Raw genomic sequence first — 144,179 nt, 5'->3', positions numbered from 1 at the left:
CCAGTGAATAAAAAAGAATTCAATGTTTTCTCATTTGGCTTCTTTAGCTGGTATCTTTACATCATCTTTTTTTACCCTTTTACAAGTGGAAACAGTATTTAGCTGTCAAAACCCTTCCTAATTTTCAATACCTTTACCAAAGTTCCTTTCTTTTCCCAAGGAAAATTGTCCCAACTTAGAGTCACACAGCTCGGATGAGGCCCTTCAGCCCATCAAGAGTGTGCTGACCTATTGATGTACATCCCACTTTCCAAAAGTTAGCCCACAACCTGGGAATATTAAGACATTACAAATGCACATCTGTGTAATTTTTAAGGGTTGTGAGGTTCCCCGTTAATCTGTTTTCTCCTGTCTGTCCTCTCAATTGACGTCCCTCACTCCTGTGACCATTCTCATGAATCCTTTCTGCAATCTCTCTCTTGTTTTCACATCCTTCCCAAAGTCTGGTGCCCAGAACTGAACATCATTCTCCAGCTGGGAATGAGGTAATGTTTTATGCAAAGTAAGCATGACCTAGAGACATTGAGTCACTGAGTTATAGAGTCATGCAACACAGAAACAGACCCTTCGGTCCAACTCATCCATGCCGACCATGTTTCCCAAACTAAACTAGTCCCACTTGACTTCATTGGGCCCACATCCCTCCAAACCTTTCCTATTCATGTATCTGCCCAATGGCTTTTCAATGTTGGAACTGTACCTACTTCCATCACTTCCTCTGGCAACTCATTCCACGTACGAACCACTCTATGAAAATGTTGTCCTTCAGGTTCCTTGTAAATCTTTCTCCTCTCGTCTTAAAATATACTCTCAAGGTTTGCACTCCCCCAACCTTGGAGAAAGATCTTTGCTATTTACCTAATCTGGAGAAAGAAAATTATGATTTTCCAAACCTCTATAAGGTCACCACTGCTTGTTTCTTGTACCCTATGCTCCTATTAATACAGTTCAACCTGCTGTATGTTTTATGGCTACTTTCTCAACCTCTCCTGCCACTTTCAACAACTCATGCACATGTACACCCAGGTGCCTCTGTTCCTACACCCCCTTTTAAAGTTGCACTCTTTTATTGGCTATCACATTCTTTTTTAGCAAAAATGAATCACCACGCATATCTCACATTAAACCTCATCTGCCACATTTCTGCCCATTGGTCAAGCTGAGCTCAGCTGGGATTGGGAGCTTGATGGGGCAGTGGCACAGATGTCAACAAAGGGATAACCAGCCGAGGTGCTCCCTCCTCAATGAACTCTACTGAAAACTGGGTGCTGGGAGGGAGGGCCGCACCAGTCTCCGATGTAATGACTGCCACAGTCGATGAGCCCTGCTATTGGCAGACCATAGAAATAATAGAAAGGAGTGCAGAAATGGGGTTGAGGAATGAAAGCCCCTGCAAGTCCAAAATAACCATGTAATGTCATTGAGTCATTGAAATGGAAACAGACCATCCAGTCCAACCCGTCCATGCCGACTAGATATCCCAACCCAATCTAGTCCCACCTGCCAGCACTCGGCCCATATCGCTCTAAACTCTTCTTATTCATATACCCATCCAAATGCCTTTTAATTGGTGCAATCGTACTAGCCTCCACCACTTCCTCTGGCAACTCATTCCACACTGTAGTAGAGAATTTCACAGGTTCTGAGTAAAGAAATTTCTCCTCATCTCAGTCTAAAATCGCTAACCCACTCCCCCCATCCTGAGACAAGGAACCCTTTGTTCTGGACAGTCCAGCCAAGGGAAACATCAACTCTGCATGAACCTGCTCAGCCCTTTCAGTATTTTACATATGTTTGAATGAGACCCACCCATATTCTAAGCTCCAGTGATTACAGGTCCAATCCAATCTTGTCACAGAAGGAGCATGCCAACGCAAGAATTGGTCTGGTGAACCTTTGTTGCCCTCCCTGTGTGACAAGTATGTCTTTTCTTCAGTAAGGTGACCAAACTGCACACAATATTCTAACTGAGGTCTCACCAGGATAGTGTGCAGCTGTAGCAAAGGCCTGTTTACTTCTGTGTATAAACATCCTTGCAATGAAAGCCAACAAATCATTTTTGCCTTCCTAACTGCTTGCCACATCTGCCTGCTTGTTTTCATGACAGCAATCAGCCGTCGTCCCAAAACTACATGTAGGATACAATTTGAAAAAAAAACAATTGCCCAATATCCCAAACACCACAACTGAAAGATCCAGACCATAATTGAATCCAAACAATAGGCTAGGAGAAAGAACAGATATAGATAAGTTATTCTTTTGCACTTGTCCTGCAATTCAGTGAGATTATGGCTGATCCATGACTAGCTCCCTTGAGGGAAGGGAACCTGCCATCATTATCACATCTGGATTACACGTGACTCCAGGCCCATAGCAATGAGGTTGACCCTCTGGGCAATTAGTGATGGGTAATAAACGCAGGCGCAGCCTGTAGCATCTAAAAATCTGTGAACCAATAGAAACGTTTTTAAAAATAAAGTCAGACGTGGGGAGGGGATGATGGGAAGGAGTTTAACCGAAGTAACAGATGGTGAAATGTCAATGAAAATCTTCGGCTAGGATATGTTAAGTATGGATCCAATGTCAGCTGAGGCTTACAATCCAAAATACTCTATCAATAGACTGCAAAACACTAAAGCTTGTCGTGCTGAGTGCCTGCTGTAGAGATGCTGTCTGGTGTGACTGTACATTTTAAAGGCTAATTTAGCAATTTAATGGTTTCACAGCTTGGCTCCCTCTCTGCGCGGCCAGTGACGTAGTCATTGTACAAATTGTCCTGCTCCAGGGAGAGGAGGTGTGGTTTACCACACGGATGAGTTACTGCTACTCCCAGTCGGGCAGCTGGAGCCAACACTCCCAGATCTCCGTGCTGATCTGCCCAGGAGGAGACGAGAGCAGGACTCCCCTCCCCTCCCCTCCCCCCGCCAGCATCCCTGCAAGACTCCGTCAAAGCTGAGGCGTGGAGCAGAGAGCTGTGAGGAAGTGAGGGCAGAGACGAGACGCACCCCACCCTGCCACCTTTCTGTCTTATCTTTCCAAACAAAAACGAGAAATTCTTTATTCTTTCGTGGGGAGGGCTGGCCAGGCTGGAATTCCTTCATGGAATGGAATGGCTCACTTGGTCATTTCAGCTGACAGCTGAGAGCTGACCACATTATTGCTGCTGTGTTCTTCCAAAGACTCCAGACAATCACAGGAACACACCCTTCATCCAACCCGCCCATGCTGAACATAATCCCAAACTAAACGAGTCCCACCTGCCTGCCCTTGGCCCATATCCCTCCAAATATTTCTTATTCTGTCCTTATTCCAAATGTCTTTCAAAGGTTATAATTGTACCCACATGCACCACTTCCTCTGGAAGTTCATTCCACACAGTAACCGCTCTCACAAAGGGTGGTACGTGTATGGAATGGGCTGCCAGAGGAAGTGGTGGAGGCTGGTACAATTACAACATTTAAGAGGCATTTGGATGGGTATATGAATTGGATGGGTTTGGAGGGATATTGGCCAGGTGCTGGCAGGTGGGACTAGATTGGGTTGGGATATCTGGTCGGCATGAACGAGTTGGACCATCTCGATGCTGTACATCTCTGTGAGTCTATAATTCTATGTCTTTTTAAAATCTTTCTCCTCTCACCTTAGGTGGGACTAGTTTAAGAGAGGTGTTTGGTTGGCATGGGCTAGTTGGACCAAAGGGTCTGCTTCTGAGTTGTTTGCTCTGTAACCCTACTGGAGTCAGTGTAGTGCCTAGTTCAGTCTGTCTGTTATGTGTATGTAATTTATAGGGACATCAAGAAGCATCAAATATTGACAATGTATAAATCTGAGATATCACAACATTGGGAAACAGTTAATGTTGTGAAATTGTTTAACTTATTTACTGTTGTTGTTGTTGTTGTTGTGGTGTGGGCAGTGGGAGAGGCTCCCTCCCAGAGAGTGGGCAGAGGAGAGGGTTCCCACCCCGGAGTGTGGGCAATGGGAGGGGCTCTCTCCCCGGAGTGTGGGCAGTGGGAGGGGTTCCCTCCCGGACAGTGGGCAGTGGGAGGGGTTCCCTCCCTGGAGTGTGGGCAGTGGGAGGGGTTCCCTTCCAGAGTGTGGGTAGTGGGAGGGGTTCCCTCCCAGAGTGTGGGCAGTGGGAGGGGTTCCCTTCCAGAGTGTGGGTAGTGGGAGGGGTTCCCTCCCAGAGTGTGGGCAGTGGGAGGGGTTCCTTCCAGGAGAGTGGGCAGTGGGAGGGCTTCCTTGCCGGAGAGTGGGCAATGGGAGGGGTTCCCTCCCCGGAGTGTGGGCAGTGGGAGGGGTTCCCTCCCCGGAGTGTGGGCAGTGGGAGGGGTTCCCTCCCAGAGTGTGGGTAGTGGGAGGGGTTCCCTCCCAGAGTGTGGGCAGTGGGAGGGGTTCCTTCCAGGAGAGTGGGCAGTGGGAGGGGTTCCTTGCCAGAGAGTGGGCAATGGGAGGGGTTCCCTCCCGCAGTTGGGCAGTGGGAGGGTTCCCTCCCCGGAGTGTGGGCAGTGGGAGGGGTTCCCTCCCCAGAATGTGGGCAGTGGGAGGGATTCCGTCCCGGAGAGTGGGCAGTGGGAGGGTTCCCTCCTCGGAGTGTGGGCACCGACGGTTTCCTTTAGTGAAAGGGTACTCCCAGGTGGTGGCATCGGCAGCAACATAATTCCGAACGAGCTGGCATTGTCTTGGCGTGGTTGGGACCCGGCAGCTTCAGTGTAGTCCTGTCGGTGATGGCATCGGCGAAAGCACTATGGTGCCCTAGATTGGCAATACGGTGAGCTAACGTGTGGGCAAGCACTCAGACCGTTTTGTATGCCAGGCGTGTTTGCTCCCAGAAACCACATCACCTGTGGGTTTGGAGTTACGTGGAGGCCTGACCAGGAAAAGGTTTCCTTCCCTGAAACAGATGGATTTTTACGACAGCTGAGGCCAGTTGTGGTCATTACGATTCGCTATATATTCCAGATTCATCAATTTAATTTAAATTCTTCTAGTTGGTGGTCTTGCATTTATATGTAGCCTTCCACAGCCTCAGCTCATGTAGCAGCTGTTGCAATTAATGCTCAGGAAGATCCCATGGGTCAGCAATGAGATAAGCAATCAGGTGATCTATTTTTGGGATGTCGGTTGAAAGGTTAATATCTTCTTCAGGTTCCTTTATTTTTACAGAGAGGACTGTCAGAACTTTAACCAGCGAGTGATAATGTCAACTGTCCACAGGTTTAAGGCTAATGCTCTAAGGACACAGGTTCAAATCCCACCACGGCACCTAGTTATTGAATGTGGAATGTAAAGTTAGTCTCACTGATGGTGACAATGAAACGACCGACGATTTTAGTAAATACCAGACTAGCTCACAAACATTAATATTTAGTGTCTGTCTTTACCAAAGAGGGAGATGCCATCCAGGGGAGCCAACCCTGTGACAGGAAAGTTCAAAATGGATAAGGAAGGAGTATTGGGTAGACTTTCAGTGCTTATGTTTGATAAGGCACTGGGGCTGGATAGGACACATGCAGGAATACTGAAGGACATGAGAGTGGAAATTGCAAAGGCACTGAACATAATCTCTCAGCTTTCTCTTGACTGGAGAGGGCTAGAGACTTGTAAACATTGTGGCATTACTCAAGAAAGGTTGGAAGGATAAGCCCGGTCTTGACAGACCCTTCAGCAGCAGGGAAGGTGCGAGGAATAATTGCTTGGTATAGAATTAACAGCCTTATGGAAATTGGGTGGGTCAGTTAGGAAAACTCAGCGAAGATTGTTTTGAAGGGAACCATTGTGTTTGACTCAGTTGCTGAGTTTTTTGAGGAGGTAACAGCAAAGTTCAATGAGGGCGATGCTGCCAATGTAGTGAACGTGAACATCCAGAAGGTGTTTGATCCAGTGACAAGCAACAGACTTGTGAGGGACATGATAGGCCACGGAACTAAAGGGCTTTAGCAGCAGGGATATTGAACCGGCTAAATCATAGAATCATAGAGTCCCTATAGTGTGGAAACAGGCCATTCAGCCCAACAAGTCCACTCCGACCTTCCGAAGAGTAACCCACCCAGACCTATTCCCTTTCCCTATTACTCTACATTTACCCCTGACAAATGCACCTAACCTACACACCCCAAACACTGTGGGCAACTTAACTTGGCCAGTTCACCCTAACCTGCACATCTTTGGACTGTGGGAGGAAACCGGAGCACTTGGAGGAAACCCATGGCAGACACGGGGAGAATGTGCAAACTCCACACAGACAGTTGCCTGAGGCTGGAATTGAACTCAGGTCCCTGGTGCTGTGAGGCAGCAGTGAATGACAGGAAACAGAGAGGAAGAGTCGAGGGATATTGTTAAGTCTAGGGGGGAGATTTGTATACAGCTCTAGGCATCACATTATAGGGAGATGGGAATGCATTCGAGGAGCGTGACTGGGGGGAAGGGGGTGGTAGAGGGCATTTGCCCCAGACTTGCCAAATATTTGGAAGTTGGCCCTGCATTGCAAATAGGGATTTGAAGATTCTGGTGGATGGGGTGGTACACAGGAGGGACCTCCTTACCCCATAGGCCTGACGGCGAAGACCATGACACCACACTCTGCCTGCTCTGGCATTACCAGCTCAGTGTGGTCTCTGCCATCTAGAGTGGAGAAAGGAGGTCACTGACCCTCATCGCTCTGCCAGGGTAAGAGGCACCAATTTCTGTCCGTTGTCTCACGCTCACTCTATCCCTGCCACTGCATCCACCTCCCATCCAAGGCTCATGTTCTCCTACTCCCACTATCTCCTGCGATACCTCCCCTCACTTGCTGTCACCCATCTCAACCCTCCAGCCGACAGACCCTGCAATCCCTCTGCCCTGCCTACAACTCACTCACTCACACAAAACCTACACTTATAGGAGGCAAATATCAGGAACAGTGCAGGGTAGCTCTAGCTGACAGTGATTATAGAGTCACAGAGTCAGAGAGATGTACAGCATGGAAACAGGCCCTTCAGTCCAACTTGTTCATGCCGACCCGATATCCTAAATTAATGTAGTTCCATTTGCCAGCATTTGGCCCATATCCCTCCAAACCCTTCCTATTCATATACCCATCCAGGTGCATCTTAAATGTTGTAATTGTACCAGTCTCCACCACTTCCTCTGGCAGCTCATTCCATACATGCTCCACCCTCTGTGTGAAAAGGTTTTCCCTTTTATATCTTCCCCCTCTCACCCTAAACCTAAGCCTTTTAGTTCTGGACTCCCCGACCCCAGGGAAAAGACTTTGCCTATTTACCCTATCCATGCCCCTCATGATTTTATAAACCTCTATCAGGTCAGCTCTCAGTCTCTGATGCTCCAGGGAAAACAGCCCCAGCCTGTTCAGCCTCTCCCTATAGCTCAAGTCCTACAACCCTGGCAACCACCTGATGAAGGAGTGGTGCTCCGAAGACTAGTGCTTCTGATTAAACCTGGTGGATTATAACCTGATGTTGTGTGATTTGTAACTTTGTACACCCCAGTCCAACGCCAGCATCTCCTCATCATGACTACTATCAACATCCTTGTAAATCTTTTCTGAACCTGTTCAAAATGATCCTTTAAAGAAGGCATTGGTGCCAGGGATAGCAGTCGAGAGAGTGGCGCTGGAAAAGCACAGCAGGCCAGGCACTATCTGAGGAGCAGGAAAGTCGATGTTTCGGGACGGAGCCCTTCATCAGGAATCCTTTTCCTGTTCCGCTGATGCTGCCTGACCTGCTGTGTTTTTCCAACACCGCACTCTCAACTCTGATCTCCAGCGTCTGCAGACCTCGCTGTTTGCCAGGGATAACTGTCCATTCCAGGATATTCTGGCAGTGGTAAGTTTGGTGAGATGGAGTGAGAAAGCTCCCTGGACCTACCAGAGAGAGATCCTCCATGAAACTCAGTGAAATTACTGAAAAAGGTCATAAGGTTCAGCCTCATATATTTGCTCAGTGACAGAGTGATGTTTTTGACTGTTCACCTGCAAATGCTTTGTTACATTAAAGGCACTATACAAATTTAAGTGACAGAGACCAAAATTGCTGGAGAAACTCAGCAGGTCTGGCAGCATCTGTGGAGAGAAAGCAGCGTTAACATATAGGGTCCAGTGACCCTTCTTCAGAAGAAGTTATTGTTTTTGAACATGTTAATGCAAGGAGCTGTAAAAAGGCATTCACTCAAAGCGTCCTGTCCATATTTTTAAACACTTCCTATGTGTGTTTTTATCACTTTCTGGCAATTTACAGTCTGTAACATCATCCATTACGTTTGTGTTATAACATATATTTAAGATTATTACAAGCATAAACACAATTAATTGCATTCAAGTTACAGTAGACTTCATTAATTAAATCTTAATTCAATTACAGTCTCTTGCATTTTATATCTCACCAAGGACTGATGATCCAATTTGTCGTTTAACTTCCCATCCAAAATTCCATTGATGCAGCTGCCCTCGAGATTTTCCTTGATTTCCCTCGGATCAAACCAACTGGATTTGAAGGCTGTTCAGAAGAGATTACTTCCTGTGATCCCAGGAATGAGGACTTCAGTTATGTAGAGAGACCAGAGAAATTGCAGGGTGGACCCCTTCCAGCAGAGAAGGACATCTGATAGATAATTTTTCAAACAGTAAAGGAACTAAGGGTTATGGTGAGAGTGTGGGTGGATTAGATTACTTACAGTGTGGAAACAGGCCCTTCGGCCCAACAAGTCCACACCGACCCGCAACCCACCCATACCCCTATATTTACCCCTTACCTAACACGACAGGCAATTTAGCATGGCCAATTCACCTTCGGACTGTGGGAGGAAACCGGAGCACCTGGAGGAAACCCACACAGACACAGGGAGAACATGCAAATGCCAGACAGTCAGTCGCCTGAGGCGGGAATTGAACCCGGGTCTCTGGCGCTGTGAGGCAGCAGTGCTAACCACTGTGCCACCGTGCCGCCCAGGGTAGGTGGAGCTAGGGCCACAAAAAGATCAGCCAGGATCTTTCTGAATGGTGGAGCGGGCTCAAAGGCTGAGTGGCCTACTCCTGTTCCTCGTTCTTATAGATAGAGGTATTCAAAACTATGAGCGTAACTAAGGACACTAGCAGGGCAAAACTCATCTTAGTCCCAGAGGTCCATAGAGCCACTCTATCATTAGAGAGAGAGAGAGAGAGAGAGAGAGAGAAAGAGAGAGCGTATGAGTGTGTGTGAGAGAGAGAGAGAGTATGTGAGAGAGAGAGAGAGAAAGAGAGAGAGGGTGTGTTTGTGAGAGAGCGAGAGCGCGAGAGAGAGAGAGATAGAGAAAGAGAAAGAGAGAGATGACTAGTGGTGGTTTAATATGAGCGTCACCACTCCTCAGGTTGAGGGGCTGAGGTTGAGAAGTAGGGGTTTCAGTTAGTTCAGGTGGATGGACAGCTGATTTGTGATGCAGAGAGACGCCAACAGGATGAGCTCACTTCCTACATCAGCTGAGGTTACCAGAAAGTCCTGTAACTATGAAGACAGAAAGCAGGAGGACACAGATTGTAGATAAAAGAAGCCTGGGGTGAGGAGAATTTATTTTGCAGTGTGCATTTTTACAATCTGGATGGCACCTGCTGAAAGAGCGGTCAAAATGCTTCAAGTGGCTCACGTTCACTTAATAGAGGCTTCATTTATTCCGACAGAGGGACCTGTCCTCTGCAGTCAATAGGTATATCTCCAGGCATTACCTGAAATGAATCACTGTTATCCCTGATGTATTTTCCAATGTAGCATCTTTACCAATCAGAGTCAATTTGCTGACCAATCAGCACCTTTTTCTTATACAGTATAAATTGTTATTCCCTCTGAAATTTGGCATTCTTGCATCTGTCCTGATGAATGCAGGAGATAAAGCATCAAAAACATATCTCTTTTTTAGTGATAAACATTTCCAAAGGAGTTGGATAGATTCTTGAAAAAGTTGGAACAATTGGAAGGTTCTGGAAAAAGCTTCAAAGGGAGCCATGATAATTGGATAAATCTACCAAAAAACGCAAGAATAATGCATTTTGGTAAGGCAAACCAGGGCAGGACTTATACAGTAAATGGTAGGGTCCTGGAGGAATGCTGCTAAACAAAGAGATCTAGGGGTGCAGGTACACAATTCCTGGAAAGCTGCATCACAGGTAGACAGGGTGGTGAAGAAGGTGTTTGGCATGCTTGCCTTCATTGGTCATAACATTGGGTATAGGAGTTCAGACACCATGCTGCGGCTGCACAGGACAATGGTGAGATCACTTTTGGAAGATTACATACAATTCTGCTTGCCCTTCGATCAAAAGAATGAGAATGATTTACAAGGATGTTGCCAGGACTCCAGGGTCTGAGCTATAGGGAGAGGCTGAATAGGCTGGTGCTGTCTTCCCTGGAGTGTCAGAGGCTGAGGGGTGACCTAATAAAGGTTTATAAAATCATGAGGGGCATGGTTGGGTAAATAGACAAGGTCTTTTTCCTCAGGTCAGGGAGTCCAAACCTAGAGGGGATATTTTTAGGTGAGAGGAGCAAGATTTAAAAAGGACCTGAGGGGTAACTTTTTCTACAGAGGGTGTACGGAATGAGCTGCCAGAGGAAGTGGTAGAGGGTGGGACAATTACAGCATTTAAAAGGCATCTGGATGGGTATGTGAATAGGGAGGGTTTGGAGGGATATTAGCCAAATGTTGGCAAATGGGACTAGGTCAGATTGGGTTGTCTGACTGGCGTGGATGAGTTGGACCGAAGGATCTGTTTCTGTGCTAGATGACCTCCTTTGGAGCTGCTACATTCTTGGTTTTGATGCTATGATTTTTTATCTACACTCTAATGCAATCAATACTGAACATTACCGACAAAATCGTTCCATCTCAGGCTGCAAATTGAGACATTTTGACCAACTATTCTTGCTACGTGCTGCTCATAACGCCTTGTCTGCTGAAAGTTGCTGGTTTGGTGATGTCAGTGCATCCAGTGGTGTATATTGAGAATTCGGAGTTACACTGTCAGTAATGAAATGCATTCCCCCCCCAATCATAAAAAAATGAACTGCAGGCTACTTTGTGAAACAAAGTTGGTTTCGAGCACTCTGCTTAAATTTTAAATCCTGTGTCTGGGATTAATCTTCGCAGCAATTTGAATGAGCTGGTGTTCCTATAAGGAGTGGTGTGCACTCAATGCAATAATGATAATTGCTGTTGTGAATGGGGAGAACATGAGATGGGGCTGGAGATCATGCAAATCCTTTTATGATTGGGGTATTTCCTCCTGGTTACAGAGGAGAGGCAATAAGGATTCCGAGACTTTGGACTGTGGCATAAAAGCAAGGTTAAGTCCCACGTGGCATCTTTGCATGAAACCCCTGTACCACAATAATGGCACAGACCTTAGCTGAAATAGGGCATTTGGCAGCTTGCCCACAAGTTAGATGTTTTGGCCTTCACCCTTCTTATCAAAATGTGTGTGTGTGGAACAAACTGGAACCAAGAGTAGAGAATTCAGCTCCTAGGCAAAAGTGAGGACTGCAGATGCTGGAAACCAGAGTTTAGATCAGAGTGATGCTGGAAAAGCACAGCAGGTCAGGGAGCGTCTGAGGAGCAGGGAAATCGACTTTTCGGGCACAAGCCTTTCATCTCAGATGCTGCCTGACCTGCTGTGCTTTTCCAGCACCACTCTGATCTAAATTCAGCTCCTAGGGTTCTGTTCTGTTGTTCAATAAGATCATTTTGTGAGTCATTCTCCATCACTGGCTGATGTTTTAAAATTCATTCACAGGATGTTGGTGGCATTTGGGCTAGGTCAGCATTTATTGCCTATCCCTGTAGCTCCTTGAAAATATGGTGCTGAGCCGCCATCCTGAACCGCTGCAGTCCATTTAATATAGTTAGGCCCACAATGCTGTTGGGGAGGGAGTTCCAGAATTTTGACCCCTCAACATCGAAGGAACAGCGATATATTTCCACGTCAGGATGGTGAGTAGCCTGGAGGGGAGCTTGCAGGCAATGGTTTTCCCCTATAGCTGCTGCCCTTGTCCTTCTCGATAGAAGTGGTCATGGGTTTGGAAGGTGCTGTCGGAGGATCTTTGGTGAATTTCTGCAGTGCAACTTGTAGATGGTACACACTGCTGCTGCTGACCGTTGGTGGTGGACGGAGTGGATGCTTGTGGATGTGGTGCCAATCAAATGGGCTGCTTTCTTCTGGATAGTGTCAAGCTTCTTGAATGTTGGGGCTGCACTCAACCAGGCAAGTGGGGAGTATTCCATCACACTCCTGACTTGCGCCTTGTAGATGGTGGACAGCTGTTAGGGGATTCAGGAAGGTGAGTTACTCGCTGCAGGATTCCTAGCATCTGACCTGAACGTATAGCTGCTGTATTTATATGATAATGTACAATGATGAGTATTAACAGCATGAATCTCAGTTATTTTGCCTGGTTCAGCAGTCTCAGCTCCAGAATAATAAGATACCGCAGTCATTCCACCAGCGTTTTGATGCTTGTTTTCAGGACAATCCAAGCTAGTGCCAAGCAGATCATTTGTACGAGAATTCACCAGTTGAGAGGATCGATGATTGACTTGACTGTTCTGTTCCATTCTTGCTCAAACAGTTTTGAAAGTGACTGATGATGAATGAGGGGGACTGCTAGGACAAGTACTCTTTCTGACAGCATGTGGGAGGTGAGTTACACACAGTTACAGTGCAAACTGCCAGATTTTTATGCTCAAATTGAAGGATGTCAGTTCTGGGAGACCAGGCACATGTACAGCTTCTAACCTCTGTTGTCAACAGCAGTCAGGGGTGGAGTGAAGCAGACCCTATTGGACACTAGAGCTATGGTGTGTTAGAAATGCTATGGGAAGCCATTCAGCCCATTGAGTTCATTCCAACTCCCCAGACAGCAAATGGTCCCATTTCTCCTCTTTATTTCCCAAAAGTGCCCATCAAATTTATTTAAATATTATTTTTGTCTCCACTTCCTTCAGAAACAGCAAGTTCCAGGTTCCAATCACTCAATGCAGAAACAAACTCACATGTTCACACCCCCTCCTACTCCTACTCCGCAGTCTCTTATGTGAATTGTTAGATCTGTGTGCCTTATCCCCACACATTCAGACAACCAAGCTTCTCCTGGTCTACTTTCTCAAAACACCTTTAACATATGAACATACAAATAAGGAAAAAGAGTAGGCCACTCTGCTCTTCCAACCTGCTGCCCCATTCAATTGGATTGTAGCTGATCTGGTACACTCCTGCCTATCCCTCAAATATCTTTCACCCCTTTGGTCATCACGAAGCTATCTACCTCTAGATTGAAATATTTAAGTATTCTGCATCCACTGCTTTTGGAGGAAGGGATTCCAAAGAATCACAATGCTCTAAGAGAAAGAAATTTTTACGCATCTCCGTTCTAAACAGGTGTCTTGTTTTAACCTTCAGAAGAGTGTTCAGACAAACAGTCACCTTCTGATAGCTGATCCCAAGTGAATGTTCGTCCTGAGTACATCCAGTGAGTGTGAGCAGGATATTCATCCATGGAAGTCATCATAGCTTAGTCCAATCATGTCCCCACTGGATGTTCATCCATGTGTATTTCCCAAGAGCACATCTGGGACAGTGATGAGGAATTGTTTCATGTTTCCCACCCAGCACCCAGGAAAAATGGGCCACGGACAGCATTTCCCATTGGAAAAGAAGGTTCAATTTAGCACAGACTAGGGATGGAAGTATGAGAGATGCGCATGAGAATTCCTAGAAGCATGGCATTCCAAGCGGAACTCTATCAACAAACACATTGACTTGGACCTCATTTACTACCCTCTGAGAAAAGGAACAGGAAGTGACATCACCACATGAAATGACATCACCACATGAAATCACATCACCAACCCCAAGGAAGCCTAAACACATAATTAGAAAGTGGGCCACTAATACCAGTGCTTCACTGGAGGTTCACTGATGATGTTACCTAGTTTGTTGACGAAATGTCTGAAAATGAACTTTCCAGCTCAGCGAGCAAAAATACATCCAGAACCTCAACCTGAGCTACAAATTTTCTCAAAATTCACAGACTAGGGACTTAGGCTGGGAATCTTCCCACTGCCCGTGGCTTGGTAGTACACTTGGGCCACACATTCCTTCGTATGATCAATACTTGCAGAACCTTTGTGACCATCATGTTTAGGAAGTTTCTGAGAATAGGGGTTGGGATGTCATATTGAGATTGTGCAGGATGTTGGTGAGGCATCTTCTGGAGTACTGTGTGTAGTTCTGATCTCCCTGTTATAGGAAAGATATTATGAAACTGGAGAGGCTTCAGAAAGGATTTATCAGGATATTACAGGGAGTGGAGTGGAGTGGAATTATAAGGAGAGGCTGGATAGGCTGGGACATTTTTCACTGGAGTGTAGGAGGTTGAGAGGCGACCTTAGAGAGGTTTATAAAATCATGAGGGACACAGATAAGGTGAATGACAAGGGTCTTTTCCCTTGGGTGGGGAGTTCAAAACTGGGGAGCATATTTTTAAGATGAGAGGAGAAAGATTTAAAAAGAGCATGGGGGCAACCTTTTTACAAAAAGAGAGTGGTTTGTGTGTAGAATGAACTGCCAGAGAAAGTGAGGGATGCAGGTACAGTTACAACATTTATAAAAACATTTGGATAAGTTCCTGAATAAGAAAAATTTGGAGGCAGATAGGCCAAGAGCAGGCTGGTGGAAGTAGTTTAGTTTGGGATTATGGTCAGCATGGATGAGTTGGACCGAAGGGTCTGTTTCCATGCTGTTGACTCTATGTTCCCCTTTGACCTGGAATTTTTGAACTTTTGACATTGTCCCATGGAAAGAGAGCAAGGCCAGTGTTTGTTGCCCATCTTTAAGTGTCCTTGAGCTAGGTGGCTTGCTTGGCCACTTCAGAAGGCAGTTAAGAGTCGCCCAAATTGCTGCGGATCTAGATTTACAGGCAGGTCAGCTAAGAATGGCAACATCTCCTTCCTAAAGCACATTTGTGAGCCAGCAGAACCAATATGGAGAACGCTGGAGAAACTCAGCAGGTCTGGCAGCACCTGTGCAGAGAGAAACAGACTCAACATTTTGAGTTACTAAAACGTCGGATATAGGAGCAGGGTTAGGCCATTTGCAGTTCAATGTTGCACCGCCATTCAGTATGATCATCATGGCTGATCATCCCATTCAGTCTTTGATCCTTTTAGCCCTAAGAACGATGTGATGGTTAGGGATGGCTCAGTGGTTAACATTGCTGCCTCACAGTAACAGGGGCCTGGGCTCGATTCCAGCCTCAGGCAACTGTCTGTGTGGTCCTTGCATGTTCTCCCCTGTGTCTGCGTGGGTTTCTTCCCACAGTCCAAAGATGTGTAGGTTAGATGGGCTTGGCCATGGGAAATGCAGGATTATAGGGAGAGGTTGCTCTTTGAAGGGACAGGATGCCTGCTTCCACACTGTAGGGATTCTATGATGACTGTGGCTGGATTTACATTCCAGGTTAGTTCATCAAATTTAAAAATCCTACCAAATGCCTCAGAGGGATTTGAACCTGTGTCCAAAGAGCATTTGCCTAGGCATCTAGATTACAAGTTTAATGATGGCATAGAATCCCTACAGTGCAGTGAGAAGCCATTGAGGACCCTACAAAGGACATCCCACCCAGATCCTGCTCCCCACCTCATACCCATCACCCTGTATTTCCCTTAGCCAATCCACCCAATCTGCAAAGATTTGGACTCGGGGAGAATATGCAAACTCCACACAGACAGTCAGCCAAAGCTGGGATTGAACCCAGAGCTCTAGTGCTACGATCAACAGTGCTAACTGCTGAGCCCCCTGCATGTCCCCGCCCCTCAGCATAGCCAATATATCCCCAAAGATTTACCTTCAGCTAATTGGATACAAAATAGACTTGACAGGAGGAGACAGAGGGTTGTTGTTCAGACTGGAGGCCTGTGACCAGTGGTGTGCCGCAAGGATTGATGCTGTGTGGATTGTGTTTGTCATTTATATCAATAATTTGGGTGTGAACGCAGGAGGTATGGTTAATATGTTTGTGGATGACATCAAAACTGGTGGTGAGGTGGATAGTGAAGGTTATCAAAGAGTACAACGGAATCTTGATCGACTGGGCCAATGGGCTGAGGAGTGGCAGATGGAGCTTAATTTAGATAAATGTGAGGTGTTGCATTTTGGTAAGATAAACAAGGACAGGACTTACATAGGCATTGGTAGGACGCTGGGGAGTGTGGCCAAATAAAGAAACCTGTAGCTGCAGGTACATTGTTCCTTGAAAATGGTGTGACACGTAGACAGGGTTGGAGGATTTGAGCTATAGGCAGAGGTTGAACAGGCTGGGGTTGTTTTCCCTGGAGTGTCGGAGGCTGAGGGGTGACCTTATAGAGTTTTATAAAATCATGAGGTGCATGGATAGGATGAATCATCAAGGGTTTTTTGTTCATGGGGTAGGGGAGTCCAAAATTAGAGGGCGTAGGTTTAGGGTGAGAGGGGAAAAATTTAAAAGGGACCTAAGGGGCAATATTTTCACACAAAGGGTATTGCATGCATAGAATGAGCTGCTAGAGGAAGTGGTGGAGGCTGGTATTATAAGAACATTTAAAAAGGCATCTGGATGGGTAGATGAATAGGAAGGATTGAGAGGGGTATGGGCCAAGTGCTGACAAATGAGACTGGATTAATTTCGGATATCTGGTCGACATGGACGTGTTGGACTGAAGGGTCTGTTTCCGTGCTGTACATCTCTATGACTCTGTAGCAGGGTCAGAGTTTCACATGGATTATAATTAACCCGAAATACAAACAGACATACAATAAATCCTGCGTTTGAAGCAAAAGGCTATCAGCTTATTAGCTTGGAGGTTTGCCTGGCAATTTTAAACTAAACATCTCAGCATATTGTGCAAGGGATTCCTTTTCTTTCTGCAAGGTGTCAACTCCTTCTGCAGTTCCCATTAGCCTCCTCGACCCTTTGCTGTGATAAAGCCTCATAACTCTTTAAGCATCAAACGGGTGCTGCTGCCAAAAGGCACAAAGTTTCTCATAAAACAGATGCGAAGGACAGGCCAAAGTCAACAGCAATGACTCATTGCCGTCCGAACATCGTTTTCCCTCCTGATTGGTAATTATTGCTGCAGCAAAAGCTTCGCTTCTAAGTAGGTAATGTCGCAGCAGCTCCCTGGAGGATTACACTTGGCTCAGTTCCACCATCTGTCCAAAACTCAAACCAGAAGCCAGCTGCTCTCTAACAGCCTTGTTTATCCTGACACCCATCCCTTTTAGCTGATCGCCAAAGCTCTCTGATCCCTGCACAAGTTAATTACTGACTCAGGAGGCCATTCGGTCCATCTTAATCAATCCACCCAGAGGTGTTCTAGATTCCAGCTGCCTCTCAGCCCTTTTGTAGCATCCAGTTGCTTGGTAAATGGTTCCATTTTTCTTGCTGCTGATATGAGATCCAAACATCTGATCAGTGCATCTTCATCACACCCCCAGCACCAGAGTTAACAGAGTAGTTGTCAATGAGTATTGATCTATTGACGGTGCCACTTATTATAGAAGAGCAAAGGAGTTGAGCAATGGATGTCATGGTATCTCAGTGGTTAACACTGCTGCCTCACACGCCAGGGACCTGAGTCCGATTCCAGTCTCAGGCAACTGTCTGTGTGGAGTTTGCACATTCTCCCCCTGTCTGTATGGGTTTCCTCCGGGCACTCCGGTTTCCTCCCACGATCCAAAGACGTGCAGGTTAGGGTGGATTGACCATGCTAAATTTTCGATAGTGTCCAGGGATTTGTTGGTTAGCCGTGGGGTTGTGGGATGGGTCTGCATGGGATGCTTCTCAGAGGGTTAGTGCAGACTCAATGGGTTGAATGGCCTCCTCTTGCACTGTAGGAATTCTATGATTCCAAACCAGGCAAGTTGATTGTGGGAGCATGCTGTGCACAATTGGCTGCTACATCCCAACAGTGGCCTTGATTACAAGACATTTCAGGATATTTTCAGGCGATGAAGGATATTGCAGAAATGTCCCCTTGATCTATCACTGCCCCCTCCTCCAGTACCATTCAATTTAAAGTTATATTCATGTGTTCCTCTCTCCAAACATTAAACTGACATATATTGCTCTGAACACACCTCGAATGCACCTCCTTCTCAGGTTAAAGAGGTCAGTTTGCTCTAGGGTTTGCCCTGAACTGAGATCTTTTCCAATAGTAATCAGGTCCGGGTCCACCACTACACCAAACGCTGGTGTTTTGGACACCCCCCCCCGTGACCAGATGCTCCACAAGGTAATTGAGATGTGCTTGATGTAAGAACGTAAGAAATAGGAATGGAAATAGACCATTCAGCCTTTCAGGTCTGACCTAGCACTCAACACATGCACGGCTGACCTTTTCCCTCAACTGTACATTCTCAATCTGTCTCTGCATTCCTTGAATCCTTGAGCGATCAGATCTCTGCCTGTGCCAACCTTAAATCTATTCAATAGCACCCATAATCCCCTAAATTTCAAAAATTAGCCCTTTGAGTGAAGAAATGTGTCCTCAACTCAGTCCAAAATAACTGCCTCCTTATCCCGAGATTGTGCCCCTGTGTTCAACATACCCTAGCTTAGCGAAACAAACTCTCAATATCGATCCTGTCAAGTGCCTTCAGAATATTCCCTTGTGGGCGGCACGGTGGCACAGTGGTTAGCACTGCTGCCTCACAGCACCAGAGACCCGGGTTCAATTCCCGTCTCAGGCGACTGACTGTGTGGAGATTGCACATTCTCCCAGTGTCTGCGTGGGTTTCCTCCGGGTGCTCCGGTTTCCTCCCACAGTCCAAAGATGTGCAGGTCAGGTGAATTGGCCATGGGAAATTGCCCACACTGTTAGGTGAAAGGGGTAAATGTAGGGGAATGGGTGGGTTACGCTTTGGCGGGTCGGTGTGGACTTGTTGGGCCGAAGGGCCTGTTTCCACACTGTAAGTAATCTAATCTAATATGAATGAGGAGTTGAAATAGGCTATTTGGCCCTTCAAATCTGTTGTGCCATTCAATCAGATCATGTTTGTGTTCTGAAATCCACATTCCTGTCTGTCTCATTGTATGTGCCAGTGAGGTCACCTCTCATTCTTATAAACCTCAGAGACTATTGACCAATTTACTCAGCCTGTCAACACAGGACAATCCTTCCATCCCAGGAACCAGGCTTGTGGACCTTCTCTCTGCCACATCCAGCACAATCATGCCCTTCTTTAAATACCAAGATCAAACCTGGACACAATACTCCAAGTATCAAAAGGCTGATATAATTGCAGCAAAGCTGCCTTCTTTTTCAATTCCAGGTCCTTTGCAATAAAGGCAAGAAATTCCGTTTGCTTTCCTAACTGATTACTGTCCCTTTGTGTTTGTTCTTTGTGTTCCTTATTTGGGTACATTCAAGTCTTTCTGAGTATTCACATTAAGAAGTTTCATGTCTTTTTAAAAAAATGTTCTGCATTGCTATTCTTGTTGCCAAAGTTAACAACTCATGCCTTCACAAATCATATTCCACTGGTTTTGTATTTAACCCTCCATTGATCACTCCTCTGGTTTTGTTGGCTGTTCTTAACTTTGCTCCTATCAAGACACCGAAGTCTTTTCCATTCTGTCCTTACTTTCTTTCATGGAGAATGTGTCACATATTTTGCCTTCCCCCTTCATCCCCAAACTTTTCATTTCCCTTTTGCTTTTTTGTCTTTTAATTGTCATAGAATCATGGAGATGTACAGCACGGAAACAGACTCTTTGGTCCAATTAGACCATGCCGATCAGATGTGTTAATCTAACCTAGTCCCATTTGCCCATATTCCTCTAAACCCTTCCTATTCATATACCCATCAAGATGCCTTTTAGATGTTGTAATTGTACCAGCCTTCACCACTTCCTCTGGCAGCTCATTCCATACATGCACCACCCTCTGAGTGAAAATGTTGCCACTTAGGTCCCTTTTATATCTTTCCCCTCTCACCCTAAACCTATTCCCTCTAGTTTTGGACCACCCTACCCCATGGACAAAAAACCTTGGATATTCACCATATCCATGCCCCATAACTTTGCAAACCTCTATAAGGTCACCCCACAGCCTCCGATGCTCCAGGCGAAACAGCCCCAGCTTATTCAGTTTCTCCCTATAGCTCAAACTCTCCAACCCTAGCAACATCCTTGCAAATCTTTTCCGAACCCTTTCAAGTTTCACAACATCCTTCCTGAAGCAGGGAGACAGAACTGAACACAATATCCCAAAAGTGGCCTAACAAATGGCCGTTACAACATGATCCCCCAATATCTATACTCAATGCACTGACCAATAAAGGCAAGCACCTTCTTCACAACCCTGTCTACCTGTGACTGCACTTTCGAGGAACTATGAACCTGTGACTGCACTTTCGAGGAACTATGAACCTGCACCCTAAGGTCTGTTTGTTCAGCAACACTCCCCAAGACTTTACCAGGACCTTTGTTCAGTGTCTCTTGAATTGGTAACTCCATTGAGGCCACATCTCTGGAGTTTCATGACAAAGTATTCAAGGATCCACCCCCATCCTTGGCCATTGGTCACCTGGCATGTCTATCTTTGTGATGTACCAGTGGGAAGTGAGTAGGAACATTACCTGATTCGATGATTCTTGACTGATTATTAAGCAGCAGTTTATTCCCCCTCTTGAAAGTCATTCCAGGTAAAATCAAAAATGTTCAATAAACATAAAGCAAATGGATTTTGAACATTGCTGAAAAAAACCGCATAAAGTCAAATCCTTTCAGCTTGTACTCATCAGGACACCTAAAAGAATGTCAAAATTTCAAAAAGGAGCAACAATTTAAACTGAATGCGAAAAGGTTACTGGTTGGTTGGCAAGTCAAATCAGATTGATTGAAATGTCACCATGGTGAATACTATTGTCTCCCAATTAATTGTTTAATTTAAGAAATAATGCGTATTGCCTGGACAAGTTCCTTTTGTCTGCGGAGTACAGGTCCCCGTGTATGCACTTACTGAGCCTAAAGATTTTCTTTAATTATCCCAAGACTTTTCTCATTAATATTTAATGTGGGATTCTCAGACATTCCTGGAGGGTTTGGCAACCTAATAGTTCTTCCTGTTGCTAGGAGACGCATTCTCACAAGCCGCCATGGTAACACGGTCCATAAGCAACAACCTGGAAAAGAAGTGGCTGATGAGTCAGAGCTTCACAATGGTCAAAAGCACTCACAATGCCAACTCCCTCCCTCGCTGAAAAAAGCTGACAGTTCAGTTTGGGGTGGCATGGTGGCTCAGTGGTTAGCACTGCTGCCTCACAGCACCAGGGTCCCAGGTTCGATTCCAGCCTCGGGTGACTGTATGTGTGGAGTTTGCACATTCTCCCTGTGTCTGCGTGGCTTTCCTCCGGGAGCTCTGGTTTCCTCCCACAGTCGAAAGATGTGCAAGTCAGGTGAATTGGCCGTGCTAAATTGCCCATTGTGTTAGGTGCATTAGTCAGAGGGACATGGGTCTGGGTCGGTTACTCTTCAGAGGGTTGGTGTGGACTTGTTGGGCTGAAGGGCCTGTTTCCAAGCTGTAAGGAATCTAATCTAATCTAAGAAACTAGCTTTAAAGTCAAGTGAAAAGGAAGATTGGACTCTAAAGTGCAATGGGACATGAGACAGTCTTAACATGAAATGAATAAATGTCCAAGATTTCATTCTATGTGACACCTAAAAGGCTAGAAAGTATGTTTTGCAGCAAGGTTCCTGTCTAGGGGCTTTTGACATCTTCCTTTCTGGATCTAATTAGGGCGCCATTCTTAGAAACCCAGAATCTCAAGGATTTCCTTCATTGCCGGTGAGGATGGACGATTTTTGTTTAAGGGTGAAAAGGAGTGCAATGGTGCGAAGTCAAAGAGAATCCCACAGGGTCCATTTCTTTATCATTGGAACAGGTCAATATTTTTCTGAATGAACCTATGTAGAGAAATTATGACACACACTTCTGGAGCAAGTGGGACTTGTACCCAGGACTCCTGGCCCAGAGGGGGGATCACTATTGCTGCGTTTACGAGTGCCCTATCTATAGGGAGATGTAACATCCACTGTTTCATGCTCTTTAGTGAATTAAAATCTTCAAAGGCATGTCTGTCCTGTAATCCTCACTGGGAATGCATTCTCCCTGGCAGGATTAAACTCGTTCATGAGCCTAACTGTACCTAGTACCCTGTTTCAGTTGCCCTGAAGTGGGTGGAGGATTAACTGCATTAAGGCGATGGTGATTGAACAATTTTAACTAAACAAATGTTATTTTCTGGAGCTTTAGTAGGGATCACACTGAGTCAATACCACAGAATGCTAAACTTTGTGCTTGCGTACTTAAGAAAAGTCTGCTTCTTCCCCTACTTTCAGTGCTCACTGAATCTGGCTGTGTAATATTTTCAAACGCTTTCTGCTCCGATCAGGCTAAACATCCCTTTCTTAGATACTTTCCAAACTGAGCTGTTCAGAGATACTCTTGCATCTGCAGCAGATCCTGGCTCAGAGGAGAGACGCTACCACTGCACCACTTCAGACCCAAACGGCCCCTTCCCCTGCTTTCAATAAGTGACAAATGCAACGTGTTTGCTCAATACTTCAGTCACTGGCTCAGGATGAGTCTCAAATCCCCACACCTCTCAATCTACTCAATGATCTTAATAAAAACCGAAAGAACCATTGATGTTGTAAATCAGAAACAGGAACAGAAACTGCTGGCAAAGCTCAGCAGGTCTGGCATCATCTGTGGAGAGAAATCAAAGTTAATGTCTTGGGTGGAATGACCCTTCCTCAGAACGGTTCTGGGGGAGCGTCACTTGATCTGAAATATTATCGTTCGTTTCTATCCACAGATCTGCCAGCTTTTCCAGCAATTTCTATCGCAGGATCTCTGTCCCCCTACATAGGCACATCTCAGCTGACTCAGTGCAGAAATAGCTTCACAAAAACCACTCCATCTCTCCTCCTTAAACTCAATTCTGTAAATGATTTGGATGTGAACATAGGAGGCTTTGGTTAGTACGTTTGCAGATGACACCAAAATTGGGGGTGTAGTGGCCAGCGAAGAAGGTTACCTCAGAGTACAATGGGACTTTGATCCGATGGGCCAATGGGCCAAGGAATGGCAGATGGAATTTAATTTGGATAAATGGAAAGGCAATTCAGGACAGGGCTTATACATTTAACAGTAAGGTCACGGGGAGAGTTGCTGAACAAAAAGACGTTGGAGTACAGGTTCATAGTTCCTTGAAAGTAGACTAACAGGTAGGCAGGATAGTGAAGAAGGCATTTGATATGCTTTCCTTTATTGGTCAATGCATTAAGTAAAGGAGCTGGGAGGTCATGTTGTGGTTGTACAGGACATTGATTAGGCCACTTTTGGAATATTGCATTCAGTTCTGGTCTCCCTGCTGTAGCAAGGATGTTGTGAAACTTGAAAGGATTCAGAACAGATTTACAAGGATGTTGCCAACGTTGGGAGGGTTTGAGCTATAGAGAGAGGTTGAATAGTCTGGGGCTATTTTCTCTGGAGCATTGGAGGCTGAGGGTGACTTTATGGAGCTTTATAAAATCATTAGGGGCGCAGATAGGGTAAATCATCAAGATTGTTTGTCCCTGGGGCAGGGGAGTCCAGAACTAAAGGGCATAGGTTTAAGGTGAGAGGGAGAAAGATTTAAAAGGGACCTGAGGGGAAACGTTTTCACGCAGAGGGTGGTGCCAGAGGAAGTGGTGGAGGCTGGTACAATTACAACGTTTAAGAGGCACCTGGATGAGTATATGCAGAGGAAACATTTGGAGGGATATTGGCCAAATGCTGGCAAATGGGACTAGCTTTATTTAGGATATCTGGATGAGTTGGACTGAAGGGTCTGTTTCTGTGCTGTACAGCTCTGTGACTCTATGTCTCTGTAACCATTGTGACTGAGTTCCCGATCACCTGTTGAAAAATGTGTTGCTGGAAAAGTGCAGCAAGTCAGGCTCATGCCCGAAACGTCGATTCTCCTGCTCCTTGGATGCTGCCTGACCTGCTGTGCTTTTCCAGCAACATATTTTTCAGCTCTGATCTCCAGCGTCTGCAGTCCTCACTTTCTCCTTCCTGATCACCTGTACCAATGTCTCCTTCTATGCTTTAATGTCAAGAGCTGTCTCACCCCACTTTTGCCTTGTAGATGTCGTAGTGCATTACAGCTGCTACATTAATTCAAGTTGTTGCTGCTTCTTGTCAGAAATAGCAGCTGTAACTAACCTTGGGAGAAAGTGAGCCAGATAATCCCTTGATGATTGTTTTGAGACAAAGAGAATAAATGCTAGGATCTAGCAGCCATTTGATATAAAACGCCTTTGGGAACAAACACTGAACAGACGAAAAATGGGAACTCTCAAAACCTGTCTGCTGATTAAAAACATTGTTGTTGCACTCCAGTGCTCCCATTGTAAGAGAAACAGTTCCAACTCATAACAACAGCCTTGAATCCATTTGTTCTACTAATTTGTTCAGACTATCAAACTTGATTCTTGCCCCAATGTCTCTGATTGTATTCTACTCTAAGACCTTATTAATGCATGGGGTTAGATACAACATAAAGCTCCCTCTACACTGTCCCCAAATCAAACACTCTCAGAATAGGCACAGCATAGGTTTAGATACAGAGTAAAGCTCCCTCTACACCATACCCATCAAACATTTCCAGGATAGGGGTTAGATACAATGTAAAGTTTTCTCTACTCTTTTAAACTGAAAGTTCCCTCAACTTTTCTAAATTGGAAGTTTAAATCTCTCAACTCTGTCCCCATCAAACACTCCCAGGACAGGTACAACACGAGATTAGATGCAGAATAAAACTTTCTCTATTCTTTTAAAATGAGAGTAATTCCCTCTATTCTTTTAAAAAGAAAATTAAGTTCCTTTGGAACTGTCCACATCAAACACTCCCAGGACAGGCTCACTCCAAGAGGAGAGACAACACAAGGTTAGATACAGAATAAAGCTCCCTCCACACTGTCCCCATCACACCTGTATCTGTAACTCCTGTATCTACAACTCTCCAAGAAGAGAGACAGCACAAGGTTAGATACGGAATAAGCTAACGTGTTTTGAGAAGATTTGTAGCTCAGGTTGAGGTTCTGGATGTAGGTTTGCTCCCTGAGCTGGAAGGTTCATTTTCAGATGTTTCGTCACCCTACTAGGTAACATCATCAGTGAGTCTCTGGACAAAGCACTGCTGGCATGGCCCACTTTCTATTTATGTGTTTTGGTTTCCTAGTGTTGGTAATGTCATTTCCTATGGTGATGTCACTTTCCATGGCGATGTCATTTTCTGTTCTTTAACTCAGGGGATGGTAAATGGTAAAAAGAATAAAGCTCCCTCCACATTGTCCCGATCAAACACTTCAAGAGGAAGGACAACACAATTTTAGATACTGAATAAAGCACCCTCTACACTGTCTCCAACAAAAACTCCATGGGAAGATACAGCACAGGGTAAGATACAGAGTAAAGCTCCCTCCACACTGTCCCCATCAAACACTCCTGGGGCAGGGACAACATGGGGTTCGAGTGTTCAGTAATGATCCCTGTTATTCTGCTCCATTTCAGGGGAATTGTTGAAGTGAACACCTACTCTAATGGATGAGAGTTTAGCACTCACTAAACCTTTTTCAACATTTGACAATATTGACAGCATCTGAGCTGAGTTAGAGAAACTACTGCAAATAATGGCCTGATGCAAATGAAAAAGTTGTTTAAGAAGTCCATCATATTGCTGCTTCCCAAGTGTGCATTCAGAATGAGCTATGCAGGGAAAGTACGAGTGCAAGGCCGGAATATCTGGCAATTCACTTAAACATGACAGCATGCTCGCTGGAAAGCACAATGCTCCTGTATCTCTTTATGTGTGGGAGGACAGAGGGTGATGGGGAAACATTGGCTGGAGTGCACAACACATAGTCCAATCATTTAATGTGTCTCAGCATCACCACAGGAACGTTATTAGAGTCATAGAGTCATAGAGATGCACAGCATGGATACAGACCCTTCGGTCCAACCCATCCATGCCAACCAGATATCCCAACCCAATTTAGTCCCACCTGCCCGTACCCAGCCCATATCCCTCCAAACCCTTCCTATTCATATACCCATCCAAATGCCTCTTAAATGTTGCAAATGTACCAGCCTCCACCACTTCCTCTGGCAGCTCATTCCATACCACCCTCTGTGTGAAAAAGTTGCTCCTTAGGTCTCTTTTATATCTTTCCCCTCTCACCCTAAACCTATGCTCTCTAGTTCTGGACTCCCTGACCCCAGGGAAAAGACTTTGTCTATTTACCCTATCCATGCCCCTCATAATTTTGTAAACCTCTATAAGGTCACTCCTCAGGCCTGTTCAGCCTCTCCTTATAGCTCAAATCCTCCAACCCTGGCAACATCCTTGTAAGTCTTTTCTGAACCCTTTCAAGTTTCACAACACCTTTCTGATAGGAAGGAGACCAGAATTGCACGCAATATTCCAACAGTGGCCTAACCAATGTCCTGTACAGTCACAACATGACCTCCCAACTCTTGTACTCAATACTCTGACCAATAAAGGAAAGCATACCAAATGCCTTCTTCACTATCCTATTTACTTGCGACTCCATTTTCAAGGAGATATGAATCTGCACTCCAAGGTCTCTTTGTTCAGCACCACTCCCTAGGACCTTACCATTAAGTGTATAAGTCCTGCTAAGATTTGCTTTACTGAACCAGAGGAGGAGAAAGTGAAGACTGCAGGTGCAAGAGATCGGAGTCAAAAAGTGTGGTGCTGGAAAACCACAGTTGTTCAGGCAGCATCCGAAGAGCAGGAGAGTCGACGTTTCGAGCATAAGCCCTTCATCAGGAATGTGACATTCCTGATGAAGAGCCAATGCTAGAAACGTCGACTCCCCTGCTCCTCGGATGCTGCCTGACTGGCTGTGCTTTTCCAGCACCACACTTTTTGACTCTGAGCCAGAGAAACAGAGATTTGACTGAATGAGCAAAGAGGCATGGGCTACAGAAGCAAGCAAAAGCAGAAATCGCCAGAGTAACTCAGCAGGTCTGGAGAGAAAGCAGAGCTAACATTTTGGGATCGAGTGATGCTTCATCAGAACGAGTGGCTAGGAAAAGGTGGCACAGTGATTAGCACTGCTGCCTCACAGCACCAGGGTCCCAGGTTCAATTCCAGCCCCAGGCGACTGTCTGTGTGCAGGTTGCACATTCTCCCCGTGTCTGTGTGGGTTTCCTCCAGGTGCTCCGGTTTCCTCCCACACCTCAAAGATGTGCAGGTTAGGAGGGATTGGCCTTCCTAAATTGTCGTATAGTGTCTTGGGATGTGCAAGCGAGGTAGAGTAGTGATGGGAAATGCAAGTTTACAGTGATAGGGTGGGTCTGGGAGGGGCGATGTGGACTTGATGAGCTGAATGACCTGCTTCCACACTGTAGGGATTCTATGATTAAGTGCTGAAGATGGGTTTGGGAGTAGGTAGGGTATGAGTAAGACAGACCCCAGAGAGAAACGCAGGCAAAGGGATGGATAATGGTAAGCCAAGGGAGATGGAAAAGCTGATAATGAGGACCATGAGTGGGTGGGAATGGGTTAGCTGTGACTGGAAGCAGCCCATGTCATGACAGGGCCTTGGGGACTGGGGATGGGGCTGAAGGAGGTGTTCAGGCTCTCAAATTACTGAGCTCATTGTTGGGTCCTGAAGGCTGCAGGGTCCCGAACTGGAAAATGAGAAACTGTTCCTCCAGCTTTGCAGTAGCAAGCCCAAGACAAAAGACACATTCTCCCATGTCCTTTACCAACTCACACTGCGGCCTTAGTTCAGTTGGATGGACAGCCAGTGAGTGGGGCCACAGTCTGGTACTGATCCACACACCAGCTGAGGACACCATGAAGGACTCTCATTCTCAACCTCTCCCCTTGCCTGAGGCATGTTACCCCCAGGTCAGACCACCACCGGTTGTTCCCTTCTCTGATGAGAGCACGAGGGTCTAGCGAGAGTCTTGAGTTGAAAAGTGTGTTGCTGGAAAAGCACCGCAGGTCAGGCAGCATTCGAGGAGCAGGAGATACTAGGGGAAAGTGAGGACTGCAGATGACGGAGATCAGAGTCGAAAGCGTGGTGCTGGAAAAGCACAGCAGGTCAGGCAGCATCCGAGGAGCAGGAAAGTCATTGTTTCGGGAATAATGACATCTCTTTATCATTAATGCGTGTGACTTTGCCTTTCACACCAACCCTCTCTCCCCATTTCTCAACAAGCTTCGCGATGAGCAAATCCTCTCCAGATGGTAAGGAGTTAAATACACATGGTAGTGACTGATGCTGCAGGCTTACGGGAATCCTGAAGGACTTGTTTTCTCTCATTAATATTCAGGAGAAAGGTTTAAGAGTCGATAGCACAAACCAAGGCTCCAGATGGACTGCATTAAGTTCAGCAAGATTTGAAATTCAAATGAGTCACTCGATACTGCTTTGCTGGATGTAGGGACTGAGCTCTTACTCTGACCAAGCTGTCTCAGCGCTGCTCACACATCAGTGTGCCAGCCACAATGGGAGAGGGAGCAATTTTGAAACCTTTGATTTAACTCTGAGGGGTCAGGTCTCGCCTCTGAAAGCAACAGGGCCACTGGAACCAGCTTCCATTCACAACGCTGAAATGAGAACCATGATTTTGTTCAGAGGGCTGTGAGACTCAATGACCAAAGAAGGAATTTGGGTTGATATAGCGCCACTCTCGTTATCTCAGAGAGAGAGAGAGTTTCGGCTGGCCAGGTGCTGCTGTTGTTGTAAATGCTAGCCTCGATGTGGAGGAGCCAGTGTTGGACTGGGGTGAACAAAGTTAAAAAAAAATCACACAGCACCAGGTTATAGTCCAACAGGTTTATTTGAAAATAGAAGCTTGCGGAGCAGTGCTCCTTCATCAGGCAGCTACCTAACTTGTACTTTCAAATCAACCTGCTGAGATGGAACCTGGCATTTTTAGAATCCCTGTAGTGTGGAAACAGGCCATTCGGCACAACAAGTCTACCCCCTGAAGAGCATCCCACCCAGAGCCATTCCCCTACCCTGTTACTCTACATTTCCCCTAAACAACACACCTATCCTGCACATCCCTGGACACAAGGGGGTAATTTACTTGCAGGAGCAGGAAAAATTGACATTTTGGGCAAAAGTTTTCTGCTCCTCTTCCAGCACCACACTCTCATCGCCAGTCCTCACTTTTGACTAGGTAATTTAGCTACGGCCAACACATCTAACAGCCACCTCTTTGGACTGTGGGATGAAACCCAAACAGACACAGGTAGAATCTACAAACTCCACACAGTCAGTCATCTGAGGCTGGAATTGAACCTGGGACCCTGGTGCTGTGAGGCAGCAGTGCTAACCACCATGCCACCCCAGAGTTGGGTGAGTTACAGCATTTTTGTAAATGTAGCAAGGAGAAAGTGAGGACTGCAGATGCTGAGAGTCAGAGTCGAAAAACACAGCAGGTCAGGCAGCATCAGAGATGCAGGAGAGTCGACGTTTCGGGCAAAAACCCTTCATCATGAATGTGGGAGGGTGCAGCAATCTTTGGAAAAAGAGGAGTGGGGGAGAGGTCCATCCTTGTGTTTACCCCCCCTCCCAACAAACACCCCTAAATATTAAAAACAGAAAATGCTGGAGAAACTCAGCAGGTCTGGCAGCATCTGTGGAGAGAGAAACAGCCTAACATTGAGGAGTCTGAACAACATTCTGAAGAAGAGTCACTCTGGACTCAAAATGCTCACTCTGTTTCTCTGTCTCACTCCACAGACTAGATTAGAGTCCCTACAGTGTGGAAAAAGGCCCTTCGGCCCAACAAGCCCACACTGACCCTCCAAAGAGCAACCCACCCAGACCCATTCCTCTACATCTAACACTATGGACAATTTAGTATGGCCAATTCACCTGACCTGCGCATCTTTGGACTGTGGGAGGAAACCCACACAGACACGGGGAGAATGTGCAAACTCCACACAGACAGTTGCCCGAGGCTGGAATTGAACTTGGGTCCCTGGCGCTGCGAGGCAGCAGTGCTAACCTCTGAGAAATCATGCTACTGAGTTCCTCCAGCATTCTCTGCGTTTTGTTGCAGATTTCCAGCACCTGTGGTAATTTGCTTTTATTTGAGTTTCCTGCTTCGCCCATTATTCCAGTCCATGTTTCAGAACACTCATTGGCTGTAAAACACTCTGAGACTTCTCAAAGCTGGGTTGCTATATAAATGCAGGTCGATTTTCTTCTGTCTGCATCTTAGCTTCCTCCTTTTGAGACTGACACCTCTCTCAGCTGTGATAACTAACGCCTGTAGTCCTCAGCCTGTTCACAATGAAATAACCGCAGAGTGGCTGATCTCCCATCACCAAGGAGAATTCCTGATGAAGGGCTCTGGCCCGAAACATTGATTCTCCTGCTCTATGGATGCTGCCTGACCTGCTGTGCTTTCCCAGCAACACACTCTACAATCCCATCACCAAATCACTCCGTACTTACTCATGACCAGCCAGTCCCTCAACTGAGGGCATTCTACATTTCCTGGTTATATATTTTTTCTCTCCCCTAGTGTGTGTGTGTGTGTGTGTGTGTGTGTGTGAGTGACACAGTGAAGAAACGAGGGCAGAAATCTTTATTCAATTCCCACCAGCAGGAAACACCCGAGTGGCCAGAGACAAGCAGTGCCCTTCACATCAAAGGGCAGTGCTGCATGATCAAAAAAATGAAGGTTAAGGGCAGAGATTAAATCAAAATAGAGTTGGAGGGGGAAATAATACACCCCACTCCCTGCGGCGCCCACCTCTCCCTGAACAGCTTGAGGGTGTTGGTGGACACCGTGTCCTGCTTCTCCAGGGACATCCACAAAATATTTTGTTTTGTTTTTTTAAGCAAAGCCCCCCCCCCCCCAGAACGAGCAATGCTGACGTGAGAAAAGTGAAGGGCAGGGTAGGGCCTAAAATAAAATAGAATTGGAGGGGGAAATAAAACATCTCACACCCTGAGGTGCCCACCTCTCCCTGTAAACCTCGAGGGTGTTTGTAGACACTGCATGCTCCTACTCCAAGGACATCCAGGCCCAGACATAACCACGGAAGAGAGACAGGGTGTCGTCCGTAATGAATCTCCTGTTTATATTTTTATTTCTTGTGCACAGTACACTGACTGAGATCAGCGAGCTCAGAATCAGACCTCTGAACTGTGGAGAATTCTCATCTTCTGGGTGTATATTTTTTTATTAACCATGGTGTGTGTGTGCGGGTGTGAGACACAGTGAAAGACACAAGGTGCACGAATCTTGATTCAGTTCCCACCACCAGGAAGAAAGGAAACACCAGAGTGGCCAGTGACAAGCAGTGCCCTTCTCAGAGGGCATTGCTGTGTGGTCAGACAGTGACGGGGAGGGCAGGGATTAAATTAAAATAGAGTTGGAGGGGGAAATAATGCACTCCACTCCCTGCGGCACCCACCTCTCCTTGTAAATCTTGAGGGTGTCGGTAGATACCATGTGCTGCTTCTCCAGGGCCGCCTGTGTCTCCTGGTTACATTGGTTAGCCAAGGTTTTCCTGATTGACCCAGGCTAACAACTTCAATCAGCGACCTTGTGGCCAATGAGATCCTGGTTCCAATCACTACATCAACAAAGCAGCCATCATTATGAGCTGCAGAAAGCTTAAATTCCCAAACTTACTTCCTGATCCCAACAACCAGATGACATCCAAGTGTAATAAAGCCATAAGACCATAAGACCATAAGACATAGGAGTGGAAGTAAGGCCATTTGGCCCATCGAGTCCACTCCGCCATTCAATCATGGCTGATGGGCATTTCAACTCCACTTACCAGCGTTCTCCCTGTAGCCCTTAATTCCTTGAGACAACAAGAATCTATCAAAGCCATTAGATGTTGGAGCAGAAGTAGGCCATTCAGCCCCTTGCGCCTGCTCCCTACCATTTAATCAGGTCATGACTGATCTGATATTCCCCAACTCCATTTTGGCTGCCCAATGTCTACAAAAGATGAATTACAGTCAGGAGCTGAATGTGGCGCAGAAACAGGATGAAGCTTAAGCTGACTGTGTGGTAAATACAGGCCGAGCAGAGCCTGCAGGTGAAAACTGAGAGAAGTTTCCAGGAATGTGGTGGGGGGAGAGGGAGGGTCATGTTATCCCATGTGGTCAATACAGGCCACATGGAGCCTGAGGCCTAGGCTAGGGAGAGACTGCCATGAGCTGAATATGGTGGGAAAAGAGAGGCAAGTGTAACTGTATAAGGTAAATGCAGGCTGTGTGGAGCCTGAGGCCTAGGTTTGAGAGTGTTTTCCAGAAGCTGAATGTAGTGTGGAAAGAGAAGAGGTAACGTTACCCATGTGGTCAATTTATGCCACATGGAGCCCGAGGCCTACATTTGAGAGATTTCAAGGTGATGAAGGTGGTGGGGAGAGAGGGCGTACTGTTACCCCATGTGGTAAATACAGGGACATATGAAGCCTGAGACCTAGGCGTGGGAAAGATTTCCAGGAGTTGAAAGTGTTGGGGACAGAGGGTAATGTGTTAAATACCTGTGGGGAGAGAGAGGATAATGTCACCCATGTGTTAAATACAGGCCGCATGAAGCCTGAGGCCTAGCCTAAGGGGAGATTTCCAGGAGCTGAAGGTGTTGAGGAGAGAAGATAATGTGGTAAATACCTGTTGGGAGAGAGAGGGTAATGTTACCCATGTGTTAAATACAGGCCGCATGATGCCTAAGGCCTAGGCTAGGGAGAGATTTCCAGGAGCCGGCTCTTGGATATCTTTTGTCTGACGGTGTGGATCAAGACTGCGGGCTTTCTGTCACGTTCCACTGCGCTGTAAAAGCAAGGGTGGTCCTGGCTGACAGATAAAGATCATTGCATGCTGCATTATCCCTGAGTAATTTATCGGAGAATTGATCAGAATGGAAGCAGTTTCCAGGGGCAACCGTCGCCATGGAAACCACGGTTTCAAAGCAATTTGAAGCAGCTCCAGTTTGAACGTGGTCAAGGCGTCCCATCGCAGGAGGTGCAGAAATTAACTCTTCGAGAGCGGCTTGGCAACTCCTCCAGGCTGGGGGTGGGGGGGGGTGGGGCAGGGTTTGGGATGGGGTTGTGGGGAGTATAAACTGGGTCAAAATGCATCCATCAGTTTGAGGTTTTAAAAATCAGAAGACGACCTTGTTCTGCATTCTGAGGTGAACAGTTGCTCAGTAACCGGGAATACTGAGAGTCTGTGAAAGGGGTGAGGGTCTTCGAAGCTTCATTGTCGTCATTTGCCACCCCATTCCATTCACTGGAGCTCCCCGAGGGAGAGAAATCTGCCGTCCTTACCTGGTCTGGGCCTCTGTGTGACTCCAGAACCATGGCAAGATGGCCGACTCTTAACTGTCCCTCTGCAATGGCCCCGTAGCAGTCAACCAGCTCAAGGGCAATTAGGGGCAGGCAGCAATTGCCAGCGATGCCCACTTGCCACGGAAGATAGAAAGGCAGTGGCTTCGAGGCCTGCTCTGTCAGATCGACTGATAATCTGTCTTCACTCTCCCAGAGCAAAAGCAAGGCCTTACAGAACCCTGAGATACAGCAGCTGTGGTTGCTGCTTGTGGGATCTTGCTGTGCAGATACAGTGTCTGTCTGTGGGATCTTGCTGTGCAGGCACAGTTGCTGTCTGTGGGATCTTGCTGTGCAGGTACAGTGTCTGTCTGTGGGATCTTGCTGTGCCGGTACGGTTGCTGTCTGTGGGATCTTGCTGTGCCGGTACGGTTGCTGTCTGTGGGATCTTGCTGTGCAAGTACAGTGTCTGTCTGTGGGATCTTGCTGTGCAGGTACAGTGATTGTGGGATCTTGCTGTGCAGATACAGTGTCTGTCTGTGGGATCTTGCTGTGCAGGTACAGTGATTGTGGGATCTTGCTGTTTGGGTACAGTGTCTGTCTGTGGGATCTTGCTGTGCAGATACAGTGTCTGCCTGTGGGATCTTGCTGTGCCGGTACGGTTGTGGTCTGTGGGATCTTGCTGTGCAAGTACAGTGTCTGCCTGTGGGATCTTGCTGTGCGGGTACAGTGTCTGCCTGTGGGATCTTGCTGCGCCGGTATGCCTGCTGCTAGTGAGATCTTGCTGTGCAAATGTCAGCTGCTGCATTTTGTCCTTTGAAACTTTGTAAAGTCCCAAAGGAACTTGAGTTCCCTGAGGTCTTGACAGGTGCTACGTAAATGAAGCTGATTGTTTTTCGCCTGCTTCAGGAGAGGACACAATTGGCTGAGCCCCGTCATTGCTGTGAAGGCTGGTTCTCGTCCTGTGCTTGGATGGAATCTTAAACTGGTGCCCTGGCCAACATTCCAACACCAACCAATCCCACCAAGTCATTCATCTCAATTCCTGTTTCTGGGATCCTGCTGTGTACAAAGTGGTGTTCGCCTGTCTCCCCTTGAAAACCTGTTCAGGTTGTTTGGAATGTGGTGCCCTGAGCTCTTTCCCTAACCCATTTAAGGCTCCAGCTGCCTTTGTATCCATGTAATTCCCAGCCACCCAACCTTCCTGAAGAACATATGGACATCCCATTCTGCCCCTTGTGGTCTGTCCTGGAAGGAATGGAAAAGGATGATCTACAAATTATCTAAGGATACAACAGGATCTTGATCGGGTGGGTCAATGGGCTGAGGAGTGGCAGATGGAGGGTAATTTGGATAAACGCGAGGTGTTGCATTTTGGTAAGACAAGCCAGGGCAGGAGTTTGGAGTTTGCAGTTTGCACGTTCTCCCCGTGTCTGCGTGGGTTTCCTCCGGGTGCTCTGGTTTCCTCCCACAGTCCAAAGATGTGCGGGTCAGGTGAATTGGCCAGGATAAATTGCCCGTAGTGATAGGTAAAAGGGGGTAAATGTAGGGGTATGGGTGGGTTGCGCTTCGGCGGGTCGGTGTGGACTTGTTGGGCCGAAGGGCCTGTTTCCACACTGTAAGTAATCTAATCAAAAAAAAAAGGACTTCCACAGTTAATGGCAGGGCCCTGGGTAGTGCTGTGGAACAGCGAGACCTAGGGTTTCAGGAGCACACTCCCTTGAAAGTGGAGTTGTAGGTAGACAGGGTGTGAGAGAAGGTAATTCGCAAGCATTCTTTCATTGCTCGGACCATTGATTATAGGAGTTGGGGCATCGCGTTGCAGTTGTACGGGATGTTGGTGAGCCACCTTGGAATACTGTGTCCACCTCTGGCCACCCTGCTATAGGAAGGATATTATTAAATTGGAGAGGGTTCAGAGAACATTTCCCAGGATGTTACCAGGAGTGGAGGGTTTGAATATTTACGGTAGACTGGGACCTTTTTCACTGGAATTGGAGGCTGAGTGGTGACTCGACAGAGGTTTACAAAATCATAAGGGACATAAATAAGATGAATAGCGTGGGTCTTTTTCCGAAAATAGGGAAGTTCAGAACTAGAGGGCATAAATTTGTAATGATCGGAGAAAGATTTAAAAGGGATCTGAGGGACAGCTTTTTCACACAATATGTGGACTGAACTGCCAGAGGAAGGTACATAACTGGGCCAAATGAAGGTGAATGGGGAGGATTAGTTTGGGAAATCTGGTTGATTAGATTATGTTAGGGCGGCACGGTGGCACAGTGGTTAGCACTGCTGCCTCACAGCGCCAGGGACCTGGGTTCAATTCCCGCCTCAGGTGACTGACTGTGTGGAGTTTGCACGTTCTCCCCGTGTCTGCGTGGGTTTCCTCCGGGTGCTCCGGTTTCCTCCCACAGTCACAAAGATGTGCGGGTCAGGTGAATTGGCCATGCTAAATTGCCCGTAGTGTTAGGTAAGGGGTATATGTAGGGGTATGGGTGGGTTGCGGGTCGGTGTGGACTTGTTGGGCCGAAGGGCCTGTTTCCACACTGTAAGTAATCTAATCAAAAATGTTAGATTCCCTACAGTATGGAAACAGGCCCTTTGTCCCAACAAGTCCATACTGACCCTCTGAAGAGTAACCCACCCATTCCCCATATTCACCCCTGACTATGGGCAACTTGTTGGTATGAACGAGTTGGAGCAAGGAGTCTGTTTCCGCGCTGTATGACTCTGTGGCTCAATGTTTAATCTGCTTTACATAAACATAACTAACCAGGAGGTGGTGTGTACCTGGAATCCACTGGCTAACAGGATGATAGTGGGAAGAACCGTCAAGACATTTAACAAGTTTAGGTTTAGGGTGAGAGGGAAAGGACATCGAAGGGACCTGAGGGGCAACGTTTTCACGCAGAAGGTGGTACGTGTGTGGAATGAGCTGCCAGAGGAAGGGGTGGAGGCTGGTACAATTACAACATTTTAAAAGGCGTCTGGATGGGTATATGAATAGGAAGGGTTCAGAGGGATATGGGCCAAGTGCTGGCAAATGGGACTGGATTAAGTTAGGATATCTCGTCAGCATGTCCGAGTTGGAACGAGGAGTCTGGTTCCGTGCTGTACATCTCTATGACTCTCAGTATTGAGATGAGCACCTCAACAGGCAATAGCTCACAAAGCTATGGACAAATGCTGGTAAATTGGATTGCCACAGATGGGCGCTTGCTAACTAACATGGACAATGATAGACCTAAGGGCCCTTTTCCATATTGTTAAAAACTCTTCAATATTCTATGGTAGGAAATGATGGGGGAAAGACAGTAATGGCCAGCTCCCAGGCACATGCTGGTTACAAAACAGAAATGGACCATGTGGGTTTCCTCTCAGCTCTCTGTCAATACAGCCATCGATATCTTCCTTCAGACTGTTTATCAAGCTTCTCCTTAAAGATATCGATGACACTTGTATCAATCACTCCCTATAAATTCCAGATTCTACCACTCTCTGCATAAGGTTCATTTTCATTCATTCATGGGATGTGGGCATCGTTGATTGGGCCATCATTTATTATCCATGCCCGGTTGCCCTCGAAGGTGGTGATGGGCTGTCTGCTTCAATCAGTGTTGCCCACACAATCCCAGTCTGGATGGGAAGGGAATTCCAGGATTTGACCCAGTTAGTGTTGGAGCTGTGATAGATTGGGTTGGGATATCTGGTCGGCGCGAACAGGTTGGACCGAAGGGTCTGTTTCCATGCTGTACATTTCTATGACTCTATATATTTCAAAGTCAGGGTTGTGTTTGCTCTGGATGGGGAACCTGTAGGTGATAGTGTCCCCACGTACCTGCTGCCCTTGACCTTTCCACAACGAAGACAGACATGGGACACGACAGGTAGAGTACACTTCATCGTCCGGTATTTATCCCAGAGTGGAGAAATTATGCCATGTCCTTCACAGCCGTCATTGCTGAAGACAAACTTCTCACCAGGACCTCCACCATTCACTTTTAAGCAGCTGCCTCACCTCAAACAGACTGTCGTTTGTAACAAACTACCCAGCCTTCAGGAAAACAGTGAGCACAGCACCACAAAACCCTGTCATGGCAATTTCTGCAAGACGTGGATTGGGTGCAAACAAGTTATGCAAAGATGTTACCGGGACTGGAGGGTTTGAGTTATAAGGAGAGGCTGCATAAGCTGGGATGTTTTTCCCTGGAGTGTAGGAGTCTGAGAAGTGACCTTATAAAGGTTTATTACCTGATGAAGGGCTTTTGTCTGAAACGTTAATTTTCCTGCTCCTCGGATGCTGCCTGATCTGCTGTGCTTTTCCAGCACCACTCTGATCTAAACTCTGGTTTCCAGCATCTGCAGTCCTCACTTTTGCCAAGGCTTATTAGGTCATGAGGAGCATGGATAAGGTGAATAGCCAAGGTCTTTTTCCCAAGGTAGGGGTGTCCAGAACTAGAGGGTGTAGCTTTAAGGTGACAGGGGAAAGATTTAAAAGGGACCTAAGGGGCAGCGTTTTCACACAGAGGGTGGTGTGTGTATGGAATGAACTGCCAGAGGAAGTGGTGGGGGCTGGTACAATTACAACATTTAAAAGGCATCTGGTTGAGCATATGGATCGGAAGGGTTTGGAGGGATATGGGCCAATTACTGGCATATGGGACTAGATTAATTTAGGGAATCTGGTTGATTGGGACAAGTTGGGGCGAAGGGTCTGTTTCTGTGCTGTGTGACTCAATGATTCTATGTCAGATCATCGACATGGATACTGCCCATCATACGTAGGAACACCACCCACTAGGTACCTGGTGCATACTCATGTGACTCAGTCAATGTTGTCTCCTTGACATGTTACAGGCAAGGATGCCCCGGGGCATAGGATATTGCCATGACCATGCAGAAACTATCCCTTTCCTGATGAAGGTCTTTTGCCAGAAACTCATTCCTGATGAAGGGCTCTGGCCCTAAACGTCGAATTTCCTGTTCCTCGGATGCTGCCTGACCTGCTGGGCTTTTCCATCACCACACTCTTGACTCCAACTTGCAGCATCTGCAGTCCTCACTTTCACCATGCAGACACTATGGCAACGGATGAATGGACATTCAGCCTCCGATCTTCGGGTGACCGTCCTCTAGGGTGGCCTTTGAGATACACAGCAATGCAAGAATCGCTGAGCAGAAACTGATAGCCAAGTTCTGTAGCCATGAAGATGGCCTCAACTGTGATCTTGGGTTCGTGTCATGCAACATGTAACCCCACCACACTGTTCTATATCTGTAAAATCTTCCTTACTGTTCTGTTTTGACACCATCACCCTGACAAGTTGTGATTATCTCACTACCTTAATTAATTTGTGCAGTTTTGGATGACTTCTTACTTTGGTTAGACCTCATCATACAACTCTGATACTTATCATGTTATTCCTGTCATTTGGTTTGTCTCAAGCACCACCTTATTTTTGATTATTTGCAATGATCTCTCTGCCTTAATTAATCAGTTAATGGTCAATCCTTCACTTGTTATTCAGCAGTTGACAACTTACTCACACCTTCTGACCCTCTCGATCACCTGCAAAGACTTGTGTTATTTAGCTTGTCGACACTCCACTCACACCATCTGTTGATACTATTAATTCCCTGGAATTATCTTGTAATGGTCTCTCTGCCAATAAGATCTGTGTGCATGTATCTCTCTTTACTTCATCTGATGAAGGATCAGTGCTCCAAAAGGTTGTGATTTTAAATACACCTGTTGGACTATGACCTGACTTTATCCACTCCAGTCCAACACCGCCACCTTCACATCTTGTCCTTCGAGATGGAGGTAGTTGTGTGGTTGGAAGATGCTCTAGTGAATTTCTGCAGTGCAACTTGTAGGTAGTACACACTGCTGCTACTGAGCATCGGGAGTGGATGCTTGTGGATGTGATGCTAATCAAATGGGCTGCTTTGTCCCGGATGGTGTCAATCTTCTTGAGTGTTGTTGGAGTTGCACTCATCCAGGCAAGTGAGTAATATTACCTCACAGTCCTGACTTGTGTATGGCAGAATATAGATTGGAGAGTTGGACAGAGAAATGGCAGATGGAGTTCAATCTGGACAAATTGAAGTGATGCATTTTGGAAGATGTGATTCCAGAACGACCTATATAGTAAATGGAAAAGTCCTGGAAAAAATTGATGTACAGAGAGATCTGGGTGTTCAGGTTCATTGTTCCCAGAAGGTGGCAACGCAGGTCAACAGAGTGGTCAAGAAAGCATACGGCATGCTTTCCTTCAACTGGCGAGGTATTGAGTACAAGAGTTGGCAGGTCATGTTACTGTTGTATAAAACGTTGGCCAGCCACATTTGGAATACTGCGTACAGTTCTGGTCTGCACATTAACAAAAAGATGTGGATGATTTGGAGAGGTGCAGAAAAAGGTTCACCAGGATATTGTCTGGTATGGAGGGTGCTAGCTATGAGGAGAGGTTGAGTAGATAAAGATTATTTTCATTGGAAAGAAGACGGTGGAGTGGGGGATCTGATTGAGGTCTACAAAATCATGAGAGGTGTAGACAGGAAAAAGAAACTTTTTCCCAGACTGGAGGATCAATTACTAGAGGTCACAAGTTCAAAATGAGAGGGGAAAAGTTTCAGGGAGATATCTGTGGAAAGTTCTTTACGCAGAGGGTGGTGGGTGCCTGGAACGTGTTGCAGGCAGAGGTGGTAAGGGTGGGAACGATAGCATCATTGAAGATGTATCTCGACAGATACATGAATGGGCAGGGAGCACAGAGGTACAGGTCCATAGAAAATAGGCGGCAGGTTTACATAGAGGATCTGGATCAATGCAGGCTTGGAGGGCCGAAGGGCCAGTTCTTTGTTCTTTGTGGTGTGTGGACAGGTTTTGGGAAGTCAAGGGGTGAATGACTTGATACAGTATTCCCAGACTGATCTGCTTTTGTAACCATAGTTTTTATATATGGCTAGTCCAGTCAGGTTTCTGGTCAAAGGTAATCCCCAGGACTTTGATGGCGGGACATTCAAATTTCTCCTGGAATTATTCTGGTGAATGTCTTATATTCATGGACCTTAATCAGTTTTAATTAACAACTTAAAATTCCTGTCTAATTAGTCATACATTCATTGAGATGTACAGCACGGAAACAGATCCTTCGGTCCATCTCATTCATACCGACCAGACATCCTAAATTAATTAGTCCCATTTGCTAGCACTTGGTCCAAATCACTCTGAAACCTTCCAATTCATGGATCCATTCAGATGCCTTTTAAGTGCTGAAATTGTACCAGCCTCCACCACTTCCTCTGGCAGCTCTTCTCATAAACCCACTACCCTTTGTTTGAAAATGTTGCCCCTTAGGCCCCTTTAAAATCTTTCCCCTCCCACCCTAAACCTATGCCCGCTAGATCTGGACACTCCCACCCCAGGGAAAAGACCTTGTCTACTTACCCTATCCATGCCCCTCACGATATTATAAACCACTATTATGTCATCTCTCAGCCTCTGATGCTCCAGGGAAAACAGCCCTAGCCTGTTCAGCCTCTCTCTATAGCTCAAACTCTCCAACCCTGGCAACATCCTTGTAAATCTTTTCTGAACCCTTTCCAGTTTCACAACATCTTTCTGATAGGAGGGAGACCAGAATTGCACACAATATTCCAAAAGTGGCCTCAACAATGTCCTGTACAGTCACAACATGACCTCTGAACTCCTAAACTCAGTACTCTGAGCAATAAGGGAAACCTTCTTCACTATCCTATCTAGCTGAGACCCCATTTCCATGGAATTCTTTCAATTCTGTGTATATCTATGCTGGTGGGGAGATGTGGGGCGGGGCCATGGCATTTGGGAAGAAAGAGCAAAACTAAAGGTGAAGTGGGTCAATGGAATCCCATTCTATGCAATACAGAGTCACACACGCCCAGATGTGACTGTACATGTACAACAGCCTCTGCTTTACTAAGACTGACCCAGAATACCTGAGTAATAGAGCAGCAAGTAACATGTGTGTCATTGAAGTGTTTTTCAAACTTGAGAGATTAATATTGACCAAGACACTGGGGAGAGGTCTCCCACTCTCCACTGAATAGTGGCCTATGAACATTGGAAAGATGGGGGTGGCTTCAGATTAATAGCTCATCTGATTGACAGCACCTCTGGCAGTGCAACACTCCCCCAGTACTGCACTGGGAGTTTAACATCTGACAGCAAGGAGAATGGTTGGTCCTTAGGCAACCAATGGGAAGGAGGTGAACAATGGACTGGCATCAATTATTTGCTCATGCTTGGTCAACAACTAACAGGGTGGAGCTTGCACACTCTCCCCATGTCTGCGTGGGTTTCCTCCGGTGCTCTGGTTTCCTCCCACAGTCCAACGATGTACAGGTTAGGTGAATTGACCATGCTAAATTGCCCGTAGTGTTAGGTACCTTAGTCAGGGTAAATATAGGGGAATGGGTCTGGATGGGTTACTCTTTGGAAGGTCAGTATGGACTTGTTGGGCCGAAGGGGATTGTTTCCATTCTGTAGGGGAATCTAATCTAAACTAACAGCAGACTTCACTGCTCTTGCAACTGGGGGATGGAGCTACAGGTATTCCTGAGCAGGCTGGGGAGAATATGAAGAGCGATGATGGCGATTTTATTTACTCAGGAGCAGTGCAGTTACCAACCAATTGAGGATGTTTCAAACCAGTAGACATTTGGATATGGCAAGGACAGGTTGGAAAGTGGAGTAGAGAAGATCAGCTATAGTTTTATTGCATAGCATAGCACAGCAGGCTCAAAGGACCATTTGTACTGATTCTTTCAAAGGAGCAATTAATAAAGTGTGCCTGTGTGAGATCAATTTGTGCCTGGGACTTCTAAACTGAAAAACAGTCAGTTCCTGGCACACTCTCACTCTTTAAGAGCCTTCTCAAAATCTATTCTTCTGGCAGACCCTCCAACAGTGACTCTCTCTCCATCTCTCACAAACCTATGACTTTATATTTATGAGGGTTGCTGAGGTTTTAGCATTAAACAATGCAGGTCCTTATCAGATGGGTGTGCGCAAGTAGATTGTTAAGGGGAGCATCCATTTTCCTCTGTGAGAGGGGGCAGTGGGTGGGAGGGATCCCTGCAGATGGAAACAGATGTGAGTGCTGGCACGGTGGCTCAGTGGTCAGCACTGCTGCCTCACAATGCCAGGGACAGGTTCAATTCTAGCCTTGAGCGACTGTCTGTGTGGAGTTTGCACGCTCTCCCTGTGTCTGCGTGGGTTTCCCCCCACAGTCCAAAGATGTGCAGGCTAGGTGAATTGGCCGTGCTAAATTGCCCGTACACAACAATTAATTGTCACTAATTTTTGTGAAATCTATCCAGTTCTTTAGGGATTCTTACTTGGCCTGATGTTGAGGTGCAGGTGTCGGACTGTGCTGGACAAAATCAGAACTTACATGACACCAGGTTACAGTCCAACAGGTTCATTCAAAATCACAAGCTTTCGGAACACCTCCCTGACTTCAACCGATGAGGGAGCAGGGCTCCGAAAGCTTTGTGATTTCAAATAAACCTGTTGGACTATAAACTGGCGGCGTGTGAGCTCTGACTCCTTACCTGGTCTGACCTAATGTGACTCCAGACTCAACACATTGTGGTTAACTTGATAACTGTCGCCCTCTGAAAATGACCCCAACACACCAACCAATGCGAGAACAATTAGGGATGGTCATCAACAGGAAGGAATCAATTGAAAAAGAATCCACACCTTCAAAGTTTTCAGCATCAGGGAGAAAGGGAATGTATTTGATTTTTTTTCTGCTACTTGCCTTTTTTTCTGCTTCAGCCTGTAGTTTGTTTGTATTTCTCTTCCTGTGTGTATCTCTCTCTCTCCACTGCAGTGTGTGCCTCTCTTTTCAGTCTTGTGTACCTCTCTCCTTCCTGATTGTGACAGCCTCCCCTCCCTCTCTCTGTGGTTTTGATTCTGTGTCCAGTGTTTGTTGCTGAGTTCTGCCTCGGTTTTCCTCTTCGGCCAGTGAGGCAGTACATCTTCAGCTGTCTCTCCTGTTACAAGCCCTGAGAACTGGGACAATCAAATTGACGTCAATCACAGCTGTAACATAATTTGTCACACACACTCCATTGATCCCTAGCCAGTGGATACTGATTAAATCCAATATGCCTCCAATGGAATTCACAAAGAGACAGACTGCAATTTCTGGGGCTCATTCAACCTGTTCCATTTCATATTTTATTGGGAGCAACACACAGTGAATTTTAAACAAAGCAGCAGACTTCAGTTAAAGGCATGTGGGGGCCGAGAGGGAGAGGAGGAATTCATCTTCTTGAATGTTTAACACGGTAAACTTGTTCTGAAGGTTCTTTGTGATCCAAGTTTGCACAAAAAGAATTAAACTCTACTAAAACACCTTTTCCACTAGTCTGGCCCAAACCATCTGTCTCTAACCAATTGTCTATTTGATCAAGAGGAACTGTTAAGGGAATGTCTCGAAATCACATTCTCAAACCGTTGTGAATACACATTTGTTTCTCATCTTATGTTCCTGCCTTGAGGAAGATGTGTCGGAAGGGTTAACAATCTCATCACTTGATGAACTGAGTCATGGATATCCCCTCCACGGCCAACTACCCACGGAGTGGGACTTAAACACATGGGCCAGAGGCTGGGACACTACCCATCGCTCCACAAGACCCTCAAATACAGATGCTGACCAAGTTACCTGGTATCAGCTATTGCAAAGCTGAGTTAGGATGTCAAACATGGTGCAAGGAGGTAGGTAGTGTTGGTGTTAATCTAAAGGTATTTAGGATTTTAAAAGCAAATTTCTTCCCAATTAGAGATCCTGCACTTAGATTCTCTGCGAAACTGCACACTGCTCTGGAAGAGACTGCACATATTTCCTGAAGGAATGAGTCTTTGCGAAGGAAGTCCAGAAGAAGGCCAGACTGGTTTGTGGTGAGGTTTGTCCTGAGCAGCTCCGTAATGTGCTCTACAGTCTCTTTCCCGGGACGCACAGCGAGACAAACATCGACTGCACCTGGAGGACCATGAACTCCAGGAAAGATGCTCTTCAGTCTGCCTGAAACGTTTTAGCTTTTCCAGAGCAAGGACTTGACTTCGACCGAGTGTTCATCAACTGGGGGAAAGTGAGGGCTGCAGAGGCTGGAAATCAGAGTTCAAAGAGTGTGGTGCTGGAAAAGCACAGCAGGTCAGGCGGCATCCGAGGAGCAGGAGAATCGACATTTCGGGCAAAAGCCTTTCATCGGGAAGACTGAGTGTTGCAGACTGTTGCATTCCAAGGTCCAGGATTACATGCTGATGGGGAACCCTTAAACTTGGCGCTATTGGGAAAGACCACCAACTGCGGTCTTTTGTCCAAAGTCAGACCGGGGTCTGTTCAGATCCAAGACCCCTTCATTTGCCTTAAAGGAATGTAAGAAGTTTCCTTGCATAATTAGAAAATGCTGTTTTTGTAACTGGACTGAAGCAGTAACAAGGAATGCTAAAATTCCACTCTATTTTCTGCGAAGGCTGTAAGGGCCTGTGGTGTACTTGTTTGTTACTTATTGGGTAATTTATGAATAAAGCATATTTTAAAATAAAGGAAAATTAAGCAAAATACTTGCATTTGCATTGTGCCTTTCAGGACATTCCTAATCACTGTGGTTGTACTGTACTTGTGGGAATTATGTCAGTTAATTTAAACACAGCAAGCCCCCATAAGCAGTATTGTGGTAATGTCCAAATTGTCTGGGGCACTGACATGGATTGAAGGACAGACATGGCTGACACACCAAATGGATCTCCCCCTGTAATAGCAGCACACGATCAATTGACTGAAAATGAAATATTTAGCAGGAAAAGAGATCGAGAAGGGTAGAGATTATAAAACTAAGAATCAAAGTCTGCGAATTCAGATCTGACCGTTTAGGAGAGATTTTCAGAAACATTTCTATACACAAAGATGTTAAGGGGCTGGAGGATTAGGGCTACAGGGAGAGGCTGAATAGGCTGGGGCTTTTTTTCCCCAGAGCGTCGGAAGCTGTGGGGTGACCTTATAGAGGTTTATTAAATCATGAGGGGAATGGATAGGATAAATAGTCAAGATCTTTTCCCCCAGGGTAGGGGTTTCCAAATCCAGAGGGCATAGGTTTGAGGTGAGAGGGAAAAGATTTAAAAGGGACCTAAGGGGCAACTCTTTTCACATGGAGCGTGTAGGTAATGAGCTGTCAGAGGAAGCAAAAGTTGCAGTTATAGTTCCAATGTTTTAACAATATTTGTACTGGTACATGAACAGCAAAGGTTTAGAGGGTCAAACACAGGGAAGTGGGACTAGTTTAGTTTGGGAAACCAGGTCGGTATGGGCTGGTTCGATGGAAGGGTCTGTTTCTGGGCTGTGTGACTCTATGACAAAGAGTGGTCGAGTTTTGGATCTCTCTTCCACAAATGGCAGTGGTGGCTAAATCGGTTGTTACTTTTAAAACTGAGATAGATCATTTTTTTGGTTCAGAAATCGGGGTCAAAGTTGGATCACAGTCCTGAAATGATCTCATTGAATGGCAGAACAGGCTTGGGGGGGCTGAATGGCCTCCTGGTGTTACTATATTCCAATGCTGGAGGGGAGTCAAAGACTGTAGTTGCACATTGTATCTGAGAAGATACTGACAATGCAGCAATCCTGAAAGACTTCACACAACTATCAGCATTGTTTGTATACCCAAGTTTGTACAAACAACCTCACCGTCCTGTGACTGCTAAAACATCTCTGGGACACACGCACCAATCAACCAAACCATCCTCTGGCCAAAAAACTTCCAAATACAACACATCATCCTCTGCCATTTCTGCCACTCGCAAACAGACCCCACCACCAGGGATATATTTCCCTCCCTACCCCTAGCTACGTTCCAGAAAGGTCATTCCCTCCGCATCTCCATGACTCCCACCAACCCTGCTTCCCCTCCCAGCACCTTCCCCTTTTCATCGCAAAAAATGCAAAACCTGTGCCCACACCTCCCCCCTTCACCTCCATCCAAGGCACCAAAGGATCCTCCCACATCCGACAGAGATTCACCTGCACCTCCACACACCTCATCTACTGTGTCCATTGCTCTCGATGTAGTCTCCTCTACATTGGGGAGGTAGGACACCAACTTGTGGAATGTTTCAGAGAACATCTCTGGGACACAGGCACCAAACAATCCCACCACCCCATGGTGAGCACTTCAACTTCCTCTCCCAGTTCACCAAGGACATGCGATTTCTTGGCCTCCTCCATCGCCAAACCCTAACCACCCAACGCCTGGAGGAAGAATGCCTCATCATCCTCCGACCACACGGGATCTATGTGGATTTCACCAGTTTCCTCATCTCCCCTCTCCCCACCTTATCCCAGATTCAACCCTCTAACTCAGCACCGCCCTCTTGAACTGTCCAACCTGTCCATCTCCTTTCCCACTTATCAGCTTCCCTCCGACCTATCACCATTACCCCCCACCTTCACCGACTTATCGCATTCCCAGCTACCTTATGCTCAAAACGCCAACTCTCCTGCTCCTCGGATGCTGCCTGACCGGCTGTGCTTTTCCAGCATCACACTTTTCGACTCTGATTTCCAGCATCTGCAGTCCTCACTTTCTCCCACTCAAGTTTCTAGGCCGGGACTTGAACTCCTAACCTTCTGAGGCAGAGACTACCCATAGGAACATAAGTTTGCGAGATGCTTTGTTAAAATGGTTGCAGCATCTGTCCCTGAGCCCCTCCTGTACCCCTTTAATTTCCCATCTCCTTGCTTACATGCATCTGAGCCAACATCAGAAATGCAAGTGCTCTCCTGAATGAAACACACTGACTGCGCCAGGGCGATTAATTAAACGTGGCTCCACTGTTTGACAGGCAGCTCTGGGCACAGATAGCGACATCCACATGCAGGGTGACAGCCAGAAAGACCCTGAGCGACGGACAATGATTAAAGGTGCTCGAGCCATGTAATTGGACAGTCGATTTCAATAACGTCTTATAATGAGACGCTGATAGATTGACACAACTGTGTGGCTGCGCTTTTGCAATTGTCGCACATGACACTGAGGCTTCTCTGCACCCTTCACCTGTCAAGTACAGCATTGCATTTGGTGCAAAATTGCCTCAGCCTATTCTTATTTAAAATAGAGCCCATGGAATTGGTGGCAGGCTGTGAGATATACAGAATGACAGCAGAGATAAAGACTATTTGTTGCAGATTTTATATGTTTCATCTGCCTCAGAGCGGTGGAGAAAACGCTCTGTGTGGGCAATACATTCATTTTTTAAATTCTTTCATGGAATGTGGCCATCATTGGCGAGGAGTGCATTTTGCGTTCTTCCCTAATTGCCCATGAGCTGTGAAAATAGCTAGGGGCATTTCAGAGGGCAGTTAAGAGTCAATCACATTGCTGTGGGTCAGGATTCCTATGTGGTCCAGACCAGGTAAGGATGGCAGATTCCTTCCATGAAGGAGATTAGTGAACCAGATGGAATTTTACAACAACTGATGGTAGTTTCATGGTCATCATTACTGAGACTAACTTTATAGTCCAGACTTCTGCACATCAGAGACAGTGGGAACACTGTCTATTAGAGACAGTGAGAGCTCTGTGTATCAGAGACAATGAGTGCTCTGTGTATTAGAGACAGTGGGAGATCTGTGTATCAGAGACAGTGAGAGCGCTGTGTATCAGAGACAGTGAGAGCTCTGTGTATCAGAGACAGTGAGTGCTCTGTGTGTCTGTGACAGTGAGGGCTCTGTGTATCAGAGACAGTGAGTGCTCTGTGTTTCAGAGACAGTGAGAGCTCTGTGTATCAGAGACAGTGAGAGATCTGTGTATCAGAGACACTAAGAGCTCTGCGTATCAGAGACAGTGAGAGCTCTGTGTATCAGAGACAGTGAGATCTCTGTGTATCAGAGACAGTGAGTGCTCTGTGTATTAGAGACAGTGGGAGATCTGTGTATCAGAGACAGTGAGAGATCTGTGTATCAGAGACAGTGAGTGCTCTGTGTATCAGAGACAGTGAGATCTCTGTGTATCAGAGACAGTGAGATCTCTGTGTATCAGAGACAGTGAGAGCTCTGTGTATCAGAGACAGTGAGAGCACTGTGTATCACAGACAGTGAGAGATCTGTGTATCAGGGACAGTGAGAGATCTGTGTATCAGAGACAGTGAGAGCGCTGTGTATTAGAGACAGTGGGAGATCTGTGTATCAGAGACAGTGAGAGCGCTGTGTATTAGAGACAGTGGGAGATCTGTGTATCAGAGACAGTGAGAGCTCTGTGTATCAGAGACAGTGAGAGCGCTGTGTATTAGAGACAGTGGGAGATCTGTGTATCAGAGACAGTGAGAGCGCTGTGTATCAGAGACAGTGAGAGCTCTGTGTATCAGAGACAGTGAGATCTCTGTGTATCAGAGACAGTGAGTGCTCTGTGTATCAGGGACAGCGAGAGCTCTGTGTATCAGGGACAGTGAGAGATCTGTGTATCAGAGACAGTGAGAGCTCTGTGTGTCTGTGACGGTGAGGGCTCTGTGTATCAGAGACAGTGAGAGCTCTGTGTATCAGAGACACTGAGAGCTCTGTGCATCAGAGACAGTGAGAGCTCTGTGTATAAGGGACAGTGAGTGCTCTGTGTATCAGGGACAGTGAGAGATCTGTGTATCAGAGACAGTGAGAGCTCTGTGTATCAGAGACACTAAGAGCTCTGTGTATCAGAGACGGTGAGTGCTCTGTGTATTAGAGACAGTGAGAGATCTGTGTATCAGAGACAGTGAGAGATCTGTGTATCAGAGACAGTGAGAGCTCTGTGTATCAGGGACAGTGAGAGCTCTGTGTATCAGGGACAGTGAGATCTCTGTGTATCAGAGACAGTGAGATCTCTGTGTATCAGAGACAGTGAGAGATCTGTGTATCAGAGACACTAAGAGCTCTGCGTATCAGAGACAGTGAGAGCTCTGTGTATCAGAGACAGTGAGATCTCTGTGTATCAGAGACAGTGAGTGCTCTGTGTATTAGAGACAGTGGGAGATCTGTGTATCAGAGACAGTGAGAGATCTGTGTATCAGAGACAGTGAGTGCTCTGTGTATCAGAGACAGTGAGATCTCTGTGTATCAGAGACAGTGAGATCTCTGTGTATCAGAGACAGTGAGAGCTCTGTGTATCAGAGACAGTGAGAGCACTGTGTATCACAGACAGTGAGAGATCTGTGTATCAGGGACAGTGAGAGATCTGTGTATCAGAGACAGTGAGAGATCTGTGTATCAGAGACAGTGAGTGCTCTGTGTATCAGAGACAGTGAGATCTCTGTGTATCAGAGACAGTGAGATCTCTGTGTATCAGAGACAGTGAGAGCTCTGTGTATCAGAGACAGTGAGAGCACTGTGTATCACAGACAGTGAGAGATCTGTGTATCAGGGACAGTGAGAGATCTGTGTATCAGAGACAGTGAGAGCGCTGTGTATTAGAGACAGTGGGAGATCTGTGTATCAGAGACAGTGAGAGCTCTGTGTATCAGAGACAGTGAGAGCGCTGTGTATTAGAGACAGTGGGAGATCTGTGTATCAGAGACAGTGAGAGCGCTGTGTATCAGAGACAGTGAGAGCTCTGTGTATCAGAGACAGTGAGAGCGCTGTGTATTAGAGACAGTGGGAGATCTGTGTATCAGAGACAGTGAGAGCGCTGTGTATCAGAGACAGTGAGAGCTCTGTGTATCAGAGACAGTGAGATCTCTGTGTATCAGAGACAGTGAGTGCTCTGTGTATCAGGGACAGCGAGAGCTCTGTGTATCAGGGACAGTGAGAGATCTGTGTATCAGAGACAGTGAGAGCTCAGTGTGTCTGTGACGGTGAGGGCTCTGTGTATCAGAGACAGTGAGAGCTCTGTGTATCAGAGACAGTGAGAGCTCTGTGCATCAGAGACAGTGAGAGCTCTGTGTATAAGGGACAGTGAGTGCTCTGTGTATCATGGACAGTGAGAGATCTGTGTATCAGAGACAGTGAGAGCTCTGTGTATCAGAGACACTAAGAGCTCTGTGTATCAGAGACGGTGAGTGCTCTGTGTATTAGAGACAGTGAGAGATCTGTGTATCAGAGACAGTGAGAGATCTGTGTATCAGAGACAGTGAGAGCTCTGTGTATCAGGGACAGTGAGAGCTCTGTGTTTCAGGGACAGTGAGAGCTCTGTGTATCAGAGACAGTGAGTGTTCTGTATATCAGAGACAGTGAGTGCTCTGTGTATCAGAGACAGTGAGATCTCTGTGTATTAGAGACAGTGAGAGATCTGTGTATCAGAGACAGTGAGTGCTCTGTGTATCAGAGACAGTGAGATCTCTGTGTATCAGAGACAGTGAGATCTCTGTGTATCAGAGACAGTGAGAGATCTGTGTATCAGAGACAGTGAGAGCTCTGTGTATCAGAGACACTGAGAGCTCTGTGCATCAGAGACAGTGAGAGCTCTGTGTATAAGGGACAGTGAGTGCTCTGTGTATCAGGGACAGTGAGAGATCTGTGTATCAGAGACAGTGAGAGCTCTGTGTATCAGAGACACTAAGAGCTCTGTGTATCAGAGACGGTGAGTGCTCTGTGTATTAGAGACAGTGAGAGATCTGTGTATCAGAGACAGTGAGTGCTCTGTGTATCAGAGACAGTGAGATCTCTGTGTATCAGAGACAGTGAGATCTCTGTGTATCAGAGACAGTGAGAGATCTGTGTATCAGAGACAGTGAGAGCTCTGTGTATCAGAGACACTGAGAGCTCTGTGCATCAGAGACAGTGAGAGCTCTGTGTATAAGGGACAGTGAGAGATCTGTGTATCAGAGACAGTGAGAGCTCTGTGCATCAGAGACAGTGAGAGCTCTGTGTATAAGGGACAGTGAGTGCTCTGTGTATCAGAGACAGTGAGTGCTCTGTGTATCAGAGACAGTGAGAGATCTGTGTATCAGAGACAGTGAGATCCCTGTGTATCAGAGACAGTGAGATCTCTGTGTATCAGAGACAGTGAGAGCTCTGTGTTTCAGAGACAGTGAGAGCGTTGTGTATCAGAGACAGTGAGAGCTCTGTGTTTCAGGGACAGTGAGAGCTCTGTGTATAAGGGACAGTGAGAGCTCTGTGTATCAGAGACAGTGAGTGCTCTGTATATCAGAGTCAGTGAGTGCTCTGTGTATCAGAGACAGTGAGTGCTCTGTGTATCAGAGACAGTGAGTGCTCTGTGTATCAGAGACAGTGAGTGCTCTGTATATCAGACACAGTGAGAGTTCTGTGTATCAGAGACAGTGAGAGCTCTGTATATCAGACACAGTGAGATCTCTGTGTATCAGAGACAGTGAGTGCTCTGTGTGTCCCTGACAGTGGGAGATCTGTGTAACAGAGACAGTGAGAGCTCTGTGTATCAGGGACAGTGAGAGCTCTGTATATCAGAGACAGTGAGTGATCTGTGTATCAGAGACAGTGAGATCTCTGTGTATCAGAGACAGTGAGAGCTCTGTGTATCAGGGACAGTGAGAGCTCTGTATATCAGAGACAGTGAGTGATCTGTGTATCAGAGACAGTGAGATCTCTGTGTATCAGAGACAGTGAGAGCTCTGTGTGTCTGTGACGGTGAGAGCTCTGTATATCAGAGACAGTGAGAGCTCTGTGTATCAGAGACAGTGAGTGCTCTGTGTGTCTGAGACTGTGAGTGCTCTGTGTGTCTGAGACTGTGAGAGCTCTTTGTCCCTTCTCCTCACCTGGGCCAAATCCATCTGCAGCTTTCTTGCCTCCTCAACACTAGCTGTCCCTTCACCTTTCTTTGCAAACCTGGCAACAAGTCCCACCGTTGCTTTGTCCTGATTGTTACTGTATAATGTGAAGAGCTGTGACCCCAACACTGATCCCTGTGGAACTCCACTAGTCATCAGCTACATCCAGAAAAAGACCCCTTTATCCCACTCTCTGTCTTCTGCCAGTCATCCACTGCTCTATCCATGCTAGTACCTTGCCCCTAACACTGTGAGTTTCGATGATATTTAGCATCCTCCTGTGTGGCACTTTATCACAGGCCTTCCAGTATCGATACTCCCCAGAAGCAAAAGAAGGTTAGAGAACTAAATAAAGAACAGATCAGGGTCATTCCTAGCTAATTAAACTTGAAGCAGATACGTCACAATGATGAAAACACACTGAGTATACGACCAGCCAGCACCAGCCATTGCTCCCAGACACAGAACTAATAGAGAGCATCGAATGTTGAATTAAAACAGCAAAGCATCATAAATATTCAAAGATCGCAATAACTAATATGGCAACCTCAAGGTTGTAGTCTAATCTTAGAGCTCATTTGGCAACTATAAAGCATTCAAAAGCTGATCTTTATGACATCATTCCAAACCCCTTTGTTAAATTAGTCTCCACTTTATTCCCACACAGCCTTCTGTAATATCTGAGCCACTCAGTTCAATTCCAGCCTGTACCTTACTCCCTGGGATCCATTCCATCCCAACACCTTGTTGCGAGTTGAACACCTGAAACCCTGACTTTGCTATGTCAAGCAAATTTACTTTTTATGCATTTCACGGGCGGTGTGGTGAGGGTCCCCCCAGGCAGCACCAAGATGCCAATCGATTGGGGTTAATGCTTTTTGAATGCCATAACTTTCTCATTAATATTCCAAAAGGCATTTTACAAAATTTACCAAACGAGCGCAACGCAAGGAAAATTCGACAAGGAAACCAGTCAAATGCAGCTCACCACTTACTTGGACTGTCCTCAGTGCTGGACACTGGGCAATATCATCTCAGGACACAATCCACAATCACCAGTCACAGACATACTCAACATTTAAGGGTATTCATGCCAGAGTATCAGAGACAGTGATATCTCTGAATGTTAGAGACAGTGAGATTTCTGTATATCAGAGAGAGATAGAGATCTGTGTATTAGAGACAGTGAGAATTCAGTGTATCAGAGATAGTGGGAGCTCTGATTACTAGAGAGAGTGAGAGCTCTGCATGTCAGAGAGAGAGCTCTAGATAGCAGAGACATTGAGAGGTCTGTATATTGGAAACAGTGAGAACTCTGTCTATTAGACACAGTGAGAGCTCTGTGTATTAGAAATGGTGAGAACTCTGTGTATGAGAGACAGTGAGAATTCTGGATATCAGAGACAGTGGGAGTTCGGTATACTGAAGAGAGCGAGAACGCTGTGTATTAGAGATAGTGAGAACTCTGCATACTAGAGACAGTGACAACTCTATATATCAGAGACATTGAGATCTCTACGCATTAGAGACAGTGAGATTGCTGTGTATTACCGACAGTGTGGGACCTCTGCATATTAGTGACAGTGAGAATATTCCAATATACAGAGCTCTCACTGTCTCTGATATACAGAGTTCTCACTATCTCTGATATACAGTCCTCTCACCTTCTCTGACACAGAGATCTCCCACTGACTCAGATTCACAGAGCTCTCACTGTCTCTGATACACAGAGCACTCACTGTCTCTAATAAACAGAGCACTCACTGTCCCTGATATACAGAGTTCTCACTGTCTCTAATAAACAGTGTTCTCGCCGTCTCCAATATACAGAGCACCCACTGTCTCTCATGAACAGAACCCTCATTGTCTCTGATACACAGAGCTACTACTGTCTCTCACAAACAGAGGTCTCACTGTCTCTAATACCCAGAGGTCTTATTGTCTCTGAAGCAGAGATCTCTCATTGTCTCTGATACACAGAGCTCTCATTGTCTCTGATATACAGAGCTCTCATTGTCTCTGATACACAGATCCACCACTGTCACGGACAAACTGAACTCTCACTGTCTCTGATACACAGAGCACTCACTGTCTTTAAAAACAGTGATCTCAATGTCTGTATTACAGAGAGATCTCACTGTCTCTGATACATGAGCTCTCATTGTCTCTGATATACAGAGCACTCACTGTCATCGATATACAGAGCATCCACTGTCTCTCACGAACAGAACCCTCACGGTCTCTGATACACAGAGCTCTCATCGTCTCTGATACACAGAGCTCTCACTGTCTCTCATACACAGAGGTCTCATTGTCTCTAATACATAGAATACTCACTGTTTCTGTAATAGAGAGCTCCCATTGTCTCTCAAAAAGAGAAGTCTCACTGTCTCCGACACACAGAGCGATTGCTGTCTCTGATACACAGAACTCTCACTCTCTCTAATGCATAGAGCTCTCACTGTGTCTGATATACAGAGCTCTCACTGTCTCTGATACACAGAGCTCTCACTGTCTCTGATATACAGAGCTCTCACTGTCTCAGATACACAGAGCTCTCACTGTCTCTGATACACAGAGGACTCACTGTCTCTGATACACAGAGCTCTCACTGTCTCTGACAGTGAGAGTTCTGTATATCAGGGACAGTGTGAGATCGGTATATCAGAGACAATGAGAGCTCTGTGTATCGGAGACAGTGAGAGATCTGTGTATCAGGGAAAGTGAGAGCTCTGTGTATCAGAGACAGTGAGAGCTCTGTGTATCAGAGACAGTGAGAGCTCTGTGTATCAGAGACAGTGAGTGCTCTGTGTATCAGGGACAGATAGAGTTCTGCATATCAGAGACAGTGAGAGCTCTGTATATAAGAGACAGTGAGTCCTCTGTATATCAGGGACAGTAAGAGCTCTGTATATCAGAGACAGTGAGATCTCTGTGTACCAGAGACAGTGAGAGCTCTGTGTATCAGGGAAAGTGAGAGCTCTGTGTATCAGAGACAGTGAGAGCTCTGTGTATCAGAGACAGTGAGAGCTCTGTGTATCAGAGACAGTGAGTGCTCTGTGTATCAGGGACAGATAGAGTTCTGCATATCAGAGACAGTGAGAGCTCTGTATATAAGAGACAGTGAGTCCTCTGTATATCAGGGACAGTAAGAGCTCTGTATATCAGAGACAGTGAGATCTCTGTGTATCAGAGACAGTGAGAGCTCTGTGTATCAGAGACAGTGAGAGCTCTGTGTATCAGGGAAAGTGAGAGCTCTGTGTATCAGAGACAGTGAGAGTTCTGTGTATCAGAGACAGTGAGATCTCTGTGTATCAGGGACAGTGAGAGCTCTGTGTATCAGAGACAGTGAGATCTCTGTGTATCGGAGACAGTGAGTGGTCTGTATATAAGAGACAGTGAGTGGTCTGTATATAAGAGACAGTGAGAGCTCTGTGTATCAGAGACAGTGAGATCTCTGCGTATCAGAGACAGTGAGTGGTCTGTATATAAGAGACAGTGAGAGCTCCCTGTATCAGAGACAGTGAGTGCTCTGTGTATCAGAGACAGTGAGGTCTCTGTATATCAGACACAGTGAGAGCTCTGTATATCAGAGACAGTGACATCTCTGTGTATCAGAGACAGTGAGTGCTCTGTGTATCAGAGACAGTGAGTGCTCTGTATATCAGACACAGTGAGAGCTCTGTGTATCAGAGACAGTGAGTGCTCTGAGTGTCTGTGACAGTGGGAGATCTGTTTATCAGAGACAGTGGGAGATCTGTGGAACAGAGTCAGTGAGACTCTGTGTATCAGAGACAGTGAGAGCTCTGTGTATCAGAGACAGTGAGAGCTCTGTATATCCGAGACAGTGAGAGGTCTGTGTATCGGAGACAGTGAGTGCTCTGTTTATCAGACACAGTGAGTGCTCTGTGTATCAGAGACAGTGAGAGGTCTGTGTATCAGAGATAGTGAATCCTCTGTTTATCAGCGACAGTGAGAGCTCTGTTTATCAGCGTAAATGAGAGCTCTGTATATCAGACAAAGTGTGTGCTCTGTGTATCAGAGACAGTGAGTGCTCTGTATATCAGACACAGTGAGAGCTCTGTATATCAGAGACAGTGACATCTCTGTGTATCAGAGACAGTGAGTGCTCTGTGTATCAGAGACAGTGAGTGCTCTGTGTATCAGAGACAGTGAGTGCTCTGTATATCAGAGACAGTGAGTGCTCTGTATATCAGACAAAGTGAGAGCTCTGTATATCAGAGACAGTGACATCTCTGTGTATCAGAGACAGTGAGAGCTCTGTGTATCAGAGACAGTGAGTGCTCTGTATATCAGACAAAGTGAGTGCTCTGTGTATCAGAGACAGTGAGTGCTCTGTATATCAGACACAGTGAGAGCTCTGTATATCAGAGACAGTGACATCTCTGTGTATCAGAGACAGTGAGTGCTCTGTGTATCAGAGACAGTGAGTGCTCTGTGTATCAGAGACAGTGAGTGCTCTGTATATCAGACACAGTGAGAGCTCTGTGTATCAGAGACAGTGAGTGCCTTGTGTGTCTGTGACAGTGGGAGATCTGTTTATCAGAGACAGTGGGAGATCTGTGTAACAGAGTCAGTGAGAGCTCTGTGTATCAGAGACAGTGAGAGCTCTGTGTATCAGAGACAGTGAGAGCTCTGTGTATCAGAGACAGTGAGAGATCTGTGTATCAGAGACAGTGAGTGCTCTGTATATCAGAGACAGTGAGAGCTCTGTATATCCGAGACAGTGAGAGGTCTGTGTATCGGAGACAGTGAGTGCTCTGTTTATCAGAGACAGTGAGAGCTCTGTGTATCAGAGACAGTGAGAGCTCTGTATATCAGAGACAGTGAGAGGTGTGTGTATCAGAGATAGTGAGTCCTCTGTTTATTAGCGACAGTGAGAGCTCTGTTTATCAGCGACAGTGAGAGCTCTGTGTATCAGGGACACTGAGAGCTCTGTAATCAGAGACAGTGAGATCTCTGTTTATCAGAGACAGTGAGAGCTCTGTGTATCAGGGACAGTGAGTGCTCTGTGTATCAGAGACAGTGAGAGCTCTGTGTATCAGAGACAGTGAGATCTCTGTGTATCAGGGACAGTGAGTGCTCTGTTTATCAGAGACAGTGAGAGCTCTGTGTATCAGGGACAGCGAGAGCTCTGTATATCAGAGACAGCGAGAGCTCTGTGTATCAGAGACAGTGAGATCTCTGTGTATCAGGGACAGTGAGTGCTCTGTGTATCAGAGACAGTGAGTGCTCTGTGTATCAGAGACAGTGAGAGCTCTGTATATCAGAGACAGCGAGAGCTCTGTGTATCAGGGACAGTGAGTGCTCTGTGTATCAGAGACAGTGAGTGCTTTGTGTATCAGAGACAGTGAGAGCTCTGTATATCAGAGACAGTGAGAGTTCTGTGTATCAGAGACAGTGAGAGCTCTGTACAGAGGAACCTCGATTATCCGAATACAAATTATCCAAAAATTAGATTATCCGAAGGAGATCTCGTGGTTGCGATGGAAACATTACATCAAAGACCTCTTTCCAACACTGTTCGCGTCTTTTGCTTACTGTGATTAAACAGGCACAGTCTCCAAATGACTGATCTCCCGTGCTCTCTCTGTCTCTCTCTCTCTCTGCACACTTTCCCTGGTGTTGTATACAGGAGTGTACCCAAAACTCACAACCCCCCTCCCGCCACTTCCCCAGATAACGTCTCCAACTTTGTCCTGTACAGCGCAAAGGTGGAACCTGTGAAATAGTTGCAGTAAAAAGTTGTGTGTGTGTGTGTGTGTCTGTGTGTGTGTGTGTCTGTGTGTGTGTGTGTCTGTGTGTGTGTGTGTGTGTGTGTGTGAGTGTATGTGCTATTTGGAGACTTTCCCCACAATGGCAGCAGCACCAGTCTTGTTGTTGGTGTACCGTCCGGGTTGGATGGGGTGGGGAGAGCACAGAGGGGGAGGCGGGCAATGTTGGGTGGGTGCGGGAGGTGGCTGTGGGGCTTGGTGTTGGCCGGCGGCGGAGAGACAGGTGTGGGGTTGGTGTTGGCCGGGGGCAGGGGTTCAGGTGGGGGGTTGGTGTTGGCTGGGGGCTGGGGGGACAGGTGGGGGGTGGTGTTGACGGGGGGTGGGGGACAGGTGAGGGGTTAGTGTTGGCCAGGGGCGGGGGGACAGGTGGGTGGATTGGTGTTGGCGGGGGGCGGGGGGACAGGTGGGTGGATTGGTGTTGGCCGGGGGCAGGGTAGAGGTGGGGGTGTTGGTGTTGGCCGGGGGCAGGGTAGAGGTGGGGGGGTTGGTTTTGGCCGGGAGCGGGTGGACAAGTGGGGGTGTTGGTGTTGGCCGGGGGTGCATCGGAGAGAGTGAGACCTCTATGTAGTCGATAAATTGAGAGGTGGGGGCTCATAGACAGTGAGAGCTCTGAGTAGCAGAGACAGTGAAAGCTCTGTGTGTCAGAGACTGTGAGAGTTCTGTGTATTAGAGACAGTGAGAGCTCTGTGAACCTAAGGCAGTCAGATCTATATATGGAAGATACTGAGATCTCTGAATGTTGCAGGCAGTGAGAACTCTGTACGTTGGAGACAGTGAGCACTCTGTATTAGAGACAATGGGAGCACTGTATATCAGAGAGAGAGAGAGAGAGAGAGAGAGAGAGAGAGAGAGATTTTGGCCACAGAGAATCCTGCCTTTACTTGTCAGATCCTCAGCGTATCTGAGATGACCCTATGGCCCTGTACCCACAAGTAGCCACAGGGTGGTTGGTTGGATGGCTGGCTTGTGATACAGAGTGACACCAACAATGCAGATTCAGTTCTTGTATGGTTTAAGGTCACCATGAAAGTCTTGCCATCTCAAACTCATCCCTTGCCTGTGGCATGGTGACCCTCAGGTTAATCAGATGTGATCACCAACCGTCTCTCTTGCTAACAAGACAGTGGGACTATGGTGACTTTATCTTACACAAAAATAACTTGCTAGGGAGAATGAGATATCACCAGAAGTCATTAACGTTTTATTCAACAGTTCAGCCACAGTGTGAGTGGAGTTAACACAACCAATTCAGAGAAAAGAGAAAATAATCACATTTATTTTTCTGCGTTCATGGCTTTGAGTGTTTTTTTTGACAAACACGTTTGACACACGCTGGAAAACATCCTACAAACATTCACAATGGATGGATTTGATTTGGAAAGTTGGCTTCGACATGTTTTATTCCCCTGCTTGCATTTTCTTTAAAAGGAACAAACTATTCTTTGCCTCTGCATGCCACTTGACAAGACACTACATGCAAAAGATGGAAGAAAACAGACATAGTTTCTGACCCTCATCACATCTCACTGGTAACATCGGGCGAATTTTACAAAGACAGAGTTTCACAGAAAAAGAAAATAGATGTATCATTCCAAATTCTATTGCTTGGGATAGGTGTTTACAATCTCAGACAGATCAAAGTGTTCCTCCAAATGTCTAATGAGGAGTTAACTCCTAGAGAAGAGATGCAAGATGTAGCTTTGTCTTGCAGTCTCCATTCTCCCCCCTAGCCATTGTCTTTCCCCATTTTACTGCTTCTACAAGTTCCTTCATAAACGGAAGTAGCCGTTCTATATATGTCCTCCTTTCCACTTCCTCTCTGCATTGAAAATAAGATGGTTCCCTGATCGTCCTCAGGACTGCAATGTTGCATCTCTCCTGATCTCCACTAGTCACCTTCTCTATTCCATTTTACAAACCTCAAAACGGTGCCATCTTGTCACCACCTTGCCTATTTATCTCCCGCACTCTTTCCAACTTGATGATGTCCTTTGGCTTCATAATTAAAAACAATACTAAAGACATCTAATGCCAGAAAGTTGTTATTGCAGCAAGATTATTGTTTTGAATCAGTCTGCCCTGTCTGGGGCACCTTACTAGGTTCCTGGGGAACATACAAATATAAGAAATAGGAGCAGTATAGCATGTATGTCACGTAATGGATAGAGCCAGAGACTTGGAGGGGAATGTATTATAAAGGATTGTGGTGTGATATGCAAATAAAATGCAGGACATGTCAATCCAACTTTGTGGCATGTCATTGTCCCCCTTAAGTATTGTTACTGTTAGCTACGTCTATCAATAAACGCTTTCATTTTTAACCCTATTTCAGCAAACACTGTAGACATGCTGTGGTAACACAAGACCAAGGACAATCTAAGGCTGTAACTAGAATCAGAAGTTGGCTATTTGGCCTTTCAAACCAGTACAATCATTCAGCAAGATGGTGGAGGAGCTGATCAAGTCTCAGCTGCACTTTCCTGCCTGAACTCCAAAGACACTTTCTTCCAAGAACAGTCACTGTCATTGCAAACTTGTCCTTCCCAGTACAATGTTTTTCGACATCCTGATATAGAAATGGGAAGAAGCCTCAAACCTATTGTGTCATATGGTTAGGTCATATCTAGGCTGTACAGCAACATTAGTTTCTGGTGATGACTCAATGAACTTTAATGTCCCTGCTGGAGAAAATCTGCAGTTTGAGATGTTCAGTTGACTCCTTCTGCACGCTCAACAACCTCTTGTCTTTGCTGCTACTCCTCACAATGTTGTAGCCTTTTTCCTGGATCCATCAGCAGCCAAAGGGCCACTCTCTCATGGGAAGGGAGGGCGGGTGTGACTGGTGGTGAGGGGTAGGTAGCTGAGGGATGATGTCATAAGGGAAGGCCCCTCATGGTTTGTAGTGATTGTAATGAGGTCAGCCAGGTGGACCTTTTTGAAAATGAGTTCCCTGATTAAGCTGGTCCAATCAGGGAGCCCTGGCTGACAGATACAAATAGGGGGGGTTCACACATCATTGTCTTTTGTAAAGGGCACTGCTTGTCACTGGCCACTCGATTATTTTCCTATCTTCCTGGTGGTGGAAATTAAATAAAGATTCATGCACTTTGTGTCTCTCACTGGGTCTCACACCTGCACACGCACACCATGGGTGCTGGGGAAAAATAAGCACTACCGCAGTTAGGTGGTAGTGTGGGGGTTAAAAAAAATAAATAAACAGGAGTGTCACAGGAACAAAAAAAGGGGGGGTTCACACAGCATTGTCCTTTGTGAGGGGCACTGCTTGTCACTGGCCATTCGGGTGTTTCCTATCTTCCTGGTGGTGGAAATTGAATAAAGATTCATGCACCTTGTGTTCTCACTGTGTCTCACACCTGCACACACACACCATGGGTGCTGGGGAACAATAAGCACTACCGCAGTTAGGTGGTAGTGTGTGGGTTAATATAAAAAAAGGACGGTCAGAGGTTCTGAAAAAAACCCAGAAGATTCACACAGCATTACCCTTTGATGTGAAGGGCACTGCTTGTCACTGGCCACTTGGGTGTTTCCTTTCTTCCTGAGAAAAAATGAAAAAAAAACAGGGGGGTGAAAGCTGGCTCTAGGGGAGCTGAAACAGTGTCAAGGCCTCTCCTCGTGTAAATAAAGGGTGACTTGGTGATGGGGTAGTAGCCTCTGTAGAATTATTTCAGTGGCAATGAAATTGGGCTAAATGCTGTAACCATGCAAAAGCACCTTGGAGCTGAAGTCCAACTGGATTTCTAACAGGCATTACAACCGGCTTTATCATTGGAAAATGCAGCAAGTGGAGCATATGAGTTGCCGGGTTTTCCAATTGAAGTGGACACCCTTGCCAATCTGACTAAGATTGGGGAACACCACTTGAGTGAAGGCAATTGCACAGCCTCACTCAGGACATACCCTGAACAGAGGGAGTTGAAGATGTGTTGCTGGTTAAAGCACAGCAGGTCAGGCAGCATCCAAGGAATAGGAAATTCGACGTTTCGGGCATAAGCCCTTCATCAGGAACGACGAATTTCCTATTCCTTGGATGCTGCCTGACCTGCTGTGCTTTAACCAGCAACACATTTTCAACTGTGATCTCCAGCATCTGCAGACCTCATTTTTTACCTGAACAGAGGGACTCCAGGTTAGCCCACAGCAAAACCCCAAACCAACACCAACCCTTGACCAAATGGTTAAAATTTTCTACAGGATCTGGACCAGCAAGCCATTGTAGTTGGGGACAGTACGCATTCCTGAGGCAGCCAAAGAGTCCCATGAGACCTTAATTGAGTAAGAGAACTCACAGGCCGGTATCCATGAGAATGCACACCCTGGAAAGCCCACCTACATCTGGCTTGGAGCAGCTAAACTGCTGAGCAACATCCAAGTCAGATGCAATCAAAATAAACATCTGGTTAAATGGTTACCTGGTTCTAATGGAGATTGATACCGCCATGGCGGTTTCAATAATTGCAGAACCAGTCTTTAACAAAATTTGCTCTAGACTCCAGCCTCAAAGTTAGTGGAAGATTATGGCTAGACTGACAGCCTATACTGGGGAACCTTTACAGATTAAGGGTACAGCTTCAGTTCTAGTCTCTTATGAGAAGCAGCTAGTTTAATTAGCACTGATTGTAGTAGAAGGCTCAGGCCCAAGCTTGATGGGGCGAAATTAGTTGAAAAAGAATCACCCAGATCGTCTCAATGCTTTTCAATTAGAAAATGGCTGCCTGAGTGAAGTCCTAATTAAATACCAAAAAGTTTTTCAGGAAGGTCTAGGGACTATCAAAGGAGCCAAGGCCACCTTGCCTGTTGACAAGCAAGCGATTCCATGATTCTGCAAGATCCACTCAATGCCATTTGCCTTATGGGCAAAAGTAATGGAAAGTGAAGGAATCATTAAACCCAGCCCAGTTTGTGGAATAGGTAGCATGGGTCATACCATCATCAAGCCTGACGGGTCGGTTTACCTTTGTGGAGATTTTAAACAAATGGTAAATCACTTTTTGCACTGTCTAAATACCCAATCCCTCACATAGAGGATATATACACAAAGCTGACAGAGGGGCTGTCCTTCACAAAGCTGGACATTAGATTACTTACAGAGTGGAATCAGGCCCCTTGGCTCAACAACCCAGCCAGACCATTCCCCTTACCTAACACTATGGGCAATTTAGCATGGCCAATTCACCTAACCTGCACATTTTTGGACTGTGGGAGGAAACTGGAGCACCCGGAGGAAACCCACACAGACACGGGGAGAATGTGCAAACTCCCCGCAGACAGTTGCCTGAGGCGGGAATTGAATCCGGGTCTCTGGCGCGGTGAGGCAGCAGTGCTAACCACTGTGCCACCATGCTGCCCATGAGCCATGTATACTTGCAATTGCGGCTAAATGAGGATTCCCAGACTATGCTACAATTAATACCAATAAGGCTTGTACCAACACACGAGACTGCCATTTGGGGTATTGTCAGCCTGTGCAGTTTGTCAGCAGACGATGAAGAACATTTTACAAGGTCTACCCCAGGTAGCCATTTATTTAGATGATGTGCTAATAACAGAGAAGACCATTAAGGATAATTTAGAGAACCTGGACATAGTTCTTCGACATTCCCCCAGGCGTACATGCCTTAGAAGGGAAAAGTGTGTGTTCCAGGCACCCCAAATGATCTGTAGAGTCAACAAGACGGAGTTACAACTATTGGAAGATAAAGTGAAGGCCATCAAAGGTGCCCTGGTTCCCACATCCATACTGGAGTTTAAGTCTTTCCTTTGGCTGGTGAACTATTATGGTCAGGTCATACATAATTCAGTCTACATCCTGGCACCTTTGCTTCAACTCTTAATGAAGGAAATGGTCACATAGCCAAGCCATTGCTTTCAGGAAAGTGAAGAAACAGCTATCATGTGGCTGTGATTCTCAACCGGCTTTTGGCCATGCCCCCACCCGCCCCCCCAACACACATAGGAGTTCTTCTCAGGTTCCAGGGCCCCCCTATCAAAGAGGGATACAACACAAACAGACAGACAGAAAATCATTTCGCAGTTTTCAGTCTCTGACCCCCTTCAGATGTGCCAGGGCCCCTAAGGGTACCATATGGCCCCCGTTAAGAATGACTGCTCTAAAGTGTTGGCACACTGTGATCTCATGCGAGATCTGTGATCCAAAGGTGCCAGGATGGAGACTGAATTATGTATGACCTGACCATAATAGTTCACCAGCCAAAGGAAAGACTTAAACTCCAGTATGGATGTGGGAACCAGGGCACCTTTGATGGCCTTCACTTTATCTTCCAATAGTTGTAACTCCGTCTTGTTGACTCTACAGATCATTTGGGGTGCCTGGAACACACACTTTTCCCTTCTAAGGCATGTACGCCTGGGGGAATGTCGAAGAACTATGTCCAGGTTCTCTAAATTATCCGTACTGGTCTTCTCAGTTATTAGCACATCATCTAAATAAATGGCTACCTGGGGTAGACCTTGTGAAATGTTCTTCATCATCTGCTGAAAAACTGCACAGGCTGACAATCCCTCCCTGTATGGTATCGAGGTAGCATTAGCTCACAGATGGATCAACGGAGAGGAATGCCTAATACAGTATGCATTCGAAACTTTGGCTATTGCAGAGCTTAAATATGCTCAGATAGAGAAGGAAAGTTTGGCAGTATAATATTAGGAGTCAGGAAATTCCACGAATACTTCTAAGGAAATAAATTTATAATAATAATGAACCACAAAATGCTCGGTCTACTGAGAGGGGAGGAGGCAGTGCCCATAGTTTCACGCTGAATTCAGTAGTGGGCTCTAATTCGAAGCGAATATAATTACAAGTTGGATCATTGCCCAGGAGACCAAATAGCAAATGTAGATGAACTGAGCTGCCTCCCATTGACAGATATGCCACCGGTGGTACCACCACTAGAAGAGTCTGCAATGGTTTTAAATTTTCTGGACACCCTTCCAGTCACGGCTGACAATATCAGGGTTTGGCTGCAGGAAGATCCAGTCCTGGCAAAACTGCAACAGCTGGTGGTGATGAGGAAAACCAGGGGGCTGTCACAACCAGAACGGAAACCTTTTTGACCTGGAGAGACCGGATCACATTAGAGGACGCTATGCTTGTATGGGGAGCAAGAGTGATTGTCCAGAGCAAATGATGCTGGAGCAAAACATGCCCGGTTCTTCAATAGTCTTTCCAACTGTTCCAGAACCTGTGGGTTCTCCCGCTCCATCAACTGCTGAAGACACCTCAAAGTCTGAGATGGGCATGCTGGATGTCACCACCTTGACTCTTTTGCCACCTGAAGAAGAGGGTGAGTTTCTTCCGAGACATGCGGGGCACAAGAAGTGAGCTACCGTGTGTTACACATCACCTGTAGTCAGAGTTGGAGAAACCTGATCCGATGTCAAAATGCTCTGGGGGAGCTACAAGTATCTTAGGACGCAGATGAGGTGGAACTTAGTGATTGTAATGTGTTCACCCAGGTGCACCTCATAGAATATGAGTTCCCTGATTGGGGCTATCAACCTGGGCAAAAGCAATGACTGCAGATGCTGGAAACCAGATTCTGGATGAGAGTGGTGCTGGAAAAGCACAGCAGCTCAGGCAGCATCCGACGTTTCGGGCAAAAGCCCTTCATCTGGAGTAGAGGTCTGGTTAGTAGAGGCTATTAAACTGGCTCAATCAGGGAGCCCTGGCTGATTGATATAGACAGTAGTGTCAGAGGTCCTGCTCACTCCAAGGGAGCTGGATCAGTGTGAAGGACACTCTGTAATAAAGGCTGATTTGGCGATGGGATACCAGTCTCTGTGGAGCTATTTCACTGGTGACCTCAGCCAGTGCAGGAACTGCACCCACACTGTTACCATCACGCTGCATCACAGATCAGCTGTCCAGCTAACCAGGTCTCCTTTACCCTGGTGTAATTCTGGTGGATCTCAATGCAGCCCCTCCACAACTAATAGATCCTTGCTGTGATGAGATGCTTGGAACTAAGCCAGTATTCCAATGGGCCCAGCAGTGTTCACTCCAATCTATCTCCCATCACCTCTTTGTTATTCAGTCCCCATGATGTAAAGGCCAACATTCCATTAGCTATTTTAGTCATTTTTCTACCTGAACACCAGCTGATATTGAGTTCTCTACAAGGACCTCCTCTTGTTGTCACCTCCTCCACAATTCTTAGTCTCTCGCTATTTCTAATATCCCTCTGATCTTGCTTTCTTTTGTGTGAATTGGATGCTCCCGCCCTGCCTCACATTAAAATCTGTTTGTCACTGTTTTTCCTCCACTCACCTAATCGGTCAATGTCCCTGTGCAGCATTCTGCTTCCCCACATACTTTATGTGCTCTGCCACCTCACTGGTTGTAGTCAGCAAATTTGGATATACGGCTTTCTCTTCCTTTATCAATGTCTGTTGAAAATAAAATGAAACGCTGAGGTCCCAGGGCAAATTACTCTGGTGTTCTACCAGCAAAGGGCTGCCCTCCATTTTAAAGCCAGAACGACCACTCCTGCCCTCTCCTTCCGACCTCTGAACCATTTCTCTGCCCATGCAATCTTGAAGTTATACATTCTCATGGGATTAGATCTAACTGTGAGGTTCGCTGCAGGTATTCCTACCTTTCTGAATCATTTGTCACTCTGTACGTTTATGCAGTGAGTGATCCTTGCCCTGCTGAACGCGTAAAAGGTGAAGTTGCTGTAGTCCCACTCTCCCATCACAGAATGATGGGAGTTTAAGCTGAGAGTCAGCATGCCTCAGGGCAGGGGTGAGACTGAGAAGGCAGGATCTTCATGGTGATCTCAACTAGTACAGGAACTAAACCCACACCACAGCTGGCACTATGCGTTGCAAACCAATCATCTGGCTAACTGAGCTAACCGACCCCCACTAAATCAATCGTAACTTTCTACAATTACACAGTAAGTTACAAAACGGGGGGCTACAGGGAGGGAGAATGTAAAAGTTACATGATCTCTGGTAGGGGGCGAGACCTCTTTCCATGACCTCCACTCATTTTCCAATAAAGAAACTTATCAAAGTTCTAAATATGGGACAGAATTGAATCCAGCCCTAATTCTGCCCATCTGATGCCTCTTTCTCAAGCTGCCTTCTGTTATTACCAAATCCTTCCTGATCCATGGACTTCAGAGTCATTATGTTTATCAGTAGGGTAAGAATTACCCACTATGTAATTGTACAGAGGAGTAGGGAATTCAGCAGGCTAACACTCACTGACTGTGTAACTGTATAGAAATGCTGAGAATATAGATTATTCACTGTGCAATCGCACACAGCTACTATTCATTCAATAGGCTAAGTAGTAATCAATATGCAACTGCATAGAGTTATTACTAATTCAGCTAGGTAAGGGTCACTCACTGTGTGACTATCTGGAGATTTGGAGAATTCAGCAGGGTAACGGTCACTCACTGTGTGACTATCTGGAGGTGTGCAGAATTCAGCAGGGAAAGGGTCACTCATTGTGTGACTATCTGGAGGTGCACAGAATTCAGCAGGGAAAGGGTCACTCACTGTGTGACTATCTGGAGATTTGGAGAATTCAGCAGGGTAGCGGCTGCTGCAACGTTTAATTCTTGCAGATATGTGAAAACAGAAGACATTTTCTGAATCAGGCCAGCTGTGGGTGAAGGGTAAAGGATGGGAAGGGGGTGGTGTATTAGTTCAGGAACATATTGGAAGAGTGGTAATCAGATTGGTTCCTTCATGTAGAGTGAGGACCACAAGAAGATTAGTGAACAACTGTAGTATGAGCTTGGAGATAGAAAATGTTCGCCATTCTCTGACCAAAGACATTAGATTACTTACAGTGTGGAAACAGGCCCTTCGGCCCAACAAGTCCACACCAACCCGCCGAAGCGCAAACCACCCATACTCCTACATTTACCCCTTACCTAACACTACGGGCAATTTAGCATGGCCAATTCACCTGACCCACATATCTTTGGACTGTGGGAGGAAACCGGAGCACATTTTGGCTGAATTCACCGATTAGTGACTATCATTTATTTACAGCCCTTCATTTCAGTCTCCCTTACCTTCACAATCACCTGATCAAACTGTCATCAGTTTGGAGACCGCTGTCTAGGCAGCTCTCAGCTCTATCTTTTCTGAAGAAACAGATCCCTGGAATTGTTTTAGTTATTTCCATTGCTGAAATGGTCAGGTTGCTGGGTCCCCAACACTTCCAATCAGCCATTCATTCTCCCCCTCCTGAAGCTGCTGAAGTGCAGTTCTCACAGACATCCCCCTCCCCCTGGTACTGCTCCCCAAATGGTCACCCTCAACCCGAACATGTTGCTGGATGATTGAGACCCAGGGGTAATTAGGGATGGGCCCAGCCAGAGACATTCACATCCCATGAATGAAATACAAAAAAGAGGGAAGGGAAGGCATTTCAACTGAGTCTAATCCGACTGTCACCCCAACTTCCACGTACATGTCTCTGTCTTTAAGGAAGGTGGAGAATGTTTCTAGGGATGGGGAACTTCTGTGGTGAAGATGGATTGGAGAAGTTGGGCCTGTTGTCCCTGGAGAAGAGAACATTGAGCAGAGTTCTGTTGGAGGTCCTTAAAATCAGGAAGGGCTTGGACAGAGTAAATAGGGTGAAATTATTCACACTCATGAAATGATCAAGAATGAGAGAACACGATGCAAAGTAATTAGTTAAAGAAGAACAGCGGCCCGAGGGAAAATGCTTTCAGACACTGAGTGCTGAAGGTCTGGAACGCACTGCCTGAGAGTGTGATGAAGGCAGGATCAACTGGAACATTTAAAAGGGAGTTCGGCTTATCTGAAAATTAAAAATGTGCAAGGTTGTGGGGAGAAGAGAGGAAAATGATACTGAGTGGGTGGCTCAGTTGGATGCTGATAATGGATTGCTTGAGATATCAGGGAGACCTTCGGATTTTCTTCAGCAGCAGTTTTGTACGTTTCACAGAGAGGACAGTTGAGCCTCAACTCAATGTCTCCTCCAAAACACAGAATCTCTGACAGTGTGGCATTCTCTCAGCATCGACACTGGGAGAATCAGCCTAGAATATGTGCTTGAGTGTCTAGAGTGGGACTTGAACTCACAGCCTTCTGACACAGAGGAGGCATGAGAGGCACTGAGAGACAGTTGATGCATGGCTTTGCAGAGTGTTGGGTGGGGCTCTGACGATCTTGCAGGACAATAGTTGAGTGATTGGGAGAAATCCTGAAGGAATTTATCTCTGCCTTTTTTTGGGGGATTCTTAAAGAGGAGTGTCCATTATTAAATTTGGAAACCAGTTAAAAGAGAGGCATGCTGCTGAAGCAATTTATATGTAGAACAAAAGGATGCTATTTAGTTGACAATTGGCTGACACATTGCCATGAAGTAAGCAATGGGAAACTATTAGTTCTGAAAATTCCCAGATAATTCAAAAGAAGGGCAAGTCTGGAACATATTCATTTTGTTTGCAGAAGAGGGATCTCTGTATATTGCATATTGCTTCTAGTGAGCATTATTGAACTACATTACGAGCTCAACAAATTATCTTAAATTTGTTATTCGTGCAGCAGTTAGCACATTCTGGATTGTGCAGCAAGTCCTACCCAATCTCAAATCATATCTATTCTCCTAAATAATGTAAGACTAATCATAGAGTCATAGAGACGTACAGCATGGAAACAGACCCCTCGGTCCAACTTGTCCATGCTGACCAGATATCCCAACCCAATCTAGTCCCACCTGCCAGCACCTGGCCCATATCCCTCCAAACCCTTCCTATTCATAAAAGCATCCAATTGACAACTTTAACAATTTCTTTGTTCATTTACAGGATGTGGGCATCACTGGCTGGGTCAGCATTTATTATCTGTACGTACTAGTTAAGAGTTAACTACATTGCTGTGCGTCTGGAATCACATGGAGACCAGATCAGGTAAAGGATGGCAGATTCCATCCCTGAAGGACACGAGTGAACCAGGTAGGACCTCCCCCAGCAATAGGCAATGGTTTCATGGTCACCATTGGACTCTTAATTCTTGATTTTTAGTCTAAGGGGTTTGAATTCCATTATCTGCCATGGGAGGAGTTGAACCCAGGTCCCCAGAACATTACTTGGGTCGCTCGATTAATCACCTAGCGACAATACCACTAGTCTGTTCCATTCCCATTCTGCTCCTATTCCAATAGTCGGAGCTTGAAATATTTGGTTCCTGCTAGCCTTAGATTAGACATTCTTGAGGATCAGCCATAATCTCATTGAATGTCAAACAGGATTGAGAATAATCTCCTCCTGCATCCATTTTCTAGCCAACCTGTTGAGAGATGTTATTATACACTGGGGCAGGTGGGATTGAACATGTGTTCCCTGGCCCAGAGGTAGCAACACTGCCACTGCTCCACAGGAACCATATCTAAACATTCTTAATAAGCAGGTTGGAATGGTGGCATGGGTGATCCTGGGGTAGGGGTTGGGGGTTAGTGATCTGCCTGATCGAATGCAAGCAGCAAAGAACAAGGGGGGTCTCACGCCCCACTTGCATCATTAAGCTGATGTTCTTTTGTGACCTTTTACATTTCAAGAAATTAAGTTGGCCTTTGGCAAGAAATTAAATTGGAGCAATAAGGGAAGGGGTGGATATTTGCTCCATGACTGGAGAAAGTCCATTCAAAAGCTCAATGAAACCTTTCGGAATCTTGTTTACACATGCTTTCAGTCAACGGGGCTTGAATATCAGGATCAAAACTGCTAACTCTCACAAACTGCATATGTTGAAGAGATAAGAGACACTGTGAGGGAGTCTATAGGGTGGGGAATGGTAGGAAATGTGGAGAAGATTGGAAATCCACTGATTACCAACAATCTTAACTGGCCTTGAGAGATTGAGGAGTCAAGAAAATGGGTAGTAGAAAGTCATATTAGATTGACCCTACGCCGCATCACTTTCCACCGACAAAGGGAGACTGAAATTGGTCGCCAGTACAACATTACAGTCTTATCCAATCAGTTCAGCTCCCTGATGATCAAGTTTGAATATAAATGAGCCCCAATGTCACAAACCCCCAGCTCCCCCATCACTACCCTGAGACCTGACTCTAGGTGGGATCTCACTTAACAAGGTTGCCACCAAAGGATTGAGGGTTCTCACCACCTCCTGGCTTCCAAATGCTTTCAAAAACACATGACTGGCTGGGAAAAAAATATTCTCCTGGAATTCGTGCATTGAAATCACTTGTCCAGCAGCATAGTTATCCGTCCATCCGATTGGCAGGAATGTACAGAGAATGGATAATATTTTGACTTTGTGAAGTAGCCCCAAGTTGGGGTGGGGATTGGTGGAGGGATTTGAGTTGAGGGATGGATACAGTGGGGAGGGGCAGTGATTTCCTGCTCACACATGTCATACCCAAGCCACAAACATCCATGGTGAAACATGCATTCGAAACAGGGTTATTTTTTGCCCTGAAAATTGAATTTTGCGGTTGCATCGTTTTCGAGCGTTCACCTCGGTTTCGGAATGGGTTCTGAGTCGAGCTCCCAGACACCTTCATCCCAAATACACAGACACACGTGGCAACTGAATGTGGTTGTTAAATGATCCATGGGTTAATCGATGAGTCTGCCCATTTATTGCCCAATTTTCTCTTGCTTGCTGTCCTCAGACCGGGACGCAGACATTGCAGGGTTTGATCCCCCACCTTACTTTCTCTCTTTCCCGATGAAGAAAGGATTTCATAAATCGAAGAAAAGTTGAAAAAAAAATGCACTGCTGGCTTCTTGTGTTCCCTGCAGAAGATGAAAAAAAACAGAGGGGATGAAATTGAAGGTAAATAGGTTAGCGCTGCCTCTATTTATCACAAAACCCTATTGCTGCCTGCTTTGATCACAGGGACACAGCTATTGCTATGTGCCACTTCCTCTTGCTTGACTGTCATGTTTGCCTCACTCCCTCTAATCTTACCTTTTTTGTCACTTTGCTTCAGACTGTCAGTCATTGCGTCAAACACTCTTTTCATTCCTCTCTCCTAATCTCTCTCATACTATCAGTGATCGAAACACAGGCTTCAAAGAAGGCTATTCAGCCCATCGCACCCATGTTGGCTGAAGCATTGTCACGCAAACTGATCCCACTTTCTATAGTCCTCTAAGTTACGACAGAGCCAATACGATGATAGGTTTTGTCTCTACCAAGCGAGTTTCAGACTCCTCAGTGATGAAATCACCTCTACATTTTCCACTACTTACTTTAAAACTACTGGCTATTGACCTTTCGATTTAGGGAAATAATTTTTCTGATCTGCCTAAGTTCCACATAATCAAATCTCTCCTCTGTTGCAAAGAAAATAAACTCAGCTCTGTCTCACATTAAAATTCCCCAACCGTGCCAAATCTCTGTTGTACCCACATGAGTGGAATCACATCCTATTTGTAATGAGGTGACCGGAACTGGGTGGGTGGGTGAGGTGGTCCCACAAGATGCCTGTGTGTGGATTCATTTAACATGGAGTTATAGCTAACACACAGAGACACTCCTGCTCTTACTATAGGGGTATCAGAAACACCTGATGATTGATTATCAATTGTTTGGGCAGGTTATCACACATGACCTATGACTATCAAGTTCTGGGAACTGAACCTGGAACCCGGTGGTAAGGACAGAAACCCACTGTGCTGCAAGACCACCAATTCCAGAGATGTCTGCATGCCCCGAGCTGTCTGAACAAGTACACATTCTCCCTTTCACTGAATCACTTGACTGATTACTCCAACCCCTCTGTTAGTGTGAATTAGACTGTAAGGGTTAAATAAAGAAAAACATAAAGAGCAGACTTCAATTAATGAGCCTTTTACTCGATGAACTTTAAGAGGCAATTTGGATAAATGTGAGGTGCTGCATTTTGGTAAGACAGATCAGGACAGGACTTATACACTTAATGGTAAGGTTCTGAACAAAGAGACCTTGAAATACATGTTCACAGTTCCTTGAAAGTGGAGTCACAGGTAGATGGGATCGTGAAGAAGGTGTTTGGTATGTTTGCCTTTATTGGTCAGAGTACTAGGTACAGGAATTGGAAGGTCACGTTGCGGCTGTACAGGCTATTGGTGAGGCCACTTTTGTAATACTGCATTCAATTCTTGTCTCCCTACTATAGGAAGGATATTGTGAAACTTGAAAGTGCTCAGCAAAGATTTACAAGGATGTGGCCAAGGTTGGAGGATCTGGGCTATAGGGAGAGGCTGAATAGGCTGGAGCTGTTTTCCCTGGAGCTTCGGATGCTGAGGGGTGACCTTATAGAGGTTTATAAAATCATGAGGGGCATGGATAGGGTAAATACACAAGGTCTTTTCTCTTGGGGTGGGAAAATCCAAAACTAGAGGGCATAGGTTTAAGGTGAGAAGGGCAAGATTTAAAAGGGACCTAAGGGGCAACTTTCACGCAGAGGTTGGTATGTGTATGGAATGAGCTGCCAGAGGAAGTGGTGGAGGCTGGTACAATTACAGCATTTAAAAAGCTTTTGGATGATATATGTATAGGAAGCGTTTAGAGGAATATGGGCCAAATGCTGGCAAATGGGACTAGATTTATTTAGGTAACCTGGTTGGAATAGATGAATTGGACCAAAGGATCTGTTTCTGCGCTGTATATCTCTGTGACTCTTTGACAGTGATGGTAGGAGCCTATAAACAACAATTAGCGCTAATGAAACGTTCTAGTCAGGCTTTGAAGAGAGGTTGAGAGGCAGGAGGTGTCAACATCAATAGGAAATGTAGAAACAGCAACATCTAGGGTAAGATTAACTGTTCTCTGGCTGGGTGAAGGAGAAATATTGATGACATTAGCCTATGACCCGGAATAGACATCTGTTCCTTGTTTTTACAAAGCAAGACGGGAATTTGGATAGTGAGTTGCCCATGCGGCAAAAGATTGGTATAAAGATATAAATCTTTCACTACATTCCCCAGGGCTAGCCTCTGAATACTCGCAATGTCTGAAAAAAATGATCAAAGGCCTGTACTCAAGACTCCTGTTGTAGATTATTACCATAATCTCTCTCACAGGAATTGCCACAATCTCTCTCACAGGAATTCCCACAATCTCTCTCACAGGAATTGCCACAATCTCTCTCACAGGAATTGCCACAATCTCTCTCACAGGAATTCCCACAATCTCTCTCACAGGAATTGCCACAATCTCTCTCACAGGAATTCCCATAATCTCTCTCACAGGAATTGCCACAATCTCTCTCACAGGAATTGCCACAATCTCTCTCACAGGAATTCCCACAATCTCTCTCACAGGAATTCCCATAATCTCTCTCACAGGAATTCTAACTGGCTCAAAGGGAAAGGCAGCAGTCGAAAGAAACCTCTCCCTCTGACACCATGTCTACCTATAGCAGTTCAAGAAGGCAGTTCAGTGCCACCTTCTCAAGGGCAATTAGGGACACACAATAACAGCTGGCTTAGCCAGTGACGCCCACATCCCACATGCGTCCTGTTCATGGGAATGGCAAGTGCACCCACCTTATGTGATGTATGGTAGGACTCTCAGTCTGAATGAGGACTCTCCACCACAATGCTAACTGGTTTGGTGACACCTGTACTGGTGGTGTAACTTTTTGTCATGTAATTGTTCATGACTTTTTCCTGAGTTGGAAAGAAAAAGGAAGAACAACAGAGGCAGCAAATCAGAATGCGATTGAAAGCTATAGACAGGCTGAGCACTAGGATTTTATCTTAGATCAAAGAAGACTGCCTTTCTTGCCAAAGACAACTCTCCAAGCCTTCATCCAAGACTTGCAAACTACAAAGGCCGGCTCGCAGCTCACCTCAACAAGCTGCTGCCATTGTTCAATGGGTTTGCGTGGGTTGGCCAGCATTTCAGTCCAGTGTTCCCGACCTGCACCATCAGCGTCATTCCCTACACAGCACATCCCAATAACCTCGTTGTGACCGATGCTGCAGAGAGAGCAAGAGACAGGATCAGCTTGAGGTGTTTCTGAAGCGAAAGGAATGAGACAGATGACCAGACAAGTTAGAAGCAAGAATCAGCCATTCAGTCCCTCGTGGCTTTTTGCACCATTTGATCAGCTCATGTCTGATAGTGGCCTTGCTTCCACTTGCTGCAAATGTGTTGCTGGTCAAAGCACAGCAGGTTAGGCAGCATCTCAGGAATAGAGAATTCGACGTTTCGAGCATAAGCCCTTCATCAGGAGGGCTTGCTTCCACTACCTTGCTTCCACTTCCCCACCTATTCCCACTCCTTCATCACTAATCCCTTGTCTCTACTTCTCTTAGATGTGGAGGAGGCGGTGTTGGACTGAGGTGGACAAACTTAAAAAAATCACACAACACCAGGTTATAGTCCAACAGGTTTATTTGGAAGCACTAGCTTTCGGAGCGCTGCTCCTTCATTGGGTAGCTGCCAACACAGCTATCTGATGAAGGAGCAGCGCTCCAAAAGCTCGTGCTTCTAAATAAACCTGTTGGACTATAACCTGGTGTTGTGTGATTTTTTTTAACTTGCTTAAATGGCCCAGCCACCACTGTCTGCAGAAAGCAGTTGCAAAGGCTGATGACCCTCTGAAAGAAATAAACTTTTCTCCACATCTCTGTCTTAAACGGAAAGTCCTTTATTTTTAAATTACATCCCCTTGTCTCTCCCACAAGGAGACAGATCTGCTCTGCATCCTCCTTTTCTATGTTTCGGTAGGATATTCTGAATTCCAATGAATACAGGGCCATCCGCTCTCAATCCTTCTCCTATGACAACACTATCTCATTTAAGGAAGCAGTTGTTTAACTCAGGCCCAAAAGCAAATCACTATGGTTGCTCAAAATTGGAATCTGTTCAGTCTGTAAATGCTTTCTTGAAAAGTGTATTTGTTCACAGATGTGAGTGTCACTGGATCGGTGAGTGGTTTATTGTGTACCCCTAAATGTTCACCACCCTCCCTCCATTTTACCCATTTTCACTGCCTTTTTATTCATGTCTGGGATGCTGGCAATGGTGTCTAGGCCTGCAAGTGTCCCCCATTCCTAATTGCCTCAAAGCCAACCTCATTTCTCCGGGTCCAGAGTCACATAGAGTCATAGAAATGTACGGCATGGAAACAGACCCTTCGGTCCATGCTGACCAGATATCCCAACCCAATCTAGTCCCACCTGCCAACACCCGGCCCATATCCCTCCAAACCTTTCCACACGTTCAATTCTGCTCTCCTCACCATAGGAAAGATGTTGTTGAACTTGAAAGGGTCAGAAAATGTTTATAAAGATGTTATCGGAGTTGGATGTTTTGAGCTATTAGGAAAGGCTGGGGCTATTTTCCCTGGAGCATCGAAGACTGAGGGGTGACCTGATAGAGGTTTATAAGATCATGAGGGGCATGGATAAAGTAAATAGACTAGGGTCTTTTTCCCAGGGTGAGGGTTCCAAAACTAGAGGGCATAGTTTTAAGGTGAGAGGGGAAAGATATAAAAGGGACAGAAGGGACAATTTTTGGGTGGTGCATGTATGGAATGAGCTGCCAGAGGAAGTGGTGCAGGTTATATAATTAAAACATTTAAAAGGCACCTGGATGGGTACATGGATAGGAAGGGTTTAGAGGGATATGGGCCAAATGTTGGCAAATGGGATGTACAGCTCCATGGCTCAATGGAGGCCAGATTGAGAAAGGAAGGCAGATTTCCTTTTTGAAGGGTAATAATAAACCAGGTGGGTTTTATGACAATTGACAATGATTACATAATGGCCCTCACCTTTAGGCTAGTGTTTTTTTCCATTCACGTGAACCAACAAATAAACAATACCAAGTTTCCAAACCTCTGCCATTTTAACTCCCCACCTTGCTGAAGGGTGCCAGTGAAAGCCAACACAATCTAGAGGAACAGCAGCTGTCCTTGAGGCTTTAGACTGAAGATACCTGCAATGAAGCTAGTCAGACAGGTTACAACATATCTTTGCAGCAGGTGGGACTTGAACTTGGGCCTTCTAGCCCAGAGGGATGGAGAGTACCATTACACCACAAGCATTCAACTTTCGATTGCTGCCTCTGCTTTTTGCATGTTCTCTGTTGCCCCATTTCCTAGATTATCAGCATGACTATGAGCTGGATATTATATGCCCCCCACCAGCTCTGTTTTTCGATGGGGGTGGGGAGGGTTATGTAATGTCGGGAGGGTGGCTAACCCACTACCTCTGAGCTGGATGAGTAGGCTTGAAAATCGGCAGTACGGCCATCACTGTAAATGAATAGTTAAGCGACGATTGAGTTTGTTAAGAGCTTTTAATCCTAAGACCATAAGACCATAAGACATAGGAGTGGAAGTAAGGCCATTTAGCCCATCGAGTCCACGCCACCATTCAATCATGGCTGATGGCCATTTCAACTCCACTTACCCGCATTCTCCCCGAAGCCCTTAATTCCTCTTGACATCAAGAAGTTATCAATCTCTGCCTTGAAGACATTTAGCGTCCCGGCCTCCACTGCACTCTGCGGCAATGAATTCCAGAGGCACACCACTCTCTGGCTGAAGAAATGTCTCTGCATTTCTGTTCTGAATTGACCCCCTCTAATTCTAAGGCTGTGTCCATGGGTCCTAGTCTCCTCGCCTAATGGAAACAATTTCCTAGCGTCCACCCTTTCCAAGCCATGTATTATCTTGTAAGTTTCTATTAGATCTCCCCTTAATCTTCTAAACTCCAATGAATACAATCCCAGGATCCTCAGCTGTTCCTCGTATGTTGGACCTACCATTCCAGGGATCATCCGTGTGAATCTCCACTGGACATGCTCCAGTGCCAGTATGTCTTTCCTGAGGTGTGGGGACCAAAACTGGACACAGTACTCCAAATAGGGCCTAACCAGAGCTTTATGAAGTCTAATTCTACACCCTAAATCCTACACCCACACAGGCCAGAAAGGGAGGAATGGACAGTCAGGCGCATGTGAGATTTGCACTTTTTTCCAAATAATAGGAAGGAAGGTGCTCTTGCGCATCAGGAGTGTAGCCTACCCCCACTCCCTGCAACAAAGCTGGAACATTCCTCCTTCCTTCTAACATGAAACGTTTCCTGACCAACTGTAAAAAATGTATTCTTCGTAAGATCAAAGTCAGACTTTGCTGTCCTTCCCTCATTGACTTGGTATCGAGGGGTTTGCTAGGGCCATTTTAGGAAGCAGGTAAGAGTCAAACACATTGCTGTTAGTCTGGAGTTACATGTAAGGATGGTGGATTTCCTTCTCTGAAGGGCATTAGTGAATCCAATGGGTTTTTACAACGATCAATGTGGTCACCATTATTGAAACAAGATTTTAATACCAGAGTTATTAATTGGATTTAATTCCACGAGTCACTATGGTGGGATTTGAACCCACACCCCAGAGCAGGAGCCTCTGGAATACTCATCAATGGGATCATCGTCTCCCCCAAATCTGACAGGAACTAAACACCAGCTGACCCATGTCTGTGTTACATCGCAACAATTGCTCTTTCAACCTGTAATTGGCACACAGGTGCATCTTTATGGAATATTCCACTGTGTATTACAGCTTCTAACATTTTTTGACAATTGTGTGTGTGTGTGAGTGTGTGTGTGTGTGTGTATATGTGAGTGTGTGTCTGTGTGTGTATATGTGTATGTGTGTGCGTGCATGTGTGTGTGTGTATATGTGTACGTGTGTGTGTCTAGGTTTGTATATGTGTGTGTGTATGTGTATATGTAAGTGTGTGCGTGTGTATATATGAGTGTGTGTCTGTGTATATGAGTGTGTGTCTGTGTGTATATGTGTATATGTGTGTGTGTATATGTGCGTGTGTGTGCGTGTCTGTGTGTGTATATATGTATATGTGTGTGTCTGTGTGCGCGCATGTGTGTGTATATGTGTGTGTGTGTCTGTGTGTGTATGTATGTGTGTGTGTGTGTGTGTGTGTGTGTACACATGTGCACATGCGTCTCTGTCTGTGGTCTGTGTGTTTATGATGGCCTTCTAGCGTCCAATGTCTCAGACATCAGCTATGCCCTTGATGTCTGTCGCCCAGAGTGTGTTTTTTGACTGCCTGATATCCAAGTGATCTACAGTGATCCCAAGGATTAAGCACAGCCCTCTGTTGACTCTAAATTCAGTTTACTGTTTGCATACGTGCCTTGATGTAATAAATGCTGACAGAGGAAGGCAGCAGAATCCACATTTCACTCGACTGTGGTTCAGGGTTAAAGCTGTCAAACACCCAGTGGAAATAATGAATGGAATTGAAGCAACAGCAGACTATAGATTTACAGCAGTTATCCCTTCACAGAAAGGTAAAGATGAGACCCGCTCATCTGGTAGAGAGAGTGACAAAGGATATGTCGTTTACATGATGTTTTGTTGATAGGTCTCCATGGCGATGGTGTGACCTATCTATCTCACATGGATAAAGGTTCCTCAATTTGTACAAGAGAAGCTGAGAGTTACTTCTCCAAACCCAGTAAATTTTTGATCACTCAACCTCTGAAAAGGCTGACAATCAAATTTACCGCCCAATAAGATTCACAGGATGCTTGTATTTAAATTGATTGGCCGGGTCCTGACCTCAGTTACTTGGTCAAATCCAGTGACTACATTTTGGGCCAACTGCAACCAAGGGGATTGGTTCCTGTGTGTGATTTTGCATATTGAGGATGTCCTTGGTAGTAATGCTTGACAATTGTGAGGAAAAAGGTTTTCTTCCCTTTGAATGGGGTCTCAGCTTGCATTTATATCGCATTTCCACAAGCATTCCCAAATACGTTAGAATTTATGAAGTGTTTTAGATAGGGTGGTCACATTAGGTAAAGTAGAAAAGTAGCAGCCAATTCTGCCACAGCCAGTAATGAGGTAAATAACTGTTGATGCCATAAGATATGGGAACAAAGTAGGCCATTCAGTCCATTAAGTCTGTTCCCCACTCAATGAGATCCTGGTTGATCTGATAATTCTTAACTATATTTCCATTTATTTAATACTCATTTAATACAGTGCATTAGTCGGTGGCGGGGGGAGGGGGTAAATGTAGAGTAGTAGGGTAGGGGAATAGGTCTGTGTGGGTTCCTCTTCAGAGGGTCAGGGTGGACTTATTGGGCCTGATTCCACACTTTCGGGATTCTATGATTCTATAATACTTTCCTGCCCCTTTCCGTGACCCTTGATTCCTTTACAGATTAAAGGTCCATCTATCTCAGCCTTATTGACCCAATCTCAACACGCTCTCTATGATAAAGAATGCCACAGATTCACAACCCTCAGAGAGAAACAAAAACCTCTGCATCTGTACCTTATGGGTGACCCCTTACTCTAGAATTATAAACTTTGGTCGTAGATTCTTCCACAAAGGGAAACAAGCTCACTGCATCGACCCTGGGAATCTCGTACATTTCAGTAAGGTCACCTTTCATTCTTCTAAACTCCAGTGAGTACGAACCCAAACCACTCACCCTCTCCTTATTAGCAAATCCTTCCATTCTTGCGATCAGCCCCAACCACCTCCAATGCCAGTCTAATACTGGGTCAATAAGCAAACAGCAGAATTGTTGAGCAGTTATCCAGTGAATGTTTCGCTGTTGAAGACATAACAAATGTCCCCAAAATACTTGTAAATCAAGGCATGTTCATTTGGAACTTAGTACAAACATTACGGAAGTAGTATTGTGAAGCTTAGTTGAACGAAAGGATGATTCGTCATCAGGACCTGATAGACTTCATCACAGAATATTAAAAGTAGTCGCTACTGAGATAGTAAGTACACTGGTTACAATTTTCCAGGTTCTGCATCAGATTGTAAAATGGTTGGTGGATTCAGGAAAAGGACTGCAGGAAACAATAGACAATTAGTTATAGGTATGTCTTAGGGAAAATTTTATAATCTATTATTAAGGTGGAAGCAGGGCACTTGGAGAATCTTAATTCAATCACTCAGAGTTGACACGGTTTTGTGAAAGGGAAATCATCTTTGGCTGATATATTGGAGTTCTTGAAGAAGTAAGAGGCAACATGGCTAAAGGGGAGCCTGGTAGATGTGGTGTGCTTGAATTTCCTAAAAGCATTCGATAAGATGTCACATCACAGATTACAACAATAACCAAACACAAACGCAACAAAACAAGAGCTCGTGGGGTGGGGAGCGACACATTCACATGGATACAGGATTGGTCAGCGAACAGGTAGCAAACCTGAAAAATAAGCAGGTCATTTTTGAACTAGCAGGATGTAACTAGTGTCACAAGGATTAATATTGGAACCTCAACTAGTTACAATTAATAACAATAATTTGGATGAAGGCACCAAATGGTGTTAAATTTGCTGATGACACAAAAATAGATACGAGAGTAAGTTGTAAAGGTGACATAAGGAGTTTGCAAAGGGATATACTATAAATAGGTTAATTGAGTGGGCAAACATTTGGCAGATGGATGAAAATGTGGAAGAATATGAGCTTGTACATTTTGGCAGGAAGAACAGAAAAGCAGCATTTCATTTTAGTGGAAAGAGACTGAAAAACTCTGTGGGATCTTGATGTCCTTCTACATGAATCACAAAATGTTAGTATGCAGATACAGCAGGTAGGCAGACAAATTGAATGTTTCTACTTATTCCCAATGGATTAGAATACAAAATAAAGAGATGCTTCGCTGCAGCCGAACAGCATGTTGGGTAGACCACATCTAGAGTTCTGTTACAGTTTTAGATCCTTTGGTTAAGAGTGGCTATAACTGCGTTGGAAGCAGTTCAGAGTAGTTTTGACTGATGGACTCGTGGGCTGAAGGTATTAGGAAGAAAAGTTGAGCTGGGGTTTAAAATAATGAGAGCAGATGTTACTGAAATATGTTGAGATCTTGCGTTGTCAAGGTGGATACTGAGAGGATGTTTTCCTTTATGTGAGAGACAAGAACTAGGGGATACAGTTTGACAATAAAGAGACTCACACTTTTTCTCTCAGAGAGTCATGAGAACGTGGAATTCTTTTCCCTAGAGAGTAATGGAGGTTGAGTCATTCAATTTTTTTTTAAGGCTGCGTTGGATATTGAGGGGAGGGAGGCAGTAAAGTGCAGTTGAGGCCACAATCAGTTCAGCCACATTCATATCAAATGGCAGTGCCGGCTCAAGGGGCCATATGGCCTACTCAGGCTGTGAGTTTCTATGGTGAGTGAATGAAGTAAGCTTTTATGGAGAAGGTGTCCCACAAGTTGAAACAATTGTGAGTAGAATTTCCACAGTCTAACACAGTCCTATCATCTTTTCCAACTTATGCACTTGTCTTAATCTAACTGTTGTCAGGAGAAGCAAGAATTACACATGTTGTTAAGTAATGTGACCTGAAGTGCTAGAGAGCTTCAAGTGTGATTAACCCACATTCACCACAAGGGCAGTGAATAAGCTCTGCAGACAGACTCCCACACATCTAGTTAAAATGCTTCACTTTAAAATAAAGTCCAACCTTTTCAACTCTGCTGTCCCTTCAGCATTGCCTCCCCCTGCCCCAACCCCATCAAGGGAGATTCAGCTCAGAAGCCTTCATCATTCCATGGATTACTCCATTTTGTGGGTTACTCCTCTCGAGATGTACTGGATGGCAATAAAACCGTGAGCCTGTAGATGCAATCATCTTGTGATGTTTGAATCTTCCAGGAAATCCATCCACATAATTTTCAGCATCAGGTAGTCTGAGGTTGTACTCGAGAGTGCTGCAGCCTCTTCAGTGTGCCAAGCTAATAAAACTTTCAGTAAAACTAAGAATGAAGGTCACAGAAGAACTGATGTAACAGCCCTTTCAACTGAATTTAAAAGCAAGGCCACTGTAATGCGAAGCTGGGAGATATTGAAAGGAGGCATCTAGAGCGATGGTTAATGCACACACCGTTACAAAGAAAAGCATCCTTTGTAATCTCATGTGTTTGTCGTGAGTAAATGTAATGTTAAATCTTTAAGAAATCTGCAAGCATTTGATATGAAAGTGGAATCTTTTGTCTATGTACTGCTACAAAATTCACACTCTGAACAAAAGCCTTTTCTCCAGGTTTCTCTTTCCTATTCTTTGCCTAACACTGTATTTCTCATTTCTTGGTTGACACTTGCTTTTAAATTCAGCTGAAAGGGCTGTTACATCAGTTCTTCTGTGACCTTCATTGTTTGTGGAAGTACATGTGTGGGCCGGCGTGTGTGTTTGTAATCATGTGTGTAATTGTGCATGTGTGCGTGTGTGTATAAATGTGTGCACTTATGTGTCCGTCTGCCAAGTGTGTATGCATGTCTGTATATGAATGTGTGTGTGAAGGGTCTGGGTGTGTTTGTCTATGTGCACTTGCATATGTTTGTGTATGTGTGTGGTTATGTGTACCTGTACTATCTGTGTGTGTGTGTGTGTGTGTGTGTTGTTATGTGTACCTGTACGATGTGTGTGTGTGTGTGTGTGGTTATGTATATCTATGTATATCTGTACTATCTATGTGTGTGTGGTTATGTGTACCTATGTTGTCTGGGTGCGTATATGCATGAGTGAGTGTGTAACTCAAGTGTGTGAGCCCTGTGTATGGGTGTGTCCACACATGAGCGTGTGTGTATATGTGTGGCCGCACGTGCAGGTGAGGTGTATCTAAGTGTATGTGTATTTTACATTCTGTTCAATCAGGACAAATCAAAGAATAAGATATAGCAAGGATCGATTTGAGGCTATCCATTTTGAGCAAAAACAGGAAGGTAAAGGATTATTAGAATGGTGATGGATTGGGAAAGGGGGAGTTGTGATGAGACCTGGATTTCCTTGTAGATCAGTTGTTGAAAGTAAGTGTGCAGATGCAGAAGGTGGTGAAGATAGCAAATGGGTTTGTTCACTTTCATTGCAAGAGGATTCAATTAAAGGAGCAGGAATGTCTTGCTGCAATTGTACAGGGCTTTGGTGAGACTGCATCTAGTGTATTGTGTTCCATTTTCATCTCCTTAACGGAGGAAGGATGTTCTGGCTATGAGGAGAATGTAATGAAGGTTTAACAGACTGATTCCTGGAAAGGTAGGGCTTTGCACCACCCCACACTGCCCTCAAAGCAGCTGGAGAGGCCTAGGGACAACACATCCATCCTAGGACTAGCCAAACAGAGTTAACCACAAGAATTCCTAGAGCATGGCATTCCAATTGGAACTCTACCAACAAACACATTGACTTAGGCTCCATTTACCACCCCCTGAGATAAAGAATAGGAAATAACAATATCACATGAAATGACATCACTACAGGAAATGACATCACTGATCCAAGAAAATCTAAATACAGAAATAGAAAGTGGGCTACACCGCCAGTGCTTCACCGAAGGCTCACTGATGATGGTACATGGTATGGTGATGAAATGCCTAAAAACGAACCTCCCAGCTCAGTGGGCAAACTTACATCTAGAACCTCAACCTGAGCTACAAATCTGTTCAAAACTCGGGTGTAGAGACTGTCACATATCTCCCACTGAACTGTGCCTTTGCAAAGAAAGTCTGGAGAGAACGATGCAGTGGTTTTTGTCAAGGTCGGCCTGAGTAGTTCTGTGATATAGACTCTGTGCTCTACAGTCTTTTCCCGGGATCACACACCGAGACAAACATAAACTGAGCCTGGAGGGCCATCAACTCAATGAAAAATGCTCTTTTGTCTAACCGAAACTCGTTGGTCTTCCAGAACAAGGGATTGACCCTGACCGAGTGTTGTGGACTGGCACAGTCCAAGGTCCAGGACGACCATAAGACCATAAGACATAGGAGTGGAAGTAAGGCCATTCGGCCCATCGAGTCCACTCCGCCATTCAATCATGGCTGATGGGCATTTCAACTCCACTTACCAGCGTTCTCCCCGTAGCCCTTCATTCCTCGAGACAACAAGAATCTATCAATCTCGGCCTTGAAGACATTTAGCGTCCCGGCCTCCACGGCACTCTGCGGCAATGAATTCCACAGGCCTACCACTCTCTGGCTGAAGAAATGTCTCCGCATTTCTGTTCTGAATTGACCCCCTCTAATTCTAAGGCTGTGTCCACGGGTCCTAGTCTCCTCGCCTAACGGAAACAATTTCCTAGCCTCCACCCTTTCCAAGCCATGTATTATCTTGTACGTCTCTATTAAGTCTCCCCTCAATCTTCTAAACTCCAACGAATACAATCCTAGGATCCTCAGCCGTTCCTCATATGTTAGACCTGCCATTCCACTTAGGTCACTTAGTATATGGAAATGGTCATAAATTTAACTTCAAGCACAGCAAACAACTATGAGAGGATATGGTCAACACAGGACTGATGATGTTGCACTTGAATGCATGCATGATTTGGAGATGACGACGTGCTGAGGGATGCCATAAGGTTTGGAAAGCTGTGGCCAAGGCGCAGTGAGGAAAGACCACTACATAAGGTCATTCTGACGAAGTTAAATGGGGGTCCATTCAGTTATCAGACCCTTCTCATGCCTCAAATGTATGTAAATATAGTCTTTTATAAGTAAGAAATGCCTTGGGTATTTTGAAACTGTTGGTAAATGTTTGTTTATTCTCAATATGAAAAGATTGTCAGAATCGAACGGCTTTAGTAACGATGTTAGTCTGCAAAGAATTTTATGAATAAAGTATATTTTTGAAATAAAGAAGTCCATTCGGTTATCAAACTCTCCTGTTGCCTCAAATATATGTAAACAGTATCTTGCATAAGTAAGAAATGTCTTTTGGGTTCTTGGAACTGTCAGCAAAGTCAAACTCCAATGTTTAGTTTTCCACAAACAAAGACGGTATAGAACTGAACTGCTTTAGTGAACATGTAGTGCTTTAGTGTATATACAAATGTTTATGAATAAAGTATATTGTTGAAATAAAGATTGTTGATGAGCTGGAGTCTGAACTTTAAATACTGTGACATATCAGGGAGGGAGAGAGTTACCTGGACGCTGTATTTCAGGAGACAGTTATACCCCTTAGATTAACTACCTAGAATTCGGTCAGTGGTCAGGAACAGGAGGGTGTGAATCCACAGCAAGGCATGATCCAGGAAATAGTGCTGAAGGAGCCTCAGCCCTTCGGCCTGTCTAACAGGTTTGAGATTCTTGCTCCCCTGTGTGGATGAGAGTGGGTGCTGTAGGAAGGGTGAGCAAACTAACCATTGCACTTTGGTACAGGGAGTCATTCAAGAGAAATGTAATTGTAATCAGGGATAGTATAGTCAAGGGTATAGACACAATTCCCTGTGACCAGGATCGAAAGTCCAAAAGGCTACGTTGCCTGTGGTATCTGGGTTCAGGATATCTCATCTGGGCTGCAGAAGAACATAGAGTGGCAAAGGAAAGCTCCAGTTGTCACGGTCCATGTAGATACTAATAACATATTGTAAAAAGAGGGAAGAGGTTCTGCTGAGGTTATTATGAGAAGCTAGGGGCTAAATTAAGAAGCGGAACCAGCAACGTATTAGTCTTCAGATTATCACCTTAGCCATGAGCTAATTGGCACAGGCTCAACAAGATTAAAGAGGTGTATGCGTGGTTCACATAATGATGTGGAAATTCATATTTGTGGGACACTGTTATCAGTATTGGGGAAGGAGGCAGCTGTTCCAATGGGATGTGCTTCACCTGAATCATGCTGGGACCAGCGTCCTGGAGAATCATATAACTCGGGCTTCAGACTAAATAGTGGGGAATTGAGTTTAGTTACATGAAACATTACAAAACCAACGGTAAAGGAAAAGGTAGGATTGCTGATGAGTGATGTGATTGACTGTTACCAGAAAATAAACGGAAGGGGCAGAATGTGTGAACATCACATTGTACCAAGGAACCATGAAAGTTCCTCGATAAATTTAAAGACTTGGCATCTTCATGCACAAAGCATTTGGAAAAGGGCAGACGAACTAATGGCAAAAATCAAAGAGACAAGGACTTTGAACTAGTTAAACTGGGGGGAAGGTTTAAGAGAGGTCATCAAAATTTCCAGAACAAGTTATAGGTCACTTAGTATATGGAAATGGTCAGAAATTTAACTTCAAGCACAGCAAACAACTATGAGAGGATATGGTCAACACAGGACTGATGGTGTTGTACTTGAATGCATGATTTGGAGATGCCGATGTTGGACTGGGATGTACAAAGTTATAAATTACACAATACCAAGTTATAGTCCAACAGGTTTAATTGGAAACACACTAGCTTTCGGAGTGCTGCTCCTTCATCAGATGGTTGTGCTGATGAAGGAGCAGCGTTCTGAAAGCTAGTGTGTTTCCAATTAAATCTGTTGGACTATAACCTGGTGTTGTGTGATTTTTAGCTTTGAATGCATGCAGTATGCAAAACATGATAAATGAACTTGTAGTGCAGATTGCTGTGTGCAATGTTGTGTACATCACAGAGGTGTGTCTTCAAGTGGGTCAGGGCTGGGAACTAAATATCCAAGGCTATGTGTTCTATCAAAAGGACAGGCAGATGAGCAATGGGGGTTGGGTAGCCTTGTTAGTAAGAAATGCAATTAAATCAATAGCTAGAAGCGATATAGGGTCAGAAAACATAGAATCTGTGTGGGTGGCGATAAGGAGTCACAAAGGGAAAAAAAACACCCTGATGGAAGGCATTTACAGACCTCTGGCAGTAGTCAGAATATGGAGCAGAAAATAAGTCAGGAGACAGAAAAGGCATGTAAGAAGGGCACTATTACAATGATTATGGGGGACTTCAACATCAGCTGGACTGGGAAAATCAGGTTGGTAGTGGATCCCAAGAAAAGGAATTCATGAAATGTCTACGACATGGTTTTTTGGAGCAGCTAGTGGTTCAGTCCAACAGGGGACAAGGAATTTCTGGATTTGGTGCTGTGGAATGAGGTAGACTTGATAAGGGAGCTTAAGGTGAAGGGACAGCATAACATTGGTAGTGCCCCTACCCCTGGACAGAAGTTCAAGTCCTATTTGCCCCAGAGACAGGTCGTAATGTGTCTGAACAGCTTGATTTAAAATGTCTAAAAGCAAACCAGAAAACATACCACGTGGTGAAAATTAGTGGGAAGCCAGAGAATTGGGAAGCATTTAAAAACCAGCGGGGGACAATTAAAAAAAAAGTGAGGGGGGAGAAGATGAAACATGAGAGTAACCTGTAAAAGAAGATTACAAGAGCTTATTAAATATATAAAAGGTAAGAGACTGACAAAAGTGGACATTGGACCACTGGAAAATGAGGCTGGAGAAGTTGTAATGGGGAAGTAGTAAAGAAATGAGAGAGGCATTATAAATATGTACTTTGAATCCATGTTCATGATGGAAAACACTAGTAGCATACCAGAACTTCAAGAGAGTCAGGGAGCAGATGTGGGCATAGTAGCCAGCATGAGGGAGTAGGTGTTGGAGAAGCTGCAAGGTCGGCAGATGGATAAATCACCTGGACAGGTTGGATAGATCCCAGGGTTCTGAAGCAGATAGCTGAGGAGGTTGTAAAGGCAATTGTGTTGATCTGTCAGGAATCATTAGAGCTCGGGAGGGTTCCAGAGGACTGGAAAATGGCTAACATAACAACCCTGAATAAGAATGGATGGAGGCAGCAGACAGGAGATTACAGACTGTTTAGCCTGACTGCACTTGTTGGTAAGATTTTACAGTGCGTTGTTAAAGACGAGATTCAGAGTTCCTAGAAGTGCATGGTAAAGTAGGGCTGAGTCAGCATGGTTTTGTCAAAGGGAGTTCATGCCTAACAACTCTGACATCACCAATTCACTGATGTTGAAGCCGTCGTCACTTCAGTCACCGCCAGATTGCCGCCACAGCCACGAGGAATAAACCAGACTCCCCGCTGAAACCGATGCACCGCTGCCAGGAGGGACGGACCAGACCCACTGATGATGAAGCCTTCAGTAAAGCCAAGACCACTGAGGCCGTGAGGAAGGGACACCCAGATCCATCACGCTGCTGTCACCTCGCAACCATCTTCCACCACCACAACCACGGGAAAGAAGGAAAGGTGGACTTTCACACAAAAGAGAAATGAAGAAACAAAACAAAAAAACAAACAAAGACACATGTGGCCAGCCAGGTGAGCAGGAGCGTACACCACAAAGCCCAAACTTTTCCCACCCTGATGGTGCCACCAAAGGTTTTAATGGCCGTACCTCAGGGGCCTGCAACTTCTCTCTGTTCATCTCTCTGTCTCACTCACTCTCTACTCATTGCAATCAGTCCTTCCCGCTGCAACATCAGCACTCAGTCAGTAATCCTCTCAACATCACACTTAAAATGGCAGAGCAGGACTCCAAAGCCTGAGCTCGTCCATTCCTTCCATTTCTTTTTGTCTTTTTCTTCTTTTTGTGTTTATTTTCTTCCTCTTTTTTTTATTTTCTCTCTATTTGCCTCCACCCCTCGGACAGTGTCAGTGGTGGAGAGTTGAGCCAGTGTGGACTCAGTGTGCGTTGAGGTAGCTGACATGGACTCCCTGCTTTAGAAAGACTGTAATGCTGATCATATACCTTTACTTCTTTATTTTTCTAATTTATACCAAAGATTTTGTACCTTTTGAACCTTTGTATCTAGCTTTATAAGGAGCGTGATGCTGATCTTTTAACTTTATTTCTTCATTTTTAAAAATTTATATCTAAGATTTTGTACCTAAGATAGTGCCGAAAATAGTGACTTTGTACACCTTTTGCTGTACTCATGTATCCCTGTCAGTGAATACATTTGACAATAAACCGAATTCTAATTCTAATTCCCTTGGTCCTTCTAAGCTCCTAAACCACCAGCCTACACATAAACTCAGAGACATGTTGACAAAGCTCTTGATTAGGATAAATGCAAGACTGCATGAATTGGCCAATTTGTTACAACAGGGGAAAGCAATAGGTCAATGGTTTCTCTATGTCAACACATTGGCCATTCAGGGTCAGCTTGGGAACCAATCAGTACATTTTCTCCTGTAGTTGAGTCATAGAGATTTTATAGCATGGGAAAAGGCCCTTAACCCATTGCAGCTATGCAGGTCATCAAGTATTTGTCTATTCTAATTCCATTTTTCAGTACTTGGCCCATAATCTTTTATGCTATTATTAATAGTTATGATATTTTGAAATTTGGCATTTTTGCTTTCATCTTGATGAGTCCAAGATGAAAAGCTTTGGCAACTTAGCTCAGATTTCAGCAATACTCAGGATTTGTATTACCAAAAACACAGAGCCGACACCTTCGTCCAAACACTGGGAACAAGACTTACTGCTCGAGTCTATTTGACCACCCCATTATATCATGGTTGGACTATATGCCAACTTCATCTATCCATCAGTAGTAGGGGTGTGGAACGGACTGCCTGCAACAGTAGTCGACTCGCCAACCTTAAGGGCATTTAAATTAACATTGGATAGGCATATGGACAAGAATGGAATAGTGTAGGTTAGATGGACTTCACCTTGGTTCCACAGGTTAGCGCAACATTGAGGGCCGAAGGGCCTGTACTGCGCTGTAATGTTCTATGTTCTATCATTGATCCTATCCCTCCATCCCTTTACCTAACAAAAATGTATCAATTTTAGTCTGGAAGATTTTTATTGACTCCAGAGCTTTTCCAGGAAGAAAGTTTCAGATTTCCTTAACCATTTGTGCGGAAAATAAGATTTTCCTGATTTCACTGCTGAACTAGCTGTCTCTAATTTTAAGATCACACATCTCTTGTTTTGAATTTCAGGGTAATAAGATCCCTGCAACTAGCCTGTCTGAATTTTCTTGTATGATTTTGTACCTGACCTGCTGACGTCAATGAAGTACAAGCCATGTTTAAGCAACCTGTCCTCTTAAATTAACACTCAAACCCTAATAGTAGTCTGGTGGATATGCTCTGCACTCCCTCAAAGGTCAGTGTAGTGAGGTAAAGTGCCCAGGGCTTGACTTGGATGAAATAACCTCACAGAGGCCTGTATCCCGTCATACTTTATTTCCACTTGGTCAATCCTGGACATTAATCCAGCTCGCTCAGAGTAGCTCTGAGAGTGAACAAAATCTCTGACACTTCTGTTTACATCTGTCAGCCAGAGCTCCCTGATTGAACCAGATTAACAGCCCCAATCAGGGAACTCATATTCTCTGAGGCGCACCTTGTTACAAATACTACATTAGACACCTGTCTATCTTAATCCCATTATTTTCTTCATTTTTGTGGTTCCATTGTGCTCAAATAATTTCTTTCCTCAATTTACTTTTTGTTTCCCTTATGTCAGTGTTATTTATCTCTCATCTGTATTGTAAAAATAGAATATATAGTGTTTTTTGTCAACGAGTCTACCATTCTATTATTGTCCATTATAATAGCTCCTGTTTACTGGGCCTACAATCACCTTTACCACTCCCTATCCCAATCTTATTTCATATATCTTTGCTATTTATTTCAATCCAGTTTGCAAACTTTTATCATTTTTCTTTTTGGTATTTCTTTGTTGCTGTCTCAATCTGTTGGCATTCTCCCACACCATGTGCTTGTGTGCAGTTTTTCATTTGATACTGTCTGTTACTTCATTCGCTGGCCTGGCTTGCTTTGCAGCACCAGTGAAGGATTCGCCTGGCAGAGCAAAAGACTGCTTTGCATTGCAAAAAGATCGTTGAATATTTCCCATTGTAAATCTGTAGATTTACTTATTAGCTTACTGCAATCAATTTACTCGTTGTCCCTCCGAAATTCACTTCGTGATAAATGTGAAGTCTTGGTTTATCAGCTTTTATCAAAACCCAACATCAAATTTTATTATGCTCACTATCTCCAAGATGTTTCCTTATGCCCAGATTGTTAATTAGTTGTGGCTCACTATTCAAGCCTAAATTGAGTAATGGCTGTTCCTGAGTCAGTTCTAAAACACTTTGTTCTAGAAATTCATCCAAATACCTTTCAGATTAATATCTTCACTGTACATCACCTTCTGTATGAAAATAATATTTGTCCATTATAATTAAATTGTTCTGCTCCACAATTTCAGTTAGACATCCCTCTCACTATATTAAAGTTATGTCAGGAAGTTGTCTTTATTGTTTCATAGAATATTGCGGTCACTAGCAAGGTCAGTATTTGTGGCCCATCCTTAACAGCCCTTGAACTGTGCAGTTTGCTAGTTCTAACAGGAGTTAAAGGTCAACTTTTACACTGTGTATCTGAAGCCACATGTGGGTCAGATTGGGTAAAGATGGCAGATTCCTTCATTAAAGGACATTAGTGAAACCAATGCGTTCTTACAACAATCGGTGATAGTTGCCATGTTTACCATGACTAAAACTGGCCTTATATCCTAGGTTTATTAAGCTACCGGCTGGGGTAATGGGATTGTCTTTGAGAAGGTGACAGTGAGTAGCCTTCTTAAACCACTGCTGGGTAGGACATTGGAAGTTTGACCGAGTAACAATAAAGGAACAGGGGACTTAGGGATTCTGAAGCCTCACACCGTGAAGATTAATCCTTTCTGCCCACAGTTACTGGCTGATGTGACAGTCACATTCCCAAGTCAGGATGGTGTGTGGTTTGGAAGGGAATTGGAGGTGGTGTTGTTCCCATGTGTCTGAAGCCCTTGTCCTTCTAGGTGATGGAGGTTTCAGGTTTGGTAAACATTGTTGAAGGAAGCTTTGCAAGTTCCTGATGCACATTTTGGAGATGGTACACACTGCTGCTGTGGTGTGTGCCAATGTTGGGGGGAATGAATGTTTAAGGTGATGAATGAGGTGCAAGTAGATTGGGCTCTGTTGCCTTGAACAGGGTTGAGCTTCTCAAGTGTTGTTGGAGGTTTCCTCGTCTAGACACGTCAGGGACTAACCTTGTAACTTTTGGCGTAGTGGTGATGGAAAGACTCTGGGGAGTCAGGTGTTGTCTGTGGAGTCTATCACATTCTGAGTTGCTCTATGGTCACAGTATGGGTGGGTTTCGCTTCGGCGGGTTGGTGTGGACTTGTTGGGCCGAAGGGCCTGTTTCCACGCTGTAAGTAATCTAAAGTACTTTTTCATGCAGCAGGTTTCTAGTCATTGCAAGCTGATGGAGACTCCCACTAGGATATTACCTCCTTGCTCAGTGGACACTGTTTGCATTACCCCTATTAATGCCTCTTCTCATTCTCCATGAACACAAGTCAAAAACAGGAAGCGACCTGTCAACGGAGAGCAGAAAATGCTGAGAAAGCACAGAGCAGCTAAATCAGGACTTGCTGAGGGACGTAGCAGGTTGATACCAGGAGGCTAATTTCCCCAAACAGGACAGCCCTGTGGAGGAATGGCACCAATGGCATGAGTTGGTTATAACAGCATGTGCCCACAGTGCTTGAGATTCCACACCAATGCTGTTGCTATGTGGGAGTGTCCCGTAGACAATCATCACTGGAGATGGGTGACACTGAAGGCTCACACAGTGAATATTGACTGGTGTCTGATTGGCCTTCTTTACATTGAAGGAGGAGAAAATGAGGGCTGCAGATGCTGGAGATCAGAGTAGAAGAGTACGGTGCTGGAAAAGCTTATCCGAGGAGCAGGACAATCTGTCAGGCAGCATCCGAGGAGCAGGAGAATCAACGTTTCAGGTCCTGATGAAGGGCTTTTTGCCCAAAACATCGATTCTCCTGCTCCTCGGATGCTGCGTGACCGACTGTGGTTTTCTAGCACCACACTCTTCTACTTTACATTGAAAACATTATAACAGAGACATGGCAGAGAATGAGGCCATTTGATCCATTAAGCCCATTCTTGGCAAGCCATTAATCAATCCAGTCTTAGTGCCTCTGCCCCACAAGTCTATCTCACTTAATGTCCACTTTAGTTCATCTGGAAATCACTGATGGTTTCAACTTCCAACCCTCTCATGGGCAGTCTGTTTCAGGTCTTTTACACTCACGTTAGCCTTTGTGTATCTTGCACAAAGCCTTGAATCCGTGTCTCCTATTCCTCGCATGACCAGCTACAGGATCAACCTTTCCTTGCATGCCTTGTTTAACCTTACACATGTAAGCCGCCATCGTCTGTGTAATCTTCCTTCATAATTTAGGTATCAGGTGTCCAGGTATCATTCTGGAATGTACTGCAAACCCTGCAGTTACTTGGCATGTGTTTCTGAGTATCATAGAACATAGAACATAGAAAGATACAGCGCAGTACAGGCCCTTCGGCCCTCAATGTTGCGCCGACCGAATCCTACCTAACCTACACTAGCCCAATAACTTCCAAATGCCTATCCAATGCCCGCTTAAATGACCATAAAGAGGGAGAGTTCACCACTGCTACTGGCAGGGCATTCCATGAACTCACAACCCGCTGTGTAAAGAATCTACCCCTAACATCTGTCCTATACCTACCACCCCTTAATTCAAAGCTGTGTCCCCTTGTAACAGCTGACTCCATTAGCGGTAAAAGGTTCTCAGTGTCTACCCTATCTAAACCCCTAATCATCTTGTACACCTCTATCAAATCTCCCCTAAACCTTCTTTTCTCCAATGAGAACAGCCCCAAGTGCCTCAGTCTTTCCTCATACGATTTTCCTAACATACCAGGCAACATCCTGGTAAACCTCCTCTGCACTCGTTCCAATGCCTCCACATCCTTCCTATAGTATGGCGACCAAAACTGCACACAATACTCCAGATGAGGCCGCACCAGAGTCTTATACAACTGCAACATGACCTCAGGACTCCGGAACTCAATTCCTCTGCCAATAAAGCCCAGTACACCATATGCCTTCCTCACAGCATTATTTACCTGGGTGGCAACTTTCAGAGATCTGTGTACATGGACACCAAGATCCCTCTGCTCATCCACACTACCAAGTAGCCTACCATTAGCCCAGTAATCCATCTTCTTGTTACTCCTACCAAAGTGAATGACTTCACACTTAGCTACATTGAATTCCATTTGCCACCTTTCTGCCCAGCTTTGCAACTTATCTATATCCCGCTGTAACCTGCCACATCCTTCCTCACTATCCACAACTCCACCGACTTTTGTGTCATCCGCAAACTTACTCACCCAGCTTTCAAGCCCCTCCTCTAGATCATTTATAAAGATAACAAAAAGCAATGGTCCCAAAACAGATCCTTGAGGTACACCGCTAGTAACTGCACTCCAAGATGAACCTATACCATCAACTACTACCCTCTGTCTCCTTCCAGCCAGCCAATTTCAAATCCAAACCTCTAATGCACCCTCAATGCCATACCTCCGTAGTTTTTGCATTAGCCTACCATGGGGAACCTTATCGAACGCCTTACTAAAATCCATATACACAACATCTACTGCTTTACCCTCGTCCACCTCCTTAGTCACCTGCTCAAAGAACTCAATAAGGTTTGTGAGGCACGACCTGCCCTTCACAAAACCATGCTGACTATCCTTGATCACGTTATTCCTATCCAGATGTTCATAAATCTTATCCCTTACAATTCTCTCTAAGACTTTGACCACCACAGACGTCAGACTCACTGGCCTATAGTTACTCAGGCTATCCCTACTCCCCTTCTTGAACAAGGGAACCACATTCGCCATCCTCTAGTCTTCTGGTACTATTCCCGTTGACAATGACAACATAAAAATCCAGGCCAATGGCTCTGCTATCTCCTCCCTAGCTTCCCAGAGGATCCTAGGATAAATGCCATCAGGCCCAGGAGACTTATCTATTTTCATCCTTTCCAGTATTCCCAAAACCTCTTCCCTACATTACACTCACATTGTACTCACTGTTACACAGATAGCAGCACATTGTGTGCAAACTGAAAAGATTTGCTGGATGCATGTGATATCACCATATTCCCACTCTCTCATTAGAGAGACAACTGGCAGTGGGTAATCTGAGGGTTAAACCACGCCTCAGGTGAGGTTAGAAAGAGAGCCCTTCAGCCACTGCAGGAATTGAACCTACACAGGTGGAATCACACTGCATCACAAACCAGCCATCCAGCCAACTGAGCTAACCAGCCCACCTCGAGGAAACACTGCCGTGAGTGCACGTGCAAATGCACATACAGGTGGAGGACAGCACTGAATCTTCACGCAGGTCTCTCCCTCCCCATTGCTACATTGTTTTAAGAGTTTCTCACCAGTCGTAATCCATGACAGCAATGATGACGTTGACATGGTCCATATTCTCGTTGGGAATGTCAAACACCAGGGCCTCATTGTACACTGGGTTCAGTGTGTTCTTCTTTATTGACGTCTTCCGCTTCTTCAGACGCCTCCCCTCACAGATCAATGACGCCTTCACATAGGGATCTGTAAACAGAGAGGGAGGGATGGTGGGTTGGATGACAACCAGGCCAGAGCCCTCCATTTCTTGATACTTTACATTCTGCAGGGCACTCACCCCTATGTCACACAGCATCCAAACCCCAAACAAAATTCTGCAAACTACAACTGTCTTCTAACTGAGTAAAGACATGCCCTAATATGGAGCTCATCTTGCAATCCCCACATAATATTTCCGTCCTGCACTGATAAATCGACGTAGCTGTAACTAGCCTCAGCATCTTCAGATTGGGAAGGGTGAAACTGAGAAGGTGAAGAGTCCCTTTCCTGAATGGAAGCTATAGGAGCAGGCCATTCAGTCCCTCTAGCCTTTCCCAAATTAATTTAAGTCAGAATCAATCTGGACTTCAACTCCTTGACTTGCCCTTTTACTCATTTTCCTTAATACCCTTAGGCAACAAGAATCTATCAATTTAATTGAAAATACCATGCAGCATCTATGGCTATTTTATGAGAGAAGGTTTTTCTTCATTTCAGATGCAAGCCCTTGTAACCTCCGATCAAATAGGAGCATGTGCAGGGGTCAGAGGTCTAAGTCCACACAGGGTCACTTTGGTTCAGATACCGGGGAGCTGACAGCATCTGGTCATCCACTGTGGCAACAAGCAAAGAAATTTAAATGGTGCAAGACTGCAGAATACTATGATGAGAGGAAACTGCATGCCATTGTACATGAATCACAAAATGTTAGAATGCAGGCTCCGCAGATAATTAGGAAGGTAGATGGAGTGATAACCTTTATTGCTGGGGGAATGGCATATAAATAGAACGTAGAACATAGAAAAATACAGCACAGAACAGGCCCTTAGGCCCACGATGTTGTGCCGAGACTTAATCCTAATGTAAAAAATAGTAACTTAACCTACGTACTTCTGAACTCACTGCTATCCATGTGCAGTAGGGAAGACTTCCTACTACTGTACAGGGTATTGATAGGACCTAGAGTAGAGAACCATTGGTAAGGGAATAGGCTATCAGTCTCACAAGTTTGCTCTGCCATTCATTAGGACAATGGCTGATCATCCACTTCAATGCCTTTCGTCTCACACTAGTACATATCCCTTTGCGTCACTAGAACTTGGAAATCTGTGAAGATAGAGGGTTTCCAGCACCCTCGAGAGTAGAGAATTCACAACTCTGAGTGAAAACAAATTCTCATTTTCGTCCAAATTGGCTTCCCCTGTTTTTCAAATTGTTCTGCTGATTATAGACTCTCCCCAACCAGGAAACACGTCTTACCTGGACCTACTATTCCTGGCTCCTGAACATTTTGTAGGCTTTAGTGAGATTCTCTCTCTTTCTTCAAAACTCTAGCTCCATTTTTGCAGCAGGAGCAGTGAGAATGAGCACCAGGAGGCTGCCGGGAAGGCAAATTGATCCTTTAATAACATATGTCGTGAGTAGGTGGAGCACATGCTGAGCAGGAGAGGTCACTGGACTGCTGAGTAAGTGAGGGAATATATTTGTGTGGTTGCATTACCTGAAACACTACTCAGGTAGTGTCTCCCACTCATCCTCCTACTCCTCTAACCAAAAAATAAGGTTCTGTGCGCTGAATCGGTAAGGTTACTAGTTTTTTTAATAGTCTCTTTGGGAATTCAGAACAGTGGGATTGGGATGTTAGGGTAGTTGCATGCTCCTTCTGTAGGATTTGGGAGGTAAGGGTCACCACTAGTGTCCCCACTGACTTCAACTGCAGGAAGTGCATCCAATTCCAGCTCCTTAGAAACCATGTTAGAGAACTGGAGCTGGATGAACTTTGGATCATTCAGGAAGCGGAGGGAGTGATAGAGAGGAGTTATAGGGAACTAGTCTCCCCTCAGGTACAGGAAGAAGGTAGATCCGTTACAGTCAGGGAATGGAAAGGGAACAGGCAGGCAGTAGAGGGATCCCCCGTGGTCCTTCCCCTCAATAATACGTATGCAGCTTTGGACACATTTTTGGGAGGGGGGGAGGGGGGTGGATAACCATCCAGGGAAAGCCATAGTTGCCAGGTCTTTAGCACTCAGCCTGGCTCTGTGGCTCAGAAGGGAAGCGGGGAGAATAGAAAAGTGCCAGTGGTACAAGACTCAGTAGTTGGAGGAACAGACATGAGATGCTGTGGTTGTAAAAAGGACTCCTGGAAGGTATTTTGCCCCCCAGGTGCCAGGGTCCGGGATGTCTCTGATCAAGTCTACAAGATTCTGAAGGGGGAGGGTGAGCAGCCAGAAGTCATGGTGCACACTGGCACCAATGATGTAGCTAGGAAACGGGATGAGGATCTAAAAAGTGATTTCAGGGAGTTCGGTTGGAAGCTAAAACGCAGGAGGAGCAGAGTAGTAAGCTCAGGATTACTACTGGTGCTACGTGCTAATGAGACGAGGAACAGGGAGCGAGTGCTGCTAAATGTGTGACTACAGGGCTGGTGCAAGAGGAACGGCTTCAAAGGTATCTTGGGGTACCTTTTGGGAAGGTGGGACCTGTACATGAAGGACGGGATGCACTGAAACAGGAGGGGCAGTAATGTCCTGGGTGGGAGATTGCTAGAACACTTCGGGAGGATCTAAACTAGTGTGGCAGGGGGATGGGAACCAGAGCTACAGATCAGATGAGAGGGTAGTTGTTGAGCAGGCAGGAATAGAATGTGGAGAGTCTGTCAAGAAGAATACACAGTTGATAGGGTAAAGGGATGGGTTAAAGTGTGTCTGTTTCAATGCAGGGAGTGTCAAGAATAAGAGTGATGAACTTAGAGCATGGATCAGTACTTGGAACTATGATGTTGTGGCCTTAACGGAGACTTGGATTTCACAGGGGCAGGAATGGGTGCTGGGTGTTCCAGGGTTTAGATCTTTTAAAAAGAGGGGGAGGGTGGGGGGAGGTAAAAGAGGAGGGGGAGTAGCATTGCTAATTAGAGAATGCATCACATGCATCAGAAAAAGAGGTTGTTGAGGAGGGTTTGTCTACTGAGTCAGGATGGGTGGAAGTCAGTTTTCCATTGAACCTCCCCCCAAAATACAGCAGACAGATGGAAGAACAGATTGGACAGCAGATCTTGGTAAGTTGTTGTTATGGGTGACTTCAATTTCCCCAATATTGATTGGAACGTCCTTCGTGCAGATGGTCCGCATGGAGCCGATTTTGTCAGGTGTGTCCAGGAAGGATTCCTGGCTCAATATGTGGATAGGCCGACTGGGGGGTGGAGGCCATATTGGATTTGGTGTGAGGTAGTGAGCCAGGCCAGGTGTCAGATCGCTCAATGGGACAGCATTTCGCACAACTGCCTCACCTTTATCATAGCCACGAAGAGGGACAGGAACAGACAGTACGGGAAGGGATTTAATTGGGGGAGGGGAAATTATAATGCCAGTAGACAGGAGCTGTGGAGTATAAATTGGGATCATTTGTTCTACGAGAAATACACAATAGAAATGCCGAGGCTGTTTAAGGAACACTTGTTGCAATTGTTGGATAACTTTGTCCCTCTGAGACAGATAAGGAATGGGAAGGTGAAGGAGCCTTGGATAACAAGAGAAGAGGAGCTTGTTGTCAAGAGGAAGATGGAAGCTTACTTAAGGCTGAGGAAGCAAGGATCTCGCACAACTTTAGAAGATTCCAGGATAGCCAGGAAAGAACACAAAAATGGACGAAGAGAGCTCGGAGGAGGTATGAAAAAGCCTTCATAGGAGGGATTAGGGAAAACCCAAAAGCATTCTATACTTACATGAGGAATAAGAGAATGATCAGAAGAGGGGTGGGCCAATTAGGGATGGTGGAGGGAACTTGTGCCTGGAGTCTGAAGAGTTGGGGATGCCTTAAATGAGTTTTTTGTTTCAGTTTTCACTTGAGAAGGGGACCTTGTTAATAGTGAGAACACAGTGGACCAGGTTAATAGACTTGAACAGTTTGATATTAAGAAAGTGGATGTGCTGGAAATTCCGAGAAACATCACAATAGTTAAGACCCCAGGGACAGACTAGACATATCCAAGGTCACTACAGGAAGCAAGGAATGAGATTGCTGCAGCTCTGGCAATGATCTTTGCATCCTCACTCTCCACGGGAGTACTACCGGATGATTGGAAAGAGGCGAATGTTGTTCCTCTGTTCAAGAAAGGGAATAGAGAGATTCCTGGGAATTACAGATCAGTCTGTCTTATGTCTATGGTAAGCAAGGTATCTGAGAGATAAGACTTACGACAATTTGGAAAACATAGTTTGATTAAAGACAGTCAGCATGGCTTTGTGAGGGGCAGATCATGCCTCACAGCCTTAATGAGTTCTTTGAGAATATGATGAGACAAGTTGATGAAGGTTGAGCAGTGGATGTAGTGTATATGGCTTTCAGTAAGACATTTGATTAGGTTCCCCACGGTAGGCTCATTCAGAAAGTTAGGAGGTATGGGATACAAGGAAATTTGGCTGTCTGGATACAGAACTGGCTGGCCAAAAGAAGACAGTGAGTGGTAGTGGATGGAAAGTATTCCACCTGGAGGCCGGTGACCAGTGGGCTCTCACAGGGATCTGTTCTTGGGCCTCTGCTCTTTGCAGTTTTTATAGATGACTTGGATGAAGAAGTGAGCTGAAAATGTGTTGCTGGTTAAAGCGCAGCAGGTCAGGCAGCATCCAAGGAACAGGAAATAAGTGTCAGGATGGGTTAGTACATTTGCCGATGGCACAAAGGGGATCTGTGGGTATTGTAAATAGTGTCGAGGGCTATTGCAGGCTACAACAAAACATTGACAGGATGCAGAGCTGGACTGAGAAGTGGCAGGTGGAGTTTAACCTGGATTAATGTGAAGTGATTCATTTTGGAAGGTCGCATTTGAATGCTGAATACAGGGTTAACGACAGGATACGTGACAGTGTGGAGGAACAACAGGATCTTGGGGTCCATGTACATAGATCCCTCAAAGTTGCCATCCGAGTTGATGGGGTTGTTAAGAAGGAGTATGGTGTTTTGGCTTTCAAACGGGAGGATTGGGTTTAAAAGCCGCGAGGTTTTGCTGCAGCTCTATAAAACCCTGGTTAGGCCACACTTGGAATATTGTGTCCAGTTCTGGAAGCCTCATTATAGGAAAGATGTTTATGCTTTAGAGAGGATGCAGAGTAGATTTACCAGGATGCTGTCTGGATTGGAGGGCTTAGAACATAGAACATAGAACGTTACAGCGCAGTACAGGCCCTTCGGCCCTCAATGTTGCACCGACCTGTGAAATTAATCTGATGCCCATCTAACCTACACCGTTATTATCCATATGTATGTCTAATGCCCATTTAAATGCTCTTAACGTCGGTGAGTCTACTACTGTTGCAGGCAGGCCGTTCCACGCCTCTACTACTCTCTTGTCTTATGAAGAGAGGTTGAGCGAGCTAGGGCTTTTCACACTGGAGAGAAAAAGGAACAGAGGTGACTTGATAGAGGGGTACAAGGTAATGAGAGGCATAGACAGAGTAGAAAGCCAGTACCCTTTCCCCAGGGCACAAATGGCTGCCATGAGGACTCATAATTTTAAGGTGATTCAAGAAAGGTTTAGGGGAGATGTCAGAGGTAGGTTCTTCACACAGAGAGTGGTGGGTATGTGGAATGCACTGCCAGTGATAGTGGTGGCGGTGGAGTCAGAGACATTAGGGACACTTCAGCGACTGTTGAACAAGCACATGGACGGCAGTAAGTTGAGAGGTGTGTTGGTTAGGATGATCTTAGCTTAAGATAAATGCTTGGCACAACATTGTGGGCCGAAGGGCCTGTACTGTGCTGTACTGTTCTATGTTCTAACACAGATCCAATCTTTCTTCATAGGATAGTCTGGCACCCAAAGAACACGTCTGATCAACCTTGATTGTATCTGTTCTTTAGTAGTAATAATATCCTTTCCCAGGTATCCTTTACGAGGGGACACAGCTTTGAATTGGGGGTGATAGATATAGGAGTGTTGTCAGAGGTCGTTTCTTTACTCAGAGAGTCATAGGGGCGTGGAATGCACTGCCTGCAACAGTAGTTGACTTTAAGGGCATTTAAATGGTCATTGGATAGGCATAGGGATGAGAATGGAATAGTGTAGGTTAGATGGGCTTCAGATTGGTTCCACAGGTCAGCGGGACATTGAGGGCTAATGGGTCTGTATTGGTAGCTTTGATAATGGTGATTGTGAGTCTGCTGTAATGTTCTATGCTCTATGTAAGGGGTCCAAAGTGCACACAGGTACCCTAGGACCTAAATAACTATCTGTACAAATGGAGCAAGATTTCACTACTCCTGAACTCAAGTCCTGTTGTGATAAAGGCTAATATTCCATCAGCCTTTCCCATGGTATATTTGTACTGGAAACAATTCAGAGATGGTTCACCAGTCTGGTTCCTCGGCTGAAGGAAAGGTTGAATAGGTTGGGCCTGTACTCACTGCGTTTGGGAAAAGACAGGTGACCTCAATGAAACTGACAAGATCCTGTGACAGGGTGGACACTGAAAGTAGGGAGAGCCTAGAACAAGGGGGCAGATGGAGGCAAAGGTCATTGGGGTAGAGGGCAAAAAGACGCAAAAGTCGATTTGAGGTTCACAACAAAGGGGACCCTTTATTCGCCATCTGCATGCAGTGGTGAAATTACCTGAGAATCCAGTCAAATCCATCGCCTTAAGATTGGTGGCTTTGATAATGGTGATTGTGAGTCTGCCTGCCGTCGGGAGATAGCACAGGGAGAAGTTTATCTCACCCAGATCAGCTTTCTCCTGGGGGGAAAGAGAACAACTTTAGTCAGGCAGCCAAGCATCCCAGAATACTTCACTATGGCGTTTTGACTTGACGTTGACACAAAGGATTCAAATAGTCCCTCAACTCGTTTTTCTCCTGAGGTGAAAATATTGCCAAAAGCACCCAAAGCCCACAGCAGCAGTGAGTGGCAATCACTGAGTTCTACCTTAGACTTATTCCACCAAGACTGCTCCACCTTTCCCCTTTCTCTGACTGCAGACTGCTTGCTATTTATAACACTTCCTTTCCAGAGAGAAAGCTGGAGAAAAAGCTTACATTTCTATCGCGTTTTTCCTGACCTCATAAAGCCACTTGACTGGCCGATCATTATTCTCCCGCCATGGGAAGCAGCTTCAGAACAGATTAAAACCAGAAGATGCAAGATCAGAAATAGGCCATTCAGCCCTTGAATCTGCTTTCCCATTCAATCAGATGATGGCCGATGTAATGATCCTCAACTTCGTTTTCCTGTCTTTTCCCCAGAACCCTTGACTCCACTCTTGATTAAAAAATCTATCTCAGGTTGATGGGCAAAAGCCTCCATAGCACGTCAGCAGTAAATGCAGGAGTGACTCCTGGCCCGTTGTGCTAGAGTGGCTCCCCCCAACTGAGAACCTCTGGCTTCAGGTTCATAGCCTGTTCTGAGGAAAAAAAAGAGACTGAGGAAGCAGATGTAAGATTACACTTTGCCTGCCTTTGCTTCTCTAGATGCAGGAAACGAGGAAGAAGGTGGAAGGACGTGGAATTCCATTCACCAACAGGAAAAATTTAGGAGTCGGCGACAGCCTATTAAAAATCCTAGTGTGGAATGCAATGTCACTCGCAGTCTGTCCTTGAACGAACGGTGTGGCTTGTATGGTCCATTTCAAAAGGCAGATAAGAGTCAACCACATTGTTGTGACCACATGTAGACCAGGTCAGATAAAGATGGCAGATTTCCTTCCCTGAGAGACATCAGTGAACCAAACAGCATGAAATAATAGTTCAATGGTCATTGTTATTAGTTTCAAATTCCAGATTTACTGCTTGAATCTTAGATTCCACCATCTGGGGAAGTAAGATTTGAACCCTTACCAGGCCATTCGGCGAGGCTACTGGGCTACTCATCCAGTGGCATTACCATGACCCACCATTAGGGAGGCAGCTTGGTGGCTCAGTGGTTAGCACTGTTGCCTGACAGCATCAGGGATCCAGGTTCAATTTCCATCTTGGGCGACTGTCTGTGTGGAGTTTGCACATTCTCCCTGTGTCTGCGTGGGTTCCCTCTGGGTGATGGATATATCAGAGCCTAGTAACTGTTGTCCTCAGGGAGCAGAGGAAAGATCCATGATTTCTGTCCCTGGGGGTGATGGGAGGGAGGGAGTTTCAGGATTTTGAACCAATAACACTCAGGCAACTGAAGAAGGACCTCCAGTTAAAAGACTTAATGGTCAGGTGAATAAATCACCTGGAGGTTTGTAATTTTCTGGAATTTCCTTTGTAAACATGAGTACTAACATGATGCTAAAAATGGAAACTGAGAAGCCTGAAGGATATACCTTTTGGTGTTTTGGTGGCAATGCCCCAGTGGTATTATCATGAGGCTATCAATCCAGACGGGCGACACGGTGGCACGGTGGTTAGCACTGCTGCCTCACTGCGCCAGGGACCTGGGTTCAATTCCCGCCTCAGGCGACTGACTGTGTGGAGTTTGCACGTTCTCCCCGTGTCTGCGTGGGTTTCCTCCGGGTGCTCCGGTTTCCTCCCACAGTCCAAAGATGTGCGGGTCAGGTGAATTGGCCATGCTAAATTGCCCGTAGTGTTAGGTAAGGGGTAAATGTAGGGGTATGGGTGGGTTGCGCTTCGGCGGGTCGGTGTGGACTTGTTGGGCCGAAGGGCCTGTTTCCACACTGTAAGTAATCTAATCTAATTAGAGTGGTGCTAGAAAAGCACAGCAGTTCAGGCAGCATCCAAGGAGCAGGAAATTCGATGTTTCGGGCATAAGCCCTTCATCAGGAATTGTAGAGGGAGGAAGAGAGCTTCTTCAAGGAAGGCATCCTTGTAAGAGGATGCGCAGTAGGTTAAAATCTTCGAGTGAAAAGTGAGGTTTGCAGATGCTGGAGATCAGAGCTGAAAATGTGTTGCTGGAAAAGCGCAGCAGGTCAGGCAGCATCCGAGGAGCAGGAAAAATCGACGATTTGGGCAAAAGCCCATAAAAAAATCCAGAGACTTGGGTTCAAATCCCACTATGGCAGATAGTGAAGTTTGATTCCAAGATATTAAAGAAATATCTGTAATTAAGAATCTAATGATGATCATGAAATTCTTGGGGAATATCCCCATCTGGGTGGTTCAGTAATGCTATTTAGGGAATGAATCTGCCATCCTTCCATGGTTTGACCTACACGTGATTCCAGACCCACAATGGCGTGATTGACTTTCAACTGCCCGCTGGGCAATAAATGTTGGCCGAGCCAGCGATGCCTACAACCCATGAACAAATTTTAAAAAAGGCAAAAGTGATTTCCCACTCAACATTATTCTGAAGCTGGAGCTGTCAGCTGGTGCACTTGTCTGTATTACAATTAAGCTCGAATGCATTTTAAAAATATAAAAGCAGTGTTCCAGAGTCTTTCAACACACTAAAGCCTTTGTCACTTTCTTATTAAAACCTTAGCTGTTCGAGTTACTGAACTGAAAACAATGAAAACCTTCACAGCACAAACGCTGACTCTCTTAATTGAATCAGTACATCAGAGCGGTTAATAATCCTAAATCTATGTCCTTGTGCCCTCCTCCCCAACCATCACAAAGGCCAATTTGCTTAAACTGAAATGGCAACTTGAGTCTGAAGGAGAAAGGTGCCTTTTAATACCGCACCTACTCAGACCGACCACAAGATGTCGCTGGCTGTAGCTCTCTGGCAGGGTCGCAATGTAGGAAGTTACAATTCACAACCAGTTACAATTTGGCCCAATCAGAATATGGCACAAATCGCTTCCTAAAGACGAGAGGGTGGATGGAAATTTCCAGAAGAAGGATTGACCATTTTGACCCTGTTTCTGACGACAACTAGAATAATAACACTTAGCCGCATTAATGTAATCAAACATTAGAAGCCACTCCACTGGATCATGATAAAACCAATGGCACTGAGCCACATAAGGAGATATAAGGTGGTGTGAGCAAAAGCTTGATTAACAAAGTAATAATTTCTCTCTTTCTCCTTCCGAGAGAAATGGGCCCCAGGCTTTTCAAAGAGTAACTAGGAATGGGCTACATACTCTGGCCTTGCTGGTGACACTCCATTGAAAGAATCAAAAAACATCTAATGAATTAAGGAAATGGGTGGGATGGTGGATGCTGCCTGATGCTGAGGATCATTGGAGTGGGAAGTAGAGAGGCGGGAAGGATAAGGAGGGAATTACAAGGCTTGAGACCTAAACAACTTAAGGCACCAATGGCGAGTCAACTAACATTGGGGACAATGAAAACTGAAATTGCTGGAAAAGCTCAGCAGGTCTGGCAGCATCTGTGGAAAGAAATCAGAGTTAACATTTCAGGTCCAGTGACCCTTCCTCAGAACACAGTCCTAAGGAAGGGTCACTGGACCTGAAACATTAATTCTGATTTCTCTCCACAGATGCTGCCAAACCTGTTGATCTTTTCCAGCAACTTCTGTTTTTGTTTCTGATTTGCAGCATCCACAGTTTATTTGGTTTTTGCTTAAAATTGGGGATGGACCTCATTAAGCAGATCACTGAAGGTGAGACTGTAGTGTACTGAAAATTGCACTGTATAGTTTATCCACTTGAGACCACCATACACATATGTATTGGCAGAGAGGGTCAACAAAAAGATCACAAAGAATTCATGTTTAATACCGTGTGCAATTCTCATTCTACATCTCCCTGGCTAAATATATATCTGATTATGTTCAAGGAACTTCGCAAAGATCTTGGCAAAGGGAAGGAAATGGACGGTTATGATGATGATGCCATGGAGTCCTCTTTCCCTTCAACACAGAGGGTCTTTCCGCTAACAGCTCAGGGACTATCAGCAAATGTTACTTCTGCCACTGTCTGGGTTTCCTGTCACACAACATTAGGTTGTAGTCCAACAGGGTTATTTGAAATTACTGGTGATCTTACATTAATGAATCTGCCTTCTGATCTTCCCCATTAGTGGTAACATATTCTCTATGTCAACTCTATTAAACCCATCCAAAGTTTTCTGCTTCCGAGAGAGATGCTCCAACATTCTCAAGGATTGCCAGTGACACTCACCTCACCTCCCAGGAAAGGGTCAAAAAACATCTGGTGTGTGGGTGTGTGTCTGTGTTTGTCAGTGTGTGTGTGTGTGTGTGTATCAGTGGGTGTGTGTGGGTGTGTGTGTGTGTGTGGTGCGTGTGTGTTGGGGTGGGGGTTAATGGTTGCTTCTGCAGAGAGTTATTGGTCCGGGAGGTGCATGATCATGGGAAATATTTTTTAAAACTTGTTCATGGGCCCTGAGCATCACTGGTTGGGCCAGCATTTCTTGCCCACCCCTAACTGCCCTTGAGAAGGTGATGATGAGCTGCCTTCTTGAACTGTTACTATCTATTTGCTGCAGGTACCTCTATAGTGCTGTTATGGAAGGAGTTCCAGGATTTTGACCAAATGACGCTGAAAGAATGGTGATAATTTCCAAGTTGGGATGATGAGTGGTGTGGAGAGGAATTGTGGGTGGTGATGCTCCCATTTAACTGCTATCCTTGTCCTTGTAGACGGAAGTGGACATGGTTTCAGAAGGTACTGTCGAAGGAGCCTTGGTGAATGGTGAAGGCGGAGAATGTTACATCGCATAAAGAAACATATTTTGCAGCAAAGGAATTTGGAGACAGAGAGGGGAGCTGGAAGATTGGTTTTCTGAGAAATCCAGGCTATGACTCACCTTTCAATAAGCTCCATCCACTCTGCAAAGTTCTGCCAAATTCCAGATTACAATGGAACTGCATTCTCTCATATGCTCGCCTCATTTGTGTAATGGATTCATCTTTACAATTTGGATAGTAGTCATTGTATCACTATCCTACTCTGCTGAGACTAAGTGACCACACACACTGCCATTTCAATTAGATTTTAACATAATTAATAGTTGCATAGAGACAGGTGAGTGATTGATATACTCCATTATCTAATAGCATTGGAGAAAGTGCAGGTAAAGCATCTCTACTTATCTCGAGACAATAAATGATCTGTTTCAGCATTCAGCTTTGCCTTGTGCCAAGCCAATCACTTACACAATGTGTCCCCATGCTCCAGCATGTACATACATTCCAGCTTATCACTGTCTCAGCCATTAATGGAAGAATCGCCGCAAGTTAAAGACCAGAGCGACCTTGGAGAACTGCAAGCTTGCAATTCTTTTTAAAATCCTCATTCTCGGGACTGGGTCATCGCAGGTTGGGCTGGTATATATCACCCAGCCCCCACTGTCCTTGAGAAACAGGCTGCTGTCTTACACCGGCACCATCTGTGTGGTGAAGGTGCTCCTACATTGTTGGTGTGAAGGGATTTGCAGAACGTTGGAGCCAGTGACTGTGAAGTGGTGACTTATTTATATCATACGATGGTGGTGGTGTGTTTTATAGGATCTGGCCATCACAGGCAAAAAAGGCATCTTTTCTCGCTTACTCCTGTAATTACCCTTGAACTGTGTAAAGGCCATGTCTTGGCAATTTTTCTCAGATTTCTTTTTGCATACTGAAATGATGAAACCAGTGGTTTTATTAAAGGATTATAGGGGGGTTTTGACAGCAAGTAACATGATGCGTTATAAACTGCCATTTGAGAAAGCAGTGACTGAAGTGTTTGCAGATGAACTGGAGCCAAGGGCTGGTGTACAGATGCAGCTGGGTGGCAACAGGGAGTTGATTGGCCTAGGGACTAACAATCAGTTATCAATGATGAAATGGATGAATTTGGGTACTAATAGTCCTGTAACTGGTTCCCAGTGGCTGGAGCCATCCATGGAGGATGGGGTGTGTGTTGAGGGCACGGAATTTTGCTACATGTATTCAGCTTAATTATCTCTCCAGTCCAGGAGTCTATCATCCAGAAATGCTAATTGACAGGAAACTCATTGAGCCCGATGTCGCCCCTCATGCCATAGAAGCTTGTGCCCACCCTGAACAGCTTGGGGCTGGGAACAAGTTACAGGGAGAACTGATGTGATCTCCAATAGCTCAGGAGCTACCTCTCTGCACTCTCTCCTTTGTGGTAACCTCAGCCAGTGCAGGAATTGAACCCACGCAGTTGGCATCACTCTGCATTGCAACTGAGCTAATGTCATTTCTAGCCATGCCATCGCTCTCTCACATTCTCCAATTTATTCGAGGGGTACTGCCATTGTATTGGCTAAAATAAGCACCCATGCTTCAGATATCCTTGAACTTTTCATCCTCCCCCATCCCCTCACAATGCCCTCCCCCACACACTGGTCGCATTTATCTAATACCCACCCATAATGCTCTGGCCAACTTAGGAGTCGATACCCTGAGTAATCAGTCCCTTCACCCAACAGTATAAGATCATAAGAAATAGGAACAGGAAAAGGCCATTTGGCCCCTCTAACCTGCTCTAACATTCAATACGATCATATCTGATATCTTGCTGGTGTCCTGTTTTCCCTGACCCTGCAGTTAATGTTTTGGAGCTGTTCCTCCAAATTACATCTGATAACTTTTCATTCCTCTACTTCAGCCTCAGAGAGGGTCTGTCGCTTGGCGTAGTCCACCTGCTCAATTCAAGGCCTATTGAACAGATCTCCAGACAAATTCTGATTGACTTTGATGAGCTTTTTCCCCTCATTTGCTCATCCAACATCTAAATTGCTCGTGAAGCCTTTCATTTCGATGTTGATCCCCAGAGGCAACTTTGAAAAGCTCTCAGCCTCCGCACAGCCCTCCATCTCATCAGCTCCGCTGTGGGGAGCCGAGTAATGAGTATTTCTGTAGGTCCAGCAGTTATCTCGAGCTGCCAGGGTAGATAGCATTGGACTGAGAGGAGGAATAGAATTTACTGTTCAGTCATCGACTCCTACTCCTTTTGTCAGCTTCAGAAATATGATGGTTAGAGGCTGCTGCAGCAAACAATTTAGTGACAATCAACAAGGTTGCCAACTCTGCTTGGGGCTCTGCACCACGTGGGCCCAAGCAGTATAACACTGATGTTACTTGACTAGTAATGCAAAACCAGGACTATTACGAGTCCCTATCCAACCACAACAGCAGGGAGGCTTGATTTCTAGATAAACAACTTTGGAAATAAAAACCCTGTGCATCCTGATCTCTCTCGTCTAGGAGTCTATCACTCAGAAAAGCTAATTAACTGGAAAAAGCTGAGAGCAGCACCACATGCAGCAGAGACTTGGGGCCCTCCCACACTACCCCCCAGTGAGGGTTGGGAGCTATCTGCCATCTTCCCACCTCCATCCCAATGGAAAGGTCGATAGACAGTCTCCTAACCCTACACTGACTGAAGCCCTGCAAGTGGGCATTAATTACCTACTCAGTCACTGCTGGGATTAACCCTGGAGTCAAATACATATAAAAATTAGGAGCAAGGGTTCTTCTGGTGCAGTGGTAGTGTCCCTATGTCTGAACCAGGTGCAACTCCCACTTGTTCTATGTTAATTAGAAAATATTGGAAACTAGGAGCAGATGTAGACCATTCAGCCCTTCATGCAACTGATTGTATTAATTGAAGTTAAAACCCAACAGCAGCTAGGTTGAGATTTGAATCCCTGGCCCAGAACATTAGTTTGAGCAGCTGAATTAGTACTGGCAGTCCCTGGGTTGTCAATGGCCCCATTCCAAAATCCATTCGCAAGTTGTTTTGTGCACAAGTTGGAACACAATGCAGGACAATGTAAAGTAGCTGTTTGTAAGTGCGGGAAATGTTTGTAAGTTGGGACTTTAATCTTTCACCCTGTTTTGGATTGCGTTCATAGGTAAGAGCGTCCCAAAATTGGGAACCCCCTGTATTCCAATGACATTCCCACTGTGAGCTGTAGCCCATAAGCTTGGCTGATGATTCCACTTCATGACTGGTGCAGAAAAGGTGCCGATTCCCCTGTAGAATTGCTTTCAAAATGGCAGAGTGGGGTTTCAAGTGTGTCTGTGTGAGAGGGAGTGTGTACTTTGGGAGAGAGTGAGAGAGTTTGGGGGGGCAATAAGAGAGAGAGTGCAAATGGATGGGGAGAGAGAGTTTGTATGTGGGAGAAAGTTTGCATGAATTGGGAGAGAGCTGGTCTCACACACATGCACACACACACACCGATGCACCCACACAGACACACACACACACACACACACACACATGCATGCATGCATATATACTTTCCAGCCTACTCCTTCCTAAAAATAAGGATTTCCTTCAGTTCCTCTTTCAAGTTTGACCTTCTGTCCCTGAGCATTTCCTGAAGGTTATTTGGGTCCTCCTTAGTGAAGACAGATCAAAAGTATTTGTTCAACTGGTTCTGCCATCTCTTTGTTGTCCATTATAAATTCACCTGCAAGGGACTTACATTTGTCTTCACCAGTCTTTTTCTCTTCACATATCTATAGAAGCTTTTGCAGTCAGTTTTTATGTTTTCCCCAAGCTTACTTTCACATTCTATTTTCCCTTTCCAAATTAAACCCTTTGTCCTCCTGCGCTGCATTTTAAATTTCTCCCAGTCCTCAGATTTTTCTGGCCAATTTATACGCCTTTTCTTTGACTTTAAGGCTTGCCCTGATTTCCCTTGTGAGCTGTGTTTAAGCCACCTTCCCTGTTTTACTCTTACGCCAGACAGGGATGTACAATTGTTGAAGTTCATCCATGTGTTGTTTAAATGTCTTCCATTGCCTATTCACTGTCAACCCGCACTATTGGTATCACCCTGCATTGCAAACTGGACATCTGGTTCACTGAGCTAATTAGTCATAGATATTTACACCATGCCGACCAGTTATCCTAACCTAATCTAGTCCCATTTGCCAGCACTTGGCCCATATCTCTCTCACCCTTTCCTGTTCATATACCCATCCAGATGCCTTTTAAATGTTGTAATTGTACCAGCCTCCACCACTTCCTCTGGCAGCTCATTCCATACACGGACCAACCTCTGAATGAAAAATTTGCCCCTTAGGTCCCTTTTTAATCTTTCCCCTCTCACCCTGAACCTACGCTCTCTAGTCCTGGACTCCCCCACCCCAGGGGAAAGACCTTGTCTATTTACCCTATCCATGTCTCTCATGATTTTATAAACCTCTATAAGGTCACCCCTCAGCCTCCGACGCTCCAGATAAAACAGCCCCAGCCTGTTCAGCCTCTCCCCTTTAGCTCAAACCCTCCATTTGACCCCTCTTTGAGGAGCTTTGCAGTTCAGACACATTATCAGAATCTACATTACATCAGCTATCATGGGTTCCCACAGCATTCATCTGGGTCTCTGGATACCAGCCCATGACGACCATGCCACCTTCCCTGCCAACACTGCCAAACAGTTTCCACAGCAGCCTTAAGAAGAGTCATATCAAATTTGAAACTTTAACTCTGTTTCTCTCTCCACAGAGGCTGCCAGACCTGCTGAGTTTCTCCAGCGTTCTCCTGTTTATTTCGGGAAAGTTGCTTTTATTTGAGTATCCTTCCGACACACACCAATGGCAGGCCGTAAGAGAGAGGGAGAGATTCCTGGTCAGCCGTGTGTGAGAGAAAGAAAACATTGGAGCCTCTACCTCTTGATACAACATGCGGTAAAAAGTGTACATTGCCATAGTAACGTGGCCTCCTGAGTCAACTGTAATCCCCCTCCACACCTCCTCCTGAAAGAAAAATGCACATTAGAGCGTTAAATCAATTCAGTGTTTAGAAGCTGCTGTGTTTAGCAAAGTTCCAGATGGAAAGCTGACAATTAAGAATGGGCAGACTTAACAATAACCTCCAAAATGGAATTGGTAAATACTCAAAGGGGAGAAGGTTTTCCGGGCTGAAGGCCAAAGAGTGAAGGAGGGTGTGATGCTCACCAGATCGCCTATTCAATGGGCCAGTACAAGCACGGTGGGCCAAATGGCCTCCATCAGTGCACACAGTTGGTATGGTTCAGGCCCCCGCAGAGAAACAGTTGTTTGCAAATTGCACACCCTCTGCTCAAAGCCATGGCTGATGCAGCTGGAGAACCTGACACAGAAGCACAACAGGACAGGCTGCACGCTTCCATTCCTTCTGTGTCCCAGGGAAATGGGTCGAAATCTGACAGTAATTTAAATTGGAAACACTGTAAAGTGGCTCCCAGGGATCACTCTGCAACTGTCTCCACTCTATGCTTGTGGCTAAAAAGAAGATTCAGTGAATAATATATAAAAAAGAAACAATCGTTTAGGCCTTGACCACGGGTGAATGAATTGAGTGCAGTGGTGTCTAGAGAGTTGGCTTAGAAAGTGAGATTAAAGTTCTCTCTTATTAAGACTGAGAGTAGGCCCTCAATCAGCAAATTCCTGGACTCTGAACTTAATGTTAGGCAGAAATATTTCAATTTCTCACCTCCACTTCACCCGTCGAATTTTCTGGGGCCTTTGTCAATCACAGACTGATTTTTGACGTCTCAGGAAGTAGAGGGATGCTTGCAGGGGTTTGGAGAGGGGCCTGGAGAAGGAGCATGCAGGAAGCTGGAGTTAAGGTTGAGGATCTGCTTTGTTCATTATCTGGTTAAAGACGCAAACATGATGGGCGCTGATTTATTAAATACTGGGATCACATTTAAAGTCAAGATTAGAGTGGCGCTGGAAAGGCACAGCAGGTCAGGCATCATCTGAGGAGCAGGAAAATTGACTTTTCGGGCAAAAGCCCTTCATTCCTGACCTACTGCGCTTTTCCAGCACCACTCTAATCTTGACTCTGATCTCCAGCATCTGCAGTCCTCACTTTCGCCTCATATATAAAGTGTCCGGTTCGGGGGTCTTGTGATGGAATGGTCATGTCTCTTCTCGTGAGCATCCCCAACTGCTCTAGAAGTGTGTCATAACATCTCTGAACTGGTCAATGACAGAATATTTATAAAGGGTCTGGTTATGGCTATTTGTGGTGCAGAGGTAGTGTCCCTGCCTCTGAGCCAGGAGGCCTGGGTTCAAATCTCACCTGTCATAACATGTTCAGACAGGTTACTCAGGAAAGATGCATAGAGTAGCTGGTGGGGGCTCGCTATTTGGCAGTCCTTTTCTCTCCCATTAGGGATTGACTGTTGAGCAACTGGGCTTTTATACCCTTGAGTTTAGAAGACTGAGAGGGGATCTGATTGAGACATATAAGATTATGAAAGGATTGGACACTCTGGCAGCAGGAAACATGTTTCCGCTGATGGGTGAGTGCTGAACCAGAGGACACAGCTTAAAAATACGGGGTAGACTATTTAGGACAGAGATGAGGAGAAATGTCTTCACCCAGAGAGTGGTGGCTGTGTGGAATGCTCTGCCCCAGAGGGCAGTGGAGGCCCAGTCTCTGGATTCATGTAAGAAAGAGTTGGATAGAGCTCTCAAAGATCGTGGAATCAAGGGTTATGGAGATAAAGCAGGAAGCGGATACTGATTAGGAATGATCAGCCATGATCACATTGAATGGCGGTGCAGGCTCGAAGGGCTGAATGGCCTACTCCTGCACCTATTGTCTATTGTCGATTGATGCAAGCAGCGCTCCCATATGAGAAAAGGTTCACAGGTCTCCTGTAAGTTCTGTGGCCTGGAGGCATCCATATTCCACACAGACTTCAGGCTGGTTGGGGCTGCTACTCAAACACTGTTTGCACCTCAGCCCCATATGTCGAACATTTGTTCTCCTCTCGTACCCCCACCGCCCACCGCTGCAGAAGGGGACAGGCAAGTCCAAGGACCTCCTCGTGAAGCCTGGCTAAGGAAGTGATCAACAGCCCTGGCCAATAAGTGGCCAAGGGGATCATTTGATCGCTATTCTGTGGCACTGTGCACATTTGGTAATCCCTGGAGAGGGAGCAGATGGTGCCTGCTGGTATAGGTCAGGGCTTTCACACCTGGTGGGCACATCAGGAGCTGCAGTGTACCAGCTTCGCGCAATGTAACATATCCATTTATATCTTCTAAGTTTAATTTCAACGTTTGATTTTTGTTGCGGTGACCCTTAAGGCACTGTTACCCTTTAATTTGACTATTTAAAAAATAAAGAGATTCAGAAGGGCTAACTGGTAGTTCCTCTTCACCTTATCTCTATTGTGGTCAGTGTTTCCATCATGCAGAGGACAACAGTTCAAATTCCCTGATGGGAAGAAGTTGCTCTCTGTATTGTTGGCTGCAGAAACTGGGTTTTTTGCTTTGGCCGAGTGGCTATTCTCATTTCCAGGCAGTGGGCAGTGGAGGGGACCATTACAGTCAACCACCAATCTCTCGTCTGTGATTACATCAACACCCAGTGTCCCCTGAGAGCTGATGCCCACTGCTATGTTTGAGGTTTTTCACAACCAGTGGGCACCAGCTCCCAAAGTGGGACTTCTATTTAAAATTAGATAAGCTTTGGTTTAAAATGCTTCTTTAAAGGGTGGCCTTTTAGTTAACTAGTTTGTTAATTTATGTAATTTACTCAAAGGAGTCAGAAGAGAGTCAAGTAGAACACAGGGCTTATGTTTAGAAGGTAAAAGTCTGCAAAAGCTGCAGTCTGTGACTAAAGCAACTATCAAGGAACGATAATTATCTTGTTTTGTACTTCACCATTTAGTTTGGATCCATTTAGCATAGCCATGATCATACTGGAGGACAGAGCAGGCTCAAGGGGCTGAGTGATCTACTCCTGCTCCTTTTTCTTATCTCCTTATTGTCAGCATGCTCAGGGCCCGTCCAATCACCTCTTGGGATCCAATGGATCACCTTGTCACCTGATATATCTTCCTTGTCATCAAGAGTCATACATGACACATAGGAAGATGGTCATATTTGTTGGGGGTCAGTCATCTCACCTCCAGGACACCTCTGCAGGGGTTCCTCAGCATAGTGTCCTCGGTCCAACCATCTTCTGCTACTTCAGTGACCTTCCCTCCGTCAAGAGGTCAGAAATGGGGATGTTTGCTGATGATTGCACATCACCATTCATAGCTCTGAAGCAGTCTATATCCAAATGCAAGAAGATCTGGACAAAATCCAGGCTTGGGCTGACAAGTGGCAAGTAACATTCATGGGACTCAAATGCCAAGCTATGACCAGCACCAATAAGAGACAATCTAACAATCATCCCTTTACATTCAATGATTGAATAACATTGTCCTGGGAGTTATGATTATTCAGAAACTGAATTGGACTCATCTTTGAACGCAGTGGCTACCAGGACAGGTCAGAGGCTAGGAATACTGTGGTGAGTAACTCACCTGACTCCCCAAAGCCTATCCAATATCTACAAGGCACAAGTCAGGAATAGTCCTCACTTGCCTGGATGAGTGCAGCTCCAACAACATTCAAGAAACCTGATACCATCCAGGACAAAGCAGTCCGTTTGATTGGTACTGCATCCACAAGCATCCACACCCTCCACCCACCGACACTCAGTAGCGGCAATGTGTATGATCTACAAGATTACCCTGCAGAAATTCACCAAAGATCCTCAGACAGCACTTCCAAACCCATAACCAATTCCAACTAGAAGGACAAAGGCAGCAGATAATTGAGAACACCACCACCTGCAAGTCCCCCTCCAAACCACTCACCGTTCTGACTTGGAAATTTATCAACGTTCCTTCACTGTCATTGGGTCAAAGTCCTGGCGTTCCCTCCCAAACAGCATTGCAGGTCAACCCAGAGCAGGTGGACTAAAGCAGTTCAAGAAGGCAACTTACCCCTATGTTTTCATTGGACAACAAGGGATGGGGAATAAATGTTTGCTCTGCCAGCAATGCCCACATCCCACCAAATGCATAAAAAAAAGTGTGCAGCTACCAATAGACGCTGCTAAATACTCACAGCCTACCCAGAAATATTTATTATGAGCGCAATTTTGGAAAAACACCAACAACAGACCCCTGGCTTAGTCAGTCAATGTGTGGCTAATGCAGGACATTAGGATTGCATAGAGGTTTACAGAAATAACTCCACATGCCCTACTGATTTATGATGCTGTTTCTGCTCCACACAAACCTGCTCAATAGTGAACCCATCTCACCTAATCAACATAAATTTCTCTTCATTTCTCCTTCCTGTGCTTATCTGTCTTCCCCTTAAATGAATCGATATTGCTTTGCTCAATTACTACCTGTTGTAATACACCCACATTCATGTTAATCTGTGGGTAAGCCATTCACCTCCATTTTCTATTGGATTTATTCATGATGTATGAGCCCTAGCCTTTGTTCTCCCTTTAATGGGAAACACCTCCTCTACAGCTTCCCATTGAAACTTCCATGATTTTAAAGATCTCTAAATTTAACCATTTAGGAACAAGACGGGTAGGAAATGATTACTCAGGCCAGGGCTTTACTTTTCAGTTAGGACGTGCCTGATCTACAGCAGCAACCCTATTGACTCCAGATCAAAACCTGCATGTTCAATATGGTAAGAAAGAGAGACATATCGCGAAACATTCTTATCTTGTACTCACTGGGAAAACACTTGCTGAACAATTCCAAGTGTGCTAAATAGTTGCACTAACAACCAACTTAAGGTAACCAGTCAAGCCCATAATATGGCTCAGTTACACTTGACTGAAGTGATCTAAGTTCAGGGCCGTGATCTCTGAAACAAGGGAACACATTCGAGCCCTGAATTACCTAGTTCCTCATGGCTTCCTCCAATCAGTCAACTAGCCAATCAATCAGCACCTTTTCATGTGCTAATTTGACATTTGGCATATTTGGATGTGTCCTGATGAATGGAAGACAGAAATGCTTCAGCAAGCGACTGCCTGCATCATTCTTCTTTAGCACATGTCACATATTGATGATGACATCAGGATGAGCCATCCTTTTCCTGTAGGAGCAGGAAACCACAGTGGATCGCTCTCTTGGCCCAACCCACCTTTTCAAAAAGTTGCTATTCCTCTGGGAACACAAGGGCTTAAATACTAGCTGTGGTGCCCGGGAGAGCCACTCTCCAGTCACAGCCATGGGATATTTTCCATCCATCTGATGAAAGCAGACAGAGGCCTCATATTACCACCTCACTGACAGCTCTGACAGAGCAGCACTCCCTTAGCACATCCACTGAGGCATAGCGTGGAGACTTGGCGGTGGATGGAGGGAGAAGGCACTGAGCCAGGATGAGTGCAAAGTGCAGAGAGAGTGGGGAGGAGTGTGAGGGGGAAATGGGACAGATAATTCTTTTTTAATGTGGCTGTCACTGGCCATGCCTAACTGCCCAGAGGCTAGGCAAGAGTCAACGACATTGCTGTTGATCTGGAGTCACGTGTAGGTCAGATCAGATAAGGATAGCAGATTTCCTTCCCTGAAGGACACAAGTGAACCAGATAGGCTTTTGCAACAACTGACAGAGTTTATCTGGAACACTTAATTCCAGATTTTTACTGAAACCGCATTCTACCATGGCAGGATTTGAGCCCAAGTTCCTAAACATTACTGGGAATCTGAAACCAAAACAGCTGGAGGACCTCAGAAGGTCTGGCATCATCTGTGGAGAGAAAACAAAATTCTGAAGACTAACTCTGTTTTCTGCCCACAGATGCTGCCTGACCTACTGAGTTCCTCCAGCTGCTTTGGTTTCAGACTCCCAGTAATGGTCTAGTGATAACACCATGAGACCATCCTCTCCCCATCAGTTCAGAGATCCCAACTCGCCCAATGCGGAACATCCAATGCAACTCACCGATGTCGCCTCCAAGATGTCCCGCCACATGGGTGTTCCCTCGGAGAGGTCGGAGAATTCCAGCAGGTTGTCCAGCACCACTTGCCCGATAAGGTCGTGACGGGAGAAACGGTCAAAGTCATAGATGCTGAAGTGGAGCTTGCGGTTCTGCAGCTCGTTAAACGGGACATTGAACTGAAAGGTCTCATTGAACACTGGGTTCAGCGTCTTGCGGTGCACCTTGGTCTGGAACTTCTTCTTGCGGTCGGGGAGCAGGTAGATCTTCACGTAAGGGTCGGAGAATCCGTTGGCGTCTTTGGCTGGAAGATCGAGGGCCTTCAGGACTTTGACCACCAGCTGCTCGGTGGCGTACGTGTACCTCAGCAGGAAGTTTATCCGCCCGCAGTTCACCTTCTGGTGCTTCTTCGCCTCCGCGTCGATGGACCTCTGCTTGTAGAGTTCCGGTTTGATCTGGCCGATGCTGGTCACCTGCTCCACTTTCTCATCGGTCTGGCTCCCAAAGTCCGGGCTGGACAACTGCTGTGGGATTGGCCTCGGGAGCGAGTTGAACCTGAAAGGCAAATGAAGACGTCAGTGGATTCTCCACAGCCTTTGTTCTATCCTCGGCAGTGACCCAGAATACTTTGTTTTCCCGAAACAATGATCCCCACCCTCCCGCCCCCTTATCACGAGCTTCAGGCCATTGCTGCTGATCGGAAACTAAATTGCAGTTCCTTAATTGTCACTGGGTCAAAATGGTGGAACATCGCCCCAACAGCACAGTACAAATATCTATACCCACATGGGCTGCAAGACGTGGTTCACTAACATGTCCAGGGCAATTAAGGACAGGCAATTATACTGGCCTTGCCTACAATTGATATCCTGCAAATGAATTTTAAAAATAAATGTTGCGTCAGGATGGATTTGAGTGTGATCACACACTTTCCCTTGAAAGTAACAGTTTGAATAAGTGGAAGGATTCACAGGCAGATAAATGTTCTTCCCATGACTGACTGTAAGCAGCTGGCTTTGGTGGGGGAGGGAGTATTGGTCCTGTGCTGTAAGCGGTGTGTATGGGTATGGACTCCCATGACCCAAATGAGGAGGAGGGAGAGAGTCCACACATCCACTGGACATGAGTATCCCCTTGGGGGGGGGGGGGGGGGGTCAACCTGAAATTCAGAGGAGAATAAATGGGCTGGGATTGCATTCCTCAGAGTACAAAAGGCTGAGGGGGCATCTGACTGAGATGTGCAAAGTTACAATGGGCAAGGCAGGGTAGATAGGGTGAAACCTTTCCCTTTAGTAGTGGAGTCAATAATCGGTGGGGGTACAGTTTAAAGAAGCAGGAGATTTGAAGGAGATTTGAGGAAAATATTTTCAACCCAGAGGGTGATAGGTATCTGCCTTAAAGGTGGATAGAAGTGAGAACCTTCAAGACATTTAAGAAGATATTTAGATAAGCACCAGATATGCCATAGCATAAAAGGCAATGTACCAAGTACTGGAAAACGGGATGAGAATATGTCAGTGTTTACTGACTAGTATGGACACGATGGGCCAAAGAGTCTTTCTCTGTGCTGGAGAAATTCTATGACTCTGCAGTATGTATTCCTTGAAACAGTCTTGGCAGTATCCTTCCTCAGGTTTCAGTTTAGTAGGACTTGAGTGAGGAACTGAACAAGAATCCTGAGACCATACTAGCTAGGAATCAGACCAGGGGAGCCACTTTCCATCCAATTTGGCTGCTTTCGTTCAGGCTATTTAGAATGGTGGACAGCCCTTGATACAGTTCAATCATGGCTCTCAAACCAGAGAGAGAGAAAGACAGGTGGGTACTGCTGAGGCAGGATGGGTAATGTGAGGACATCTAAAAACAACAGGGCCCAAAGTAATTATATTTCTTTGGAAGGACTCAGTGGAGGAGGCCCCGTCTGATCAGAGAAGACACATCTCAATTTTATTGCAACGGGTGGGCGGAGGGGGGAGTGGTTGGTGATGGTTTTTGATGACAGCAGCATTCCTCTTGCCCCCCGACCGCTTCCCATCGCCTCCTGCCTCCCAACTCCTCACACTCCCAAAACAGCTCCCAACTCATCAACACTCTTCCAACTCCTCACATCCCCACCTCCCATCACCCTCCCCTCTTTGGCACCTACTGCTGACCTGACTGGATCAGTTAGGACTCTATTCACTGCAGTTTAGAAGAACAAGGGGGGAGGGAATCTCATAGAAACTAATAATATTCTAACAGGACCAGCAAGTAAATACAGGATGTTCCCGATGACCAAGAAGTCAAGAACCAGGGGTCAGAGTTTAAGAATATGGGGTAGGATTGAAATGAGGAGAACTCCCTTCACCCAGAGAGTGGGGAGCCTGTGGAATTTTCTGCCACTGGAAGAAGTTGAGGGGAAAACATTGAATGTTTTCAAGAAGGAGTTACATATATTTCTTAGAGCTCAAGGGATCAAAGGGTGTGGGAAGAAAATGGGAACAGGGTACAGAGTTGGATGATCCATGATCATATTGAATGGTGGAGAAGCTCAATGAGCCAGATAGCCTGCTTTTGCTCCAATTCTATGTGCAAACATCAAGACTGGTTACCCACCTGCTTCACTGCAGGCATACCTTCATGAGTAGGGCCTCCACACTTCCCTTATCAACTCCTGCCAACCCAGAAAATCACAGGTAGGCCAGACTGGGTGAGGACCTCCCAGTCACTGCCCTTTCAATTCCTCCAACCACTCCCTTCCCAATGTGGCCATCCTGGGCCTCCTCCATTGCCAAAACAAATTACAACGTCTATTGGAGGAACAACACCTTATCATCTGCCTGGGCAACCTGGAGGACTCAACACTGAGTTCTCCAATTTCAAGTAACTTCCCTCTCCGTCCATGACTCCCTTCCCAGCCCTCCCCCCTCCCTTCCACTGCTCCCTGCCACCAACTGGATTCATTCCTCCCATTGACCAACCAGGTCATACCCTCTTCCTGTCTTCACCTATCCCCACTTCATCATCCTGCCCCGTCACCCACTTTATCTGCAGCTTCCCCCATACCTACCCCCAATCCGGAAGAAGGGTTACACCTGAAATGTCGACTTCTGCACCTCCTGATGCTGCCTGGCTTGCTGTGTTCTTCCAACCTCCTGCCCGTCTATTTTGGATTCCAGCATCTGCAGTTTTTTTTATCTCTAATCAAGACTGGGTGAGGATGTTGGATTTCCTTCCCTCGGCACCATGAGTGAGCCAGAAGGGTTCGTTCTTAGCTCTGAGGCTAGCTTTTAATTCAAGATTAATTAATTTGGTGTCTTAAATCCAAATCACAGCGAGTGGAATATGGATGTAAGTTTGTTCGCTGAGCTGGAAGGTTCATTTCCAGACGTTTTGTCATCCTGCTCAGTAACATCTTCAATGGGCCTCAGCCGAAGCACTGCTGAAAATGCCTGCTTTCTATTTATATGTTTGTGGTTCTTCGGGTTGGTGATGTCATTTCCGGTGGTGATGTTATTTCCTGTGAAGTCACTTCCTGTTCTTTTTCTCAGGGGGTGGTAGATGAGGTCTAACTCGACGTGTTTGTTGATAGAGTTCCAGTTGGAATGCCATGCTTCTAGGAACTCTCGTGCGTGTCTTTGTTTGGCTTTGTTTGGCAAAGACATGCACGAGAATTCCTAGAAGCATGGCATTCCAACTGGAACTCGATATAGATTAGATTAGATTCTCTACAGTCTACCAACAAACACATCGAGTTATACCTCATCTAACACCCCCTGAGAAAAGGAACCATAAGTGATTTCACCACAGGAGATAACATCACCAACCCAAAGAAACACAAACATATAAATAGGAAGCAGATATTTTCAGCAGTGCTTTGCCTGAGGCCCACTGAAGATGTTAGCTAGTAGGGTGATGAAACATCTGGAAATGAACCTTCCAGCTCAGCGAGCAAACCTACATCCAAAACCTCAACCTGAGCTACAAATCTTCTCAAAAACTCACTAGTGGAATATAAATTGAGATATAAAACTGGGACTTAAAGCAAATCTTTATGCTGGTGGCTACGCCCTCTACCACCAATTGATGTAAAAACACATCTGGTTTACTTCAGGGGTTGGAAATCTTCTGGTGGAGAGGGGAGACAGTGGTTAAGTGGAAGTATTACTGGACCAACCATCCACAACCCCAGATCAATGTTGCAGGGAGATTGGTTCAAATCCCACCACGGCAGATGGTGAAGTTTGAATTCAATTTAAAAATATAATATGAAATAAAACCATGCAATCACTGATTGTACTGAAAACCCTATCTGGTTCACTACAGCTCTTTTAGGAAGGAAATCTGTCATCCTTACCTGGTCTGGCCTACATGCGCCTTCAGAGCAACAATGATGTAGTTGACTGTGAACCGCTTTCTGGGTGATTAGGTCAGTAAATGCTGGTCTATCAAGTGATGCGCAGATCCCGTGAATAAATATTTTAAATGGACGTTAGTCTAGGCCCAACACAGAATGTGGCTGACTCTGAAATAGCTGAAAATGTGTTGCTGGAAAAGCGCAGCAGGTCAGGCAGCATCCAAGGAACAGGAAATTCAACGTTTCGGGCATAAGCCCTTCATCTTTCCTGATGAAGGGCTTATGCCCGAAACGTTGAATTTCCTGTTCCTTGGCTGCTGCCTGACCTGCTGCGCTTTTCCAGCAACACATTTTCAGCTCTGATACTCCAGCATCTGCAGATCTCACTTTCTCCTTGACTCTGAAATAGCTAAGCAATTAAGGGTACCGAGGGGTGGGCAACTGATACCTATCTTGGCAGTGATGCCCACATCACATGAAACAAATAAGAGAAAAGTAGGACAGCATTTGTGGTAGAGGGATCTGAATCTTTGCTCCCCTAGCATTCAGTTTGGTCTCCTCAATTATTAAATTGAGGAATGAAACCCTAGACCTCCATCGCCCTAGTCTGCAGGCTTGACCACTTCAGGTCAACTGAGCCTTAAATAAAATGACAGAGATGGTAAAAGCAACACTGTAATCTCTTCCTCCCAATACAGTAGTAAGAGCCTGAGCTGTGAGACTCCATCACGGTTCCCACCTTGTTGCTGGTGGCGGGACAGACACCTGTTGGTGGGAGTGTGCGTTTGGGAGGCTGTTCTCCTTAGTCCCGGAGTTGGTGTCCACCGGGATATCAGGCGACGTCTGGCTCAGTTTGATGCTGGACTCGGGGTATGACTCCAGGTCGAGGTAGGAGCGTTCGGGCATCTCTGGGCCACAGTCAACGCGCTCGACAGCAAGGTCGGTGAAGTGCGAGTGGTGGTGCAGGTGGTGCAGGTGGTGCGAGTCCTTGCGCTGGGGGTTCAAGCCTTTGTCACGCCATGGGATCCAGCAGAGCTTCCAGGAGACAAAGAGTGAGACGCCCAGGAGAACGATGCCACAGAATGTTACAATCACCGAGAGGAGGCTGACCGATATATCTGAGGTGAGAGACAATGGGTGGCGGGTGATGGGTGCATAGAAAAGGCAGGCGTTAGTAACACCCTTCAAATCTTCAAAGGACACAGTAACATGCTTAAATCTACAAGATCGAGCAAGGCAATGATTACAGAGATGTTACAATAATGTGCAATTATTTATAGAGAACATTAGGTACAAAAGGAAGTGTAAAAGTGGGTTGAACTGTCTTGTACTGGATTGCGAGGGTCTGGTAACTGATCTACACTTACTGCGCTCCGTTGGCTCAGTTGCTGTGGATTTAGCATTACAAAGAGATACCACAGAAGCTCCTGCGGCCTAGAGCTGTAATACCTCAATCCAATGTGCATCACTCTCCTAAATGCGAAGGAATACTAACTGAGATTGTACAACCGTCCCTCATAAAGAAATCTCCTAAAGACTGATATTATTCAGGTGAAGCTGCGCTGCACACCCATCAAGAGTAATCCCTCCTTCCTGAGTGAAGTGCCCAGAACTGAGCACAGTTATCTCAAGTCGGGCTGATAATGGCTCTAGAGAACTGAACCTTACTTCCAACCCTCTGTACACCGACCTCCTGAAATAAAGGCCAACAAGAACCTTTGCCTTTTTGCCTGCTTTCTCTGCAGCTTTTAATTATTTTGTGTTTTGCCTCCCAATGTAGTTCCTCAAGGTTTTGTTTTCATTCATTCATTTATTGCCCAATCCCAAATTCCTTTCAGAATATTGACAGGATTGAGTCTACGGCTGAAAATGTGTTGCTGGAAAAGCGCAGCAGGTCAGGCAGCATCCAAGGAGAGGAGATGATTTGGTGTGTGCAGTGAGACAGGGACTCACTGAAATCTTTGTAGAGGGAGGAAGAGAGCTTTTCCAGCAACACATTTTCAGCTCTGATCTCCAGCATCTGCAGTCCTCACTTTCTCCCAGAAGATTTTAACCTACTGCGAATCCTCTTGCAAGGATGCCTTCCTTGAAGAAGCTCTCTTCCTCCCTCTACAAGGATTTCAGTGAGTTCCTCTCTCACTGCACACGCCAAGTCATCTCCTCTCCTTGGATGCTGCCTGACCTGCTGCGCTTTTCCAGCAACACATTTTCAGCTCAGGTTTGAGTCTACAGCTAGAATCAGAATAGCAAAGGCGGCACCACAGTATCAGACCTTCACACATCACTTTCTCATACAGCTATGTTGTGGCTTTTGTATACTTTAGGTGTTGCGTTATGACTCAAACAGTATGTAAGTGTACCTTTAAGAGACATGCTCACATCATCACTGTGTCATAGCGTGTGACCTGAGGGGCTAAAGATCTCATATCTTGCATCACTTAAAGCATGAAGGTCTATTAGAAACATACTCCTCTGGTTGTAGAATACTGTATTAGCTTACGATTAGCTCAGTCACTGATTTACCTCAGGAATGTAATGTTTGGACATAATAGTTTGTTATCACAGATGCCTGTTGGAATCTTCAATATGACACCCAGTTTTTCATGTTACAGGAGATAACATAAGAATTTCTCCATCAGGTAAAATGCCCTGCAGGAGGTAAACTCATGTAATATACCACTTTATCTTTTTAAATTCTTTTAGGAGATATGCAAGATTTGAGCGAGATCAGCCATTAGTTCCAAATCCCTTTTAAGTTGGTGTTGAGCTGGCGTCTTGAACCACTGGAGGTACACTTACAGCCCCTCTGGGAATGGAGTCACATGTTTTTGACCGAGTGACACCGAAGGAATGGTGATATATTTTCAAGCTGAGATGGTGAGTGGCTTGGAGGGGATCTTGAAGGTGGTAGCAATCCCATGTATTAGTGCCCTGTCCTTCTACATGGCATTGATTGTGAATTTGGAAGATGCTGTCCATAGATTTTTGCAGTGCAACTTATAGATGGCACACACTGCTGCCACTGAGTGCTGGTGGTTGGGGAGGATGTTTATGGATGTGGTGCTAGTAAAGGAGGCGACTTTGACCGGATGCATTGAGGTTCTTGAGTGTTGATGAAGTTGCACTCGTCTGGCACATGGGGAGTATGCTGTCACACACCTGACTTGTGTCTTCTAGATGGTGGACAGGCTTTGGGGAGTCAGCGGCTAAGTTACTTGCTGTAGTATTCCAAGCCTCTGACCTACTAATATAGCCAATAATCGAGAGTGTGGTACTGGAAAAGCACAGCTGGTCAGGCAGCATCCAAGGAGCAGGAGAATCAATGTTTTGGCATAAGCTGTTTATTCCTGATCAAGAGCGTATGCCAAAACATCGATTCTCCTGCTCCTCGGATGCTGCCTGACCTGCTGTGCTTTTCCAGTACCACACTTTTTGACTCTGATCTCCAGCATCTGCAGTCCTCACTTTCTCCTATATAGCCAACATGGTGAGTCCTGTTCAATAGTAACCCAGGATGTTGACAGTAGGAGATTTAGTGATGGCAACACGATTAGATGTCAAGGGGTGATGGTTAAATGTAGAAACATTGAAGATAGGTGCAGACGTAGGCCATTCAGCCCTTCCAGCCTGCACCACCATTCAATATGATCATAACTAATGATGCAACTTCAGTTTCCCACTCTCGCTTTCTCTCCATATTCCTTGATCCCAAGGGCCATGTCCAGCTCCTTCTTGAATATAGCTAACAAACTGGCCCCAACAACTTCCTGCGGGAGAGAATTCCACAAGTTCACAGCTTCCTGAGTGAAGAAATTCTTCCTCATCTCAGTCCGGAATGGTTTACCCCTTATTCTTAGGCTGTCACCTCTAGTTCTGGATTTACCCAACATCGGGAACATTCTTTTCTTATCTAGCCTGTCCATTCCCGTCAGGCTTTTATATGTTTCTATGAGATTTCCCCCCAATTCTCCTAAATTCCAGTGGGTTCAAGCCCAGTCAATCTAGTCTTCCTTCATAGATTAGTCCTGCCACTCTGAAAATCTGTCTGCTGAACCTTTGCTGGAATCCTTCAACAGCTAGAATGTCCTTCCTCAGACTGGGAGACCAGGTTGGATTCTATCTTATTGGAGATGGTCATTGCCTGGCATTTGTGTGGCGCGAATTTCACTTGGCGAAAGTGAGGACAGCAGATGCTGGAGATCAGAGTCAAGATTAGAGTGGTGCTGGAAAAGCACAGCAGTTAGGTTGCATCCGAGGAGCAAGAAAATTAATGTTTCGGGCAAAACCCTTCATTCAGGAAGGGCTTTTGCCTGAAACGTCGATTATCCTGCTCCTCGGATGCTGCCTGACCTGCTGTGCTTTTCCAGCACCACTCTAATCTTCACTGTGAATTTTACATGTCACTTTTCATCTTATGTTCAGTTCTGTTTCTGGGCAATGGCACACGCCAGGATATTGGTAATGGGTGATTCCACAACGGCAATTGTCAACTTAATCAAAAGCAATTTAGATTAGATTACTTACAGTGTGGAAACAGGCCCTTCGGCCCAACAAGTCCACACCGACCCACCGAAGCGCAACCCACCTTTACCCCTTCACCTAACACTACAGGCAATTTAGCATGGCCAATTCACCTAACCTACACATCTTTGGACTGTGGGAGGAAACCGGACCACCCGGAGGAAACCCACGCAGACACGGGGAGAATGTGCAAACTCCACACAGTCAGTCGCCTGAGGTGGGAATTGAACCCGGGTCACTGGCGCTGTGAGGCAGCAGTGCTAACCACTGTGCCACTGTGCTGCCCATTTGCGTGGGTTTCCTCCGGGTGCTCCGGTTTCCTCCCACAGTCCAAAAATGTGCAGGTTAGGTGAATTGGTTATGCTAAATTGCCCATAGTGTTAGGTAAGAGGTAAATGTAGGGGACTGGGTCTGGGTGAGTTGCGCTTCGGCGGGTCGGTGTGGACTTGTTGGGCCAAAGGGCCTGTTTCCACACTGTAAATAATCTAATCTAAGTAATTTAATCAAATCTAATTTACAGGAGATCTGAAATAAAAACAGAAAGTGCCAGAGAAACTCAGCAGGGCTGGTAACATCTGTGGAGAGAGAAATCTTCAGTAATGTCAGAATTACACCAGGTTTACAGGCTGTACTTAAATGGTTCGCATTCTCTTCAGCAAGGGCTCTGTCAGAGCGATGAACAATCACCCACTGCAAATGGTAAGAAACCCTTTTGTTTGAAAAGTGATTACACTATTTGCTTAATAATAAATAACCCACGAGCAGATAAATATTTTTTGTGAGCTGCTAGGCCATGTAATAAACCGTAATTCAGTAATTAAAACATTAGTTTGGTTTCTTCAGCAACGTCACTGTTAAATAATGCATTGCTTTGCAACCTCTCCGATAAATAATGCATTTGCGCACACACCTTCAATATTACAAACACTCATAGCTGCTGCCCTAGATGAAACAATCATATATCAGCTGCAATGAAACTGAGGAATCATACCCTTCCTGGTTTGTACTGCTGTGGGATGAATCCTTTTACAATTTCAGTTCACGAATGTTAGCGAGTTTGCAACCCGGTTTAATGTCGCTCGGTCCATCCCTGCCTCAGCTCAGTCACTGCTGAAACTCTGAGACCCAGCTGTTGCCTTTGTTCCATCAAAATCTGACTTATTCCGATCCTCCTCTGCCCGGCAGCTCGACATTATGTTCTCTGTAACCTGGATCTCACCTAAAGCTCCTCTTGCCTTCATTCAGACGCCTACCAAGCCCCCTCCACCCAGAAGCCCAGTGCTTACTGACTTAACTGAGGGCCCCCTTGAACAATTCTCATCGATCCTTTCAAATCTCTCCACCTCCCTATTTGTGTAATCTTTCAAACCTGGTCTCTCAAACCTGTTCCTGAGAAACATCTTCAATTCATGTGGTCAGTTCTTTATAATTCATTTATTGCTAAGAAGGTAATCAAACATCAAATCGGTGCACACTCTGAACAGATAAGGAATGCAGTTTCTCTTTCACAGAACACCTACAGGGCAGTAAGAGGTCATTCAGCCCATCAAGTCTGCACCAACTCTCCAAAGAGCATCCCAGACCCCCATCCTTAACCTCACATTTCCCATGGCTAATCCACCTAGTCTTCACATCCATGGACACTATGGACAATTTAGAATGGCCAATCCATCTAACCTGCACATCCTGGACTACAGGAGGAAACCAGAGCACACAGATAAATTACCTGCACAGAGGCCAGGATCCCAACATCAAGTCACCTTTTATTTACATGTGCACAGTCCATGAGCTCTGACCAGCCAGCACAGAGCCAGTCCAGAGAGTGAGGAGACTCTCTGAATCTCCTGTTTATATTTGTAAGCCAGGTTAACAACTCCAATCACAGATTTCACTGTCAATGAGATAAACCTGGACCTCATCCCAATCATTACATGGAGGAAATCCACACAGACACAGGGACAGTGTGCAAACTCCACACAGTCACCCAAGGCTGGAATCGCATCCAGTGCTAACCACTAAACCATGCTTTCCTTAAAGAACATAAGTGAATCAGATAGCGCATTTCAATGGCTACCATTGATCATCATGAGGCTATCTTTCTTAATGGAATACAAGTTTCACTATCTGCTGTGTTGGGATTTGAACCTTTACCCCCAGAGCATTAACCTAGGTTTTGGTTTTTCCTGCTGAAGGGCTTTTTCCCGAAAAGTCAATTTTCCTGCTCCTTGGATGCTGTCTGACCTGCTGTGTTTTTCCAGCAACACACTCTCAACTCTGATCTCCAGCATCTGCAGACCTCACTGTCTCCAAATCTAGAACCAGGGGTAAAGTTTCAAAATAAGTGGTCTTCCATTTAAGACAGAATTTTTTTTCTCTCTTGGAGAGCTGTTAACCTTTGGAATCTCTTCTCAAGTACAGCAGAGGGTGTGTAATTGGATTCATTTAAGGCTGAGTTAGACAGTTTTGATTGACCAAGAATTATGAGGTAAGCTACCATCTTACCGAATGATGGAGGAGGCTTGATTGTCCAAATGGCCAGCCTCTAGTCTAATTCTTCACGATCAGCTGATCAAGGCCTAGAATGGTGCCGTCAGGGTCTGCATTATGGCAGGTGTGACAGTGTAATAAGGAATTGGGGGAAGATCAGGCCAATTGGATATGGGGTTATTCTCCCCATCTGGCTCTGCTAGCCCGAGACTGGTGAACTGGAAGCGGAAACACTGAAAAATGGCTGGAACTGAGCATACCAGGCCTGCACGTTAACTAGCTCGAGTGGAGGGAGAAATGTCCTCATGCAGTAATTACAGCGAGAGTTCATTTTGGCAGATCTTGCTTGTTTACACGTTGCATGGTGACGGAATCACAGATGATTTATGGTGGAGAGAGCTACAGTCCTGTCGGTGCATTGGTTTGATTGCTTGCTGGTCACGTGTGGGGTTCCAAGAGAGATTAGAACACGACTGTAAGACCTGAATTCTGTGAGACTGCAAGAATCCGTGTGCCAGTGACAGAAAACGCTGACTCTATATCGATGTGAGTGTATATAGTACACTGCACAGTATTGATATTTTGCTAAATGTATTTGCCAATACAATACGAAAGGATAAAAACAAGCCAGGGTTACAGCAGGTGAGCACAGTGAATGGGTTTTAGGCTGATAAATCCCAAACTCCCAGAACAGCAAAGGATTACATACAGGGTGTGCAGGTCAATGCTAATGAAAAATAGAGAAACATTGCATATTGATAGCGCCTTAGGGCACCCACAGCACTCTACCAGTCAGTAAACTACATTTCTAATGCAGTAATGGAGGAAACGTGGCAGCCAATATGCACACAGTCATCTCCCCAAAGTCAGAAGTGTGATAACAACCAGACCGATGAGTTTGGTTTGTAGCTGCTCTGGTTGAGGGATTAAATATTGACCCAGGACATTAGAGTTGGGTTATGGGGAGGGTAGGGTGGGGAAGCTAAGCAAATGGGTTGTTGACTTTATTCTGATGGAGAGAAGGGGACTGCACAGAGATCTCTGTCAAACTGAGGACATTAGAGGACAATATCTCAACATGGTCTAGAGCTCCTTCATCTGTTTACAAACCTCTCCCAGGAGATTGCTTAGAGTCAGCTTGGGAGTGAATATATTATGATGCACAAATCCTTACAGTTATGTGGGACAGGATGGGTGGTGCAGAGTGCTCTCTTCCTAATCTGTTGCCATTCATACGCTCACTGGCCTGCTCCCAGTCCACAGAACCAAACAGCAGAGGCAAATACCACTAAGAAATGAGGAATTCTAGCTGCAAGGTTAGGTTGGAAAAGCTCGAGCTATATACCTTGGAGGAAAAGAGGGAATATTTAATAGAGGTGTACAGGAATAGGACAAGTTTGGATAAAGTAGATTTTAGCTACTAGCCAATGATACAAGGATGAGGAAGTAGATTTTGGACAAGAGTTTAGGGGGAAATGTGAGAAAGTCTGTATTACTGCAGTGAGTACTAATGACCTGGAACTGACTGCGTCCAACAGTGATGGAAGCAAAGACAGTGTAAACTGGATCGGCATTTAAGTGAAGTGAAAGAGGGTGGGAGGTAGTGATGGGACTGACCATATTGCTTTATGTAGATCTGGAATGGACTGAATTGGACGAATGAGTGGGGTCTCAACTAAGAATGTGTAATAAGGTTTGGCTGAGAGCCTGGGTATCCATTACGCTATTGAAACACCTGAGCCTCTGCTTGCTTGACAGCTCTGGTTTACTGACAATTGCTATCAATTCAAATGCTTAGACACACAAGTTTAGGAGATTTTAAATGCTTGCAGTTTTGATATTTTAAAGGGACTGCATGATTGACACTTTTATTGGCTTGTAGTAAAACAGTTTTACTTTAAAAAGAACGTGGAAGGTGATGAATGATTGCTCCTTTAAACAGTTTTTGAGGCATCCTCTTGTCACTGTAGTGTTAACAGTCTCTATTCAGCATGTAGTCACAGAGGTCTGCAGCACAGAAAAAAGCTCTTTAGCTCATTGAGTCAGTCAAAAGCAAACACCAAACAATTCTAATCCCATTTCCACGTATTGTGGGTGAAATGGGAATAGATATGTCATGGAGAGCATTGGGGTCATGGAGAGGGGATATACCTCTGAGGTGATGTGAACCAAGAGATCCTTACAAGCTTGTATTTGTGAAATTTGCAGCAGAATAGGCTTTCCTAATTTCTGCAACAGAACTGGCCAGATTAGGAATGCTAGCTCCTGCTCTGTACCAATCCGCATCCTTATAAAGCGCTTACAAAAACTGGAGAGACCAGTACCAGGGTCAGGAACCTGGAATCAGCCGCCAGTTTTAACAAATTCCTAAACCAACTCGACTGTGTGAAAATCCAGGTGCGTGCTTCCAATGCAATCAATCATAGAAGCACTACAGTGTGGAGAGAGGCCATTCTGCCCCATTATGTTTGCAGCAACCCTCTGAAGTGCATCCCACACAGAGCCAGCCTCCTGCCCCCGCACCCCCTCATCCCTGTAACCATGCATTTCCAATGACTAACCTGCACATCCCTGGACACTATGGGCAATTTAGATTGGCCAATCCACCCTAGCTGCACACCTGTGGACTGTGGGAGGAAACCAAGGCACCCAGCGAAAACCCACATTTATGCAGGGAGAACATTCAAATTCCACACGGACAGTCACCCAAGGCTGGAACCGAACCTGGAGCCCTGGCGCTGTGAGGTAACAATGCAAGGCACAAATACATTAAATGAATTGAAACTTTACAGGTTAGAAAATTGTACACTTAGGGTAACCTGATTGAGGTTATAAAACATTAAAGACAATAGTTGTACTCCACTCGACTGTTTATCACAATTAAGCTTCTTTTTTATTTCAAAAATGTACTTTATTTATAAAATATCTTTACATACTTAGTCCCTAAAGAAGCTCAGATCTGTACAGTAGTATATGGAGAAACAAACACTGGAGCTTGACTCTATCCCAAGAAACCAAAGTCATTTCTTATTTATGCAAGAATACATTTACACACATTTGAGGCACTGGGGGAGGGTCTGATAATTGAACAGTCCCCCATTTAACTTCAGCAGAAAGACCTCAGAAAGTGGCCTTTCCCCACTGTGTCTCGGTGGGAGCTGCCCCAAGCCTTAGTGCGTCCCTCATCACATGGTCCTGGACCTTGGAAAGTGTCAGTCTGCAACACTCGGTTGAGGTCAACGCCTTGCTCTCGAAGACCAACAAGTTTCGGATAGACCAAAGCGCGACTTTCACTGAGTTGATGGTCCTCCAGGAGCAGTCAATGTTTGTCTCAGTGTGTACGTCCCAGGAAACAGAACGTAGAGCACAGAATTCAGCGTTACAGAGCTGCTGAGGAGGAACCTCAACACAAACCACTGCATCGTCCTCCAGACTTCTGTTGCAAAGGCACATTCCAGAAGGAGATGTGTGACGGTCTCTACCCTCCTCCTCTGCTGCTGTTTCAAGGGTAGCGTGTAGTGGTGCAGAGTCCAAGTATACATTAAGGATCTCAGTTAATGTCCTCCTAATCACCAGCCCAGCAATGTCCTGGTGCTTTCTGGAAAGTTCTGGTGAGGACGCATTCTACCAAATGACTTTGACAGTCTGCTCAGGGGACAACCTGACAGCATCCACCCTCACTTTTTTCCACAGGGCTTCGAGGACATTACGTGCTCACCACTTCCTGATGGACTTCTGGTCAAAGGTGCTTTTCTTTGCAAATTTCTCCAGGAAGGACGGGTGATACGGAACGCTCCAACTACTTGGACCATTTCGCAGCAGTAAGGCCAGACCCATCCTTCGCAACACCAGGGATAAGTAGAACCTCAGAATGAGGTGACACTTGGTGTTTGCGTACTGAGGGTCTGTGCACACCTTAATGCAGCCCCCTTTATTCTGAGTTTTGTATATGGCGTCCCTGCAGACACGGTCCATCTTAGCCCTCCAGATGAAATGCAAAATGTCTTGGGTGACTACAATGGGGCAGATCCGTGGAATGGGCAAGACCTGCATAATTTAGAACAACAGAGACACTGCCTCTCTGTGACCAGATTGTTACCCGCAATGGAGATGGCGTAGTGCTCCCAAAAGTCCAGTTTCTGCCTCATCTTGCTGATGTTCTCCCCCCATTTTTTTGCACACACCCTGGGTCTCGCAAACTATATCCCCAGCACCTTCCGGTAATCTGTCCTGATGGTGAAAGAGACAAAGGGTCAGTCGGCCCAGTTCCCAAAGAACACGGCTTCATTTTTGCCTCGATTTACCTTGCCTCCCGAAACCAGTTCAACTGGTTGCAGATGCTCATGAGTCTGCGCGCTGACAGCAGATCCGAGCAGAAAACGGTGACATCATCCACGTGGGGGGAGGCTTTGACCTGCAGGAATAGTCGCTCCACTCAGATTTGCATCCTTCCTGATGGACTCAGCGAAAGACTCTATACACCACACAAACAAGGCAGGAGAGAGAGGGCAGCCCAGCCTGACTCCAGATCTGACTGGGAAGCTATCTGATTCCCACCCATTGATTGAGACTGCACTAATGATGTTGGTGGAAAGCAGTCAGATCAAATTGCAGATTCCCTCCCCAACGCACATTTTAGAGAGCACATCCCACATGTGATATCCTGTCAAAGGCCTTCTCTTGGTCAGGCTGATGACACAGGTATCTACCCCCCTGTCCCCAACCTGCACATAGGTGATTGTATCCCTGAGGAGTGTGAGGCTCTCAGACATCATCCTGCCCGGTACAGCACAGGGTGAATCACCGATCCCAGAGCAGACCTGACCAGGTGGTGATGACCTTAGACAGGATTTTGTAATCTGCATTCCGCAGTGAAATTGGTCACCAATTTCTAATTTCCTTCCTCTCCCCATTCTACTTGTAGATGGGTGGATGCAGTGTTTAGCACTGCAGTCTCACAGCACCAGAGTCCCACGTTCAATTCCAGCCTTGGGTGACCGTCTGTGTGGAGTTTGCACATTCTCCCCGTGTCTGTGTCCGGTTTCCTCCGGGTGCTTCGGTTTCCTCTCACAGTCCAAAGATGTGCGGGCCAGGTGAATTGGCCATGCCAAAATGCCGATAGTATTAGGTGCATTAGTCGGAGGGAAATGGGTCTGGGTGGGTTATTCTTCAGAGGGTTGCTGTGGACTGAAGGGCCTGTTTCCACACTGTAGGGAATCTAATCTAAGCAAGATACGGGTGATCATACTTTTTGTCATGGATTTGCACTTCCTACCTGACAGAAGCAATACTGCCATATACCTCAGGTTAGGAAGTACTGGAGTAAGGGGGAAGGATGTGATGGTATACTGAAGTACTGCATACAATTCTGATAACATTACAACAAGGGTGTGAACACACTAGGGAGGGACAGAGGAGAATATACAGGAATGTTGCCAAGACTGGTAAATTTTAAGTATGGGGGAAGATGAGATAAACTGGAGTTATTTTCTTTGAAATAAGAGAGATTTATTGATGAGACAAAGCACATTTTGTCATAGCTTTTCTCTGACACTCATCAGGACATTCACAAGAATACCAACGTAAAGGGGAGCAATATATTTATACTGTATGGAAAGAGCATTATGCTTGCTTTATAAAGACAATGCCATGGAGAAAACACCAGCTAGATGGCAATTGATAGTTAACTGCCAAGCCTCACTTAAGTTTAAACCAGCAAGTCGACTCTGATAAAGCAAGGCATTGCTCAGAGGAATGGACCAGCAAAAGGACAAAATATGCCATAGCTATTCTCTTGTTTATTCTTCAGGGCAAAATCTTGACAAATTAAAATGCGTAAAACTATGAGGGTCCAGATAGCATCCGGCATCTGAAGCATCTGCTTCCATTGATAGAGTGGGCAATAGCTATTGGCATGCAATTATATAAAATAAAATTCACATATCAAATGTCTACAGTGCAAATAGAAGCTTTTGGGCCCATTGAGTCTGCATTGACCCACAAAATAGCATTCCACCTATACACACACCCGCACCCTATTCCTGTAAACTCACATTTACCATTGTTAGCCCACCTAGCCTGCATATCACTGGACATTATGGGCAGTTTCCCACAGCCAATCCAACTAACCTGCACATCTTTGGACTGCAGGAGGAAACTGGAGCACTTGGAAGAAACCTACACAGAGAGAAGGAGAATGTGCAAACTCCACATAGACAATCACCAAGGAATAGAACCCAGATCTCTGGCACTGTGAGACATCATTGGTCACTAGTGAGCCACTACTGAGCCATTAAAATTAACATGGTTAGAAAAATTAGAGGAGTGGTCTATCAAAGGAGTTGCAAATGGTGCTGAATACTGTGCAATCATCAGCAAACATCCCCACTTCTAACCTTACAATGGAGGGCAAGTCATTGATGAAATAGTTGGAAATGGTTGAGCTGAAGACACTACACCATGAAGCTTGTACAGAAGGGCCCTTGAGCTGAAGTCAGTGATCTCCAACAACTACAACCAACTTCCTTTGTATCAGGTACGACTCCAAACAGTACAGTTTTTCATCACTGATTCCCACTCACTGCAGTTTCGCTCGGGCTCCTTCTTGCTACACTCGGACAACCGTAGCCTGTCAATCTCACCTCACCTCTGGAATTCAGTTCTTTACTCCACGTTTCAATCAAGCCTGCAACGAGCTCAGGATCTCAGTGGCCCTGGTGGGAACCCAAACTGGGCGTCACTCAGCAGGTTATTGCTGAACAGGTGCTGCTTGGTAGCACTGCTGATGACACTTTCAATCACTTTACTGATGACACAGAGTAGACTTACAGGGAATAATTGAATTTATTCTGCTTTTTATGTACAGGACATACCAGGACGATATTCAACACTGTTGGATGTACTGGAGCTGCACTGGAACAAATTGGTTCGGGGTGTGGCTAATTCAGGAGCACAAATCTTCAGCACCACTACCAAAATGTTGTCAGGACCCATAGCCTTTCTGGTATCCAGTACTTCCAACTGTTTCTTGATAACACGTAGTGGCCTTTCTGGTGTTGGGGACTTCTAGAGAAGGCCAAGATGAATCATCTACTTGTCATTTCTCGTTGAAAGTTGGTGTGAATGCACAGCCTGTATCTTCTGTATTGAAGTGTTCACAACGTTTGTGAAGCGTCCTTCTCCAGTGAGTTGTTTAATTGTTTGCCACTGAAGTATCATTCTGCTGCTGTAGATGACCCACAATTTCTCATGATGGCCAGTCTTGAGTCATGGTGAGGAGGTGCCGGTGTTGGACTAGGGAGGGCAAAGTCAGAAGTCACACAACACCAGGCTTTAGCCAACAGGTTTGTTTGAAATCACGAGCTTTCAAAGTGCTGCTCCTTCACCTGATGAAGGAACAGTATTGAGTTGCTAGATCTGATCAAAGCCTGGCCCAATTAGCATGATGATATTGCCTACAACACAATGGAGAGTATCCCCAACGCGAATATAGGACTTTATCTCCACAAGGACTGTGCAGTGGTCACTCTGACCGATAGTGTCATGGACAGATGCATCTGCAGCCAGCAGATTGGTCAGGATGAGGTCAAATACATTTGCCCTTTCATTGGTTCTTTTGTGTCTTTTATTGCTGTGCTGCCAAGCCACTCCTGGTGCAGGACACTGAAATACCCAACTGAAAGTACATTATGTGCCTTGACCACCCTCAATGCTTCCTCCAAAAGGCAGTCAATGTGGAAGTGTACTGATTCACCAACCTACGGAAAACAGTACATGGTAATCAGCAGGAAGTTTCCTTCCCTATGTTTGACCTATTGCCATGAGACTTCACACGTCAATGTTGGGGACTCATAAGGCATCTCCTTCCTGACCATTTACCACAGTGCCACCAACTCTGCTAGGTCTGTCCTGCCAGTGGGCCAGGTGTTATGATAGAAATGGTGTTGACTAAATATTTTTAAGGTACGATGATTCTGTTTGGCTTTAGCCTGACTAGCAATCTCAGCACTAACATCAAAGCCTTTGCCACTGTTGTTGCCTTAGTCAGTTACTGGTCCATTTCTTTTTAGAAGTTGGTACAAGTAGGATGGCTGACTGGGTCTTTTGTGAGGGCAATTTAAGAGTCAAACATGTTGTTGTGCGTCTGGAGTCACCTGTAGACCAGTAAGGACAGCAGTTTCCCTTCCTTAAAGTACTTTAGTCAACAACAATGGCTTCATGCTCACCATTTAATTCCCGATTTTTTTATTGAATTCAAATTCTGCCATGGTAGGGTTTGAAACCAGGTCCCCAAAGTATTACCAGGAAAGCTGCACTACCATAAAACCAGCAGGCTATGTCCTTTCCCTAATGTGTTATTCCCAAACATCTATTGCTCTAGTCTTTCAAGATGGCAGGGGAAGAAAGTGATGCACAAGCTTTACAAGTAATGAGATGGACAATATAATTCTATGATTCTAATATCTGTTCCTGCCTATTGCTATTTGCATGTTCAGATGATTAAAGATGACACTGGCTGAAGGCACTATAGCGACATACAGATCGCTGTCTTTTTAAAATGTGGCTTTACATAAAGCACTTCTCTCTTTAATTAAGTGTCTGACAAATGACTGAATAAGAATTAAAAGGCCACATCGCACTTGATTGATTGCTACAGAAAATTGCTTAATGAAAGATTAGCTGAGTATTTAGATGTGCTAACAAACACGCATTACAACTGGACAAATATGGTCTGCATGCCCAGCAGAGTACCGCGACTCCCTCAGTCAAGATTACGAATCGTTGCAGAATGTGAGTTTAATTTAAGTCACTGTATTAATGAGCAAAGCGTAAATCATTGACTTAATTTGGCTGTAATCTGAACTACTTGCTGCAGACAGAGAGCCTCAGGCCAATTCCCAACCATCATCGAGTCATCTCCTCTAACTTGGGGTAGCGGCAGTTACTATAGTAACGGGCCTCAATTCTTGGTGGGCTCGTGAGGAGGGTTCTGGGGAAAATGACAGAAACAACGTGGGTTTATACAATGCTTTTCATATTTTAGGGAGGTTCACAAGGTAATGCACTTGGGCAGAATAAACACGGCAAAAGAAGAACAGCAAGACTTTTCAGTAAGTTTACTGATGCGTCCAGAGCTACAATTATGTGGAAGCATCTAGAACCAGAGGGACCTGAGCATGTTTGTACACCAGTCCCTGAAGGTAGTAGGACAGATGGCTAAATTAGTTAGGAGGGAATATCGATACACCTGTTTTTATTAGCTGAGGCACAGAGTATAAGAGCAGAGAGGTTGTGCTGGAACTGTATAAAACATTGATTGGGCCATAGAAAGCGCATTGTGTTTAGTTCTGGAATCCATATTACAGAAGGGATATATTAGCACTGGCGAAGGTGTAGAAAAGATTTATCAGGATGTTGCCTGTACTGAAGAGATTTGGATAGACTCGGGTTATTTGTATTAGAACAGGAGAGACTGAAGGGGGACACGTTTGAAATGTATAAAATTATGGGGGTGGGGGGGGGGGGTGGGGGGGAGTAAATGGTGTGGACAGGAAGGAACGTTTCCCCTGGGTGAAGGAATCAATGACCAAGGGGCATAAATTTGAGGTAAGCTGCAGGAGGTTTACAGCAACTGGAAGGAAAACCTTTTCCACCCAGAGAGTGGTGGGAGTCTGGAACTTACTGCCTGTAAGGGTGGGAGAGGGGAAACCATCAGAACATTTAGATGTGCACTTGTGACGCAAGAACACAAGGCATGAAATGGGATTGGAATAGCAAGGTTCTTGTTTTCGACTGATGCTGGTCTGATGGGCTGAAGGGCCTTTTGCTGTGCTGTAGAACTCGATGACTCTACGAGATATTGCAGTGCTGGCTGAATGAGTGTCATCCAGTGGTTGTTAAACTGACAATTTTTTTTTTGAATTTATTCATTTTGTGGGATGTGGGTGTTGCTGGCTACGTTCATTGCCCATCCCGTTGTTGTTTAATTTGTAGAGCACGGATTCCTGCCGAGTCCAGAGCCACAACACTATGGTTCATCTTAGCTGTTGTCTGAAATGGCTCAGCAAGTCTCTCAGTTCACGGGCAATTGGGAATGGGCAACAAATACCAGTCTTGCCAACAACGCCCACATCCTCTGAAGCAATTGCTTCTTTTTGTATAAAACCTCATAACATGCGCCATTAATTTAATGACTTTTATCTAAGGCTACTTCTGCTTAGCTAAGTAATATTTTCAACACTTGCATAATCATGAGGCAGTCACTTCTTGAATGCCATAAATTGGGCATAGTATGAATTGTGAAATATTTTTGCATCAAATCGTGTTGGCCGATTGGGAGCAGATAGGCCATGGGTTCAAGTCCAACTTGTAGCTCAGAATCTTGCCACTGCTGTACTGAGGAGTGTTACATTGCTAAGTTTTGGATGAAATGTTAAATGTATAAGCCCTGCCTACCCTCTGAGTTAAGAGTTGAGAAGATCTCCCCTACTCTGCTGACTATTATTCATCTCCCCTGATTGACACCTAAACTAGATCAGCAGCTCATGATGCTGTGATACCAACAAGCTGGCAATCTGATGCTCTGTCCCTTGCCATGACTCTGTGGATGCACTTGTGCAGGAGTGGGAGCAGGGAGCGACTTCCCCTCCCACGTGTCACAAAGTGCTGACAGCAGCTGTGGTCTGGCAGTCTGTTGTCATCAATCAGGAACCAGGGCACTCTGTGCCTGCCTGCCTCACCCAACTATACAGTCATGGAGATGTACAGCATGGAAACAGACTCTTTGATCCAAGACATCCATGCTGACCAGATATCCTAACCTCATCCTGTCCCATTTGCCAGCACTTGGCCCATATCTCTCTAAACCCTTCATATTCATGTTCCTATCCAGATGCCTTTTAAATGTTGTAATTGTACCAGCCTCCAACACTTCCTCTGGCAGCTCATTCCATACACGTACCACCCTTTGCTTGAAAATGTTGCCCCTTAAGTTCCTTTTAAATCTTTCCCCCTCTCATCTTAAACCTATACCCTCTAGTTTTAGAATCCCCTATGCTGGGAAAACAACCTTGTCTATTTATCCTATCCATGCCCCTCATGATTTTATAAACCTCTATAAGGTCACCCCCTCAGCCTTCGACGCTGCAAGGAAAACAGCCCCAGCCTATTCAGCCTCTCCCTTTAGTTCAAACCCTCCAATCCTGGCAACATCCTTGTAAATCTTTTCTGAACCTTTTCAAGTTTCACAACATCTTTCCTACAGCAAGGAGACCAGAAGTGAATGCAGGATTCCAAAAGTCGCCTAATCAATGCTTTCAAAACAGCCGGACGATTGATGACACCTGTGTGTTTCCTTCATTCTGCAAAGGGGGTGAGGATGATGAGGAGGTTTCACAGGCTTCTGCACCCCACCGTCTCGCTGTGATTTCTCGCAACAAGACATAGAGAAAAAGAAATCTCAACTTCCTTCAAGGGTCACACCTGTGATGAATGTCAGTGAAGGGACCAGGTGGCACATGGGTGGCAGAATGCCACGTGCTATGTAAGGTGTGACTCTCCTCATCACTACAGATCACCTGCAGCAGCCTTGCAAGCCTGAGAGAGATTTTAACCCTACCCTGTCAGTGAAACCCAAACTGTTTGAACCCAATAATACACCCACGGTGAGAACGTTCCCACTTTGACACAGTTGATCACTCATAACCTCACTTCCCAGGCTGAAAAGGACCATAGCCCAGACCAGCCTGGACCTGCTGCCCTTTCAACACACGAGCATCAGGAGCCCCACAGCCAGACAGCACATCCCGAGTTGCGTCCACCACTCCACTATTTAATGCCACACCACTTTTGAGATTGGGTGCACAGAAAGATCCCACAGTCTGGCCTGTTGGACGAAGAGCTTACATTTGGCACCTTGGTATAAGGGGAAACTTTGTGAGCTATTCACATGCAAGATCTTGGGAAGAAATGCTGCCACCAATTCCTCTAGTAATTCTTGTCACAGGATGTACTCATATTAAATGGCGAAGGATTAACTCTAATACGTATTTGGCTTAAGATCAGTTAATATATTACACTAGGTAAAGGAATATTATTATCTCTTGCGGGATATAAGGCTAGATCTGGGCTGAGTCATTGCTGCTTCATGACTGAGTTACCCCTTCCGTGGGGGTGGGGGACAGAGTGTGTGTGTGTGTGTGTGTGTGTGTGTGTGTGTGTGTGTGTGTGTGTGTGTGTGTGTGTGTGTGTGTGTGTGTGTGTGTGTGTGTGAGAGAGTGTGTGTGTGTGAGAGAGAGAGTGTGTATGTGTGTGTGTGTGTGAGAGAGCGAGTGTGTGTGAGAGAGAGAGAGAGAGAGAGAGTGCGTGTGTGTGCACGTGTGCATGTGTGAGAGCAGGCTGTGCAAGTTTGGGAGACTATGAGCCTGGAGGCAGTGGAAGGGAAAGCACCAGATGAAATAAGGTTACTGAGCATTGTGGACACAATGGTCTGATGTTCCATGGCAGGATCATACTCCACGGGGCGATAGGAGGAGATATTGGAGACCTGTCGCTCAGCCTCTGCAATGTAGAGATCAGCACACCAGACAACAGCACCACCCTTAACGGCAGGCTGAATTACAAAGTCAGGGTTGGATCTGAGAACATGAAATGCAATCAGTTCAGAGGGAGATAACCTGGAATGGGTAAAGGGGGCGGAGAAATTGAAGCAACAATTTCACGTTGACTGAGGAGAACTCCTCTGCCCCTCTGCAAAATAGTGGCATAGGCTCTTTTGCAGTCCCCTGAATAAGAAGATGAAGCTTCAGTTTAATGTCAAACACAAAAGACGTCACATCCGACACAACAGGACCTCTTCAGTATGGCACTGGTACCTCAGTTTAGATTTTTTGTGTTCAAATTAAGGAGGAGATAGCTGTGCCACTGGATTATATCTCCTCTCCAATGCTCCAGAATATGATTAAAACCTATTGTGGCATCCCATATAATTTAGACCTGGTTAATAAATAAACCTGGAGTATAGAGCATGTCTCAGTGATGGTGACCACAAAACTATCATCAATCTTTGTAAAGTCCCATCTGATTCACTAATATCCTTTGGGGAAGGAAATCTACTTTACTTACCTGGTCTGGCTTACATGTGCTTTCACAGACACAACAATGAGGTTGACCCTCTGAAAGAGCCCTAGCAAGCATCTTAGTTCAAGGGCAATTAGGGATGGGCCACAGATGTTGGCCTTGACAGTGACTTCCATACCCCGTTAAAAAGTAAAGTTTGAAAAGGTAAAGTCACCATAGTCCCGCTCTTTCATAAGAGAGATAGGTGACTGTTTGCGAGTCTAACCTGAGGGTGACCATGCCTCTGGTGAGGTTAAGACACTATCTTCATGACTTCACCTGGTGCAGAATTTGAACTCGTGCTGTTGGCATCACTCACCAGCCATGTAGCCAATGGAGCAAACTGACCATCTCGTTTACAAGCAAAAAAGAAAGATTCGCAGGGTTATGTGGAGTGGAACCAATCAGATATTCCTATGAGCATGCCCCAGTAATGGTAGGGAAAACTCAAAGGGCTAAGTTGCCCCCTGCTACTCCCACATTTATTGATCTCATGGTTAGCGCATCTCAGAACAAAGAACAGTACAGTTAGTTTTAGTGATCCGACTCCAGCTTCCCACAGCGCTGTTATCCCCTTACCTGTCTCGATGTGGCGTGTGCGGTCTCGATCGCGCATGAGGTAGGAGAACTCGATGCACTTCTCGTTGTTGCGGTTTTCCCGGATGCCGAAGCACAGTTCATGGACCAACGTTAGTGCGTTTCGGCACAGCTCTTCCTCTCCGTCTCCAGACATCTCGCCGCAGCATCGCCTTCGAGCGATGAAGGGAAGAGACAACCAGCTGCACGACGGGGGAATGGAAGAGGAAGTTGACCGGGTGGGAAAGGCTCTCGTTGGAAAGTAAGTCTGAGAGGAGACTCTGCCAGATCCTGGAGAAGACAATCTGCTCAGATTTGGGGACCTTCCTGAAAAGGGGGTTTCGAGTGAAGGTGAAGGGGTTGGCGACCGGTTATCTCCG

At 45.5% G+C, this 144,179-nt stretch overlaps 1 protein-coding gene across 1 annotated transcript; it reads right to left on the bottom strand.

Moving 5' to 3' along the window:
* Window positions 1-74,520: 74,520 nt before the first annotated feature.
* syt3 (synaptotagmin III) lies at window positions 74,521-143,956 on the bottom strand. Its single transcript, XM_060849218.1, has 7 exons — window positions 143,803-143,956; window positions 123,839-124,217; window positions 118,769-119,318; window positions 102,800-102,920; window positions 96,012-96,183; window positions 74,802-74,931; window positions 74,521-74,619 (listed from the first exon to the last, which is right to left on the bottom strand). The coding sequence occupies exons 1-7, from the start codon at window positions 143,954-143,956 to the stop codon at window positions 74,521-74,523; spliced, it is 1,605 nt and encodes a 534-aa protein (XP_060705201.1).
* Between the last annotated feature and the right edge of the window lie 223 nt (window positions 143,957-144,179).

This window comes from Hemiscyllium ocellatum, chromosome 33 (genome assembly GCF_020745735.1).
Source record: "Hemiscyllium ocellatum isolate sHemOce1 chromosome 33, sHemOce1.pat.X.cur, whole genome shotgun sequence".
NCBI classification, from domain to species: Eukaryota; Metazoa; Chordata; class Chondrichthyes; order Orectolobiformes; family Hemiscylliidae; genus Hemiscyllium; species Hemiscyllium ocellatum.
The sequence above is the reverse complement of the archived record's forward strand: the minus strand, read 5'-3'. Positions and strand labels throughout refer to the sequence as shown.

Bases quoted from the DNA above. Each gene is read 5' to 3' on its own strand.
- syt3 (XM_060849218.1), bottom strand. From the start codon at position 143,956: ATGTCTGGAGACGGAGAGGAAGAGCTGTGCCGAAACGCACTAACGTTG. The intron at 124,218-143,802 runs GTAAGGGGATAA...CTCTCACCTCAG, and splicing joins CACACGCCACATCGAGACAG to ATATATCGGTCAGCCTCCTC. The intron at 74,620-74,801 runs GTGAGCTGCGAG...TTTCCAACTCAG, and splicing joins AATGGCAGCAGCTTGTTGAG to GAAAAAGTCATGAACAATTA.